The sequence below is a fragment of the Coregonus clupeaformis genome, chromosome 12 (genome assembly GCF_020615455.1).
Source record: "Coregonus clupeaformis isolate EN_2021a chromosome 12, ASM2061545v1, whole genome shotgun sequence".
NCBI classification, from domain to species: Eukaryota; Metazoa; Chordata; class Actinopteri; order Salmoniformes; family Salmonidae; genus Coregonus; species Coregonus clupeaformis.
Genome location: NC_059203.1, coordinates 25,302,599 through 25,424,494, shown reverse-complemented (window position 1 = coordinate 25,424,494; position 121,896 = coordinate 25,302,599). Strand labels below are relative to the sequence as shown.

Genomic DNA, 121,896 nt, shown 5'->3' with positions numbered 1-121,896 from the left:
AGCCCCTTTGTCCCTCCACCCATACACTCACAGACCGACTCAATTTATGCCTCTAGAGATACTATCTCTCTTCAGTGTTACCCAACGCTTAGGTTTGCCTCCACTTTACTCATGTCCTTCCATATCCTTGTCTGTTCATAATGCCCTGAATCTTTTCTATAACACCCGGAAATCTGCCCCCTTTATTCTATGTACCCAACGCACTAGAAGACCAGTTCTTAAAGCCTTTAGCCGTATCCTTATTCTAGTCCTCCTCTGTTCCTCTGGTGATGTAGAGGCTAACCCAGGCCCTGTAGCCCCCAGTATCACTCCTACTCCCCCAGGAGCTATCATTTGTTGACTTCTGTAATCGCAAAAGTCTTGGTTTCTTGCACATAAATATCAGAAGTCTACTTCCTAAGTTTGAGTTATTCACTGCGTTAGCACACTCTGCCAACCCTGATGTTCTAGCAGTGTCTGAATCCTGGCTCAGGAAGGCCACCAAAAATTCTGAAATTTCCATCCCCAACTATAACATTTTCCGTCTAGATAGAACTGCCAAAGGGGGTGGAGTTGCAATCTACTGTAGAGATAGCCTGCAGAGCTCCATCATACTATCTAGGTCTGTGCCCAAACAGTTTGAGCTTCTACTTCTAAAAATCCACCTTTCCAGAAATAAATCTCTCACTGTTGCCGCTTGCTACAGACCCCCCTCAGCCCCCAGCTGTGCCCTGGATACCATATGTGAATTGATTGCCCCCCATTTATCCTCTGAGTTTGTACTGCTTGGTGACCTAAATTGGGATATGCTTAATACCCCAGCCATCCTACAATCCAAGCTAGATGCCCTCAACCTCACGCAAATTATCAACGAACCTACCAGGTACAACCCTAAATCCTTAAACATGGGTACCCTCATAGATATCATCCTGACTAATATACCCTCTAAATACACCTCAGCTGTCTTCAACCAGGATCTCAGCGATCACTGCCTTATTGCCTGCGTCCGTAACGGGTCCGCGGTCAAACGACCACCCCTCATCACTGTCAAACGCTCCCTAAAACACTTTAGCGAGGAGGCCTTCCCTAATTGACCTGGCCCAGGTATCCTGGATGGATATAGATCTCATTCCGTCAGTAGAGGATGCCTGGTTGTTCCTTAAAAGTAATTTCCTCTCAATCTTAAATAAACATGCCCCATTCAAAAAATACAGAACTAAGAACCGATATAGCCCCTGGTTCTCCTCAGACTTGACTGCCCTTGACCAGCACAAAAACATCCTGTGGCGTACAGCATTAGCATCAAATAGCCCCCGCGATATGCAACTTTTCAGGGAAGTTAGGAACCAATATACACAAGCAGTCAGGAAAGCAAAGGCTAACTTTTTCAAACAGAAATTTGCATCCTGTAGCACTAACTCCAAAAAGTTTTGGGACACTGTAAAGTCCATGGAGAATAAGAGCACTTCCTCCCAGCTGCCCACTGCACTGAGGCTAGGAAACACTATCACCACCGATAAATCTACAATAATCGAGAATTTCAACAAGCATTTTGCTACAGCTGGCCATGCTTTCCATCTGGCTACCACTAACCCGGCCACCAACTCTGCACCCTCTGCTGCAACTTGCCCATGCCCCCCCGCTTCTCCTTCACACAAATTCAGACAGTTGATGTTTTGAAAGCGCTGCAAAATCTGGACCCCTACAAATCAGCTGGGCTAGACAATCTGGACCCTTTCTTCCTAAAACTAGCCGCTGAAATTGTCGCAACCCCTATTACTAGTCTGTTCAACCTCTCTTTCATAACGTCTGAGATCCCCAGAGATTGAAAGCTGCCGCGGTCATCCCCCCTCTTCAAAGGGGGTGACACTCTAGATCCAAACTGCTACAGACCTATATCCATCCTGCCCTGCCTTTGAAAGTATTCGAAAGCCAAGTTAACAAACAGATCATCGACCATTTCGAATACCACCGTACCTTCTCCGCTATGCAATCCGGTTTCCGAGCTGGTCACGGGTGCACTTCAGCCACGCTCAAGGTCCTAAACGATATTATAACCGCGATTGATAATAGACAGTACTGTGCAGCCGTCTTCATCGACCTGGCCAAGGCTTTCGACTCTGTCAACCACCGCATTCTTATTGGCAGACTAAATAGCCTTGGTTTCTCAAATGACTGCCTCGCCTGGTTCACCAACTACTTCTCAGATAGAGTTCAGTGTGTCAAATCGGAGGGCCTGTTGTCTGGACCTATGGCAGTCTCTATGGGGGTGCCACAGGGTTCAATTCTTGGGCCGACACTTTTCTCTGTGTATATCAATGATGTCGCTCTTGCTGCTGGTGACTCTCAGATCCACCTCTACGCAGACGACACCATTTTGTATACATCTGGCCCTTCATTGGACACTGTGTTAACAAACCTCCAAACGAGCTTCAATGCCATACAACAATCCTTCAGTAGCCTTCAACTGCTCTTAAACACTAGTAAAACTAAATGCATGCTTTTCAATCGAACGCTGCTAGCACCCGCCCACCCGACTAGAATCACCACTCTCGACGGGTCTGACCTAGAGTATGTGGACAACTACAAATATCTAGGTGTCTGGTTAGACTGTAAACTCAACTTCCAGACTCACATAAAGAATCTCCAATCCAAAGTTAAATCTAGAATCGGCTTCCTATTTCGCAACAAAGCCTCCTTCACTCATGCTGCCAAACATGCCCTCGTAAAACTGACTATCCTACCGATCCTTGACTTCGGCGATGTCATTTACAAAATAGCCTCCAACACTCTACTCAGCAAATTGGATGTAGTCTATCACAGTGCCATCCGTTTTGTCTCCAAAGCCCCATACACTACCCACCACTGTGACCTGTACGCTCTTGTTGGCTGGTCCTCACTACATGTTCGTCGTCAAACCCACTGGCTCCAGGCCATCTATAAATCACTGCTAGGCAAATCCCCGCCCTATCTTAGCTCATTGGTCACCATAGCAGCACCCACCCGTAGTCTGCGCTCCAGCAGGTATATCTCACTGGTCATTCCCAAAGCCAACACCTCCTTTGGCCGCCATTCCTTCCAGTTCTCTGCTGCCAATGACTGGAACGAATTGCAAAAATCTCTGAAGCTGGAGACTCTTATCTCCCCAATAACTTTAAGCATCAGTTGTCAGAGCACCTTACCGATCACTGCACCTGTACACAGCCCATCTGAAATTAGCCCACCCAACTACCTCATCCCTATATTGTTATTTAATTTGCTCTTTTGCACCCCAGTATCTCTATTTGCACATAATCTCTTGCACATCTAGCATTCCAGTGTTAATACTATTGTAATTATTCTGCACTATAGCCCATTTATTGCCTTACCTCCATAACTTGCTACATTTGCACACACTGTATATATATTTTCTGTTGTATTTTCTGACTTTATGTTTTTTCTTTACCCCATATGTAACTCTGTGTTGTTTTTATTGCACTACTTTGCTTTATCTTGGCCAGGTCGCAGTTGTAAATGAGAACCTGTTCTCAACTGGCTTACCTGGTTAAATAAAGGTGAAATAAAATAAAAAAATAAGTATAATTCTTCACCATATAGAGCCCCACAGTGGAGGTTTCATAATACCCATAAAACCCAGTGGTCAACCAGGGAAATGGTTCTAATCGTTTTTCCACCATTCATTTTTCTCATAGAGGACTTTAGAAACACTTAAAATAATGTCTGTGTTTCGTGTAGGCTTACCCTGGTGTAACGTTTTGATAACCGTGTAAATTTCTCTCGGACAAGGTGACTTTTATCAATATATTCGGCTCTATTTACTCTCAGATTCGAAAATGCTAATTGGCATCAAAGTAGACATCATGCAAAACCACAAATCCTTGCAAGCTCCTGCACATCATCTCTAGCTGACACCTTTGCTAGCATGTATTGTATCAATTTAAACTTGCACAAGACAGTTCACAGAATTGCCCATTTAAAGAAATGTAGCCAATTTATTCATTACTACATTAAACTAACATTAGATAGTTTATTCTTTTTTTTTTTTTTTTTTTTAGGGGGAATCCAGAGATTCTTAGCTTTGCCTCGATTCGGCAGTCTCGTCCAGATCATCATGGCATTCGTTGTTCTTTATGATAGCCACATTAGCAGCTAATCAGTATTTCATTTTTGGGGTGTAAATACAGGCGAATATATTGATAAAAGTCACCTTGTCCGAGAGAGATTTACACGGTTATCAAAACGTCACGCCAGGGTAAGCCTACACGAAACATTTCCCTATTTGACCGCTAGGTTTTATGGGTATTATGACTCATACTGTGGGACTCTATTGCGTATAATGTCCAAAGCAACTTACAGTCAAACGTGTATATATTCTTTTACATATGGGTGGTTCCAGGAATCGAACGCACTATCCTTGTGCTGCATGCGCCATGCTCTACCAACTGCACTACAGAGGACTACAACACCTATCCAATCCTGTCAGATCTACACTATTGAATAGAGGTTGGGACGACGGGGGGTGGCTTTGGCTCTAGGCACTCCTATATGTTTTCTCCTATCTCATACAGTATATCTATGTTAGTAACTATGGCAAGACAGTGAAATGTGATTGACATTTCATTCCTCCTATCAGGTGATTGAGACAGAGGAGGACACTGCTGGTGGGGCGGAACAAGTGATCTCTGTGGACCAATCCCAGCAGGTGTTTGTTGCTCTGGGAGACGCGGAGGATGGTCTCTCAAGTGTAACCGGTGTGAAATGGCTAGCTAGTTAGCGGTGCGCGCTAGTAGCATTTCAATCGGTGACATCACTCGCTCTGAGACCTTGAAGTAGTTGTTTCCCTAGCTCTGCAAGGGCCGCGGCTTTTGTGGAGCGACAGGTAACGGTGCTTCGAGGGTGACTGTTGTCGATGTGTGCAGAGGGTCCCTGGTTCAAGCCCAGGTAGGGGCGAGGAGAGGGACGGAAGCAACACTGTTACACAAGCACGGAGGTGATGGTGGTCAACATGGAGGACCTGCTGAACGGAACCGTCACCTTTATATGTGGAGATGACCAGTTACCTCTGACCCCTGGTCTCTACTTCCTGGAGAAAGAGGAACTGTCCTAGCAATAGTGGCAGCTTGGAATGAATGAAACAAACTTGTTCTACACCAAGTGACACTGGCAATGCCACTGGCTTTGTATCCTGTAAGAGCTGTAAATATTGAGATGAAGGTGTGTACACTTATACACTAAGCGACAAATCGTAACCATTGAACCCTCAGGATAGTCTTTTTATTAATAATCAGTCACTGTGTTATTATTGCCCTATGTAGAGCTGTGTATGAATCTTTCTGTATTTATTTCCTTTAGAACTGGGGTGTGAAGGTTTGCTATGAGTGTTGTACACAGTTGTTTGATCAATCTGTGAAATCCAGCACCGTATGACAGTTTTATTTAAACACTATACATTCCAGAATCCAAAATCTTTATCCCAAATAATTGTTACCTACAGTAGAATTATTCCTCAAACAAATAATGGGATTGAAGGTTTTTATTGAGACAACACATCAGCAGGTTCACAGCAACCTTGGAGTTCTGTCAATGGCCGCGAGCTTACGTGAATGGTTCCCTACACAGAATCATAGCGCAGTGTACATACGAGGCTTATTGTGAGGAGGTGTTGATGTATGTGCCTCCTTAAAACGACCCCAGATTACTGATCATGAATAAATACTCAGCTTATTCAATGAACACACTTGAGGTCGATGTTGCCCTCAAACACAGATCACTTCTTCCTACGCTAATAAGCAGAGTTTGAAGGTCATAGCCCTGAGTAGAACAGCCTACCTACATTCACCAGGTGCTCATTTCAAACATTGAAGAAATCGTACTGTGAACTTGTTACATTTGGAAAATAAATATATTCTGCAAGTATACATACAGTGTGTCAATTCTCCTGGTCCCCTCAACTCAAACATGACAGACTCATACCATATAACTATTAGAGCATATAGTCAAACTGAAAGACCACCTTAGAAACTCAATTCAGCCACACTCCTAGTCAGTATACGCAACAAGCCTTGTGTTAGTTAAAATGAGGACAGAAGCAGAATTTAAAAAGGGAGTTGCATTGGTTTTGCAGGCAAGTCAAGCGGAGAAGAGATTTTAGTAGTTCATCAAGGAACTGGGTTTCACAACACGGGTACCAAATGCCATTTTATTAGCCCTACACCAAATAACTTTAGCTACTGCTTGCGAACTTTGACCTACATCAGTGGTATTCAACTCTTACCCTATGAGATCTGGAGCCTGCTGGTCTTCTGTTCTACCTGATAATTAATTGTGCCCACCTGATTTTCTCATGTCTAAATCAGTCCCTGATTACAGGGGAACAATTTAAATAAAAAACTCAGTGGAACTGGCTTCGAGGTCCAGAGTTGAGTTTGAGGGACCTACATTATATAGCATAGCAGGGAATACACACAGAGGTCTCGGTGGGCGCTGAATATAAAATTAAGAACCATCTCCCTTACTCCTGCCACTGCAGGGAAGATGTGAAGACCTGATGAATAAAAAACAGGCAACTCCTTAACATTTTGTTTGATTATGGTCTCTTATACTATATTATTCCCTTTTCGTGTGTAGTTTTACTTATTTACACTTTATCAAGTATAGAAATGGTCCAAATGGACCAACAACATGCTGGTATTTGGTCACCATTTCTTTAAATAGATAAAGGTAAATTGATCATTGTATTTTGACGGTTTGTTACATGTTTCTACCTACTGAATAAGACTGGGAGAAGTTTAGGCATCGTGCTGGTACATCCAATAGGCCTTTGTGCGCCAGGGGTTTCAAACAAAGAGACACCTCCTCACTTGGAAAAAGCTAATAGCTTCCAGTGTCAATGAAACTGCCACAAGCCACACACACTTTTCCCATTGACTCGGACAAGACAACCAGCACGGGTTAAACATACATGGGTTAAAAAAACAGACATGCAACTTTTGAAACGTGTCACTGAGGCTAATGTTCAGTAACATAAGCTGACTGACAACACACAGAAAAATCATAAATAGAACATATAAAGCAAACCGCAAGCCAAAACCGGCCCAATTTTTTTGTGGGGGGTATTTTAGTTTTAGGTTAAAAAAATTACTAATATCACCAGGAATTCAGCTAAAAATTAGTTTAATTTAGGAAATCTGTTCCCATGTATTCCCACAAAAAAAAGAAAGATATGTGATCGTGTCTCAATGTAATCGAGGTATGAAATGATTGTTATTTTCAAATACAATCTCTTTTTGGTCAATTTGCAGTGTTCAAATTATCATAATTATGTTCCGCCCCCCCCGACAATTTGCTCCGACAAAAAACATTCAGCGGCTCAATCTAGTTGCCGACCCCTGATAAAAATAGTTGGTAAAATACACATCCACATAGCAGCTCTGCTCACAACCACACATTCAGGTTGATACACAGTAGTAAAGTAGGTACTGTATTCCCTTCAACCATCCAGATACAGTATATAGTGTCTCATAGACATTGTTCGCTGGATAAAATGTGCAGTAGCGTCTGGAGAAAAAGATGAAGCAAAGGAGACGACTTCAGTTACAGTGGGGGAAAAAAGTATTTAGTCAGCCACCAATTGTGCAAGTTCTCGCACTTAAAAAGATGAGAGAGGCCTGTAATTTTCATCATAGGTACATGTCAACTATGACAGACAAATTGAGATTTTTTTCTCCAGAAAATCACATTGTAGGATTTTTAATGAATTTATTTGCAAATTATGGTGGAAAATAAGTATTTGGTCACCTACAAACAAGCAAGATTTCTGGCTCTCACAGACCTATAACTTCTTCTTTAAGAGGCTCCTCTGTCCTCCACGCATTACCTGTATTAATGGCACCTGTTTGAACTTGTTATCAGTATAAAAGACACCTGTCCACAACCTCAAACAGTCACACTCCAAACTCCACTATGGCCAAGACCAAAGAGCTGTCAAAGGACACCAGAAACAAAATTGTAGACCTGCACCAGGCTGGGAAGACTGGATCTGCAATAGGTAAGCAGCTTGGTTTGAAGAAATCAACTGTGGGAGCAATTATTAGGAAATGGAAGACATACAAGACCACTGATAATCTCCCTCGATCTGGGGCTCCACGCAAGATCTCACCCCATGGGGTCAAAATGATCAAAAGAACGGTGAGGAAAAATCCCAGAACCACACAGGGGGACCTAGTGAATGACCTGCAGAGAGCTGGGACCAAAGTAACAAAGCCTACCATCAGTAACACACTATGCCGCCAGGGACTCAAATCCTGCAGTGCCAGACGTGTCCCCCTGCTTAAGCCAGTACATGTCCAGGCCCGTCTGAAGTTTGCTAGAGTGCATTTGGATGATCCAGAAGAGGATTGGGAGAATGTCATATGGTCAGATGAAACCAAAATAGAACTTTTTGGTAAAAACTCAACTCGTCGTGTTTGGAGGACAAAGAATGCTGAGTTGCATCCAAAGAACACCATACCTACTGTGAAGCATGGGGGTGGAAACATCATGCTTTGGGGCTGTTTTCCTGCAAAGGGACCAGGATGACTGATCCGTGTAAAGGAAAGAATGAATGGGGCCATGTATCGTGAGATTTTGAGTGAAAACCTCCTTCCATCAGCAAGGGCATTGAAGATGAAACGTGGCTGGGTCTTTCAGCATGACAATGATCCCAAAAACATCGCTCGGGCAACGAAGGAGTGGCTTCGTAAGAAGCATTTCAAGGTCCTGGAGTGGCATAGCCAGTCTCCAGATCTCAACCCCATAGAAAATCTTTGGAGGGAGTTGAAAGTCCGTGTTGCCCCCCCCATACAATCTATACTCCACCTTCCCCAAGTAACTGTTCTTCTCTATTAAGTACCAATAGAAGTAGCTGATCCCAACGGCTACATGGACACTGATAAGACAATTCAAAGGGGGAAATATAGTATGTGTGTCAATAACTGTTCCATGGATGTGTGTGCATATAAATGTGTGTGTGGGGAGGGTGAATATGATTATGTGTAGGAGGGCGGAGAGAATGGGTGTGTGGATGCATAGGGTATAGGTTGTATGTGAATGAATGAGAATGGATGAGTATGTCAATGTATGGTTATAGGTGAGAGTGGAGATGGGCTCTATCTGAGGGATCAGGAGGGGGGAGCTGGGAGGACATCAGACACTTCCCTGAAGTATGTGTGGTGCCTCTTCACTCATATCACTTCGGTCTTTCGGTGGACCCACACTCCCCAAGTAGAGCCCCACCAGCCACTATAGTTTAATTTAATTCACAAGGTATTATAAACTGACCACAGTATTTAAAGACCACAGTATTTAAAAAATCGCTCCGCCATTTCCTGGTTGCAAAAATTCTAATAGTTTGCCTAATTTCAGTTTATGTAACAAAACAAGCAAGTATAGTGTAGAGAATAACTGTACCATCTAAACCGCTGTTAAATATATTTTCCATAACCAAACATATTGTATTTTCAGTTTTGTACACCAGCTTCAAACAGCTGAAAGTAAAAGAAGCAAAAACTAAACTTAAATACGGGAAGCATAGAAATAGAGCACATAGAACATTCTACTGCTTCTTAGACTTGCTTTCAATGAAAACGATAGATCTATAACTCACATTTCTGTACATTTATTAAAGTTACATATTGCAGCTTTAAGTGGCAGGCTTTCTCCAATGTCTTTACAATGACATAATCCACAGTCTTTTGGTACATTAGGAGACGAGTTGGAGTTTATAAGCCCTAAAAAGGCACAGTGCCTCAAAGTACAAAGAAGTACTTGCTTTATGTTTCTTGTGTGTTCTCTGTTAAACGTTTGCTCAGCCTGCATGTTCACACGTACTATATCACTGGAGATAGATGCGGTGGAGATAGATGCGGTGGGAACGTGTGGGTCTGGGCAGGTGTGATGTCGTTGATGTTTGTGTGCGTCTGTTTTCTTTCGTCTGTATATAAAAAAAAAAATAATATGCCATTTAGCTGACGCTTTTATCCAAAGCGACTTACAGTCATGTGTGCATACATTTTTACGTATGGGTGGTCCCGGGGATCGAACCCACTACCCTGGCGCTACAAGCGCCATGCTCTACCAATTGAGCTACAGAGGACCATATATATCTATATTGTTTAAAAAAATAAATGTAATCATACAAAACATAAAGACACTTTATGTTGGTTTTTCCTATATTTTGGCAGTTACCTGTATGTCTGACTGTGTCTATCTTTTAAGACACCTAGTATGTATGTCTGTGTCTATTGGCTACTGTATGTACTGTTCTCTACTGTATGTGCGAGTCTACATCCTATCTCAGGTGGTGATCTTCTTGCGTGGCAGGTAGGCGTTAGTGATCTGGTTCATGACCACCAGGGCTGGGAACAGGGGCAGCAGCAGGAAGCCGTACCACACCACCCCCTTCACCGTGGCCTGGAACCAGTCCGAAAACATGGCTGACACCACGGTCACAGTCGCCAGCAGGTACACCACCAGGCCACAGGTGGCGTGGTAGAGCTTGAGCCGCGGCGGGGACAGCTTGAGCAGCTTGGGGAAGAGGAGGCAGATGCCGCAGGCGGCCTGGAGGGCAGTGGCAGCCAGGGTGCCAACACCCAACAGGCTGTGCCAGGTGGCCAGGTGGGGGCACTCTGACACGTTCTTGCTGGCCACCATGAAGCCCATGCCGGTAGCTGCAGCCAATAGGACCAGGGCCTGGATGAACCAGTGCAGACGGGCTTTACCCTTCCGGGCCTTGAAGCAGAATGGAGTCCCATCGGGAGAGAAGAGGAGGATCCCCTCGGTCAGGCACAGGAGGTACTGAGAGAAGAGAGGGGGAAGACAATCAAAGGATAATCAGAGGGTTAAGAATTGAAGGAGAGGATGAGAGATTAAATCACCCTTAAACTTTGAATTTTTTCACTCTGATGTTACCTCAAGCTGTTTATGTATGTGTGAAAGGGAGGGAGAGAGAGGGAGACATTTGTTGTGCATCTCTGTAGGGTCAGGAGTTCATGCTAAGAATAAGCCACTAAGAGACAGAGGACGACTGGATAACGCACAGACAGAGGCTTTAACACCGAGAGACAATGGACAGTGTTGTTACGTACAGCACCAGTCAAAAGTTTGGACACACCTACTCATTCCAAGGTTTTTCTTTATTTTTTACTATTTTCTACATTGTAGAATAGTAGTGAAAACATCAAAACTATGAAATAACACATATGGAATCATGTAGTAACCAAAAAAAGTGTTAAACAAATCAAAATACATTTTATATTTGAGATTCTTCAAATAGCCACCCATTGCCTTGATGAAAGCTTTGCACACGCTTGGCATTCTCTCAACCATCTTCACTTGGAATGCTGATCCAACAGTCTTTTCCTTCACTCCGAGGTCCGACTAATCCCAAACCATCACAATTGGGTTGAGGTCGGGGGATTGTGGAGGCCAGGTCATCTGATGCAGCACTCCATCACTCTCCTTCTTGGTAAAATAGCCTTTACACAGCCTGGAGGTGTGTTGGGTCATTGTCCTGTTGAAAAACAAATGATAGTCCCACTAAGTCCAAACCAGATGGGATGGCATATCGCTGCAGAATGCTGTGGTAGCCATGCTGGTTAAGTGTGCCTTGAATACTAAATAAACCACAGACAGTGTCACCAGCAAAGCATCCCAACACCATAACACCTCCTCCTCAATGCTTTACGGTGGGAAATACACATGCAGAGATCATCCGTTCACCCACACAGTGTCTCACAAAGCCACAGCGGTTGGAACCAAAAATCTCAAATTTGGACTCTAGACCAAAGGACACATTTCCACCGGTCTAATGTCCATTGCTGGTGTTTCTTGGCCCAAGCAAGTCTCTTCTTCTTATTGGTGTCCTTTAGAAGTGGTTTCTTTTTACAGCAATTCGACCTTGAAGGCCTGATTCACACAGTCTCCACTGAACAGTTGATGTTGAGATGTGTCTGTTACTTGAAACTCTGTGAAGCATTTAATTGGGCTGCAATTTCTGAGGCTGGTAACTCTAATGAACTTATCCTCTTGCAGCAGAGGTAACTCTGGGTCTTCCATTCCTGTGGCGGTCCTCATGAGAGCCAGTTTCATCATAGCGCTTGATGGTTTTTGCAACTGCACTTGAAGAAACTTTCAAAATTCTTGAAATGTTCCATATTGACTGACCTTCATGTCTTAAAGTAATGATGGACTGTTGTTTCTCTTTGCTTATTTGAGCTGTTGTTGCCATAATATGGACTTGGTCTTTTACCAAATAGGGCTATCTTCTGTATACCCCCCCTACCTTGTCACAACACAACTGATTGGCTCAAACGCATTAAGTTAAATTCCACAAATTAACTCTTTATTTATTTATTGATTTCACCTTTATTTAACCACGTAAGCCAGTTGAGAATAAGTTCTCATTTACAACTGCGACCTGGCCAAGATAAAGCAAAGCAGTGCGATAAAAACAACAACACAGAGTTACATATGGGGTAAACAAAACATAAAGTCAAAAATACAACAGAAAATATATATACAGTGTGTGCGAATGTAGTAAGTTATGGAGGTAAGGCAATAAATAGGTCATAGTGCAAAATAGTTACAATTTCGTATTAACACTGGAATGATAGATGTGCAAAAGATGATGTGCAAATAGAGATACTGGGGTGCAAATGAGTAAAATAAATAACAATATGGGGATGAGGTAGTTTCAGAATGGCTGTGTACAGGTGCAGTGATCGGTAAGCTGCTCTGACAACTGACACTTAAGGTTAGTGAGGGAGATAAGAGTCTCCAGCTTCAGAGATTTTTGCAGTTCGTTCCAGTCATTGGCAGCAGAGAACTGGAAGGAATGGCAGCCAAAGGAGGTGTTGGCTTTGGGGATGACCAGTGAGATATACCTGCTGGAGCGCAGACTATGGGTGGGTGTTGCTATGGTGACCAGTGAGCTAAGATAAGACAGGGATTTGCCTAGCAGTGATTTATAGATGACCTGGAGCCAGTGGGTTTGGCAACGAATATGCAGTGAGGGCCAGCCAACAAGAGCGTACAGGTCACAATGGTGGGTAGTATATGGGGCTTTGGTGACAAAACGGATGGCACTGTGATAGACTACATCCAATTTGACATCACCGAAGTCAAGGATCGGTAGGATAGTCAGTTTTACGAGGGCATGTTTGGCAGCATGAGTGAAGGAGGCTTTGTTGCGAAATAGGAAGCATATTCTAGATCTAACTTTGGATTGGAGATGCTTAATGTGAGTCTGGAAGGAGAGTTTACAGTCTATCCAGACACCTAGGTATTTGTAGTTGTCCACATACTCTAAGTCAGACCCGCCGAGAGTAGTGATTCTAGTCGGGCGGGCGGGTGCAAGCAGCGTTCGGTTGAAGAGCATGCATTTAGTTTTACTTGCGTTTAAGAGCAGTTGGAGGCTACGGAAGGAGTGTTGTAAATAAAATAAAATAAATAGGTCATTTAGCAGACGCTCTGACTTACAGGAGCAATTAGGGTTAAGTGCCTTGCTCAAGGGCACAGACAGATTTTTTACCTAGTCGGCTCGGGGATTAGAACCAGCGACCTTTCGGTTACTGGCACAACGCTCTTAACCACTAAGCTACCTGCCGCCCACACCTGTATGGCGTTGAAGTTCGTTTGGAGGTTTGTTAACACAGTGTCCAATGAAGGGCCAGATGTATACAAAATGGTGTCGTCTGCATAGAGGTGGATCCGAGCGTCACCAGCAGCAAGAGCGACATCATTGATATACACAGAGAATAGAGTCGGCCCGAGAATTGAACCCTGTGGCACCCCCATAGAGACTGCCAGAGGTCCAGACAACAGGCCCTCCGATTTGACACATTGTACTCTATCTGAGAAGTAGTTGGTGAACCAGGCAACAAGTATTATTTTTTTTGTACTAATGTTACTATTAGTACTCTCTAAAATGTACTTTAAGGAAAATGTTATATTTCTTTTTTATGTTTAGCTAATTTAAAAGTATGCAATAAGGTGTATAATAGCATAAACATGTCAAAAACAAATGTAAACATTAATAAACGCATTTCTATAGCTTTCAAAATATTTTTTTATTTATTTTAACAATGGAGGAGTACCAAGATGGCTGCCCCGTGGCTTCAATACAGCGCCCCGTCAGTCTTCCAGGGTTAAAAAATAAAATAATAATAATGTATGCACTCACTAAATGTAAGTCGCTGTGGATAAGAGCGTCTGCTAAATGACTAAAATGTAATGTAAGAATATAACTTATTAATGCCTCATGAGCTTAGTTCAACTGTCGTACCCCATAGTGCTCAAAATATAAGCTTGTTTCACTCCAATGTTTGTAAATAAAAGGTTCTACAGCTGCACCATCGAGAGCATCCTGACTGGTTGCATCACTGCCTGGTATGGCAACTGCTCGGCCTCTGACCGCAAGGCACTACAGAGGGTAGTGCGTACGGCCCAGTACATCACTGGGGCCAAGCTACCAGCCGGTGTCAGAGGAAGGCCCTAAAAATTGTCAACGACTCCAGCCACCCTAGTCATAGACCGTTCTCTCGGCTACCGCACAGCAAGTGGTACCGGAGCGCCAAGTCTAGGTCCAAAAGGCTTCTTAACAGCTTCTACCCCCAAGCCACGAGACTCCTGAACAGCTAATCCCCCTTTTACGCTGCTGCTACTCTCTGTTTATTATCTATGCATTGTCACTTTAACTCTACCTTCATGTACATATTACCTCAATTACCTCGACTAACCTGTGCCCCCGCACATTGACTCTGTACCGGTACCCCCTGTATGTCCCCTGTAGCTCAGTTGGTAGAGCATGGCGCTAGCAACGCCAGGGTTGTGGGTTCGTTTCCCACGGCGGGCCAGTATGAAAATGTATGCACTCACTAACTTTAAGTCGCTCTGGATATGAGCGTCTGCTAAATGACTATAAATGTAAAAAAATATATGTAGCCTTGATACTGTTATTTTACTGCTGCTCTTTAATTTTTTAAAATGTATCTATAAAACATTTTTACTTAACACTTATTTTTCTTAAAACTGCATTGTTGGTTAAGGGCTTCTAAGTAGGCATTTCACTGTAAGGTCTACACATGTTGTATTCGGCGCATGTGACAAATAAAATTGTATTTGTAAACAAATACTATCAAGTTACAATGGAACATCTCCTGGTAACATCATCAGCCCAGGGCTAAGGGTGTACTTCACCCCTCTGTTACACACTGTTCTATCCATTATTAAAGAGACAGATAGAGAGAGGGGGATAGGAAAAAGAGAAGAGGAGAGAAAAGAGAGAAAGAAGGAGAGAGAGAAGTAGAGAGAGGTGGATGTATAATTCCTCCGCAGGCTCTCCGTGTCGGAGAGGCATGGCAGCGTACACATGTCGCAGCGGAAATAAGATGGTCGTAGAGCTTAATCTCCCACAGTGACATTACCTTACGTAAGACTAGAAGTAGCTGGTATTTTGGTATAGTGGCACACTACTGCCAGTGTTTGTCATGTTTATGTCATCAGGATCACTTACTGCGATAGACATACAAACAGGATGCCAGGAAAAGAGACCTGAAACACAGATGCATTGTTTAAATGTCAAAATGTAGGTTACTACTGCAGTCATCAACCCTAGTCCTTGGGATCAATGGTTTGCTGGTTTATGCTCCAGCCCAGCACCAGAGTAACACTCTAATAATTGATACTTGAGCAATACTTGAGGTGCTGGTCTGGAACAAAACCTTGCACCCACCAGTTCCCCAGGCCTGCAGGTTTTGTGCTTTATAAAGTTTAGGATGTCATGTCAATAGGCCAACAAATTACTGTTGTATGACGCCAGTAGTTGTAGTGACAGACAACATTAAGAAGAGAACTCACTTGTTCCAGGGCGGGACAGTAGTGAAATCAGCACAGTGAGACCCAAGGCAATGACATGGGCAGCGATCACGGCGACCCTCCGCATCCACACATGGAGCCAGAACTCGCTCATCCCCAGCCCCTCGCCAACCGGGCTGTACTCCACATCTGCCCGCATCTCCCCTCGGCGGCCGGCTACCTGAGAGCATTCATGCCGAGTGTACAATGACAAACCGGTGGTCTGTGTACAGTTGCAGATACATGGCGAACAGTAGAAGATTAATCTGGTCAGTTATTCTTCTTGAACTGTTGGCGCCAAGTCTACCTGTGACCGCGCTGGGGACTCTAGCGCTGCAACAATGTATCAAATTGTATCACAAACAAACTGTTGACCAAAACAACACAAGAAAACGATGTCGCGAAACAATAGGCATGCAATCTCTCCAACGGATTAGTCGAAACACGACAGTAAATCGCCTCCCGTTTAAGAGATTATAAAACGGCAGTGTTTTCCTGTTTCGCACCTCCGTAAACAAAATCAAATTCCAAGCCGGCCGGTTTCATTCCGGGACATCCCGCAGATAAAACAGTTTAAGTCTAGCAGCTACTTTTAGTCCTGGGCACCTGCAATGATACTGTACTACTGCTGGTTCAAGTCGATCAGGTGGGTTCTTCAATCCACTTCCTGGGTAGGACCAATTGGTGGATGAGACATTTTACAGGTTTCCACTAGATAGAACAGCCACAAAGTCAAAATGGCTATATCGTAATAAATCATTAATGAAAACAAACTAAAATGAGGTTTTTGGTCTTCATTTGAGATTAAGGTTTGCATTGAGGTTAAGTTTAAAATAACATTTTAATAAGATCAAATGTAGAAATGGGCGGGGTTTATGACTGTGATAACTAGTGACGACCTTTTAGAGAGGATGGGGAAAAAACTGCGACGTCAGATCAGGGAGATATCTCCAACAGCACGAGCCGGTATCCTACCAGGAAGAGCGCGCATTGTCCTAATTGGACGCACTCGTTATAATACTTGTATAAAAAACGTAACGGTTAATATGAACGAGAATTAGTAAATATGTGTCTATACCATTTAAAAAAAACACAACCTCTAACTCATTGCTCTTAAAAGGGAGTGGCCCCAATTGCATTAACATGGCATGAAGGAATGCGGTCCATGTGAGCGATGACATGCTACCTGAGCGCTCCTTGTCGCACCTTGACGCACAGGTGTGTAGGCTACCCAACCGGTCTGTCACTACTTAATATACTGGCGTCATACAACAGTAATTAGACAATACAGTGAGATAATTTCTCAGACTGCCATGCTTGTATAAAAGAAGCCGGTATTTGGGACACATGAGTAACTGTCTGGTCAGCTAATATTTAGGAAGGGGTAGTTTTATGATCTGGTATATCAAGGGTGCAAAAAATGATATTCCCTCCTAATAAATGAAAGGCCACAACTTCAAGCATGTGTAAAGGATATTTTTTATCCATTTTTATAAACCAACATATTTATTTAGCAGCATAACCAGAAGGTCTTGAGGTATTTCTAAATTCATACACAGAAATTCACGTGTTCCCTTTGTCCTGCACACACTCACCAACAACAGCAAACTCACATACACACCCACATCCGACTCAGGAACTGAACAACACATAACTCATACTGTATTGGTCGTAAACACTCTCTCTCACTCACACACCTACCTGTACACTCATACTCTCATATAGGAGTCAATAGACACACGCACCTGAACACACACAAACATAAGCTTGAATATCCAGTCACACTCACACACATCTCTTGAGTCCTGTAGCCACAGTCTGAGGCATGATGTCTGAAAGTGCAGGCAGGGCTGACTCCCTCAGTGGCTTGTAAGGCAGGCACTCTTAATGGTGCAGTTTTGGCTGTGGAGAGAGCAGGAAAACGACAGTCAAATGGCTGCTTTATAGTCACAAAAACTAGGATAACATATTACATACAATATAATTTGTACCATATGTAGATAATATATTCCTAATATAATCGTAAATTGTAAACAATAGGAATAACAAATGCCTCAACCCACCTTCTGTGTCCCCATTTTCTTCTCCACCCCGCCAGGTAGCGCTCCCCCCTTACTGTCCTTCCAGGGGTAGAAATTGGAGCGAGGGGAAGAGGGCAGGCGGTGCGGTTTGGAGGGGGGAGAGGGTTCACTGCTGCCCCCCTTGCGTTTCTTCCCCAGCCCCCTGTGCTCGTACCCCGTTGCCCCCCTCCCGTGCAGTCCTGAGTCCCCCCCGCGAAAGTGAGGGTCGGGTGGGGAGGAAGAGTGTCCAGAGGGTAGGTGTATCCGTTTAAACGCCCAGGCAGCTGCTGGCGAATGGGGCTCCGAGGGGGATGGCTGGGGGCGGGGTTTGCTGCTGGGGGAGAGCGTGCCATTGGTCTGGCTGTGAGGGGTGGGCGGGGCGGTCTTAGAGGAAGTGGATGTGGGCCGTCCCCTGTCCTGGAGGATGATAGAGTTCCTGTCTGGGCCGGAGTGCTCACCCTCCTGTGACGGGGCTTTACGTTTACGGAGTGCTGCGGCGGCGGCAGCAGCAGCCTCCTCTCTGAGTCTCAGTTGCTGCTTGCTGGGTCGCCCCACCGGGTTCTTGGGCCTCCCGGGACCTGGCGGCCGCCCTGGACCTGCCTGACGGACAGGAGGGGGCGCAGGGGCTACAATATGGCTGCCACTGCCACTGGAATTCTCTGATTGGTTAATGGCTGTGGAGTGGGAGGAGATTTGTAGGCGTGTCTCCTTCTCTGGTCTGTGGGAGGAGGAGGAAGGCCTGAGGGATGGGGGGATTCTGTGGCTTCCTGTCCGGACTTTAGAATGCAGAGAGGAAGAAAAGGATGAGGAGGAGGGAGAGGAGATGCTCTTCGCAGAGGGACTTTGGGACTGGAGGTCTGACGCTTGAGGTATTTTCCTGCAGATAGAAAATATATCTGTATTAGATCCAGACAGAAAACTACAATTCAATAGTTTGTTCAGAGAGGAAACAAATCAGAAAAACGGCACTCGAACAGCACCATGTAGCGGTTATGCCAAACAGCTACACCAGTAGACCTTGTATACTGTTACCACAGGACACACATTGAAAGAAATCTTACTTCCAGAGGTGTGCGCTGATGTGCTGCTCCACCATGGCATTGAGAGCCGACCGAAGGTGGTGGAGCCGCCGGTCAAAGGTGTACATACCATGACCCATCACATGACTGCCAAACGAACACCCCTAGGTAGAGGAGAGGAGACAGAGCACGGGGTGTTAGGGGAGTGATAACACAGTCAGTGTTGGCAACATCCCTGCGTTCTACAGCTGTCAAAAGGTCACCATACTGCAGTGATAATACTAGGAGTGGTTGTTGACATCCTGTAATCTTACCGCGGCTGGTTTGGGGTGCCAAGAGGACGAGGGGTATTCGATTGGTTCCTCAGGCCCCTCTCCCTCGCTCTCATCGCTGGAAATGCGCCCATGGGTGAGGGGTGATGGGGCTTGGGTGCTACCCTCCTCTTGACGAGGTTTGTCCTCCTCTGGAGCGCTCTCTGAAGAAGCCCTGGACCGACTGAACACACACATTTATATTTTGTCCACATCTACCACAAGTAGGTACCACAAGTATCTTTACTATGATTTGACCACAGCTGATAACATTAGTCCCCCACCTGAAGGCAGGGTTGTTGGTGAGAGGCCTCCTGCAGTGGGGGGTAGCTGGGGGGTCCCTGTGGGCCTCTGGGCTGGGGGACCGGCCTGAGCCGCTCCCCTCCTGGGTCTGAGCCCCCCGATCACGGATCCGGACCCCCGTCTTCAGCTCAGTCACCAGCTGGTCAAAGTTTTTACTCCGACCAGAAACCTTTCGCCGCTGGTGAATAGAGTGAATCTAAGGAGAAGAGAAAGAAACAGACGAGGGAGACAAAAACTATACATTAATAGTTGATTTGTTTATAAAATGTCTGTTTCTTACACAAAAAGGTGCTTGGACAAAGACTTGGTCAACTTAAAAATAAAATTAGCCTGTGCTTTTCATCCAAATAGAAATGATAAATTGTTCTAGTGCAGTGAATATATGGGTGATGCTGTCCAACCTTCCTTCTGTTTTTGGAGTGAAAACTATAGCGCCGAGCCCCTATGACAGGCAAGACCTAAGAACCACCGATGGTCTGAAATTAATGATCGGTTTCAATCTAGTTCACTAATTTTAGGATATTGGTAAATCTGTTCTCTCATCACCTCATTCTGAGGCACAGATGGGTCTGAGACATGGTGAGATTCATTACCATTTAACTGTGCTGCTAGAGATCTGAATCACACATAACATACGCCTGAGACAATCTGTTCAGAGCAGCACAAGGGTTGGGGATGAGGGGAGTGACAAACTATCAGGAAAGAGATTATTTGAAGGAAACAAGCATCAGAAGACCTGGCTTTGGTACCTCCAAGGGGACAGGAAACTAGAGCCTAAACCATCATGAGAGATCTGTAGAAAACATTTAAAAAGAGGCAACATTTCATGAACAATATGTAGGTATAACAGCTGATGGCAATAGATTGTTGTATCAACTAGTCTTGGTAAAGAGGGAGGATAAGCCCTGGTACAGCAGACAATTAGACATTAAGAAAGATACAGTGTGGGCGTCTGAACAAGAAGTGAGGGAGGGAAGCCGTTTTCCTCAGATTCATTCCTTTCTCTTTCCATTTCCTGTAAATGGGGTTCTCTGCTCCTGCCTACACGTGACCCCTCTTTGCACTGAGAGACACGGCCGGGTTCCTCTTTTAGACAAACCAGCAGCCTGCGCCACAGACACACAGCCCCTTCCTGTGCTCTCAGCTCTAGACAGTGGCCATGTCAGTACTTTGACAAAAGCCTCATCTTAACTTTAAGTAATCACTAATCTAACATGGCGGGATGGGTGAAAGTAAGGTTTCTACTACTTTGCCGTCACCTTCCTAGTCATGTCAGATCAGTGATTTTAATAAGGAAAGGAGGAGGTAGTTTCTCTTTAACACTAACTACACCAGGGCTCCAGGACTAGGGGTCATATTCAATAACACAATGTCCTCAATGCCCTACACAAAATACCCCTTCCCTTATATGGCAAACTTTTCAAATACTAAGGCAACACCACAATCACGAAGCAACATGATATTTAGACGCCGAGTGTATTATGCTGCCATAGCAACAAATAGCTGTGTAGAAAACAGGAGAGACAGGTGAGAGGAAGACAAAGAGAAAGTAAAATGGGGAGAAATTAGTCATCCTCATAATTCAAAAGGGGCACTCCACAATTAGGCCTACTAGTAATGTCATCCATTTTTTGTTTAAAAGTGTCTGTTTGAAATCCATGCCCGATGTGACGTCATAAATGGAAGTAATTACTATGTTATCTATGGGGTACTGGTTTTGAAGGGAACCATTATCATTGGAGCTCCTCCTATTATCATAGGATAGTAATAATAACCTAGATATGTCTCTTATCTGTGTCTGATAGTTCCCCCTTCTCTTACTGTGCTGAATCACAGATAAAAAGAAAGATCCAAGTTATTACTCTTGGCATATATCGTTGACTGTCTTTTGGAAAGGGATTCCCATCTCTTGCCGGTGGGACCTCCAATGGAGGAGCCAGATAAGTTATTTAAACAAATAGATCAGTTGTAACCAGGGGTTAAAGTATATTTAATTTCTTACCAGTATGGTACCTCCTATGCAACCTTCTAATGTGGCATAAACATAACCAGCAATGTTTTAATCTGATTGCTAAACAATCACTTCAAAAGGCTCCCTGCGCACATTCGTCCACCCTAAAATAATTTCCGCAGTCATACAGTGCACCTGCCATTTGATGAATGTAAAGAGACATCTGTAACAAAACACCAAGAAGTGTAATGAATGACATTGACATACGGTCTACACTTGTAACCTGAATTGATGCATCCACTGTCCGCGCGCGTTTCTGTCACTCGTCTCTGCCTTTGCAAAATGTAACTGTTATCGTCGAACCACCTCGCATTTTGGAGCGTATTACACACGTTTTCCAGTATATTCGCACATTTTTCATGCGATAATGATAAATAATAGTGTAACAGCCAACAGTTGTAATTTTTGTGATAGGCTCATGTTCAACCGGTACGGCGTACCCTCACTATTTATTTTACCAGTACTCCGTCTCAGACTGACTTACTTTCACCCCCAGTGTTGCCAATTTAGCAACTTTGTCACTATATTTAGCGAGTTTTCAGACCCCTCCAGCAACTTTTATTGGTAAAAGTGGCTAGCAACAAATTCTGTTACTTTTCAGGCTGCCTTTGGGGAGTTTTGACACTGAAGATTTCTATGATTTTGATAGCATTTAGAGACTTTTCCCGCAAAATTCTGCCGCAAATGAGTGTGAGAAGCTGTCTGTGCAACAGAAGTCACAGCAACGGTGCACACAGGCAGAGAAGGGGGGTGAAAACGCTACGTCGTTGAAAATTGGTGCTGTGACGTCATCGCTAGGACAAGAAGAGAGGAGACGGGGATAGAGAAGGAAGATGACAGTTTATATGAGCGGGTGAGTGTGAACTTACATTGCAGGTCAGGAGACGAGTGCAGACTTTCTTCCTCTCGGAGTCCAGTACTCCACAGTGCTTGTCTAGATCACACTCTCTCCCTGGAGATGACAGGAACAGAAGAGTGTCTTAATAGCAATCAAACATCAGATAGCTGTGACTCAATAGTCTACACTAGCTTCCTTTCCTTGTGTTCAGAGGGGGAGGCCCGTCTCTCTTAAAAAAATACATTTAATCTCTGTGACCCAAACCTGCATGAATTACAGTTAAAGGAAAGAAAGACTCACTGGAGGCCACTTTGTTGTAAGGTCTTGGTCCACGGAGATGGCCAGGGAGGGTAGCGACCGATATGGCCTCCTTTCTCTGGGTGTGTGTCCTCTCACTAGTGGAGGGCCGGCCGGGCGGGGTGGTGGATGGCCGGCCGGCCGGCGTGGGGGATGGCCGGCCAGGCGGGGTGCCTCCATGCGGCCAGGGTGGGTCTCTGAGGGAGGGGGGTGGGGAGCTCAGGGGAGGCTCCAGGGGTGGAGGCTGCTTGAACACGGCTGATTCAGAGTGACCGCTGTGGGGGCTCTTATCCAGGGGGGAGTGGCTGAAGGGACAAGAGAGACGGTCAGATTTTTAAAACATCGAAATGAATCATCAGAATACATTTTAAAAATACATCTCACAGATGGTTATGGATACAATAACAAGATGGTTTTCACCATGGAAAATTGAGAAAGGCCACCCCTATCCTCTAATCCCTCCTCTTCCTCAACCCCCACCCTTGATCCATCTAGCCCATCCCTCTTACCGTACTCCTTCCTTGGGGGGCTTGGTGTGTCTGAACTGTGGGGGTGTAGATGGGGGGGCTGCTCTTGGTGCCCCGGTCCCTTGCCCCCTCCCTTCCCAGAATGAGGTTGTGTGGGCGGAGGATGGGGAGTGGCTATGGCGGGGGCGCTGCTGAGGTGCTGGAGGGGGGGAGCGGAGGCGGGTGTACAGTTTGCTCAGGGGGCCGTGTCTCCTCTCACAATGCTTCTCAAAGGCCTGGGGCTTGACCACCTGGCCACAGTGGCTACACACCACCAAGTAGAAGTCATCTTTGCCCGGGTAGTGGCCGAAAATGGACATGTCTGTGTGTGGGGGGGGCGAGAGGACCAACAGGAGGTGAGAAATCACATGGAGAAAGTATGTATAGATACAAACACACATCACAGTGTCTACCTCTCTCTGTAAAACACACAGGAACAAAAGCAGGCAGACAAATACACACACGAGGCAGCGTCGGTCAGACAGCTGCTGCTGCAGACTGCCAGGCTGGTTGCCAGAGGGCACCTGGGTACAGAGAGACCCTGGCAGGCAGCAGCCCCCCCCATGCCACCCAACCACATTCATCTCTTAAGACAAGACACCCACAAGCACGAGAGGAAGAGGAGACAAATCTGGAGAGACACACACTGTTTGGGACACACAAACACATTGTGCTGCAGTGGCATGTTCGGATGTGGCTAGCTAGGTGACCCAGATCAGTAATGTTAGAGGCAAATCTAAACCTAAGTATGAAGGATGTAATCTTACAAGTGTTCCAAAAAATACTTACCTTCCTTCCTAAGAGACATTGCCTCAGCTGCTTTCTTCCCATTCTTGCTGCAGTCATCACCATCGGAGCCTGAAAACAGAGACTGTGACTGAGGTGTACATACAGGATACACATGCAAGGCTAGTCTAGTAAGCTTTGGGTGCATCTCAATAGTCAAGAGGTGGTTCCTTCATTACATCTTCCTTTGATCCGCAATGATCTGAAAGGCAGATCAAGTGAAAACAACATGGAAGACAAACACCTTTGCCAGTCCAGTTCTTCCATATCAGTGGATAAGGGCAGAGGAGATGAGGGAAAGACACTATTGAGATTCATCCCCTTGTCTGTGTTGACTACACAGGAAGTCAGGAGCAGAACCTGTACCTCTGGTCTAACAACTGGCACACAGAGATAAGCAGCAGGTACAGGTTCCATACAGGATGTATATATGGGAATTCCCTTTCAGTGTGGATGTTAATTTTGGAATAAACTGGATAGGTGACTTCATTTTGTATGGCGAATTTGTCCCCTCTGTCTGGTGCTTGATTTAGGTTACGAACATGATTTTAGATCTCATACACGTGTGCACTGATGGAATTATGTTAATTTTGTGTTAGAGAATTGTTGGTTTATAAGAAAGTTAGGGGAGAGTAGAACTTGGAGCGGTGCCTGACAATGAATGCGCGCGCACACACACATACACACACACACACACTTGGAGCTATGAAGACACAGATCTCGTATGGAAACTCAAAAAATAAATTGTGCCTCGAATACACAGTATTTCCAAAAACTGTTGTCACATCACCATTCCATCAATCGAGAATAGCTCAAAATTCGCCCTGAAATAAAAATCTAGATTACCTAAATGTTACATGGTGGCAACAGCATCAGACTCCTTCTTAGTCGCCGGTGTCTGTATCATCCTGCTAGCATTATTAGCTTAACTTCATTGCTAATACGGCTAGCTAGCTTTCCATGGCAAGAAGTTGTTCGCTACAACTAATACAAGACGCCTTCCGCTGTAGGGCCATAGTTCTATTTGGGTGTGTGCCGTTGTAATAAGATAATATTGTCAAATTCTTTTCATGGTCTGTGTATACATAAAACATCATAACGAGGATCAAATAGAAACGATTATCACTTATTTTATGGGAAGACGCCGTATGCGCTAGGACCTGGGACAGAGCAACACGTTATCCTCCCAGCGCTAGGACCCAGCAGGGTCTTTGTTTGGGTAGCATGGTTAAGGCTGCCGCCCGTTTCCTCGAAAATAAACCTCAACAGAATGATCATCGGTTTGATATCTAACAATACCGATGCCAAAGTGCTCCCTTACCTTCCGACGCAGTCACACCGGCTCTCTCGGCCCAGGCGCTCCAGCTTTCGCCCACGAAATCATCGAGACTAGGCACCCGCCGTTCCAGAGCAGCCATTACATTTACTGCGCGTTCACGCACCGCCATCATCACTGCGCGGCAAGAGACTTACGTCATATTCCGCGTTCACGAAAGGGATGGGAAGTACCTGCGTGCGCGTTCATGAAACGCCCGCATGTAGCCTGTATAGTCGAAAAAACTCTAGGGGAGGACCAGACTAGAGGGAACTGGCAAAGAGCAGGTCACTTGACTGTCTGTTGAGTGTTTATGGATGCTATGGACGAGATGGGAAGGCCTTGCTATTTCAAGCTCTGTTGTGCTTCAGTAGTACATTTGAAACCGAAACAAACATACAAGGTCGTGTGGCCAGCCCAGACTGGGTCCCCTGGGGTTGCGTGCACAACTCCTTGATGGCCACAGTCTGCTGGTTTTGGTCTATCTGTCGTGCACAGTTCAATGCCATAACATGAATTGGCCTGAGATTTGGGCCACATTCCTCTGCCCAGGCATTGCTGACGAATGCCAGATTTTACAATCTAGCTTCTCAGCTAAACACGTTTTAGCAATCTGATGCCCTACGGCACAGTCGATGACGTGGCGTGCAACCATTGGTTGATGCATGCAACGTCTACACTGTTCCAGAACAGAACCGTTATTTTTAAAAGCATGGGAACTGGTTAATAACGTTATTTTACGTTCCATGCATTTTTTCCCCCCACTAGAGATCCTGGTTCGAATCCAGGCTCTGTCGTAGCGACCGGGAGACCCATGGGGCGGCGCACAATTGGCCCAGCGTCGTCCAGGGTAGGGGAGGGAATGGCCGGCATGGATGTAGCTCAGTTGGTAGAGCATGGCGTTTGCAACGCCAGGGTTGTGGGTTCGATTCCCACGGGGGGCCAGTATGAAAAATTAAAAAATGATGTATGCACTAACTGTAAGTCGCTCTGGATAAGAGCGTCTGCTAAATGACTAAAATGTTAGCTAGCTCTGGTCCAGTTAGTTAAAAAAAAAAAGTTTTATAAAGGAAGATCAGTGTTTCCAATGACATCGGTGTGCATCGTGATCTTAACCAAATATGAATAGGCATTGACTACTAATTGGTTGTCATATTTTTGACCAAACATAGTGCGTTTCTATCTTCACATATGTTGTTGGGGGTGGTGCTGGAGATGAATAGGAAGCTGAAATTTTACATTTCCCTTTAAGCCAACTCTGAAGTTGAACGACATTCAAAGTTGAATAGAAGCCGCTCCTCTGTAGGTATAATTCTGTGGGCCTAATTCAGATAATGCGTCATAACAAGATGCCCAGCATTTCAAGCCAAGCCTCCTCCACCTGCAAAATTTCAGTCGCATCTCGCACCCTACACTTGTCTGTCTAGTGAATGTCAATAGCTTGCCCGCGCCATAGCAAGCTGCTCTATCCGCACTGATTGGTTAAGTAATTAAATGTTGAGCTAAATATATATATATATAAAAAAAAAAGACTTGAGGTTTAAAAAGGAACGATAGTTACTTTGTGTGTGGTTCGAACCGGTTCAGTACTTTATTTTGCTGGTCAACCTACCTCTCATGCACTTGTATAACACCTTGCCCTCTGACAGGAATTTAGTTATTGCTTACATCTATCCAACTTTTTCTTAAATGTAGATGTACATACAAAGGGGTTTATGGTAGGGATTGGGCATATGTAGAAAACAGTACTACCTTGTGTCCAAAAAAAAGCACTGTTACAATTACTTTGCAACCTTAGTTATATGAAATGCAATAGTACCATCTTGTGGCTAAAATATTAACTGTAATCTTAATTAACTGGTAACAGTCACAGAGCAGAGTGAACAAACATCAGTACAGCAGTTGTTGCAGCTCTCTCATCCTTTAATGCAGTGTCAATACTGAGGATGTACAGACATTATCATGTTTCATTTGTACAAACAAGGCACAAAATAGAAGTCACATTTCAGAAATCCCATCAGACAATAAAGGCCAACCCTGATTTATCCTAAAAAGCTAGATTCTTTCTATTCAAATTAAAAAATGGCACAAATGTTCTAAAAGATCAGTGTCCTTTGATGACTGATTGACTTAAGCCTTCCCTATGTAAATCACTAGAGGCCTCAAATCACAACACTCATAAGGAACAGGATGTCAAAATGACATTAATTACAAAACAATTAGTGCAAAGCAAAAACAAAATAACAAGTTCCATTTACTTCCCATAGGAGCAGGACATAGGTCATCCCCACATAACCATCAAATGCAATCATTGGCTAAATTAAAATGTAGGACCAATGAGTGAGAAAAACAAAAACAAAACAACAATATTCAAGAAATACTGAAGGATTCATTAATTTTGGCACCTACATGTTGCCATTTGTGTTACATGGCAGCGCCATTTACCATTCTTCAATGAGAGTCTGTAGCTAGCCCAGTGGTGTGACAAAACAGCAAAAACAAATAAAATACAACCATGCAGGCATAAAACTTATTCAGGGAGAGAAGTTGCACAAGTTATAGATATTTTCTAAAACGCACTGAAGCCATGAAAGTTTGTATTATTATTAATGTAAGTTAAAAAAATACCAAATAATAACATCATTCGAAAGTCGCTTTTTCCTGTTCAAACTAGAGCTGGGCGACAGACAAAACCATATCGCGATAAAATGCCTGAATTGATGCAATAACGATAAATAGAACAACATTTTATAACAAGTTAAAAAATTACCCTTTAAACTACTACGATTGTTAATGGGACAATTGATGGCTATAACAATCACCCATATTAGCAAAGTTATTTCAAACTTCACATTTATCTACTATAGGCTACTTATCGTAATGAACGTTATCAGCAAAATGCCTGCGATAAGTGGTCGGTGTCGATAATTTTTCGGTTTATCGTCCAACAAACATTTTGAGAAGAGTCAAATACTGGAGGTAACTTTGTGTTTTAGTTGTTTCAATGTCACAACTTTACAAAACAATAATTTAAAAAGAGTTTGGCTTCATTTGAGTAATTTCCACAAAAATGCAACAGTTATCTGCAGGTATTGAGTAAACAATACACCAACCAGCATTGCGCTGAAATATAGGCACTGACAGTTTGAATAACTAAAACATTGACAGCAGTTATTAGAAATGTGTTCTCAACTTGAATGTAGTCCATATTAGTTGGTGTTACTGCTATATTTGGTGTAAATAACCAAGGCACTGTTCATATGTTCATCTGCAAGTAAGCATTTCACTGTTAGTCCACACCGGTTGTTCATGAAGCATGTGACGAATAAAATGATTTTGATTTGATTATGAATAACAAAGACAAAAAGCCATACACTTCAAAGAGAGAAACGCATTGAACATCAGGAGCGATTGTGGGATCAAGTAGCTAACACAGCGCTGACGAGTTTAGTGCACCAAAGCAGTACGTGTTCAGAACATGACAGAAATGCAACGTCCATGTATCCATGAGGTCTGTTTGAAAACATGTAGTAGTAGTGGAATATTGGAGAGTTACTGAAGTTACAGTAGTTAAATTGTTTTTTAATTTATAGGACCAAACTTTGACCTGAAAGGCAACCTAGAGCAGGTGATTTCAACATTACCTTTGACCTCATCTCCTTTATCAGATTCATGGAAAAGGAGGGGACTGACGGCCAGACAATTAGTGTATGTCAACCACAGGAGGACGGCTCATAATAATAGCAGGAATGGAGTGAATGGAATCAAAGACATGGAAACCATGCGTTTTATGTGTTCGATACCATTCCATTGATTCTGTTCCAGCCATTACTTAAGAGCCCGTCCTCCCTAATTAAGGTACAACCGGCCGCCTGTGCTGTCAACAGCAGCATTACTGGACTTCCCCATTCGAGTCACAGTTCAGCTACAGTAGTGAGTCCGAGCCCTGTTGGGACATTTTGTACTAGGCCTATGTGTTTGAAAGTACCTGCTCTAGAGGAAGCTACCAAATCAGACATTTTGAAAATCACAGATACCCAGATTCCTTTCATAGTGTTCAACTCAAGCCACGTTCACAGTAACTGAATATATTTTACGTACAGTTAACGCAAGGCACTTATTTTGGAATGGAAATACCATTTTTTTAAATGGTTCAGGGTTTACACCTGTAAATTGGGGTAGTGTTGACTGCAGCTAGCAAATCATTCACATTAACTGACCAACTCTATGCAGAGTATAAAAACAACAACCAGGGGTCGCTGTGGTGGAGGGTTAGAGTTGGGCAACTTAGGCTGTGTTTACACAGGCACCCCAATTATTTTATTTTTAATTGGCCTTTTGGCCAATAATATAATAATCACAGATCTTTTCACATCAGAACTTAAAAAAATATATATCAGGATCGGGCTGCCTGTGTAAATAAACACAGCCTAACTACTTTCCCTGAAGCTTGAGCTTAAGGCCTGTCATTGAAAAGGGGCCTGTGTGGAATTGGTGATTAAAAAGCATAATTTTGCGTGACGTTTTAGTTTCCTTCTTAATAGGGTTACATGAGAAACAGTGTGGGTCCCAAGCACCTTGGCGATTGGCTTGGGCTCTGTGCAAATTAAGAGCTGGGGACTCCACCCTCCTCCATGGTGGCTGGTGGGTTGGGGTCCTTGTGGAAGGGAGTCTCCTTAAAGATGAACCAACAGTTACCTGTCCACAGGATGAGGTTCAGAAATCCGAAAATCTGGACGAGGAGGAAAGTGCGAAACAAAGACAAAATAATAATAATAATAATAATAATAATAAGCCATTTAGCAGACGCTTTTATCCAAAGCGACTTACAGTCATGCGTGCATACATTTTTGTGTATAGGTGGTCCCGGGGATCGAACCCACTACCTTGGCGTTACAAGCGCCGTGCTCTACCAGCTGAGCTACAGGATACAAACAGAAAGGAATGACAAATGCTACATTATATGTGACACTATACCTGTAGCCCTGTCATTCATGCTTGACTTGTACATACCTGTAAGGCATAAGTTCCTCTGGGAATAAAATGTATTACTAAATCGAATTGCTCACCACAGAGGCATAGAGTATTCCCATGGAGGGGAAGTTTCCAGGTGAGCACTGGGGCTGGCAGGCCTCAACCAGGTGGTTTGGGTTGGTGGCCCACTTCACGTCAGTCAGGCCCTTCCCCCAGGCAGAGGAGGACACCAGCCACAGGAAGGCAAAGGCAGCAGTCACCAACAGGTCCTGAGAAAATCACAGGGGAGGGTTGTCACTATAGGACCATGTTGGAGAGGATGGAAGAACGCAGCTTTTAAATCATGAATCTCATTTGAACTATTAGGCTCACAACTTAATCTGTCTCAGGTGTTAGAGCTGTCCCAGGCTTAAAACATTAATCATAAACCTAACCCATCAGCCAGAGACAAATGGTTACATGGTTAAATAAAACTTTATTTAAAGTGCATTTAAAAATGGCAAAACACTACACATTAAAACAATAAAAGAACAAAAAACTGAGGATGTATAAAACAAATCACTTATTAAAAGCCTGATCAAAAAGGTGGGTTTTTAAAAGTGATTTAAAAACCTCCATGTTGTCTGCCCCTCTTACCTGACAGGGCAAGCCGTTCCACAACTGAGGTGCTTTAACAGAGAACTAGCCTAGATTAAACAAATGCATTAACCAATTTTTCGGCATCTGGCTGAGATATGAAGTGTCTAATTCTGGAAATGTTTGCTGTTTCAGATATGCTGAATTTTTTTGTGCAAACTGCGCACTATTGTGTGGCTAACAGATTACAATCACTAGATCAGCTGCACATGCTTACTCTGTACAGTATATCCACACACACACACACAATGCCATTATTGGTCTGCCAGTTGATGTGTTGCTTCTCAGAAAACCCTACAAACAGCCGCACTACGACTGGTTGACACTGATCTAGCAGTACACAGGCTGGTAGACCAGGTTTACAAATAGTTATCCAGTTACGCTACACTATACTGTAGCAGCAATAGGCTACTACACGGTAACTAACATCGACACACCCTATGTTTGAATAAAATCAACTATATGTAGGCTACTTTGCCTGATGCTTTAAGCACTGCAATAACATTTTTAGACACAAATTACTAGAGGGACTCAGAGATCAATATAGCCTAACCAGAAGAAAAATACCTGTTTCCGACCCCCCTTCTCCCGCTGCTGCTGGCCTTCGCAGATTCTGCCATTATGCACCTGAAGTTGCCGGTAATAGGCTACAACAGCGGTCAGCAACCTTTTCCATTTGGAGTGCCAAGTTATCGTACCATTTCTACTGATCTGTGTGCCAGTTATGATTTTCATATGCACATTTTGTGGGACAGTTTCATTTATAAAGTCTCCATATCTCAAATCAAATGTTATTGGTCACGTACACATGTTTAGCAGATGTTATTGAGGGTGTAGCGCAATGCTTGTGTTTCTAGCTCCAACAGTGCAGTAATATCTAACAATTTCACAACAATACACATAATACACACAAACGTAACGTAAAGGAATGGAATTAATAATATATAAATATCTGGACGAGCAATGTCGGAGCAGTATAGACTAAAATACAGTAGAATAGAATACAGTATATACATATGAGATGAGTAATGCAAAATATGTAAACATTATTAACCCGGGACCACCCATATACAAAAATGTATGCACGCATGACTGTAAGTCACTTTGGATAAAAGCGTCTGCTAAATGGCATATTATTATTATTAAAAAGTGACTAGTGTTCCATTATTAAAGTGGCCAGTGATTTCAAGTCTATGTATATAGGGCAGTAGCCTCTAAGGTGCTAGTGATGGCTATTTAACAGTCTGATGGCCTTGAGATGGAAGCTCTCGGTTCCAGCTTTGATGCACCTGTACTGACCTCGCCTTCTGGATGATAGCGGGGTGAACAGGCAGTGGCTCAGGTGGTTGTTGTCCTTAATGATCTTTTTAGCCTTCCTATGACATCGGGTGCTGTAGGTGTCCTGGAGGGCAGGTAGTCTGCCTCCGGTGATGCATTGGGCAGACCGCACCACCCTCTGGAGAGCCCTGCGGTTGCGGGCGGTGCAGTTGCCGTACCAGGCGGTGATACAGCCCGACAGGATGCTCTCAATTGTGCATCTGTATATGTTTGTGAGGGTTTTAGGTGCCAAGCCATATTTATTCAGCCTCCTGAGGTTGAAGAGGCGCTGTTGTGTGGGTGGACCATTTGTTTGTCAATGATGTGTACGCTGAGGATCATGAAGCTTTCCACCTTCTCCACTGCGGTCTCGTCGATGTGGATAGGTGGGTGCTCCCTCTGCTGTTTCCTGAAGTCCACGATCAGCGCTTTGGGTAGTTCAGCTTAATATTGCAGATAGATTGTAACTTCCATCAATGTAATTGTCTGCATCACTTCCAATCCCCCATGTTTGTTTGTTTGTTTGTTTGTTTGTTTATACACACATATATATACATACATATCCTTTAAAAAACAATATATATATATTCCCCTTTATTACTTTCCAACCCTGCCACCCTTTGCCTACTTGGAGTAAACTAGTGAACAGCAACGCCTAGGCCTCTACTTCCAGCCCATACCCACTATACATTTTATGGACACAGTCAATTTTACAATAATAAAAATGTGTTTGTTCTTTCTCCTGAACTTCTTCTAGTCTCAACCTTTCCGATCATTTTCATGATGTCCATCCGGTTTGCTTCCATATGCCATATCCTTCTAACTGTGCTCCTTCACAAAAGCTCCCAACCTACAACCCATACACTTATTATGGACACAGCGTGCCTACATTATTAGTTATCTTGTTATTGTTTGTTGTTATTAGTCCCATCCTTCAATTCCATTCAACACCTCCCATCTATCTTTTAACACCATCCATATAGGATTTCTATTTGCCATACAGTGGGGGAAAAAAAGTATTTAGTCAGCCAGCAATTGTGCAAGTTCTCCCACTTAAAAAGATGAAAGAGGCTTGTAATTTTCATCATAGGTACACGTCAACTATGACAGACAAATTGAGAAAAAAAAATCCAGAAAATCACATTGTAGGATTTTTAATGAATTTATTTGCAAATTATGGTGGAAAATAAGTATTTGGTCACCTACAAACAAGCAAGATTTCTGGCTCTCACAAACCTGTAACTTCTTCTTTAAGAGGCTCCTCTGTCCTCCACTCGTTACCTGTATTTATGGCACCTGTTTGAACTTGTTATCAGTATAAAAGACACCTGTCCACAACCTCAAACAGTCACACTCCAAACTCCACTATGGCCAAGACCAAAGAGCTGTCAAAGGACACCAGAAACAAAATTGTAGACCTGCACCAGGCTGGGAAGACTGAATCTGCAATAGGTAAGCAGCTTGGTTTGAAGAAATCAACTGTGGGAGCAATTATTAGGAAATGGAAGACATACAAGACCACTGATAATCTCCCTCGATCTGGGGCTCCACGCAAGATCTCCCCCCGTGGGGTGAAAATGATCACAAGAACGGTGAGCAAAAATCCCAGAACCACACGGGGGGACCTAGTGAATGACCTGCAGAGAGCTGGGACCAAAGTAACAAAGCCTACCATCAGTAACACACTATGCCGCCAGGGACTCAAATCCTGCAGTGAAGACGTGTCCCCCTGCTTAAGCCAGTACATGTCCAAGCCCGTCTGAAGTTTGCTAGAGTGCATTTGGATGATCCAGAAGAGGATTGGGAGAATGTCATATGGTCAGATGAAACCAACATAGAACTTTTTGGTAAAAACTCAACTCGTCGTGTTTGGAGGACAAAGAATGCTGAGTTGCATCCAAAGAACACCATACCTACTGTGAAGCATGGGAGTGGAAACATCATGCTTTGGGGCTGTTTTTCTGCAAAGGGACCAGGACGACTGATCCGTGTAAAGGAAAGAATGAATGGGGCCATGTATCGTGATATTTTGAGTGAAAACCTCATTCCATCAGCAAGGGCATTGAAGATGAAACGTGGCTGGGTCTTTCAGCATGACAATGATCCCAAACACACCGCCCGGTCAACGAAGGAGTGGCTTCGTAAGAAGCATTTCAAGGTCCTGGAGTGGCCTAGCCAGTCGCCAGATCTCAACCCCATAGAAAATCTTTGGAGGGAGTTGAAATTTCGTGTTGCCCAGCGACAGCCCCAAAACATCACTGCTCTAGAGGAGATCTGCATGGAGGAATGGGCCAAAATACCAGCAACAGTGTGTGAAAACCTTGTGAAGACTTACAGAAAACGTTTGACCTGTGTCATTGCCAACAAAGGGTATATAACAAAGTATTGAGAAACTTTTGTTATTGACCAAATACTTATTTTCCACCATATAATTCGCAAATAAATTCATTAACTAACTCCTGAGTGGCGCAGTGGTCTAAGGCACTGCATCGCAGTGCTAACTGTGCCACTAGATCCTGGTTCGAATCCAGGCTCTGTCGCAGCCTGCCGCGACCGGGAGACTCATGGGCGGCGCACAACTGGCCCAGCGTCGTCCAGGGTAGGGGAGGGAATGGCCGGCAGGGATGTAGCTCAGTTGATAGAGCATGGCGTTTCAGATCACCCAGTAGTGCTATCTGCAGGGTTAGCTCCAGGTAAATATTGCAATCCTTTAGCCATTCCTGGACCTGTGTCCAAAAACAAGCTACAAATGGACAGTACCAAAACAAATGATCTAATGATTCTGTCTCTTCGCAGCAAAATCTGCAGAGCTGGGTAGACTGTATCGCCCATATAAATATAATTTAAAATTGAAAGATTCAAAATTTTAAATCCGGTGTCGTTTTGCGTATATCAGTTCATAAACACTATGCCATGGGATCGGTACGTCAAAAATCTCTTCCCAACTATTTTGCAATCTATATGGGACGGCTGTCAATCCTTTGGTCCTTAAATGAAACTGATACAGCGCCTTTGTTTTGCTGATGGTGAGTGAGAGGTTATTTTCCTGGCACCACACTCCAAGGGCCCTCACCTCCTCCCTGTAGGCTGACTCGTCATTGTTGGTAATCAGGCCTACTACTGTTGTGTCGTCTGCAAACTTGATGATTGAGTTGGAGGCGTGCATGGCCAGTCATGGGTGAACAGGGTGTACAGGAGGGGGCTGAGCACGCACCCTTGTGGGGCCCCTGTGTTGAGGATCAGCGAAGTGGAGGTGTTGTTTCCTACCCTCACCACCTTGGGGTGGCCCGTCAGGAAGTCAATGACCCAGTTGCACAGGGCGGGGTTCAGACCCAGGGCCCTGACCTTAAAGATGAGCTTGGAGGGCACTATGGTGTTGAATGCTGAGCTATAGTCAATGAACAGCATTCTTACATAGGTATTCCTCTTGTCCAGATGGGATAGGGCAGTGTGCAGTGTGATGGCGATTGCATCGTCTGTGGATCTATTGGGGCGGTAAGCTAATTGAAGTGTGTCTAGGGTGTCAGGTAAGGTAGAGGTGATATGATCCTTGACTAGTCTCTCAAAGCACTTCATGATGACAGAAGTGAGTGCTACGGGGTGATAGTCATTTAGTTCAGTTACCTTTGCTTTCTTGGGTACAGGAACAATGGTGGACATCTTGAAGCATGTGGAGACAGCAGACTGGGATAGGGAGCGATTGAATATGTCCGTAAACATTCCAGCCATCTGGTCTGCGCATGCTCTGAGGACACGGCTAGGGATGCTGTCTGGGCCAGCAGCTTTGCGAGGGTTAACACGCTTAAATCTCTTACTCACGTCGGCCACGGAGAAGGAGAGCCCACAGTCCTTGGTAGCTGGCCGCATCGCGGTCGAAAAAGGTGTTTAGCTTATCCGGAAGCAAGACGTCGGTGTCCGTTGAATTGCGACGCCACTTTGTCTCTGTACTGACGTTTTGCCTGTTTGATTGCCTTCACAGAGGGAATAACTACACTGTTTGTATTCGGCCATATTCCCAGTCACCTTGCCATGGTTAAATGCGGTGGTTCGCGCTTTCCGTTTTGAGCAAATGCTGCCATCTATCCATGGTTTCTGGTTTGGGTAGGTTTTAAGTCACAGTGGGTACAACATCTCCTATACATTTCCTGATAAACTCAGTCACAGTATCCGTGTATTCGTCAATATTATTCTCAGAGGCTACCCGGAACATATCCCAGTCCGCGTGATCAAAACAATCTTGAAGCATGGATTCCGATTGGTCAGACCAGCATTGAATGGTCCATAGCACGGGTACTTCCTGTTTGAGTTTCTGCCTATAGGAAGGGAGGAGCAAAATGGAGTCGTGATCAGATTTGCCGAAGGGAGGGCGGGGGAGGGCCTTCTAGGCATTTCGAAGTTGAGTAGCAGTGGTCCACAGTGTTTTCTCAGAGTGAGTGCTACAGTCTCAATCTCAAAATCAATGTCATGTGGTTAATCAGAATTATATCTAAATGAAAATTATACAAATCTAAAAGTAACTTCTATTGCCAATATGTAAAAATAGCCTACATAAAGCCAACAAATAAAAACATTGCAGGCCGCAGGTAGAAAATATCCTGATAAAAATATCCTATAAATCACATTGGCTATACATGGCCTGTCTGCAAGGAACTTGAAACATTGTATCAACTATTAACTTGGGTCCAGCCTGAAGCTCGTGCTAGCAAACTTGCAACATTGTTTAAAATATTCTGGGCCCTCAGTTTCCCTGCCAGTGAGCACCGGACAGACAGACACAGCCGTAGGCTATTTGCGCAAGGGATAAGAAGTAATCAGGTAGGTGTTTTTTTTAATGACATTTCCACCGGATCAGAGCATTACATTTTTCCCCTTTCATGCTGAGTGGTTATCGAAATAGTATTAGATTCCCAAAGGTGCACATTTATAGGCCTACATTTGCATGCAGGCCAGGTAGCCTAGGCCTAGTTCTATGCGTAATCAGGTGCATGTCCTTACTCAAGATTGACAGGAGCGCTCCAAACAAAAGACAATGAATAAATTGACAACTCGTAAATGGAATTAAATAAACCAAAACTTTTTCCTCACAAGTGTAACCTAGGTTGTGCGCTCTGCAAACGTGTCCACTACTACAATAACATATTGAATGCATTAACAGAACCTACCGTAACCAAACAAACACTGTAGATGAGAAATTATGGTAATTAATGGTAAATGTACTACTGGTGATACTTGTGTGCCATCCCCGCAGCCTCCGCAATTGATTAGTCCACTCAGACAGGCGTGAATAAGACCGGTGTCTCATGTGCCATAACATTTTATGCTGCTTGACAAAAACAAATCTCGGTCGACCAACAGCCTATGTAACAAACAATCGACCAGTTGACTAAATGGGGTCAACCCTAGTATCTTTATAGACTCACAAAGGTGGGTCCGCGGCCCTCGCGGTACACATGCTGGTATCCCAGGTATAGGACCAGGGTGGCGGTGCAGTACAGGAAGCAGAATACACCGACACAGACGTAAAACTCAGCAGAGGAGGAGTAGTCGCCCTGGAGGTAAGTCTCATTCATGGCGTTCCTGTTACACGTCGGCCCCTTGAAAGGGCCATAGCTAGGCAACCTAGAGAGTAGTGGGGTGAAGGGAGAAATAAACCAGATTAAATCAATTATATTGTAATCATATGGCACAAATCCATTTCAACTATAAACACAAAAACATTTAAGGGGCAACTGTCAGACAAATAAAAATGGCTTTTCCATGTGTGACTGCATACATATTACAACCAGCTTTAGAGAGTAAAAATAATTCCTGCTTACACATCTAGCCCTACGGAAAGTTTTGCATAGCTTTTCAGGGCGTGTCAGGGATAGGCTTACTTACTGTAAAGACCATAGGTAGGCATTATTGGCAATTAAAAATCACAAAAACAGAAGAAACAATACGACAGCATAAATGTTGTTAATATGCAGCTCTATGCGAGAGGTTTTTACCTGAAGGGGTACCCGAACCCAGCATCTATGACCTGTGGCGCCAGCTCCCCACATTTCACAATGAGGTGGGTCGTCCCATAGTAACCCCCTGTGGTGGCGAAGGCAAAGATGGTGAACACCTGCACAGAGACAGGAGAGTTAGCGTGCAACTCAATGGCCTGAAGTCACTTCCTCATCTCTTTGCCTTCACCTGCACTGATCTAGGGCACATCACTCTCATACCTGGGCAGCTTAGAAAAGCTAATTCCTGGTGGCCTGACTGTTGTTTTCACAGAGGTCTAGGCTATGTTTTCAGATCAATAAAGAAGGAGACAAGGAAGGAAAGGTACTTTAGAATTCATAAATGAGTCTCTCCCAAGGAACCAGAGAGTTGTTGTGCACTCCTCTGATTTTCAAAGACAGTTCATTTGTCCTTTTAAAGATTTCAAAATCAACACATCATAATACATGTAGCCTACATAAGACTGTATACAGCTATATTTAGCTCCCACTGCATGCTCATCTCCATTATTTTTTAGTCATTTTAGCAGACGCTCTTATCCAGAGCGACAGTTGGTGAGTGCATACATTTTTTCATACTGGCCCCCCGTGGGAAACGAACACACAACCCTGGCGTTGCGAGCGCCATGCTCTACCAACTGAGCTACACGGGGGCTGTGCTGAGTTGTAGTTCTGTAAATCACAACAGAAAGTGGTCCTCTGTAGCTAAGTTGGTAGAGCATGGCACTTGCAACGCCAGGATAGTGGGTTTTGATGCCCGGGACCACCTGTACGTACAATGTATGCAGGCATGACTAAGCCGCTTTGGATAAAAGCATCTGCTAAATGGCATATATTATTATAATATTATAAGAGGAAGAGGTGTTCCACCGGCAGGATGCAGAGCTGTTTTTAAGTGGTCAGGTGTTCCTGCTGCAGCACAGTTAACAGGCCTGTGTAAATGTCATAAGGGTGGGGAGTGGTCACTCGGCAAGAAAAGCCCCCATCTCCAGCAGAACACCCCACTGGGGTCAGGTCTGATAGGAAGAGGTCCCCAGATGTGGTCCCCGGAGGCCTCAGACATGGCCCATGCCAAAAATCTGGAAACCCTGACTAGGCAGAACAGTGGGGACATCACCTCAGCCACCCTGACAGTCACTTCCTCTACTCAGAGCAGAACAGTGGGGAAAGGGAAGATCCAGAGAGGGGGAGAACAGCAAACACATACACACAAAAGCATAGGCCTACACACTCCTCTCTCCCCCAGAGTAAGACTTTCCCTGTGCTAGAACCCTGACCTTTCTCTCTCGCTCTCGTGATTACGCTTCACCACATTAACTTCCCCTCCAGCCTCTATCCACACAGGAAACTCCTTCCCTCAGTGTGTGCTGAGCGAGCCAACTCATTAACACCGACTGGCTCCTAACAGCTGAGTCTGACTGACATAAAAGACTAGCAGCGCGTTTAATTGGTTCAGTTTGAGCAAGGAGAGGCACAGAATATCTAATATTGATCTGTAATGAGGAGTTATTTGGGATGTAAGATGATTTGTAGAGCAGTGATTCTGTACAGTCCGATAGCAATGTAGTCCATCTCAAACACACACACTAGGTCTTCAAGGTGACGGAGTACAGTGAGGACATCTCTGTGGAAATGAGTGGGAACAGGAGCCAAATCAGTCATTATAAAAACTGTTTATGCAGTGATAGTACACTATGAATAGATGAGAATATAAACTATATAGCTATCCCTCTCCATCTCTCAGAGTTTCTCTTGATTAATGTTTATTCTCCTAGGTGTAAAAAAATTAAATGAAAACTTGGGAGTAACACACCATACAGAACATAAATAAACCTGTCTGGTGGGCTTATTCAATTTAAATAGACTGCATAGAAAGGCACTCCATTTTAAATGTAGGGGTAGGATGTTGTTGCTGCCCCAAAAATATTAAAAACGCAACATGCAACAATTTCAACGATTTTACTGAGTTCCAGTTCATATAAGGAAATCAGTCAATTTAAATAAATTCATTAGGCCCTAATCTATGGATTTCACATAGACTGGGAATAACATATATGCATCTGTTGGACACAGACCCCTTAAAACAAATGGGCTTCACAATGGACCTCAGGATCTCATCATGGTATCTCTATGCATTAAAATTGCCATCGATAAAATGCAATTGTGTTCGTTGTCCATAGCTTATGCCTGCCCATACCATAACCCCACCACGGGGCACTTTGTTCACAACGTTAACATCAGCAAACCACTCACCCACACGACGCCATACACTGTCTGCGGTTGAGAGGCCGGTTGGACCTACTGCCAGATTTTCTAAAGCGATGTTGGAGGCGGCTTATGGTAGAGAAATTAACATTAAAAATTATCTGGCAACAGCTCTGGTGGACATTCCTGCAGTCAGCATGCCAATTGAATGCTCCCTCAAAACCTGAGACATCTGTGGCGTGAGACAAAACTGCATATTTTAGAGTGGCCTTTTGTCCCCAGCACAAGGTGCACCAGTGTAATGATCATGCTGTTCAACCAGCTTCTTGATATGCCACATCTGTCAGGTGGATGGATTATCTTGACAAAGAAAAATGCTCACTAACAGGGAGGTAAACAAATGTGCACAACATTTCAGAGAAATAAGCTTTATATGCGTATGGAATATTTCAGGGAAATATTTTAATTTCAGCTCATGAAACATGGGACCTACACTTTACATGTTCCGTTTATATTTTTGTTGAGTATATTTTGAATACAAACTTGTTCCTGTGTTAGTTGCTGGTAGCAGTGTTCCAATGAATAGGAGTTATTGTGAACAGATCCCTCCTCCAATGAAAACATCTGATGTAGCACATCCCATCTTAATCTCTAGAATAATGCCCTTTGTTCTGAATGTAACCAAGTCCAGTGCCCACGTCAACTGAAGCACGTTCCCACATTATCACAATCAAACAGAATTTACTTAGCAGTTGAGAAGTGCAACACAAACCATGAGGCCTTTAGAGTTCAGGCCTTCTGAACAATAACAAATATCCAATGCAATAAAACAGCAGAGGGTAACAAAAACAATGCCACAACAGTTGCTGAGTGTAAGTGGGTCAAATACTGGTATTTCAGTAGCAGACTAAACTCCACTCCATGCGGAATAACGTTTTTTTTTTTTTTTTTTTAGGGGGTAGATCAGCTTTAATATTGCAGACAGATTGTGGCTTCCATCACCATAATTGTCTGCATCATTTCCAATCCACCGTATTTTATTTGTTACATACATAGTACCAGTCAAAAGTTTGGACACACCTACTCATTCAAGGGTTTTCTTTATTTTTACTATTTTCTACATTGTAGAATAATAGTGAAGTCATTAAAACTATGAAATAACACATATGGAATCATGTAGTAACCAAAAAAGGGTTAAACAAATCAAAATATATTTTACATTGAGATTCGTCAAAGTAGCCACCCTTTGCCTTGATGACAGTTTTGCACACTCTTGGCATTCTCTCAGCCAGCTTCACCTGGAATGCTTTTTCAACAGTCTTGAAGGAGTTCCCACATATGCTGAGCACTTGTTGGCTGCTTTTCCGACTCATCCCAAACCAACTCAATAGGGTTGAGGTCGGGGGATTGTGGAGGCCAGGTCATCTGATGCAGCATTCCATCACTCTCCTTCTTGGTAAAACAGCCCTTGCACAGCGTGGTGGTGTGTTGGGCCATTGACTGTTGAAAATCAAATGATAGTGGGACTAAGCCCAAACCAGATGGGATGGCGTATCGCTGCAGAATGCTGTGGTAGACATGCTGGTTAAGTGTGCCTTGAATTCTAAATAAAATCACAGACAGTGTCACCAGCAAAGCACCCCCACACCATAACACCTCCTCCTCCATGGTTTACAGTGGGGAAAAAAAGTATTTAGTCAGCCACAAATTGTTTAAGTTCTCCCACTTAAAAAGATGAGAGGCCTGTAATTTATCATAGGTACACGTCAACTATGACAGACAAAATGAGAAAAAAAATCCAGAAAATCACATTGTAGGATTTTTAATGAATTTATTTGCAAATTATATGGTGGAAAATAAGTATTTGGTCAATAACAAAAGTTTCTCAATACTTTGTTATATACCCTTTGTTGGCAATGACACAGGTCAAACGTTTTCTGTAAGTCTTCACAAGGTTTTCACACACTGTTGCTGGTATTTTGGCCCATTCCTCCATGCAGATCTCCTCTAGAGCATTGATGTTTTGGGGCTGTCGCTGGGCAACACAGACTTTCAACTCCCTCCAAAGATTTTCTATGGGGTTGAGATCTGGAGACTGGCTAGGCCACTCCAGGACCTTGAAATGCTTCTTACGAAGCCACTCCTTCGTTGCTCGGGCGGTGTGTTTGGGATCATTGTCATGCTGAAAGACCCAGCCACGTTTAATCTTCAATGCCCTTGCTAATGGAAGGAGGTTTTCACTCATAAATCTCACGATACATGGCCCCATTCATTCTTTCCTTTACACGGATCAGTCGTCCTGGTCCCTTTGCAGAAAAACAGCCCCAAAGCATGATGTTTCCACCCCCATGCTTCACAGTAGGTATAGTGTTCTTTGGATGCAACTCAGCATTCTTTGTCCTCCAAACACGACGAGTTGAGTTTTTACCAAAAAGTTCTATTTTGGTTTCATCTGACCATATGACATTCTCCCAATCCTCTTCTGGATCATCCAAATGCACTCTAGCAAACTTCAGACGGGCCTGGACATGTACTGGCTTAAGCAGGGGAACACGTCTGTCACTGCAGGATTTGAGTCCCTGGCGGCGTAGTGTGTTACTGATGGTAGGCTTTGTTACTTTGGTCCTAGCTCTCTGCAGGTCATTCACTAGGTCCCCCCGTGTGGTTCTGGGATTTTTGCTCACCGTTCTTGTGATCATTTTGACCCCACGGGGTGAGATCTTGCGTGGAGCCCCAGATCGAGGGAGATTATCAGTGGTCTTGTATGTCTTCCATTTCCTAATAATTGCTCCCACAGTTGATTTCTTCAAACCAAGCTGCTTACCTATTGCAGATTCAGTCTTCCCAGCCTGGTGCAGGTCTACAATTTTGTTTCTGGTGTCCTTTGACAGCTCTTTGGTCTTGGCCATAGTGGAGTTTGGAGTGTGACTGTTTGAGGTTGTGGACAGGTGTCTTTTATACTGATAACAAGTTCAAACAGGTGCCATTAATACAGGTAACGAGTGGAGGACAGAGGAGCCTCTTAAAGAAGAAGTTACAGGTCTGTGAGAGCCAGAAATCTTGCTTGTTTGTAGGTGACCAAATACTTATTTTCCACCATAATTTGCAAATAAATTCATAAAAAAATCCTACAATGTGATTTTCTGGATTTTTTTCTCAATTTGTCTGTCATAGTTGACGTGTACCTATGATGAAAATTACAGGCCTCTCATCTTTTTAAGTGGGAGAACTTGCACAATTGGTGGCTGACTAAATACTTTTTTTCCCCACTGTATGGTGGGAAATACACATGCGGAGATCATCCGTTCACCCGCACCGCGTCTCACAAAGACACAGAGGTTGGAACCACAAATCTCAAATTTGGACTCAGACCAATGGACACATTTCCACCGGTCTAATGTCCATTGCTCGTGAATCTTGGCCCAAGCATGTCTCTTCTTCTTATTGGTGTCCTATAGTAGTGGTTTCTTTGCAGCAATTCGACCATGAAGGCCTGATTCACAGTCAGTCCCCTCTGAACAGTTGATGTTGAGATGTGTCTGTGACTTGAAATCTGTGAAGCATTTATTTGGGCTGCAATTTCTGAGGCTGGTAACTAATGAACTTATCCTCTACAGCAGAGGTAACTCTGGGTCTTCCATTCCTGTGGTGGTCCTCATGAGAGCCAGTTTCATCATAGCGCTTGATGGTTTTTGCGACTGCACTTGAAGAAACTTTCAAAGTTCTTGACATGTTCCGTATTGACTGACCTTCATGTCTTAAAGTAATGATGGACTGTTGTTCCTCTTTGCTTATTTGAGCTGTTCTTGCCATAATATGGACTTTGTCTTTTACCAAATAGGGCCATCTTCTGTATACCACCCCTACCCTTGTCACAACAACTGATTGGCTCAAACGCATTAAGGAAAGAAAAGCACAAATTAACTTAAGAACGCACACCTGTTAATTGAAATGCATTCCAGGTGACTACCTCATGAAGCTGGTTGAGAGAATGCCAAGAGTGTGCAAAGCTGTCATCAAGGCAAAGGGTGGCTATTTGAAGAAACTCAAATATAAAATATTCTGATTTGTTTAACACTTTTTTGGTTACTACATGATTCCATGTGTTATTTCATAGTATAATAATAGTGAAGACATCAAAACTATGTAAAAAATAGTACAAATAAAGAAAAAACCTTGAATGAGTAGGTGTGTCCAAACTTTTGACTGGTAGTGTACATGCCTTATATGGGCAGAAAGCTTAAATTATTGTTATCTAACTGCAGTGTCCAATTTACAGTAGCTATTACAGCTAAAAAATACCATGCTATTGTTTGAATGTAGTGCACAACAAAACACTTATCAAGGCAACTGGTTTGATACATTCACCTCTGAAGGTAAATAATGTACTTACATTCAGTAATCTTGCTCTGATTTGTCATCCTGAGGGTCCCAGAGATAAAATGTGGAGTTATTTTGTTTGATAAAATCAATTTTTATATCCTAACACGATCCATGTTGTATACAGCGTGTCGCCTGAATGCCGACTCGTTCAACAAGACATTGATATAATATAAAAGCTACTTTGTTTCTGCGATCCTCAGATACTCAAGAAGGTAACCTAACTTTTTTTCATCATTCTGCATGACGTACAGTGGGGAGAACAAGTATTTGATACACTGCCGATTTTGCAGGTTTTCCTACTTACAAAGCATGTAGAGGTCTGTAATTTTTATCATAGGTACACTTCAACTGTGAGAGACGGAATCTAAAACAAAAGTCCAGAAAATCACATTGTATGATTTTTAAGTAATTCATTTGCATTTTATTGCATGACATAAGTATTTGATCAACTACCAACCAGTAAGAATTCCAGCTCTCACAGACCTGTTAGTTTTTCTTTAAGAAGCCCTCCTGTTCTCCACTCATTACCTGTATTAACTGCACCTGTTTGAACTCGTTACCTGTATAAAAGACACCTGTCCACACACTCAATCAAACAGACTCCAACCTCTCCACAATGGCAAAGACCAGAGAGCTGTGTAAGGACATCAGGGATAAAATTGTAGACCTGCACAAGGCTGGGATGGGCTACAGGACAATAGGCAAGCAGCTTGGTGAGAAGGCAACAACTGTTGGCGCAATTATTAGAAAATGGAAGAAGTTCAAGATGACGGTCAATCACCCTCGGTCTGGGGCTCCATGCAAGATCTCACCTCGTGGGGCATCAATGATCATGAGGAAGGTGAGGGATCAGCCCAGAACTACACGGCAGGACCTGGTCAATGAACTGAAGAGAGCTGGGACCACAGTCTCAAAGAAAACCATTAGTAACACACTACGCAGTCATGGATTAAAATCCTGCAGCGCACGCAAGGTCCCCCTGCTCAAGCCAGCGCATGTCCAGGTCCGTCGGAAGTTTGCCAATGACCATCTGGATGATCCAGAGGAGGAATGGGAGAAGGTCAAGTGGTCTGATGAGACAAAAATAGAGCTTTTTGGTCTAAACTCCACTCGCCGTGTTTGGAGGAAGAAGAAGGATGAGTACAACCCCAAGAACACCATCCCAACCGTGAAGCATGGAGGTGGAAATGTTTTTCTTTGTGGATGCTTTTCTGCAAAGGGGACAGGACGACTGCACCGTATTGAGGGGAGGATGGATGGGGCCATGTATCGCGAGATCTTGGCCAACAACCTCCTTCCCTCAGTAAGAGCATTGAAGATGGGTCGTGGCTGGGTCTTCCAGCATGACAACGACCCGAAACACACAGCCAGGGCAACTAAGGAGTGGCTCTGTAAGAAGCATCTCAAGGTCCTGGAGTGGCCTAGCCAGTCTCCAGACCTGAACCCAATAGAAAATCTTTGGAGGGAGCTGAAAGTCCGTATTGCCCAGCGACAGCCCCCGAAACCTGAAGGATCTGGAGAAGGTCTGTATGGAGTAGTGGGCCAAAATCCCTGCTGCAGTGTGTGCAAACCTGGTCAAGACCTACAGGAAACGTATGATCTCTGTAATTGCAAACAAAGGTTTCTGTACCAAATATTAAGTTCTGCTTTTCTGATGTATCAAATACTTATGTCATGCAATAAAATGCAAATGAATTACTTAAAAATCATACAATGTGATTTTCTGGATTTTTGTAAGCTTTGTAAGTAGGAAAACCTGCAAAATCGGCAGTGTATCAAATACTTGTTCTCCCCACTGTACATACAACCAGTGAAAAGTTTGGACACATCTACTCATTCAAGGGTTGTTTGTTATTTTTACAGTGTAGAATAATAGTGAAGACATCAAAACTATGAAATAACACATATGGAATCATGCAGTAACCAAAAAAAAAGTAAAATAAATCAACATATTTTATATTTGCGATTCTTCAGATAGCCACCCTTTGCCTTGATGACAGCTTTGCACACTTGGCATTCTCTCACCCAGCTTCATGAGGTGGTCACCTGGAATGCATTTCAATTAACAGGTGTGCTTTCTTATAAAGTAAATTTGTGGAATTTATTTCCTTCTTAATGCGTTTGAGCCAATCAGTTGTGTTGTGACAAAAGGGGGGGGTATACAGAAGATAACCCTATTTGGTAAAAGACCAAGTCCATATTATGGCAAGAACAGCTCAAATAAGCAAAGAGAAACGACAGTCCATCATTACTTTAAAGACATGAAGGTCAGTCAATACAGAACATTTCAAGAACTTTGAAAGTTTCTTCATGTGCAGTAGCAAAAACCATCAAGCGCTATGATGAAACTGGCTCTCATGAGGACCGCCACAGGAATGGAAGACCCAGAGTTACCTCTGCTGCAGAGGATAAGTTCATTAGAGTTAACAGCCTCAAAAATTGCAGCCCAAATAAATGCTTCAGAGTTTAAGTAACAGACACATCAACACCAACTGTTCAGAGGAGACTGTGTGAATCAGGCCTTCATGGTCGAATTGCTGCGAAGAAACCACTACTAAAAGGACACCAATAAGAAGAAGAGACATGCTTGGGCCAAGAAACACGAGCAATGGACATTAGACCAGTGGAAATCTGTCCTTATGTCTGGAGTCCAAATTTGAGATTTTTGGGTCCAACCGCCGTGTCTTTGTGAGACGCGGTGTGGGTGAACGGATGGTCTCCGCATGTGTATTTCCCACTGTAAAGCATGGAGGTGGTGGTGTTATGGTGTGGGGGTGCTTTGCTGGTGACACTGTCTGTGATTTATTTAGAATTCAAGGCAACCTTAACCAGCATGGCTACCACAGCATTCTGCAGCGATACGCCATCCCATCTGGTTTGGGCTTAGTGGGACTATCATTTGTTTTTCAATAGGACAATGACCCAACACACCTCCAGGCTGTGTAAGGGCTATTTGACCAAGAAGGAGAGTGATGGAGTGCTGCATCAGATGACCTGGCCTCCACAATCCCCCGACCTCAATCCAATTGAGATGGTTTGGGATGAGTCGGACCGCAGAGTGAAGGAAAAGCAGCCAACAAGTGCTCAGCATATGCGCATTCCAGGTGACTACCTCATGAAGCTGGTTGAGAGAATGCCAAGAGTGTGCAAAGCTGTCTACAAGGCAAAGGGTGGCTATTTGAAGAATCTCAGATATATTTTCATTTGTTTAACACTTTTATGTGTACTACATGATTCCATATATTTTATTTCATAGTTGATGATGTCTTCACTTTATTCTACAATGTAAAAAAAATAGTAAAAATAAAGAAAAACCCTGGAATGAGTAGGTGTGTCCAAACTTTTGACTGGTAGTGTATATGCCAATTATTTGATGGTCCGACCGCATTCTGTCCCTTAGCGACACTTTTTAAAAGCTTTTGGTGCCGGCTAGAATGACAGTGAAGACGACAAGCATGATTGAGCCTCTGCCATGTATATCTCACTAGGTTTGGATATTTAAGCCTCCATATATCCACTAGTTCCAATATATCCATGATATTAGTGCGTTCCTTAAGTGCATGAGGGTGATAGTTTGTAGTGTGATTTCCTTTACGGTCCATTGAGGTATTTAAAACCGTATTATAATCTCCCACAATAATAGAGTACTGTATTGCTTGTAAGCTTGATAAATTATTATATATATTTTCAAAGAAGCGTCGATCATCATTATTTGGACCGTATAGATCAATGAGCCACATCTGTTTATGGTCCAATAACATATTTGAAAGAATGAATCTACCTTGTGGATCTGTTTGGACAATTTGCCCATGGGAGAAATATTTCCAACACCCTCACCTCAAATTGTATTGTATACAGTTATTAAAAAAAATAAAAAATCTTGCATATCTAAATTTAATTCCACAATTAACAAATAATATGCATAATAATGTAGGCAGTTCATACGAAGGATTGTTAACTATAACCTGGATTGCCATTACAAAAATCACATTTTTGGCAAACAATTGTGATTCATCCTATATTTACCCTAACATCATTAACACATAGCAACAGATGTGGGACACACACTCCCCACCCTTCCCACACAAGCTCTGATGTTCAATTGTTCCATCCAGAGCCCAACTCAAGAGAAGGCATGATGTGCGAATGCATATACAGTTGTGGCTGTTTGAGAAGGGACGCAAAATTTAGCAAGAACGGTGAGATTTCATTAACCAATGTCAAGTCCTAGCTGATGGAGCTCAGATACACCCCTTTCCCCTGAAACACACACACGCTGGTCCCCCGTTGTGACCATTTTCCCAAGCATCTCTGTGCAGTCAGACCTTTTTGACCCCTTTGATTGTCCGAGTATGACCCCCCTCCCCATGGGTTACTGCAGCTAGTGTTACCAGCACTGCCACTACCAGGGTGGGGGCACCCCACTGGAATTCCCACCGGCTAGGTCATCAAGGTTCTCATTAGCAGCTTTGAGAAATTCCTTGCATATTATGCTCACCCATCCGGGGGCTTTGGCTTTGATGGACCAACCCTGCCAGGCAGGCTCAGACTCTTGAGGGGGCGGTGCTGCTTTAGTTGGTCTCTGACCGCGTTCATCTTTCTGTCTTGGCCCGCGTATTGGCTACTGTGCAGTAAGCCTATAAAAACTGATAAGGACTACTCCTTAGCGTATGGGTCGCTCAGGTGAGTATCTAGGGTAAAAGGTTGGGAATCGTTCCATCATGACAATAAATAAAATAACTATATTTATAATTTACTATAAAATGTATATCCCATTTCTGCACAAAATGTAAAGCTCTGTCACAACTCCTGCTCACAGACACACATTGGCTCTGGCATTTGCAACCATTTTCCTTTTTTCACTTAACTACACACTTTTCCAAACACAAAAAACACACACCCCACCTTCCATCACAATACACCCGCACATACCAACATACTGTGCCTTCTACCGTGCATTCGGAAAGTATTCAGACCCCTTGACTTTTTCCACATTTTCTTACATTACAGCTTTACTCTAAAACTGATCAAATTGTGTTTTTTTTTCTCATCAATCTACACACAATACCCCATAATGACAAAGCAAAAACAGGTTTCTATAAATTTTTGCAAATTTAAAAATACTAAAAAACTGAAATAACAATTACATAAGTATTCAGTAATTTGTTGAAGCACCTTTGGCAACAATTACAGAGTCTTCTTGGGTATGAAGCTACAAGCTTGGCACACCTGTATTTGGGGAGTTTCTCACATTCTTCTCTGCAGATCCTCTCAAGCTCTGTCAGGTTGGATGGGGAGCGTCCCTGCACAGCTATTTTCAGGTCTCTCCAGAGATGGTCGATCGGGTTCAAGTCCGGGCTCTGGCTGGGCCACTCAAGGATATTCAGAGACTTGTCCCGAAGCCACTCCTGCGCTGTCTTGGCTGTGTGCTTAGGGTTGTTGTCCTGTTGGAAGGTGAACCTTCGCCCCAGTCTGAGGTCCTGAGCACTCTGAAGCAGGTTTTCATCAAGGATCTCTCTGTACTTTGCTCCGTTCATCTTTCCTTCGATCCTGACTAATCTCCAAGTCCTTGTCGCTGAAAAACATCCCCACAGCATGCTGCCATCACCATGCTTCACCGTAGGGATGGTGCCACGTTTCCTCCAGACGTGACGCTTGGCATTCAGGCCAAAGAGTTCAATCTTGGTTTCATCAGCCCAGAGAATGTTGTTTCTCATGGTCTGAGAGTCCTTTAGGTGCCTTTTGGCAAACTCCAAGTGGACTGTCAGTTTGGCTGGGCGGGCTGTTCTAGGAAGAGCCTTGGTGGTTCCAAACTTATTCCACTTAAGAATGATGGAGGCCACTGTGTTCTTGGGGACCTTCAATGCTGCAGATTCTTTTTTGGTACCCTTCCCCAGATCTGTGCCTCGACACAATCCTGTCTCAGAGCTCTACGGACAATTCCTTCGACCTCATGGCTTGGTTTCTGCTCTGACATGCACTGTCAACTGTGGGACCTTATATAGACAGGTGTGTGCCTTTCCAAATCATGTCTAATCAATTGAATTTATCACAGGTGGACTCCAATCAAGTTATCGAAACATCAAGGATGATCAATGGAAACAGGATGCACCTGAGCTCAATTTCGAGTCTCATAGCAAAGGGTCTGAATACTTATGTAAATATATGTTTTTAATACATTTGCAAAAATGTCTAAAAACCTGTTTTCACTTTGTCATTATGGGGTAGTGTGTGTAGATTGATGAGGAATTTTTATTTATTTAATCCATTTTAGAAAAAGGCTGTAACGTAACAAAATGTGGAAAAAGTCAAGGGGTCTGAATATTTTCCGAATGCACTGCATGTCCTCGGTTTGCTGTGTTTTTATCCCTACCATGTTGATTCCTACCTAATTTCGGGCTTTTGTGTTCCAGTTCCTTATATTTGAAGTTGTGTTTGTTCAATAATTATCCTTTTTAACGCTGTCTTTTAGCTATTCATAAATATTATAAAATAGAAAGTTGAATACTAATCATTTTACAACAATCCCCATCTTGAATGGAATAGTGTATTTGTAGTTTATTTCTTCATCAATTGTTGTATTTGATTGTTTTCCTGTTTCTTTTTTATTACAATCCCTACCATGGATAGTATTGGGTGTTCCATTATTCCACTTCTCTATGGTTACTTGGTATTATTTAGAATAGCCATGGAGTAGTTTTGGTGTCTCGGAACAGTTGGTTATCAATATGCAGTTTATCGACTATGAGAGCTACACGTTTCCCTTTTAGTCTATTCACCTTGAAGAATGGGTACAGACCTTTGCGCCGTTCTGCAATTTCCAGAAGGAAATTATCAGTCACGCCTATTTTCATGCCAGCGAGTCTCTTGACCAGGCTTTTAACCATTATTTTACCGTTAAGAATAATGCAAATTTGGCAACGATTGGGCGCTCGGATCTCTGTCAAAAACGGTGTACACGTTCGAGTTTGATTTTGTCTACAACATTACCTGGGATCTGTAGCACTTTAAGAAATAATTACTTCACCACACTCAGGATCTTCACCCTCATTTTCTTTAATACCAGTAAGTACCAGATTATTGCATAGATCTAGTCTGTATTTCAAGTAAGGCTTCTCTCAGAAATATGTTCTCCTTTTTAAGATCTTTAACGTCCGTTTCAATAGTATTGACTGTACCCAATTTATCAACTTTAGCAAGTCGGTTTCTACACTTACCATTCCCGGTGGTGAAAAGCATAAATCGTCTGTGTCCGTCGAGGAGTCTAATTTTCTTTTGGGGATTGGTTCTCCATGCTTACTCTCTGACATGTTTGGGTGTTGACTGTATTGGTCGATACATTTCTATTGCCTTCTAATTTGTTTTGTGTTATCCAGATTAAAAGTGTATTGCCCACGAGTATGTGGAGTGAAGTGCTAATATTTAGTCAAACTTACAGATATTGAATATTACGTTTTTATCTTGAGGCATTCTGCACCGCTGTCTTCAGTTTGCCATTTCCTCTTCAAAACTCCTTGAACCTAATCCTCTGGTGAAGGAAGTTTCTGATGAACCACCAACGGAGTGGACCAGAGACCAGGCTTTGTGGAATCTATGTCCGACTACGCCGAGTCGCCAAAGATCAATACTTCAAAAATGTTAATTATGGAACGCTGTCTGTCCTCTGTAGTTGCGTGCCTTTGTTTGCTGAAATCCATACCCTTTCAATAAACGTTAATCAAATACAACCTACTGTTTGCTCATTGCTGTTGCACGAAGATGGCAATTCAGCGCAAATGTAGCAATTAAATTAGCACATGCACAAGGAAACAGTCGGTGGTTGTATTTGATTAACTTTTAATGAAAAGGTATGGATTTCAGCAAACAAAGAAAGGCACACAACTACAGAGGACAGACATAGGTACAAGGTTAGTGTTTCATAATTTACATTTTTTAAGTATTGATCTTGGACGAATCGATGTAGTCGGACCTAGATTCCACAAAGCCTGGTCTCTGCTCCACTCCGTTGGTGGAGTTAATCAGAAACTTCCTTAACCATGGACTGGAGTTTAGTTTGCTAGTATTTCAGGGGCATCAGAGCCATACAGGGGAGAAAAGCTTACTGTGATAGTAGTAGTAGTAGCCTGAGGTCAAGTGAACTTTGTGGGAACTGGTTTCATCTCTCAGGTGTTTGGCGCTGTAAAACATTTCTCAGCTTTCAAATTCCTCCCCACTTAAACCCCTGACCATTCCAGCGACCCCCCCCAGCCACTGACCCTCTAAATAAACCCTCCACTATGCAGTTCCCTGAGTAAGTAAAACACCCAACCTCCCACTGACTGAGAATGGGGGCACACCTATAGGCTAGTACAGTCACAGTGTAGTTAGGAGTTGATGATATGGGAACGTTAGCAGGCCTTCCTTTGTTTTAAAACCTGGTCCTAGATTTGTAGCCGTTTTAACCAACTCCTCTGACTATTGTTGTCATGGTAGACATGACATGAATGACAGTCAGATAGCCCAAGTGCCAGTCTGTTTGTGCCATCATGTCAACTCATCACTCATTCTCATACCAAACATGACAATAACAGCAATGGAGTTGGCAAGAGCACAAACAGATCTGAAACCAAGCTTAGTCAGAAGTTGTTGAAACATCAGTAAATCAAGGAACAAAAGGCATCCCACCCATTTTAAATACACCTAGTTAAATAAAAGGTTAAATAAATATAATTTATTTGAAAATTAAGCTAGGCTGTTTTCAGAGGTAAATTCATGCTTCTGTTCCAACATTTCAACTATATTTAGTCTACACAAGTTCTTCAGGGGCCTGTGGTGAAGGCAAACAATTAAATGCTGCAATAAAGCTAATCCTAAAGAACACATCTTAAAGAAGCAGCCACAGACATAGTATGGATACAGGTTGGCTCATTTGAACTTGTTTGTTCTACACCCCTCATACCATGCAGCAGCATGCAGGCCAGGGTTTAGCACCGGGATCAGTGGTGTGTATAAAGTAACCCCTGCCTCCACTCCCTCTCTGCACTGACGCTCTGAGAATGTAGTGTTGCAGCGCTGGCCAGGATTTACAGTGCATTTCCTAGTAACTGGCCACTCTCCTCTCTGGCCAGAGAAAGGCATGTAGCTGGTTGGCACAGCACATAGGGGAGGGGGAGGAGGGTAGTCACTAGACAGCCATGCTAGAATAGACAAAAGTGGAATTATGGTCAAAGCACATGAGCCATTTCCTCTTAATTTAGGTTAAGGTAGGGGTTCATGTAAAGCTTAGTGGTTTTAAAAATGACATTTGTGTCTAGACTGCCTGGATTGGATTCAAGCTCCAACCTAAAAGATAAATGCCAATGTTATTGCCTACAGGTCCTGGCCACTGCCTGCCCTACTACTTCACACACCTTAAACACACACAGACAGTACCTCAACTGCCTTCAACAGTTAGCCAAGCACACACAGACAGTACCGTACCTCAACTGCCTTCAACAGTTAGCCAAGCACACAAGCAAAACTTGCACTTACACAAACACGACAGACTGAAGGTTGGGACTAATAACAACAAGATAACTAATGTAAAACATACTGTGTCCATAATACGTATATAGGTTATAGGTTGAGAGCTTTTGTTAAAGAGCACAGTTTGAAAGATATGGCATATAGAAGCAAACCGGATGGACATCATGAAAATGATCTGAGAGGTTGAGGGTAGAGGAAGTTCAGGAGTAAAAACAAACAAAATAGAACTATTGTAAAATTGACTGTGTCCATAAAATGTATATAGTATGTATAAGCTGGAAGTAGAGGCCTAAGTGTTGATGTTCACTAGTTTACTCCAATTAGGGGAGTGGTGGTAGGGTTAGAAAGTAATAAAGGAAAATATATATTTTTAAAGGATATATAGATGTGTGTATGTATGTATATTTGCACCAAAAATTAATAATACTTAATTATAAAAATATATATAAAACACGACAGACTATGTACACATACCGGTACTGTATACACTCACACAGATCGTCACACAGACAGAATGCTTGTTGATCAGAACCAGTGGTCCTCCTCCTTGTATCCTGAGACAGCTACTCAGACAGGCTATAAGTTCATGAATCCAAGCTATTTCTGTTGCAGCTGCTGACAGTCTTCACTTTGGCCAGCTGGCTACGACTCTAAAAATGTCACTTCATCACATAGCAAGGCCTGCTTGAAATGATACACTATCAGCTCATTAGCAAAATGCCTCTCCTCAGTGTAAGGCATGTAGGCCTAAGTCCTTCCAATGTGTTGGGCTGGGCAATTCCACTTTCTGTCTGGGCCAAATTTAAACAACATTCTTCGAGTGGGCGTTGCTTGTGAGCTGTTTGATTTGGTTGAATTATTCTGACTAGAGGTGTTTCTTTGATGTAGCCTATAAGCAGCGAAAGCAAACAGTGAAATCAGCTAGTGACAAACTAAGGACATTGAAGTGTCACTGGGCTTCACGTCACATAAATAGTCACTAACATTCTCTCCGTAAATGTAGCTCTAAGGAGGCAGCACTGCTAAGCAGCCCTCATTCAGCCATAAAGAAAGCCCACGTTAGGAAATCAGTAGCTAGCCTACCTACCCTGTAGATCAGGGTTCTTCAATCCTGGTCCTGGAGGGCCGAAACACCTCTGTTTTTCATCCTCTCCTTCTAATCAGGGGCTAATTCAGACCTGGGAAAACCAGGTGAGTGCAATTAACTACCAGGTAGAAATAAAAAACAGAAGTGTTTCGGCCCTCCAGGACCAGGATTGAAGAACCCTGCTGTAGATCATAAGTGGAATTTCCATGTCCTTGTACTCATGAAAGTAACTAAATGAAGTCAGACGCCTAGTTGCCCTGGTTACCAATGAGCATGAGGACCTTGCAAATAGGGTTCTAGCTCTCAGTTTGTGGTCATACTGCATCTGCAACAACTTTGTTCCTCTCATAAAAATACCAACAATCCATTCTCAGTCAAGATCTAGCTAGGTCATAGCAGGTAAAGCAGTCTATACTCATGACATATAGCAGATTATAGATCAGTGACAACTAGCTAGCTAAAGTTAACTATTAACTGATGTGACAGTCAGGGCATGAATGCAGCTTGAACTACTATGCATTAGCTAGCGTGCCACTTTTAGTCAAGCACCTGCATGGTAACCAATATCTGGAATGAGGAACACTGGACCAACATTTTTTTTTTTTAAGTGACATGGCTCAGATACACACACACACACACAACAGTATGTGGACACCACTTCAAATTAGTGGATTTGGCTATTTCTGCCACAACCGTTGCAGACAATGTATAAAATGGAGCACGCAGCCATGCAATCTCCATAGACAAACATTGGCAGTAGAATGGCCTTACTGAAGAGCTCAGTGACTTTCAACGTGGCACCGTCATAGGATGCCACCTTTCCAACAAGTCAGTTTGTCCAATATCTGCCCTACTAGAGCTGCCCCAGTCAACTGTAAGTGCTGTTATTGTAAAGCGGAAACATCTAGGAGCAACAACGGCTCAGCTACGAAATGGTAGGCCACACAAGCTCAGAAGGGGTCCACTCAGTGCTGAAGCGCGGGAAAATCATCTGTCCTCGGTTGCAACACTCACTACCGAGTTCCAAACTGCCTCTGGAAGCAACGTCAGCACAACAACTGTTTGTTGGGAGCTTCATTCAATGGTTTCCATGGCAGAACAGCCGCACACAAACCTAAGATCACCATGAGCAATGCCAAGCGTTGGCTGGAGTGGTGTAAAGCTTGCCGCCATTGGCGTCTGGAGCAGTGGAAATGCGTTCTCTGGAGTGATGAATCACGCTTCACCATCTCGCAGCCCGACGGACGAATCTGGGTTTGGCGGATGCCAGGAGAATGCTACCTGACCCAATGCATAGTGCCAACTGTAAAGTTTGGTGGAGGAGGAATGATGGTCTGGGGCTGTTTTTCATGGTTCGGGCTTGGCCCGTTAGTTCCAGTGAAGGGAAATCTTAACCCTACAGCATACAATGACATTCTAGACGATTCTGTGTTTCCAACTTTGTGGCAACAGTTTGGGAAAGGCCCTTTCCTGTTTCAGCATGACAATGCCCCTGTGCACAAAGCGAGGTCCATACAGAAATGGTTTGTCGAGATCGGTGTGGAAGAACTTGACTGGCCTGCAGAGCCCAGACCTCAACCCCATCGAACACCTTTGGGATGAATTGGAATGCCAACTGCGAGCCAGGCCTAGTCGCCCAACATCAGTGCCCGACCTCACTAATGCTCGTGGCTGAAGTGAAGCAAGTTCCCGCAGCAATGTTCCAACATCTAGTGGAAAGCCTTCCCAGAAGAGTGGAGGCTGTTATAGCAGCAAAGTCTATATTAATGCCCATGATTTTGAAATGAGATGTTCGACGAGTATGTGTCCACATACTTTTGGTCATGTAGTGTATAATAACTACTATAACAACCCAAGAAATGCACTTATACTTGTATGATCATCTTGAAGGAGTGACTTGTCAGTCACCTGATCCAACTGTTGTAGGTGGGAAGCTATGTGTCCTAGCTACATAGACAATCGCTGAAAAGGGCGTTGTCGAGGAGATCTAACGTTAGCTATCATATGCTTTGGCGGTTGAGTTGTAACTAACGTTAGCTACCAAGTTAACTAGCTATCTGGTATGACAATCTAGTACACTATCTGAATCAATACACGTTGTAACATTACTCCGAAATTAAACAACAAAAAACAAGTAAGTGCTAGCGCGGAACATTAACCAAGAACATGACAAACTAGCTAGTTAATTGACGTAACTAGCAAGTTTAGTGTATGTGACAACTTCCAAGACAAAGAGAGACATAGCAATGAGTTGCAACACATTACATTTTGGCGAAGTCCTCTAAAAGGATTAAGAGGGTCTCTTACCCATTCTAGAACCCGAATAAATCCCAGAGGTTCTTTCAACAGTCCCAGGTCAAGATTGAATCCCGATAGCAGTTTCTAAAGTTGGGAGAAAAAAAACACCTGAATCATGACGGTGGTCAAGTGACATGTCAGGTAAGTAACTATTATTTTTTAAATGGTCTACTAAAATGTCACGAATGTTGGCCACCTTCACTAGCTAACGTTAACTATTAGCTAATGTAACGATAGCTCGTGTCAACCGACTTACCTGAACAACTTCCATGCTCGAGTTTCAGGAGTTTGTTCGCTATACCTGAAGAAACTTACAAATATTGTAGCGGGTTGAACTTTCCGTTTACATTCGCTTGAACAGTTATGTAAACGTCAGCTGATGTTGTAAAACTCCTGTCAAACTTTCTAAACTGCATAGGGACACGTGACAAACAAATTGATGTTGTTGTTCTTCTTCTTCTTCTTCTTTAAAGTTTTATGGCAGAATGCACCTACTGGTGTATTGCGGCCACCTACTGTACGGGCAACTTGTTCTTAAAGAGACACAGCATATTTATTAGAAATCCGAACCAGGTGCAGTCCGTTGGCCCCTGATCTTCCCATTCTTGTGCCATTTGAAAATGTGTTGTGATGTTTATAATGTAGCCACAACCCAATACCTAGCACCTTTTCAAGAGGTTCGGACCTCTTGGCTTAAAGGGATACTTTGGGATTTTGGCAATGAGTCCCTTTTATCTACTTCCCCAGAGTTGGATGAACTCGTGGATACCATTTGTGTCTCTACGTTCAGTTTGAAGGAACTTGCTAAATAGCGCTAGCTCAAATGCTAACTAGCATTTGACTGAAAGTCTATCAGTATTTGCTAGGCGCTAACACTAGTTAGCATTGGCTCGTGAAATTACCTCCAACTTCCTTCATACTGGACACAGACCAGGTTTCCATCCAACCTTTTTATGCGAGTAAAGTATATGTCGGATAAAAAATGTAATGACAGGTCTGATGGAAACACATTTTTTTGGTAAACTTTCCAAATGGCGAGAAAACAAAATACGCCAATAAATATCGAGGGGATTATTCTCGTGACATAATCATTGATGCTTGGCTGCTATAATAATCTCATCATGTAGGCCAGGGGTACTCAACTCTTACCCTTCAAAGTCCAGAGCCTGCTGGTTTTCTGTTCTACCTGATAATTAATTGCACACACCTGGTGTCACAGGTATAAATCAGTCCCTGACTAGAGGGGAACAATGAAAAAATGCAGTGGAACTGGCTTCGAGGTCCAGAATTTAGTTTACGGGATGTAGGCTCTAGAGCGCACGTTCCAATACCAGAGTGGGCACACTCCCTATATTAAAATATTTTGTGAGAAAACCATCAGTGAAAATGTGATGGAAAGTCATTTGAACTCGTATTTTTTATTCGGTACATGAGAATTTAACCGCAAAAGTTATTTTTATGGGCACTATGTCATCACGTACAGCCTTTTATCTGCAACAAGTCAATTTGATGGAAACACATCTCTGGTGGGAAAATACGCATATTGTTTTTATGCACATTTTTTAAATATTCGCATGAAAATCCATTGCCAGTTGGATGGAAACCTAGCTACTGAGACATAAAAATGGTATCCACAAGTTCATCTGGGGAAGTAGATAAAGGGCCTCATTACCAAAATCCTGAAGTATCCCTTTAACGGTTAAGGCGTTGGCTTTACAGTCGCTGGACCCGGGTTCAAGTCCCGGTCGGGGATACCCCCAAATTTGCTACACTGGTGTCATAAGTGGGATAGAAGCCGTGGGGCCATCGGAGAAGCGTATCCACGTGAGGGACTCGGTACAGAGAAGTGTGGGGACACGCTCTACCGAAGGAAGGGGGTAGTGTAGCGACCTTAACCCAACACCTATCAACCCTATTCAAGAGGTTTGGCACTCTTGGCGTAATGGTTAATGTGTTGGCTTGACAGTCGCTGGAATCGGGTTTGAGTCCCGGTCGGGGCTACCACCCGAATTCGCTACAGTAATATAAATACAGTTCATGTTCATGTGTAAACCAATGCAGGAACAACATAACACATGGTCTGTGTGACTGAGCGATAAACAGTTTGCTAAGATTAGCATTCCTGTATAATCCATAGAATTTATAGGATTTCTGTGATAATCTCCCTGATTCCAAATCCAAAATGTTTTAAAATACAGTAAGCTAGTAGTGCAATGAATGTATTGGCCGTTTTTCGACCATGCCCTGTGATCTCCAGGGTCCAAGATCTGAAGGGCCTTCAGATTGACGTAGCAAGTCCAAATCAGGCAATACTAATGGCTATAAAACACCCCAATGGAAAACAGACATGTTCAAACACCACAAAATATGCAATAAAGATATTAATGTACAATAGTCACATTTTCTGTTTTAAGTAACAGCGTTCATACCACAACATGAACAGAGATTAAGCCTACACTTAGGGTCCAATGAGTGCCAAGAGGGAGTCAGTCCAAATATGTTTCTGAATGGATTTAATGTGTACATTGGTAAACAAGACTGTATAACAATTGGAGTCATTTTGGGCTAATGCTATTACAACTGCCACAGGACAAACACACAATTACTGTCCTACTGACTGAGTGGAATGGTAGGCATAATATCTCCTACCTCCTATAAATAAATAGCAAGAACACTTGTTTTCTAACAAAAAACAGCGATCTTTATTATTTTTTTATTAATAGTTTGACACAAGAGAGGGTGCATCTCCCTCATAGGCCGGATAAATAGGCCCTGTGCCGATTGTGTGTTTTAAGGTGTCTGTTGACTTCGCCAGACTGGCTGAAACATTTCCCACACTCTGGACAGCTGAATGGCCTCTCCCCTGTGTGTACCCTTAGATGTGTTCTAAGTTTGGACATGTGATGAAAACTTTTCCCACAGACGTTGCACTGGTACGGCTTCTCATCAGGGTTCCTTTTCACGTTCTTCGCTGTGCATATTATTTGCCCTCTCCTGGCACTCCTTGGTCGATTTGGCTGTGGTACCTCAAACTCAGAGGGAAGTCCATCACTGTCTATCTCATTGAAATATATACCATTTTCACACTGAGCTTCAGCATTGTCTAGATTCATGGCATAGAAGGATTGTGGATTGCTTGGTTCGGATATTTCAAAGCCCTCTCCTTCAGGTTCTGGTTTGATTGCTTCAGTTTTGTTGGCGGGGAGAGACAGAGAGTTTCCCTCTCCGATCTCCACAGTTTGAATTTGGTAAACATTTAAGGGCTGAGACGAATCCTGATTATGGTCGTTTTTCACACAGGAAGGAGTGAATATGGATTCTGTATCTGATTCCAGCCCTTGAAGCTGCTCTTCCAACTGACTGGTCCTGAGCTCCTGTTCCTCTTTAAACTGTGTGGGCTCTGGGTCCTCCTGGGCCAGACTGGGGCTCCACTCTTGTTCACAGTGCTGCTGATGCTTAGGGGAAACCTCCTCATCAGAGGCTATAAGCTGAATGGGCTGTTGTGCTAGGGAAGAGAAGATAAGGAAGATATGTAGTCAGACATGATATGGTGCCTAACAGTGCACTGTTCTGACATTCGACTCTAAGCACGTACGGTACCACCATGGAGGGGATGTTAAAATTGATTTAAATTACATTGACATTTAAACGATTACATTTAAAGTAAAATAAAGATTAAACATTGTCACATTTCTAGGCTATCGGTGTGCAGCCTAACCTGGCGTAAACTGGAAAGCGACGTCCAGTAGCCCGCGAAGACGGTCATTCTCTGCCTTTGAACGAGTGATTTCTTCCTGGTACTCGAAAACAATATTTTCCACCTCTACAAATATTTCTTTAGCAGCTGCAGCTAATCTCTCACTTAAAAAGACATTTAGCAGCTTCAGCTTTGTCATTTTGTGAATAAAATACTACCGTATTGGCGTTTTAGGCAATGTTTCCAAATCGTAATCCGATGGCTAGTAAACAGTCGACAAACGTAGAATGCGTAGATTCTGGGTGCGTTCCAGATACATATTTTCGGCGAAAGTTTGCGCGTATCACAATGTGTAGTGTCATCTCAGGAAGCACATTGATATAACGATCCTACCTGGAATGCAACAGATTCTTATGACTATGGGTAAAATAGAAGGGAAATGAAAATAGGAGGAAAACTCGCTCTATATGTTACATATTTGTGTTTCACTCTCTGAACGCTAATAGGCTACCCCCATATAGACGATAATCCCTTTGGTGAGTAGAGGGATGGAATCAACACTGTTACAATGGCCATGTTGGAGCGCATCAAAACGACTGCTGACTGACTGATCTACAAATCATAAATAACACTCATTATTATTTGTAGATCAGTCAGTAACAATTTACCCATGATACATTGTGGTTTTGATCCTCTCGAACAAGGCCATTATCAGCACCTGATGGGAGCTGTATATAATGAGATGCTCATGTCTCCACCCTAATGATGGGAGTTGTTGTCCCAAAGGCGGGAAGGCTGGCGACAAGCTTAGGTTCAAAATAAGCCCATAGAAATGCATTGGCTTATTTTGGATAGATTTTGGGAAGAGTGAACCTCTGGCTTTGCCTCTTCCTCTCTGACCTGATCCATGACTATGGGCTCATTTGAGTGGTAAGGCGAAAACAACCTACTGTAGATGAAAGTCGGGGGAGGTGCATCTGTGACAGCCGAAAGTTGACACTAATGTAGTTTTCCAACAGCAAGGTACAGATCAACATGGCAGTGTTGCCATTGTTTATAAAGGTTTTTCTTTATAATGTCTCTAACCCCCATATCACACACTCACAAACTAAACTCATATGTGTGTACATTGTACAGTCATTGAGAGAGCCTCAAATATCACATTCATTTGTTTATATCCACTGTATGAATAGCAGCAAAGTTGGTTCCTGTTTCAGTCTTTGGTCATGTTCAGGTGGGTCAAACAAAAACACTCGAATGATTGGTTGACAATAGAGCCTCCCACAATGCAGGTGATGGCTGCAGGATGAAGCTGGTGAAGACCAACTGGAGAAACTGGCAGTCAAAACATCATGACCTTTGATCACATGATTTTTGTAAAGTTCATGCACTCGACATGTAGACGGAAGTTGGACAATTTTTAGCCCAATAATGCAAAACACTTTGAAAGGCGTGACCACCGATGGTCAACGACTTGACAAAAGTGATCTGCTCGAACGCGCCCATTGGGCAGTCTGACATTGCAGCCGACTTTAAAGGGGTCATGTCTAGATGGGATACAGCTTTTGTCAAATTTGATGTAAAAAGTATATATATTTTTGTATTATAGCTAATCCTTTCCCTAACCGTAACCTAATTCTCCTAAACCTGCTACGAAAAGTAAATGTTGACAAAAACGGTATCCCTTTAACTTTAAAGGCGAGACTGACTAATCTACAAATCACCTTGCATCATAAATAACTACTCAATATTATTTGTAGATTAGTCCGTCGATCACAATTTACCCATGATACATCACGGTTTTGATGCGCTCGAACACGGCCATTCTCAGACGCCAGATACGGCAATTTCTTTTCCATCTTTACGCTAATCCCGTAGTAGCGCCCATGTCAGCAGGATAGACGGGTGCCATTCAGAAACAACCGGTCTCTAGGTCTTGAAATCTATGCATCCTACTCAATCACTTTTTATAACTACTGTTTACAGGCCTCCTGGGCTGTATACAGCGTTCCTCACGGAGTTCCCTGAACTCCTATCGGAACTTGTAGTCATGGCAGATAATATTCAAATTGAGCCTTGCGTAATACCCTAGATGCAGTCGCACCCCTAAAGTCAAATTTGTCACAAGAAATTTGCTCCCTGGTATACAGAAAATACCCGAGCCCTGACGCAAGCTTCCAGAAAATTGGAACAGAAATGGCGCTCCACCAAACTGGAAGTCTTCCGTCTAGTTTGGAAGTACCGTGCAATATCGAAGAGCCCTCACTGCTGCTCGATCATCCTATTTTTCCAACCTAATTGAGGAGAATAAGAACAATCCAAAATGTGTTTTTGATACTGTCACAAAGCTAACTAAAAAGCAGGATTCAACAAGAGAGGATAGTGTTCACTTCAGCAGTGATAAATTCATGAAATTCTTCGATGAAAAAGATAATGATGAATCTGCTATTTCTCCAAAGCTCAGTTGTCCTGAGTCTGCACAGAACTGCCAAAACCTAAGATCAATGGAGACACTCAAGTTTTTTAATCCTGTATCTCTTGACACGTTCATGAAAATAGTAATGGCCTCTAAACCGTCAAGCTGCATACTGGACCCTATTCCAACTAAACTACTGAAAGAGCTACTTCCTGTGCTTGGCCCTCCTATGTTGAACATAATAAATGGCTCCCTATCCACCGAATGTGTACCAAACTCACTAAAAGTGGCAATAATAAAGCCTCTCTTGAAAAAGCCAAACCTTGATCTCCCATTCCTCTCAAACATTTTAGAAAAAGCTGTTGCGCAGCAACTCACTACCTTTCTGATGACAAATAATGTATACGAAATGCTTCAGTCTGGTTTTAGACCCCATCATAGCACTGAGACTGCACTCGTGAAGGTGGTAAATGACCTTATAATGGCGTCAGACCAAGGCTCTGCATCTGTCCTCGTGCTCCTAGACCTTAGTGCTGCTTTTGACACCATCGATCACCACATTATTTTGGCGAGATTGAAACCCTAATTGGTCTACACTGACAAGTTCTTGCCTGGTTTAGATCTTATCTTTCGGAAAGATATCAGTTCGTCTCTGTGGATGGTTTGTCCTCTGACAAATCAATTGTACGTTTCAGCATTCCTCAAGGTTACGTTTTAGGACCACTATTGTTTTCACTATATATTCTTCCTCTTGGTGATGTCATTCGGAAACACAATGTCAACATTCACTGCTATGTGGACGACACACAGCTGTACATTTTGATGAAACATGGTGAAGCCCCAAAATTGCCTACCCTGGAAACTGTGTTTCAGACATAAGGAAGTGGATGGCGGCACTTTTTTACTTTTAAATTAGAACAAAACAGAGATGCTAGTTCTAGGTCCCAAGAAATTTGATCATATTACTCCATATTACTCCAATGCTAGCTTCCTGTTAAGGCTAGAGCTGATTTCAAGATTTTACTGCAAACCTACAAAGCATTACATGGGCTTGCTTCTACCTATCTCTCCGATTTGGTCCTGCCGTACATACCTGCACAAATGCTACGGTCACAAGACGCAGGCCTCCTTATTGTCCCTAGAATTTCTAAGCAAACAGCTGGAGGCAGGGCTTTCTCCTATAGAGCTCCATTTTTATGGAATGGTCTGCCTATCCATGTGAGAGACACAGACTCGGTCTCGACCTTTAAGTCATTACTGAAGACTCATCTCTTCAGTAGGTCCTATGATTGAATGTAGTCTGGCCCAGGGGTGCGAAGGTGAACGGCAAGGCACTGGAACGACGAACCGCCCTTGCTGTCTCTGCCTGGCCGGTTCCCCTCTCTCCACTGGGATTCTCTGCCTCTGACCCTATTAAGGGGGCTGAGTCACTGGCTTACTAGTGCTCTTCCATGCCGTCCCTAGGAGTGGTGCGTCACTTGAGTGGGTTGAGTCACAGACGTGATCTTCCCCTCCGGTTTTGCGCCCCCTCAGGCTTATGCAGTGGAGGAGATCTTTGTGGGCTATACTCAGCCTTGTCTCAGGGTAGTAAGTTGCTGGTCTGTTGATATCCCTCTAGTGGTGTGGGGGCTGTGCTTTGGCAAAGTGGGTGGGGTTATATCTTGCCTGGTTGGCCCTGTCTGGGGGTATTGTCGGACGGGGCCACAGTGTCCCCCAACCCACCCCTGTCTGTCTCCAGTATCTGTGCTGCAATAGTCCATGTGCCGGGGGGCTAGGGTCAGTCCGTTATATCTGGTGTATTTCTCCCGTATTATCTGGTGTCCTTTGTGAATTTAAGTATGCTCCCTGTAATTCTCTCTCTCTCCCTCTCTCCCTCCCCTCCCGGAGGACCTGAGCCCTAGGATCATGCCTCAGGACTACCTGGCCTGATGACTCCTGGCTGTCCCCAGTCCACCTGGTCGTGCTGCTGCTCCAGTATCAACTGTTCTGCCTGCGGCTAGGGAACCCTGACCTGTTCACCAGACGTGCTACCTTGTCCCGGACCTGCTGTATTCGACTCTCTCTACCGCACCTGCTGTCTCGACTCTGAATGCTCGGCTATGAAAAGCCAACTGACATTTACTCCTGAGATACTGACCTGTTGCACCCTCTACAACCACTGATTATTATTTGAGGCTGCTGGTTATCTATGAACGTTTGAACATCTTGAAGAACAATCTGGCCTTAAATGGCCATAATCTCCACCCAGCACAGCCAGAAGAGGACTGGCCACCCCTCAGAGCCTGGTTCCTCTCAGCGGCAGGGACTGGGAGACTAGTCAGGATCAAGGGAAAGGTGAACAGAGCAAAGTACAGAGAGATCCTTGATGAAAACCTGCTCCAGAGTGCTCAGGACCTCAGACTGGGTGGAAGGTTTACCTTCCAACAGGACAATGACCCTAAGCACAAAGCCAAGACAATGCAGGAGTGACTTCGGGACAAGTCTCTGAATGTCCTTCAGTGGCCCAGCCAGAGTCCAGAGTTGAACCCGATCGAACATCTCTGGAGAGACCTGAAAATAGCTTTGCAGCGACGCTCCCCATCCAACCTGACAGAGCTTGAGAGGATCTGCAGAGAAGACTGGGAGAAACTCCCCAAATAAAGGTGTGCCAAGCTTGTAGCACAGTAGCGATTTTAGAGCATACATCTTGGTGGGGCAAACAAAAACAAACATTTGGGGATGCATGCCAGCAAAGCCACTGCACAACACAACACTAAACAATACATGAATTGCACTATAACGGTGACAAACGGTGCCCACAAACTGTTAGGGCCTACATAAAGCTGTCCCAACAGCAGAGTCCCAACAGCAGTCCCAACACCTTACTACTGCTACACCTGGCTATCAGCGGAGCCTTGTCTGTCAGCGAAACAGTTCATTCAGCCTCATTTACTGCCTTTAGAAAAAACATTGCTGATATGGCTGACTTTTAAACAAATGTGTTTTCTACTGACAATTGAGATGTACAAACTATGGCATAAGGGGACGACAAGCGGATAAGAGGCAATCCGTAATTTCGATTAAGACATTAATGAGCGAGCTAGGGCGGACGTAGTCAATATAGCTATTTGTTCAGCACTTTTGATATGTATAGCGACAGAATTCAGAACATGGGCCGTTCTTACAGTGTTCTCCCTGTACACCAAGTCAGAACCATAGGATAAATAAAGGGGGCATATAACCAGACAATGAAAGTTCTTACAATATTCAATGATTACATTTCTCTAAAACAGGTTATAGGCTACATGTGCACCACCAAGTCAGAACAGTAGGCGAAATTAAGAGGGGAAAATAGACCAAATTATTAGGGTGAGGCACATGGGCTACTAACAGCTTACTACACAACATACACTTAGTATTACTTTCTTAGCTACAGTACACATATCTCCCTGGCGTATTACATCATTTATGCAGCTGCATACAATAACTTTTTTGGACTCACCTTGTTGTGCTGTGCTCACTTGAACAGGAAGGTGGTCCTTCTTGGGCAAATTTTGTCATCAAACTTTGCCATCAAAGTCTGGCATTCTCTGGTTTATGGTGCTTTCAAGACAACTGGGAACTCTGAAAAAAAAAACAAGGTCGAATCACAATGGCGTCAGTGATCTTCAGGTTGTAGCTCTAGAAAGAGGCCTGAGTTCCCGATTTACAATTCCGAGTTGGATGACCGTTCAAAACGTATTTTCCCAGTCTGAGCTAGTTTTTTCCCGAGTTCCCAGTTGTCTTGAACTCACTGAAGTCAGATTTCCCAGTTCCGAGTTAACAGTTGTTTTGAGCGCGGCAGAAATCATGCTGGCTTGACAGCAATGCCAATGTTGAATGTTTATCATTTTAAGCTTGGAAAAGAGACCCTTAAACCCGGACTTGAGACCACACACCCACTCCACTGAATAGCAGGCTAGTGATTGCTTTGCAATGCTTGCAGTTAGCCACTGATTCCTTCCAAACCACTCATTGTTGAATTTGCGATTTCCAACTTGTTGTGTGATGTTTATGTCCAATGGCCGATGAGCACCGACACGTTATATCTATAATTTCTCTTCATTATTTCTCTTGATACGACAGGGATTAAAATGGATTTGTCAGTAGATTGTCGACTTGATTCATGATGATGACTGCAAGCTAAGATTTTGAAAGTATGATGTTGACATGATCAGTCCAATCAAAGCTACTGCAGATATAACGTGATTTGACGTCATTTTATCTGTGGCCAATGACCTTGAGCCTTCTTGGTTGGGCACTTCTAATGTAACTCCATGGCAGCACCCAAGGGGCTTGAATTTTTGAGCTCTACCCTTAGATTTGGCGGCAAAGTAGTGTCCCCATGAGTGACAGAACACTGAGCCAATTACGGCGCAACTAGAGAACATTACCAGCCCCTACGCTCCGTATTTTCCGCTGGCTGCCCCACCACCACAGAAAGCACTGAGCTAGGCTAAAACACCTGCATTTTGGAGCTGCCTTACTCAAGAAAGCAAAAAAGAGACCATGTTTGTATGTGGCTTTATTAACTCAATGATCATTATTTATTTTTTTACATTGTTTGCAAACTGATATGTTACACGTATTAATGCGCCGCCCTATGGGACTCCCAATCACGGCTGGTTGTGATACAGCCTGGCCCAGCGTCGTCCAAATGTGGGTCTCAAAACAGGTGGGCTCCGCCCCACCTGCCCTGAATGACGGGTCGCCACTGTTGTAGCATCATACCCAAGAAGACTTGAGGCTGTAATCGCTGCCAAAGGTGCTTCAACAAAGTACTGAGTAAAAGGTCTGAATACTTATGTAAATGTCATATACAATACCAGTCAAAATGTTGGACACACCTACTCATTCCAGGGATTTTCTTTTATTTTTTAAAACTATTTTCTACATTGTAGAATAATAGTGAAGACATCAAAACTATGAAATAACACATATGGAATCATGTAGTAACCAAAAAAGTGTTAAACAAATCAAAATATTTGATATTCTTCAAATAGCCACCCTTTGCACACCCTTGCCATTCTCTCAACCAGCTTCATGAGGTAGTCACCTGGAATGCATTTCAATTAACAGGTGTGCCTTGTTAAAAGTTAATTTGTGGAATTTATTTCCTTCTTAATGCGTCCATATTATGGCAAGAACAGCTCAAATAAGCAAAGAGAAACGACAGTCCATCATTACTTTAAGACATGAAGGTCAGTCAATACGGAACATTTCAAGAACTTTGAAAGTTTCTGCAAGTGCAGTCGCAAAAACCATCAAGCGCTATGATGAAACTGGCTCTCATGAGGACCGCCACAGGAATGGAAGACCCAGAGTTACCTCTGCTGCAGAGGATAAGTTCACTAGTTACCAACATGAACTGTTCAGAGGAGACTGTATGAATCAGGCCTTCGTGGTCAAATTGCTGCAAAGAAACTGCTACTAAAGGACACCAATAAGAAGATGAGACTTGCTTAGGCCAAGAAACACGAGCAATGGACATTAGACCGGTGGAAATTTGTCCTTTCTGGAGTCCAAATTGGAGATTTTTGGTTCCAATCTTTGTGAGACGCTGTGTGGGTGAACGGATGATCTCTGCATGTGTATTTCCCACCGTAGAGCATGGAGGAAGAGGTGTTATGATGTGGGGGTGCTTTGCTGGTGACACTGTCTGTGATTTACTTAGAATTCAATGTTTTTGCCCTTTGCAACTCTGTTTTAACCCTTATTTAACGATGATTCTCCTTTCTCACGCCAAGCATTTTCTCTGGTTTTAGTCTCATCATCAGCAGAGCAATTTGAATTTACTACAGAGAAGGGCTGAGAGTCACTGTAGTTCTCGTCATTCGCTTCCATTTCCATCTGTTCAGTTGTGTTAGTAGATAGCGAATCACTCTCTCTGTTCTTTACCATTTGTCTTTGGTAAAGGTGTGAGGGCTGAGGTGGGTCCTCCTGATCAGTCACTTTTAATATAGAGAGGGTTGAATATGAACTCTTTGCTATCAGACTCCAGCCCTTGAAATTGGTCCCCCGCCCTGACTGACCCATAACTCCTCCTCCTCTTTAATCTGCGTGTGCTCAGAGTCCTGCTCATCTTTAATCTGTGTGCTCAGGGTCTTGGCCCAAATTTGGGCTCCCCTCTTCCTGTGATGAGGTGTGAATGACGGAGTCAGGCGCAGGAGGTAAAACACAGAAAACCAGAGTTTATTCAGTGTACATGAACCGAGCTACTCACTCTCACAATGAACAATCACTCACAAAGGACAAGGGGGCAGAGGGAACGCTTATACACAGACTAATGAGGGAATGAGTACCAGGTGTGTGTGATTGACAAGACAAATGGAGCGGTAGTGGCTAGTAAGCCAGTGACGACGAACGCCGAAATTGTGACAGTACCCCCCCCCCCTTTACGCGCAGCTCCAGCAGCGCGCCGACACCGGCCTCGGGGACGGCCAGGAGGACGCGGAGCAGGGCGAGTCGGATGGCGACGATGGAAGTCCCTCAACAGAGAGGGATCGAGGATATCCCTCACCGGGACCCAGCACCGTTCCTCCGGGCCGTACCCTTCCCACTCCACGAGGTACTGAAGGCCCCCCACCCGGCGCCTCGAATCCAGTATGGAACGGACAGAGTACGCCGGCGCCCCCTCGATGTCCAAAGGAGGTGGAGGGACCTCCCGCACCTCAGACTCCTGGAGCGGACCAGCCACCACCAGCCTGAGGAGAGACACGTGAAACGAGGGGTTAATACGGTAATCAGGGGGGAGTAATAACCTATATGTGACCTCGTTGATTCTCCTCAGGACTTTGAACGTCCCTACAAACCGTGGGTTCAGCTTCCGGCAGGGCAGGCGGAGGGGCAGATTCCGGGTCGAGAGCCAGACCCGATCCCCCGGTACAAAGACGAGGGCCTCACTGCGGTGACGGTCAGCGTTTTCCTTCTGACGACGCACGGCGCGTTGGAGGTGAACATGGGCAGCGTTCCACATCTCCTCCGCGCACGGAAACCAGTCACGCACCACAGGAGCTTCGGTCTGGCTCTGGTGCCACAGTGCCAGAACCGGTTGGTAACCTAAAACACACTGAAATGGTGTTAGGTTCGTAGAGGAGTGGCGGAGAGAGTTCTGGGCATATTCTGCCCATGGCAGGAACACCGACCACTCCCCCGGCCGGTCCTGGCAATAGGACCTCAGGAACCTACCCACATCCTGATTAACCCATTCCACCTGCCCATTACTCTCAGGGTGGAACCCAGAGGCCAGGCTGACCGAGACTCCCAGACGTTCCATGAACGCCTTCCAGACTTTTGATGTGAACTGGGGACCTCGGTCAGACACTATATCCTCTGGTACCCCGTAGTGCCGGAAGACGTGTGTAAACAGGGCCTCCGCAGTTTGCAGAGCCGTGGGGAGACCGGGCAGAGGAAGGAGGCGGCAGGCCTTCGAAAAGCGGTCCACAACGACCAGGATGGTGGTGTTCCCTTGAGAGAGAGGCAGATCAGTTAAAAATCAACACTCAAATGAGACCATGGTCGTGGTGGAACTGGTAATGATTTTAACTTACCCGCTGGGAGGTGCCTAGGTGCCTTACTCTGGGCGCACACTGAGCAGGAGGAAACATACACCCTCACGTCCTTAGCCAAGGTAGACCACCAGTACTTTTCGGTCAGGCAGCGCACTGTACGACCGATACATGGGTGACCAGAGGAGGGTGACGTGTGTGCCCAGTAGATCAGACAATCACGGATAAGCGCAGGCACGTACTGCAGCCCAGCTGGACACTGCGGTGGAGATGGATCTGTGCGTAATGCCTGCGCTATATCCGTGTCCATCGCCCATACTACCAGCGCCACAATGCAGGAGTCTGGCAGTATGGGGGTATTGTCTCTGGGCCTCTCCTCTGTATCATACAGCCGGAACAGTGCGTCTGCCTTCACGTTTTTCGTACCTGGAATGTATGACAGTGTGAAATCAAACCGGGTGAAGAAGAGGGCCCACCTGGCCTGGTGAGGGTTCAGCCTCCTCGCTGCCCGGATGTAGCTCAGCTGGTAGAGCACGGCGCTTGTAACGCCAAGGTAGTGGGTTCGATCCCCGGGACCACCCATACACAAAAATGTATGCACGCTTTGGATAAAAGCGTCTGCTAAATGGCATATTATTATTATTATTATTATTACTCCAGGTTACGGTGGTCCGTCCAGACGAGGAATGGGTGTTTCGCCCCCTCGAGCCAATGTCTCCACACGGTCAGAGCTCGGACAACAGCCAACAGCTACCGATCACCAACGCCGTAGTTCTGCTCCGCCGGGCTGAGCTTCTTTGAGAAGAACGCACAGGGGTGGAGCTTTGGTTGCGTGCCCGAGTGTTGAGACAGGACTGCTCCCATCCCCTCCTCGGACGCATCCACCTCCACTACGAACGGTAGTAATGGATCGGTGTGGGCCAGTACCAGGGCCGAGGTGAACAGTTCCCTCAGGTTACTGAATGCCCTGTCAGCCTCAGCAGACCAGTGGAGCTGGGACGGCCCACCCTTCAACAGAGATGTAATGGGAGCTGCGACCTTGCCAAAGCCCCAGATAAACCTCTGATAATAGTTGGCGAAGCCAAGGAAGCGCTGCACCTCCTTTACCGTGGATGGAGTTGGCCAATTACGCACGGCTGTAATGCGGTCGCCCTCCATCTCCACACCTGTGGTAGAAATGCGGTATCCGAGGAAGGAGACGAACTGCTGGAAAAACATACACTTTTCTGCCTTAGCATAAAGGTCATTTTCCAACAGTCGGGCCAGTACCTTGCGAACCAGGGACACATGCTCGGCGCACGTAGCATAATACACCAAGATGTCATCGATGTAGAACACTACACCGCGACCAAGCATGTCCCGAAAACACCTCGTTCACAAAGGACTGGAAGACTGGGGAGCATTCATCAAACCATAGGGTATCACCAGGTATTCATAATGCCCCGTGGTTGTGCTGAATGCTGTCTTCTACTCATCTCTCTCTTGGATACGCACCAGGTTGTACGCACTCCTGAGATCTAATTTAGTGAAGAAGCGCGCTCCATGCAATGATTCAACCACTGACGGAATGAGGGGGAGAGGATAACTAAATCTAATCGTCTCTCTTCTTCTCCGCCGTCTTACTTCTTCACAAAAAAGAAACTTGAGGAGGCGGGTGAAGTGGAGGGACGTATGTACCTCTGGCGCAGGGACTCGGTGACGTATGTCTCCATAGCCTCCGTCTCCGCCTGCGACAGGGGATACACATGACTCCTGGGAGGTACAGCGTCTACCCGAAGGTTTATTGCGCAATCCCCCGCCCGATGAGGTGGCAATTTAGTTGCTTTATTCTTGGAGAAAACTTGTGCCATATCATGGTATTCGGTGGGAATGCGCACGGTGGAGGCACCGTCTGGACTTTCCACCGTGGTTGCATCAACGGAAACACCCAGACACCTACCCTGACACTCTCGCGACCACCCCGTGAGAACCCTATGCGGCCATGAGAAAGTGGAGTTGTGGAGTGCTAGCCACGGAATACCTAACACCACAGGGAAAGCAGGAGACTCAATGATGGAAAAAGTGACCTGCTCACAATGCGTCTCCTCTGTGATCATGGTGACTGGTACCGTGACTTCCTTTATCAACCCGGACCCTAATGGTCGACTATCAAGTGCTCTGATGGGGCGTGGAATGCATAGGGGAACTAATGAAATGCCCTGGCGGCGTGTGAAAGTTTTGTCCATAAAGTTCCCAGCTGCGCCTGAATCTACTAGTGCCTTACACTTGGGAACTCTCATGTAATCAGAGAAGGGTATGATACAGTGCGCAGCAGAGGGCTCTGAACAAGTGTGGGTGCTCAATACCTGGGGTGATGCGAGAGTGCCCTGCCGGCCGCCTCCTGACCCAAAAGAGCGCTGACGACAACGTGTGGTGGAATGTCCCTTCGTGCCATCCGATTGGCACTGGCGCGGTCGTCTTCCGCTCTCTCGGTGCGCGGTACCACCCAGCTCCATGAGCCCTGGATCCGCGCTGGTCGTGGCGGGAACGGGCAGACCTCCTCCAGGACGTCCTCTGGTTGCCAGCAGGTTATCCAGACGAATGGCCATGTCCACCAGTTCGGTAAAAGACAAACTGATGTCACGGCAGGCTAGCTCCCGTCGGACGTCCTCCCGTAGATGGCACCGGAACTGGTTGATCAGGGCCCGCTCGTTCCACCCGGATCCTGCTGCCAGAATCCGCAATTCCAGCGCGAACTCCTGTACTGTCCTCGTCTCCTGCCTCAAGTGGACCAGCTGCTCACCCGCCTCTCGACCCTCGGGCGGGTGATCGAAAACCGCCCGAAATAGGCGGGCGAACTCCCTGTAGTCCTCCAACGCGGCTCCTCCTTCTCTCCAAACCGTGTTGGCCCACTCCAGGGCTTTCCCCGAGAGGCAGGTAATGAGGACGGACACCTGCTCTCGATCTGATGGCACCGGTCTGACACTGGAGCAGTACAGTTCCAGTTGGAGAAGGAATCCCTGACATAGAGCCGGCATCCCATCGAACGCCCGTGGTCGAGATATCTGGATCCCTCCCGGTGCTGTGATGTAGGTGGCTGGATCCGGTTGGCCAGCTGGTCTCGACGGATCGGTTCCTCTTCTCTCCAGGCGTTGGACGACCTGAAGAACCTGATCCATCGCTTCCCCCAAGCTGGCCAACATAGTGGAATGTTCCTGGACCCTTGCCACTATTCCAGGCATGCGCTCCTCTCCTGCTGACTCCATAGAGGTGAGTGATTCTGTGATGAGGTGTGAATGACGGAGTTAGGCACAGGAGGTAAAACACCGAAAACCTACGTTTATTCAGTGTACATGAATAAAGCGCAGCAAGCGTCAAAACGAAACTAGCACAAGGGAAAAATCCACCTTGGCTACATACAAGGAAAGAGTAGCTCAACCGAGCTACACACTCTCACAATGAACAATCACTCACAAAGGACAAGGGGGCAGAGGGAACGATTATACACAGACTAATGAGGGAATGAGTACCAGGTGTGTGTGATTGACAAGACAAGACAAATGGAGTGATGATAAATGGAGCGGTAGTGGCTAGTAAGCCGGTGATGACGAACACCGAAACCTGCCCGAGCAAGGAGGAGGGGCAGCCTCGGCTGAATTCGTGACACTTGCTAACAGTGCACAGGAGGAATTACTTACCTGTTAAATGAGCTGCTGGTGGTCTTGAGGAAAGGATAGGAGAAGAAAACATTCAATACATTTTTTTATTCAATCATAGCTATGTTCAGATCTCTTTGCCTCAAAACAGCTAATAATGGCTATCAAACAACATAACTGTTTGTTTAGCAGTGGCTTTGGCTGACTAAATTTGACATCTTTACAACAAACGTGTGGCAAGCATTCTAGCCTATCTAGATACACTATATATACAAAAGTATGTGGACACCCCTTCAAATTAGTGGATTCTGCTATTTCAGCCACACCCGTTGCTAACAGGTGTAAAAACAAATTAGCATACAGCCATGCAATCTCCATAGCCAAACATTGGCAGTAGAATGGCCTTACAGAAGAGCTCAATGACTTTCAACGTGGCACCGTCATAGGATGCAACAAGATAGTTCTAAAAATGTCTGCCCTGCTAGAGCTGCCTCGGTCAACTGTAAGTGCTGTTATTGTGAAGTCGAAACGTCTAGGAGCAACAAAGGCTCAGCCGCGAAATGGTAGGCCACACAAGCTCACAGAACGGGACCGCCTCTGGAAGCAACTTCAGCACAAGAACTGTTCGTAGGGAGCTCCATGAAATGGGTTTCCATGGCCGAGCAGCCACACGCAAGCCTAAGATCACCATGCGCAATGCCAAGCGTCGGCTGGAGTGGTGTAAAGCTCGCGTCATTGGACTCTGGAGCAGTGGAAACGTGTTCTCTGTAGTGATGAATCATGCTTCACAATCTGGCAGTCCGAAGGACGAATCTGGAGGAATCTGGGTTTAGCGGATGCCAGGAGTACGCTACCTGCCCCAATGCATAGTGCCAACTGTAAAGTTTTGTGGAGGAGGAATAGTGTAAATAGGTAGGTAGGTAAATTGTATCCCCTGCCTACAAACCTGTTCTATGTTACCAGTGCTTAATTTGAGACGGATCCTGCCGGAACAGGATCCAGCACCTCGAAGTTTTGGACTGTTTTGTTCCGGAACCTATTTGGCCAGATCCGGTACCTCTTGTTGCATGAAAAATAATTGTCACATTTCTAACAAAAGCGATCAAAATTCATTCGAGTTGCCTCTTCATTAATTATCCTGCCCCCACAAAAAAACGGCATGTGAAAAAGTTGATTTTCAGCCCGGGTTTGCGCAACATTGTAACCTATGTGGCTGTGTGAAAAGCGTGCCAGTATCTCTCACATAACTAAAATGAGATTCACTTTCTATGATCTCTCTGCTCTGATAGACATGAGCCTGCAACTCTCATCTCTCCAGCGTTGCACTTCATCATTTATTTCCTTGTAGAATCACCCGAAGGGTTCCGGAGGAGCTGCAGCACCCCTGATAAATTGAAATAAATTAGCCAAAGTTATAGAATTACTGCTGTCTGTTCAGAAATAAATGAAATAATTCAGAATAGCCTACTACACCATGAGAAGGCCTATAATTCAGCCACAGAGGATCAATAGCTTATTTTTTTAAATAGCCTTAGCTGTGGATTGTAGCCCAATAACAAGGAATAGCCTAGAGTCGGGAACACGCTGCAAATCTGTCAGTGAAAAAACAGCATGCAGACAAAACAGGCCTTTCGCAATGTTTCAAATACAATCAAGGGAAAACACAGGTTGGAAAGCAAATGGCTCTTGCTGAAAAGTGAAGACTATGCTGTAGGCTACCAAAATATTTGATCAACTTCCAAATATTGTTTTACAATGTAAAACAAGAGGGAGATCGGCTTTTGGCACTAGCACATTGGCCATCACCAGCGAGTGAGCTGCGCATCATTCGATGCAACATTTCGGTGAGTCAGTGAAACTGGAAAGCATTTTTAGGACTATAATTTCCTCCTCATATTGTAGCCTACAATATGTCTCCACACACCTAGGCCTAAGCTATTGATGCATTCAAGACAAGGTCGTTTTTATTGATCTCAGATTCTCAGTTTGTCAGTGTCAAAGTAGCCTGCCATTTCGATCATTTGTGCGTTATTAAAAAATATTCTGCCCAAGTCTCCAGTCTTGTAAAATGATGTAGAATTGCATGAAATGTGTTTATAAAAGGCCAAATTTTTCCCGGACCCTAGGCTACTAAAAACGTTCCCCATGTGTGCAACTTCTGTAAGTGCCTCTACTCTACTGCTCTATGGCCCTACGCAAATGCAACGACATGCAGGCAATGCGTTATTATAAAGGTGATAAATAAAAAAATAAAAAAACATGGAGTATTTCTTCCTGATACTCTGCTATCAATTTATGAAACATTCCGGATATCTCCACAGCAGCCGCTGGTAATTGGTCAATAAGAAACGTGTTAAATAGCTGTAATTTGGACATTTTGAGGGGAATGCTAGTCGAGTCAATATTCCACCATCTTTGTGAAATTGGAGAAGTCATATAGGCCGCGTACAGATGTTGCATTACCGCCACCTGCTGTTCTGTTGGAGCATACACTATTTCAAAAATGTGTTGGCGCAGCAGAATCTGTAGGTGGCAAATACGCCTGGAGTCTGGTCTAGTGCTTTGCTTGGGCTTTGCCTCTTCCTCTGTGGTGGAAATAAGGAAATCAGGGGTGGATTGGCCATCTGGCAACTCTGGCAAATACCAGTTGGGCTGGACCATTTTTGTTGTTGGGTGGGCTGGTCAACATGAACACACAAAAACGTATTTTTTATATAAAAATAAAACAATGAAAAAGGTGACATAGGCCTGTTAAGATTTTATTTTATTTGTGCGCAATTTCTCTGTTATACTAATCTACAATGAGCCGTTGGCTGATCAGTGAGGAATGGCCGGCCCCTCTACTAACATGGGCTGGCCCGGTTTTTCTGAGGTGAGGTAATGCAAACTCACATTCAAAGTCAAATATGGCACTGCAAAAAAAACTGCTCTGACTGTCTTCAGTTAGACAACCAAGATCATGGATCGTAAAAAACAGAAAGAGTACCTATAAACGTAGAAAGTACACATTCTATATTGTCACCTCACTCAAAACGTCCTTTTCTTTGGGCGGCTAAAACCATGATTTGTTCAAACAGTAAAGTGCATTATCCTAATGATTCCTCTAATGAAAGTGTCTTCCCTGCCCATGTGCCCTCTCTGGGGGCTGCTGAAGTGATGAGCAAGCCACTCTCCTCTCCCCCCATGCGCTCGAGTGAAAAATGTGTTCTGATTGTATAACATTTCAAAATGCAATTGCAGGAAATTCTGGAGTCCTATTTTGACAGTAAAATATAGTAAACTATAGTCTAATTGTCAAGACAGAATTCATGACAATCATTGGATTAGGTTGCACATCAAAATATCTTGAATCATGCATTCCTGCTTGGATGTGTTAGCTTATTTATTGAATAGCTCAGTATATTATATTTCTTAATAAAGCACTATGAATGATTTTATAAGATGATTCCAAATCATGATTTGGGTCAGACCAAATCAGGGGCTGGTGCCACCAACTAAAAGTTAGTGGAACCAGTGAAACCAGGGGAAAATGTTAGTCTGGAGACCTGTAATAGTAATTAACACTTAGGGTCAATGTGGTCTCAGGGCAATTCGTATTATTCTGTATGTAAATCTGTGACAGTACATAAGATTCACTTGCGCCAAGTGTCAGCCTCCTGGCAGAGGCAACCAGGTTTTTGGCAAAAATCTCCTGGTGCTTGGTAAAGTTCATGATGCCGTTGACCTTAACAAGGGCCCCAGGACCAGTGGAAGCAAAATAATACCATAGTACCAGGACATTTTATCCCAAAATCTGCTTGCCTCTGCCAGGAGGCTGACACTTGCCCGCAAGTGGATCTTCCAGCAAGACAATAACCCCAAGCACACATCAAAATCCACAAAGAAATGGTTAATTGACCACAAAATCAATATTTTGCAATGGCCATCTCAGTCTCCAGACTTCAACCCAATTTAAAACCTGTGGTTTGAATTAAAGATGGCAGTCCATAATCGCAAATGAAGGATATCAAGGATCTGGAAAGATGATGTATGGAAGAATGGTCTAAGATTCTTCCCAATGTGTTCTCCAATCTCATAAAACATTTTAGAGTTGGTGGCATGCACAGTGAAGTGGGCTGGTGTACATAGAATGCCAGGGCCGAATTTTTGTCCCAGTCCGCCCCTGAAGGAAATATCTCTGTTACCAATGAGCTGGAGTTAGCTAGCTCCAATTTCCAACAGAGTTCTATAATGACCAGTTAACCAAATATTTGTATTCCCCTTTCATCTGTGAGGGTTAGCTAGCATACCAATGGAACTGCTCGACAATCACTCAATTGAAAATGTAAAAACTACAGTCTTTGAATGTGTTTGTTACTGAGAAATGAACTGTTGAGATATATGGAGCAGTGGAAAAAACAATAACGGAGTACGAGGAAGAAATGTCCTGGAGGAGAGTGAATGTCTACAAAGGCTACTAGACTTGGTTTTCAAACCCAAGATAAAATTACACAAAACAGGTTTGTCTCTCTCTCTCTCTCTATCTCTCTCGCTCTCTCTCTGTGTGTGTGTGTGTACAGTGTATGTACGGTGTGTATTTTTGCGAGAGAGTGTGTGTGTGTGAGAGAGAGAGACTGCATTGGGTATAGCTTTCGCTAATGGATATGCCTATTTCTCTGATATTAATCTCTACATCACTCCAGACCCCCATCAGCTCACTTTCCATGTCCCTGAAGAGGAGGTTCCCACTGAGCAGCAGCACTGTGAGCAGGAGTGGAGCCCCAGTCTGGGCCAGGAGGACCCAGAGTCCACACAGATTAAGGAGGAACAGGAGGAGTTTGGGACCAGTCATGAGGAAGAGCAGCTTCGGGGGCTGGAGTCTGATATCAGAGAGTTCATATTAACTCTCCCCTGTGTGAAAAGTGACTATGATCAAGACCCACCTCAGCCCTCACATCTTCCCCAAACCCAGACTGTGGAGAACAGAGAGAGGGACTCTCTTCCCACCAAAACAACTGAAGAGATCAAAACAGAACTTGATGGAGAGGGCTATGGAGTATCAGAACCAAACAGTGAATTGAAGCCCCTTTCTCCAGTAAATTCTGATTGTTCTGCAGCTCATATTGGGAACAGTGAAAATGACAATGGGCTGGACAGTGGATAACTAATGTCAGGGTCAAAGAGAACATGGACAAAGAAAGTAGAAAGCTCTATTAAGACCAGGGAAGCTGTGAGTTGAAAGTTCCATTGAGGGCAGCTCACTCAGGGGAGAGACCACACAGGTGTCCTGTCTGCAGGAAATGCTTTCTGAAAAGTAGCATTTTAAAAGAACATCAGAGAATTCACACAAGGGAGAAATTATGTTGCTGCAATGTATGTGGAAAAAGTTTCAGTAAGAAGGGAAACCTGACAGAACATACAGTATGAGAAGTCACACTGGGGAGAAAACACATTGCTGTAATGTATGTGGCAAAAGTTTCAGTCAGAAAATAATCCTTACCAGGCACATGATGACGCACACAGAGCAGAAATCGTATTGTTGCAAAGAATGTGGCAAATTCTTCAGCCAGAAACATAACCTGATAGTCCATATGAGGACACACACTGGAGAGAAACGATATCAGTGCAGTGAATGTGGCAAATGCTTCAGTCATAATACACTGCTCAAAAAAATAAAGGGAACACTTAAACAACACAATGTAAATCCAAGTAAATCACACTTCTGTGAAATCAAACTGTCCACTTAGGAAGCAACACTGATTGACAATAAATTTCACATGCTGTTGTGCAAATGGAATAGATAACAGGTGGAAATTATAGGCAATTAGCAAGACACCCCCAATAAAGGACTGGTTTTGCAGGTGGTGACCACAGACCACTTCTCAGTTCCTATGCTTCCTGGCTGATGTTTTGGTCACTTTTGAATGCTGGCGGTGCTTTCACTCTAGTGGTATCATGAGACGGAGTCTACAACCCACACAAGTGGCTCAGGTAGTGCAGCTCATCCAGGATGGCACATCAATGCGAGCTGTGGCAAGAAGGTTTGCTGTGTCTGTCAGCGTAGTGTCCAGAGCATGGAGGCGCTACCAGGAGACAGGCCAGTACATCAGGAGACGTGGAGGAGGCCGTAGGAGGGCAACAACCCAGCAGCAGGACTGCTACCTCCGCCTTTGTGCAAGGAGGAGCAGGAGGAGCACTGCCAGAGCCCTGCAAAATGACCTCCAGCAGGCCACAAATGTGCATGTGTCTGCTCAAACGGTCAGAAACAGACTCCATGAGGGTGGTATTAGGGCCCGACGTCCACAGGTGGGGGTTGTGCTTACAGCCCAACACCGTGCAGGACGTTTGGCATTTGCCAGAGAACACCAAGATTGGCAAATTTGCCACTGGCGCCCTGTGCTCTTCACAGATGAAAGCAGGTTCACACTGAGCACATGTGACAGACGTGACAGTCTGGAGACGCCGTGGAGAACGTTCTGCTGCCTGCAACATCCTCCAGCATGACCGGTTTGGGTGTGGGTCAGTCATGGTGTGGGGTGGCATTTCTTTGGGGGGCCGCACAGCCCTCCATGTGCTCGCCAGAGGTAGCCTGACTGCCATTAGGTACCGAGATGAGATCCTCAGAACCCTTGTGAGACCATATGCTGGTGCGGTTGGCCCTGGGTTCCTCCTAATGCAAGACAATGCTAGACCTCATGTGGCTGGAGTGTGTCAGTAGTTCCTGCAAGAGGAAGGCATTGATGCTATGGACTGGCCCGCCCGTTCCCCAGACCTGAATCCAATTGAGCACATCTGGGACATCATGTCTCGCTCCATCCACCAACGCCACGTTGCACTACAGACCGTCCAGGAGTTGGCGGATGCTTTAGTCCAGGTCTTGGAGGAGATCCCTCAGGAGACCATCCGCCACCTCATTAGGAGCATGCCCAGGCGTTGTAGGGAGGTCATACAGGCACGTGGAGGCCACACACACTACTGAGCCTCATTTTGACTTGTTTTAAGGACATTACATCAAAGTTGGATCAGCCTGTAGTGTGGTTTTCCACTTTAATTTTGAGGTTGACTCCAAATCCAGACCTCCATGGGTTGATACATTTGATTTCCATTGATAATTTTTGTGTGATTTTGTTGTCAGCACATTCAACTATGTAAAGAAAAAAGTATTTAATAAGATTATTTCATTCATTCAGATCTAGGATGTGTTATTTTAGTGTTCCCTTTATTTTTTTGAGCAGTGTATATGCCTGAAAGAACACATGGTGACTCACACATGGGAGAAATACAAAACACATCAGTGTAAAGAATGCTGTAAATTATTCAGCAAGAAAGGAAGCCTGACCACACATATGATAACACACACTGGAGAAAAACCATATCAGTGCAAAGAATGTAGTGAATGCTTCACTTACACCAAAACCCTTGCAGATCATAAGAGGAGTCATACAGGAGAGAGACCATATCAGTGTTGTTATTGTGGCAAACGATTCACTCAGTAGAAAAGCCTAAAAGATCATCTTAGTATTCACACAGGTGAGAGACCATATAAGTGCCCCATGTGTGTAAAACAGCACCAGCGAAGTCATAGAGGAGAACAACCACATTGCTGACATTTTTTTGTGGTAAATGCTTCTCTTGTAAGAACTGAGGATGAGGATGAACCCAGAGGGAGAAACATGACAGTGCTGCTTAGGGCGAAATCTAACTCTTACTTATTGGTGGACCTTTTAATACTAAAAAACTGATGTTTCATTAAAAAAAATTCTGAGCATGGCACAAAAGTGGATATAATTATGTTTTGTAGAACTTAGTAGATATTTTATTAAATTTTTTCCACATTTTAAGTGTGTCCCAACATTTAAGTCCTCTCCCCCACTTGGACTATCCCCTGAAGTACTAGTACATTGGTGTTATCTAAATATATAAAATATGTTTACATTTTGAGGGGAAGAGCTTCAGTGCTTCAGATTTGAAGACATGCTACTGTAGCACATGGGGATGTGTGAAACTTACTCCTCAGCCTGAAGTATCCCCACTTGCGCCAGCGAATAACTAGCTTTTGCGTGGCGCCGACTGGTCACGTGGCAGAGGTCCCGAATTCGCACCAGGTATGGGCCGAATCGGGAGAAAGTGGTACTTGCTGATACCTCATGTCCAGCAGATGCATCAAACTCTGCATTCCGCCGCAGTCATTCATTGTCAATGGAGCAGTCCGCAGTGCTACGTTGGAGGTGCCGCACTGGGCTGCGATGCATTCTGTGTACCGCATGCGTTCAATATTTTCAACTCGTGCTTTACTTTACCATGGTACAAACGGAAGTACACACACAGAATCCAACTTGCTAGCTTTTAGCTAAGTTGAAAAGTGAAGCACATGTGCGTCATGTACGGAAAATGCGGGCTAGACATCTGGCAAAACAAAAAGCATTTGCATCTAGTGGACATAGGGCATTATGGACCATAATGCATGGTCAATCCGACGTCTGCAGTGGCTGTACGGCATTTACTGCAATGCGGCCTCCACGTAAGTCAGAGCATTCATAGTTGTCAAGGAAGTGAGTTTGTGTTTAAACAGGAGTTCCTGCCCCCACCTACCGTCAACCAATCATGTCAATGCAGAGAATTTGGGAGGTGCACGGCAATGCGGTACGGAGCTCGACTTGGCCTCCGCAACCCACCGGAGGCGCCACAATTGCGTCACATCCTCTGTACTGAGCCACCGGACCACATTTACAGATCAAGTATAAATTGGCATGAAATGTTATGCAACGGAAACAGCCAAATATATCCAAATCGGATTTTAGTAACCACATCGTGGGCCTGTTAAAATACATAAATCATTATGGATTTGACAAATATCCACTTTGTTAGATCAGATTTGTTGAATGTGCATCAATCCATTTGACATTTTAGTCATTTAGCAGACGCTCTTATCCAGAGCGACTTACAGTTAGTGAATGCATACATTTTCATACTGGCCCCCCATGGGAATCGAACCCACAACCCTGGTGTTGCAAGCGCCATGCTCTACCAACTGAGCTACAAGGGGCCCGTAGCGTCCTTCTATCCCCCACGGTCTGCATTCCATTGACCTCTTTACCGCATCTATCCCCATTACCTCCCTGATCTCTCTCCAGGAGTTCCAACTCATTTTTGTGTCTTTGAAATCCCTTCACATGGTATCATAAATATGTTGTTTATTTGTGAACTTGTTCTGATAGCCTTTCGTCAAAGTTCTCCATGTTTGTTATCAAGGAAGTTGTCAAGGAAGTGAGTTTGTGTTTATACAGGATGTACCGCCCCCACCTACTGTCAACCAATCATGTCAATGCGGAGCTATACGGAGCCCTCCGCATTGCTACAACATTTGGGAGGCGCACAGCGATGTGGTACGGAGCTTGATTTGGCCTCCGCAATATATTGGCTTTAAGCATAAATTGGCTTTTAGGAAGCAGTGTGACATCCTTTACACTACCTTACACCTGTAGTAGGAGGACAAACAAACCCCCAGAAGGTGACTGATATTGGTTGAATACATTGTAAATATATTGAGGAATAAACATGCACAAGAAGCCTACAATGTTGTGCCTAACAGAGACAATGCATTTTTAAGCATATATACACTACCGGTCAAAAGTTTTGGAACACCTACTCATTCAAGGGTTTTTCTTTATTTTTACTATTTTCTACATTGTAGAATAGTAGTGAAGACATCAAAACTATGAAATAACACATATAGTAGTGTAGTAACCAGAAAAGTGTTAAACAAATCAAAATATATTTTATATTTGAGATTCTTCAAATAGCCATCCTTTGCCTTGATGACAGCTTTGCACGCTCTTGGCATTCTCTCAACCAGCTTCATGAGGTAGTCACATGGAATGCATTTCAATTAACAGGTTTGCCTTCTTAAAAGTAAATTTGTGGAATTTATTTCCTTATTAATGCGTTTGAGCCAATCAGTTGTGTTGTGACAAGGTAGGGGGGGTATACAGAAGATGACCCTATTTGGTAAAAGACCAAGTCCATATTATGGCAAGAACAGCTCAAATAAGCAAAGAGAAATGACAGTCCATCATTACTTTATGACATGAAGGTCAGTCAATCCGGAAAATTTCAAGAACTTTTAAAGTTTCTTCAAGTGCAGTCGCAAAAACCATCAAGCACTATGATGAAACTGCCTCTCATGAGGACCGCCACAGGAATGGAAGACCCAGAGTTACCTCTGCTGCAGAGGATAAGTTCATTAGAGTTACCAGCCTCAGAAATTGCAGCCCAAATAAATGCTTCACAGAGTTCAAGTAACAGACACATCTTAACATCAACTGTTCAGAGGAGACTGTGTGAATCAGGCCTTCATGGTCAAATTGCTGCAAAGAAACCACTACTAAAGGACACCAATAATAAGAAGAGACATGCTTGGGCCAAGAAACATGAGCAATGGACATTAGACCGGTGGAAATTTGTCCTTTGGTCTGGAGTCCAAATTTGAGATTTTTGGGTCCAACCGCCGTGTCTTTGTGAGACGTGGTGTGGGTGAACGGATAATCTCTGCATGTGTATTTCCCACCGTAATGCATGGAGGAGGAGGTGTTATGGTGTGGGGTGCTTTGCTGGTGACACTGTCTGTGATTTATTTAGAATTCAAGGCAACCTTAACCAGCATGGCTACCACAGCATTCTGCAGCGATACGCCATCCCATCTGGTTTGGGCTTAGTGGGACTATCATTTGTTTTTCAACAGGACAATGACCCAACACACCTCCAGGCTGTGTAAGGGCTATTTTACCAAGAAAGAGAGTGATGGAGTGCTGCATCAGATGACCTGGCCTCCACAATCCCCGACCTCAACCCAATTGAGATGGTTTGGGATGAGTTGGACCGCAGAGTGAAGGAAAAGCAGCCAACAAGTGCTCAGCATATGTGGGAACTCCTTCAAGACTGTTGGAAAAGCATTCCAGGTGAAGATGGTTGAGAGAATGCCAAGAGTGTGCAAAGCTGTCATCAAGGCAAAGGGTGGCTACATATACAGTGGGGAGAACAAGTATTTGATACACTGACGATTTTGCAGGTTTTCCTACTTACAAAGCATGTAGAGGTCTGTAATTTTTATCATAGGTACACTTCAACTGTGAGAGACAGAATCTAAAACAAAAATCCAGAAAATCACATTAAATGATTTTTAAGTAATTAATTTGCATTTTATTGCATGACATAAGTATTTGATCACCTACCAACCAGTAAGAATTCCGGCTCTCACAGACCTGTTAGTTTTTCTTTAAGAAGCCCTCCTGTTCTCCACTCATTACCTGTATTAACTGCACCTGTTTGAACTCGTTACCTGTATAAAAGACACCTGTCCACACACTCAATCAAACAGACTCCAACCTCTCCACAATGGCCAAGACCAGAGAGCTGTGTAAGGACATCAGGGATAAAATTGTAGACCTGCACAAGGCTGTGATGGCCTACAGGACAATAGGCAAGCAGCTTGGTGAGAAGGCAACAACTGTTGGTGCAATTATTAGAAAATGGAAGAAGTTCAAGATGACGGTCAATCACCCTCGGTCTGGGGCTCCATGCAAGATCTCACCTCGTGGGGCATCAATGATCATGAGGAAGGTGAGGGATCAGCCCAGAACTACACGGCAGGACCTGGTCAATGACCTGAAGAGAGCTGGGACCACAGTCTCAAAGAAAACCATTAGTAACACACTACGCCGTCATGGAATGAAATCCTGCAGCGCACGCAAGGTCCCCCTGCTCAAGCCAGAGCATGTCCAGGCCCGTCTGAAGTTTGCCAATGACCATCTGGATGATCCAGAGGAGGAATGGGAGAAGGTCATGTGGTCTGATGAGACAAAAATAGAGCTTTTTGGTCTAAACTCCACTCGCCGCGTTTGGAGGAAGAAGAAGGATGAGTACAACCCCAAGAACACCATCCCAACCGTGAAGAATGGAGGTGGAAACATCATTCTTTGGGGATGCTTTTCTGCAAAGGGGACAGGACGACTGCACCGTATTGAGGGGAGGATGGATGGGGCCATTTATCGTGAGATCTTGGCCAACAACCTCCTTCCCTCAGTAAAACCATTGAAGATGGGTCGTGGCTGGGTCTTCCAGCATGACAACGATCCGAAACACACAGCCAGGGCAGCTAAGGAGTGGCTCCGTAAGAAGCATCTCAAGGTCCTGGAGTGGCCTAGCCAGTCTCCAGACCTGAACCCAATAGAAAATCTTTGGAGGGAGCTGAAAGTCCGTATTGCCCAGCGACAGCCCCAAAACCTGAAGGATCTGGAGAAGGTCTGTATGGAGGAGTGGGCCAAAATCCCTGCAGCAGTGTGTGCAAACCTGGTCAAGACCTACAGGAAACGTATGATCTCTGTAATTGCTGTGATGTCACGAGAGGCTGTGTCCTGGAGGGACGTTACATCCCCCTGAGGTGGCTGCAAACCCAGACAGCTATGGCTCCATCTGCTGGTATGGTCGGGAACTCCACCCCTCTATGGCCAATCTTCCCACGCAGCTGAAACAAATGAGGAGCTGATGAGCTGAAGGTTTGGGAAGTGAAGAGACACACTGAGGGGAGTGTGTGGGGGTGAAGAGACACAGTCTCCAACCTGGGCTCTCTGGAGGACAAGAGTGCTGCACGTCCACTTCCATGAGGAATATAAGGATTTGGAGATACTTACCTTTGGGAAATACTCACCTTTGGATATATGCACCTGTGGAAATACGTGAGAGACATTTGGAAGGACTTTTTGCTGGGTTGGCCACTAGCTGCAACGTGGACTACAGTAAGGCTGGGGAAAAGTTATCTGAGCGAGTGAGAATTATGATTTTGGATGTGGAAGAGACATCCCTGAACTGTTAACCCTTAAAGAGCCACAAGAGAACAGAATTTTGTTATATTTTCGTTAATTTCCCAAGACCTATAATAAAATCCTTGTTTTGTTTGAACCTTGTCTCCTTGCACTACTTGAGCAATCCCGCTGAAAGCTGTGTAGCCTCTCGTGACGTCACATTGCAAACAAAGGTTTCTGTACCAAATATTAAGTTCTGCTTTTCTGATGTATCAAATACTTATGTCATGCAATAAAATGCAAATTAATTACTTAAAAATCATCCAATGTGATTTTCTGGATTTTTGTTTTAGATTCCGTCTCTCACAGTTGAAGTGTACCTATGATAAACATTACAGACCTCTACATGCTTTGTAAGTAGGAAAACCTGCAAAATCGGCAGTGTATCAAATACTTGTTCTCCCCACTGTATATTTTGATTTGTTTAACACTTTTTTGGCTACAACATGATTCCCTATGTGTTATTTCATAGTTTTGATGTCTTCACTATTATTCTACAATGTAGAAAATAGTAAAAATAAAGAAAAAACTTTGAATGACTAGGTGTTCTAAAACTTTTGACCGGTAGTGTAGTTACCTTCTCATTTTGTTTAGAACTATACACAGTACATTTCAATTACTGTCTTCTAGCTGTACTAAAAGACATCCAAACCTGCTTATCAATGAGGATTTGCCAATGCATTTGATAATTGATAATGACCACAATAAGGAAAACACAGTAAATTGTGTTGAATTTGATACTTTGACACTGCTTGACAAATGTGATAATGTCACAATGCCCCTTCGGATGGGGTAGGCCCTACTAGTTAAAAAGTCTTAACGGAATCCATGGAACGTCCCAACTCTGACCTTACCCCCATTGAAGTTGAAATTGAAATGGTTAAGGTAAGGGTTAAGGTTAGAGTTAGGGTAAGGGTAGAGGTAAGGTTAGGGTTTAGGGTAGGGCAGCACATATTTTGGTTCAACAAGGTTCCTTGTTCAAATGTGTCACCTCACCAGCTCTAGTTTGTCTTTACCTCTTATGTTTGTGTAGTGGGTTTGACACCACTGCATGATCTTCTTTCTCATAAACCTGACATAGCCCCAGTCCATGTAATGCCATGCTATGTTGTTGTGAGCATATTAGAGTGGATTGGTATATTATGCTTCTTGTGAATAAATATTTTCATTTTTACTAAGTGTAAATCATTATATTTAATGGTAACATTTGTTATAGAAGGCTATTTTATAGATAATTTAGTACAGGGCTCAAATGAGCTCAAAGAAATTGAGTAGTTTCTGAATCTTTATTTATTATCAGACATAATACAGTATATCAGAGTGGTACTACAAAGCAGGATCAGCTAACTTTGATAAACAATCAGAAATAACTATTGATTTTCTGGTTAATTTATAAACCTTAACTTAGATATGCCTTTTTTGGTTGTTGAGTCAGTTAAACCATGCCCATTACAGAATATTTTGTCAAGTTAGCTGGCTAAGTCACTGATTTTGCTTTGTAGTATACCCCTCTGGTAGAGATGTAGAATATTTCACATTAGCCTACTACTACATAACTTTTCACCGACAACGATGAGACAGCCTATAGGGAGGAGGTCAGAGATCTGGCCGTGTGGTGCCAGGACAACAACCTCTCCCTCAACGTGACCAAGACAAAGGAGATGATTGTGGACTACAGGAAAAAAAAGAGGACTGAGCACGCCCCCATTCTCATCGACGGGGCTGTAGTGGAACAGGTTGAGAGCTTCAAGTTCCTTGGTGTCCACATCACCAACGAACTATCATGGTCCAAACACACCAAGACAGTCGTGAAGAGGGCACGACAAAGCCTATTCCCCCTCAGGAGACTAAAAAGATTTGGCATGGGTCCTCAGATCCTCAAAAATTCTACAGCTGCACCATCGAGAGCATCCTGACTGGTTGCATCACCGCCTGGTATGGCAACTGCTTGGCCTCCGACCGCAAGGCACTACAGAGGGTAGTGCGTACGGCCCAGTACATCACTGGGACAAAGCTTCCTGCCATCCAGGACCTCTATACCAGGCGGTGTCCAGAGGAAGGCCCTCAAAATTGTCAAAGACTCCAGCCACCCTAGTCATAGACTGTTCTCTCTGCTACCGCACGGCAAGCGGTACCGGAGTGCCAAGTCTAGGTCCAAAAGACTTCTCAACAGCTTCTACCCCCAAGCCATAAGACTCCTGAACAGCTAATCATGGCTACCCGGACTATTTGCACTGCCCCCCCACCCCATCCTTTTTACGCTGCTGCTACTCTGTTAAGTATTTATGCATAGTCACTTTAACTCTACCCACATGTACATATTACCTCAACTACCTCAACTAGCCGGTGCCCCCGCACATTGACTCTGCAACGGTACCCCACTGTATATATAGCCTCCCTACTGTCACTTTATTTTACTTCTGCTCTTTTTTCTCTCAACACTTTTTTGTGTTGTTTTATTTTTAAAACACTTTTTTTGTTAAAAATAAATGCACTGTTGGTTAAGGGCTGTAAGTAAGCATTTCACTGTAATGTCTGCACCTGTTGTATTCGGCGCATGTGACCAATAAAATTTGATTTGATTTGATTTTGTTGTGTGTTTGATTGGCATATCTTTGGGACCATAGAGAATGATAGAGGCCTCTAGTGGCCAAAAGGCTGTATTAGCCTGGCCAGCGCCATTGAGAGCTTCCGCCATTTTAAAGTAGTCAACTGGGTAGGACTTCCAACTTCATTGGCTGATCTTACCTCATGACCCTGTTGAAGTCATGTCACACCGGGTCATCAGGACGGATCAGCAAATCGTGAAGAAGAAAATGTACTACTGACACAGATACAAAGATGAGTCCTCTATCTATCTCTATGTTTGGGACACTTGGCGACAGTGCTCAGTTCAGATGCGCTACAACTCCAGTACAGCAGGCGGCGATATAACAATTTTTACCTCATGCAGATACGAAATCAAAGACTAGGATATATATTTGACAAGGAAGCGTTCGCATTGTTTACCTCGGAAGGGGATGCTTGCTTGCTACCATCAGAGAAACAATGTTAGCAGCAAAACAATAAACATATGCACTTTTCTTTCCCTCAAAATTTCGAAAATAAGTTGTTGCAGGTTTTTCTTAAATGATTGATTAACTGCTACATTAAGCTTTTTTTTTATGTTTATGTATAGAGCTCGCCAGCTTGAACTTCCTAAAACCAGGGAAATTGGTTACCTCTGGTTCGTTCATCCATTTATATGGAAAAATGAATGGGGAAAGAATAGGGTTTTGGGATAAACGCATTAAGTAAGGTCTGATGTTAACACAGGCGTAAGAGATCTTGTACGATTTGTTCTATGAGATAATATCAGTCAGTTAACATGACCTTTATGAATTATGAAGCCTTAATGTGCTTTTTTTTTAAATTACATACATGCTTCAAAATTAGCTATTGAAGATGATCGCATTGAACAAAACGTATAGCCTATGATCTCCTAAGCATGTGTTTACCACATACCTTATTTTCGGCGTTTATCCAAAATCCCTACAAAAACTCCATACATTTTCCCATAAGCTTTGTCCAACGAACCATTGCGGAGTTCGTGCCTACGAAAATATGCTATTGCTCTGTATTGGATAAGCAGTTTCTGTCTATCTTCATAGATGGATGGGTTAGCTGACAACATCACGAAAACGATGCGCACACGTCAATGGGGCAAGTCCGTGAGTTGTGATTCTGGATGGCCAGATACCGACAATGACAAGAAACTGCCATGTGGGGTATCGTTAAGTGACTCGTTTCAGCTAGTTTCTTCTTGTTCTTGATACCATGTCTTGTTTTGAGGTCTTTTGATTGATTTCATGGCAATGCTAATATGGCTAAGATTCGCTAGCTAGCTAACCAACATCTGTGATGATGCATTTGAGAGACAACAAGTGCTCATTGTGCAAATTTATTTGTTTTAAATAAACATTGGAGACAAAATATAGTTTACATGTTGCCAACGATCTAAGCCAACCCCCTCTGTTTTGCCCCATAGTTGCGCACGCGTCGGTTTTGTTGCTAATCAACCAACCCGTCTATACCGTACTGTCTTTGGGGTTGCAACGGGAGTATCTATCTCTGGCTGCATCCCTGAAAATGTGATGCATCCGGTTGTTGGCAACTCCGTGCTGTTGTTCACACGCGTATCTGCCCTCTCATTGGTTAGAATGTTCCTGCCTCCTGCCAATCATGTCTTCCGGCTTTGCGGACATTTTATTCCCTTTGTCAGCGCGGTCGAGTCAGTCCAGTATCTTGTCAGTGTGTGTATATATAGATAATCTTCGATCCTTCCCGATCGAGGTATGTAACAAAATTGTGCACAATAGCTTGTCCATGTTGCTTTAATTCGCCTAGTGTCGGCATGCATTTTCATAACTACTAAGCGATTGTTGGATAACTTTGCAGCCATTGTTTTTACTTTACACCAACATCAATTTTGACAGGAAGTTTAATAGATACAGTAATGTTATGACTTTCAGTAGCACTAACCTGACAGGATTGCTATGATGGCTATTTCTTGCAACTGCATCTTCCAGGCTTCGTGGTTGTTGCAGCATTTGGTCTAGTTTTATTAGGATAGGGCATTCACCAAGGTCTCAACACACTTAAGAAAATCACAGTTTATGAACTGATACACAAAACGACGCTGGATTCAAAACTTAGTTTTTTCTATTTAAATAATTATACAAAATTATTGCAACCAATATGATGTCCCAGCTCTGCAGATTTAGCTGCAAAGAGACAATCATTAGATCATTTGTTTTGGTACAGTCCATATGTAGCTTGTTTTTGGTCGCAGGTTCAGGAATGGCTGATGAATTGCAACATTTACCTGGAGCTAACTCTGCAAATAGAACTGCTGGGTGATTTTAAAAAGTCACAGTCAATCGATCAATAATATAATAATAATCTTAGCAAAAATGTTTATCTTTAATTTACAATCTGTAGAAACTATGAGAATAGAAAGGTTCAGAACTTTTGTGAAACATAACAGCACAGTTGAAAAATATATGGCAAATAGAAATCAAAACTGGATGATGTTCAGAGATAGATGGGAGGGGTTGAGTGGAGCTGAAGAGTGGGACAAAAAATAACAAGATCACTAATGTAAAATATACTGTGTCTGTAAAATGTATATATAAGATGAAAGTAGAAGCCTGTGTCCATTAGTTTACTCCAATTAGGGTAGGGGTGGTAGGGTTATGGGAAAATAAAGGGAAATATATATATTTTTAAACCATAGTGCATTCGGAAAGTATTCAGACCCCTTGACTTTTTCCACATTTTGTTATGTTACAGCCTTATTCTAAAATGGATTAAATTGTTTTTTCCCCCCACCCACATCAATCTACACACAATACCCCATAATGAAAAAACAAAAACAGGTTTTTAGAAATGTTTGCAAATTCATAAAAAACTAAAAACAGAAATATATTACATTTACATAAGTATTCAGACCTTTTACTCAGTACTTTGTTGAAGCACCTTTGGCAGCGATTACAGCCTCGAGTTTTCTTGGGTATGACGCTACAAGCTTGGCACACCTGTATTTGGGGAGTTTCTCCCATTCTTCTCTGCAGATCCTCTCAAGCTCTGTTGGATGGGGAGCGTCGCTGCACAGCTATTTTCAGGTCTCTCTAGAGATGTTCGATCAGGTTCAAGTCCGGGCTCTGGCTGTGCCACTCAAGGACATTCAGAGACTTGTCCCGAAGCCACTCCTGCGTTGTCTTGGCTGTGTGCTTAGGATCGTTGTCCCGTTGGAAGGTGAACCTTCGCCCCAGTCATAGGTCCTGAGCGCTCTGGAGTAGGTTTTCATCAAGGATCTCTCCGTACTTTGCTCCGTTCACCTTTCCCTCGATCCTGACTAGTCTCCCAGTCCCTGCTGCTGAAAAAGATCTCCACAGCATGATGCTGCCACCACCATGCTTCACCGTAGGGATGGTGCCAGGTTTCCTCCAGACGTAATGCTTGGCATTCAAGCCAAAGAGTTCAATCTTGGTTTCATCAGACCAGATAATCTTGTTTCTCATGGTCTGGGAGTCCTTTAGGTGCCTTTTAGCAAACTCCAAGCGGGCTGTCATGTGCCTTTTACTGAGGAGTGGCTTCCCTTTGGCCACTACTATAAAGGCCTGATTGGTGGAGTGCTGCAGAGATGGTTGTCCTTCTGAAAGGTTCTCTCATCGCCACAGAGGAACTCTGGAGCTCTGTCAGAGTGACCATCGGGTTCTTGGTCACCTCCCTGACCAAGGCCCTTCTCCCCCAATTGCTCAGTTTGGCTAGTCGGCCAGCTCTAGGAAGAGTCTTGGTGGTTCCAAACTTCATCCATTGAAGAGTGATGGAGGCCACTGTGTTCTTCGGGACCTTCAATCCTGCAGAAATGTTTTGGTACCCTTCCCCATATCTGTGCCTCGACACAATCATGTCTCTAAGCTCTACGGACAATTCCTTCGACCGCATGTTTTTTTTTTTTTTTGTACACTAGTGGGCACTATATGTTGGGGTCATGGGTCACGTCTAGGTATATACAGTTGAAGTCGGAAGTTTACATACACATAGGTTGGAGTCATTAAAACTCATTTTTCAACCACTCCACAAATTTCTTGTTAACAAACTATAGTTTTGGCAAGTCGGTTAGGACATCTACTTTGTGTATGACACAAGTAATTTTTCCAACAATTGTTTACAGACAGATTAATTCACAGTATCACAATTCCAGTGGGTCAGAAGTTTACATACACTAAGTTGACTGTGCCTTTAAACAGCTTGGAAAATTCCAGAAATTGATGTCATGGCTTTAGAAGCTTCTGATAGGCTAATTGACATAATTTGAGTCAATTTGAGGTGTACTTGTGGATGTATTTCAAGCCCTACCTTCAAGCTCAGTGCCTCTTTGCTTGACATCATGGGAAAATCAAAAGAAATCAGCCAAGACCTCAGAAAATAAATTGTAGACCTCCACAAGTCTGGTTCATTCTTGGGAGCAATTTCCAAACGCCTGAAGGTACCACGTTCATCTGTACAAACAATAGTACGCAAGTATAAACACCATGGGACCACGCAGCCGTCATACCGCTCAGGAAGGAGACTCGTTCTGTCTCCTAGAGATGAACGTACTCTGGTGCGAAAAGTGCAAATAAATCCCAGAACAACAGCAAAGGACCTTGTGGAGATGCTGGAGGAAACAAAAGTATCTATATCCACAGTAAACAAGTCCTATATCGACATAAACCTGAAAGGCCGCTCAGCAAGGAAGAAGCCACTGCTCCAAAACCGCCATAAAAAGCCAGACTACGGTTTGCAACTGCACATGGGGACAAAGATCGTACTTTTTGGAGAAATGTCCTCTGGTCTGATGAAACAAAAATAGAACTGTTTGGCCATAATGACCATCATTATGTTTGGAGGAAAAAGGGGGTTGCTTGCAAGCCGAAGAACACCATCCCAACCGTGAAGCACGGGGGTGGCAGCATCATGCTGTGGGGGTGCTTTGCTGCAGGAGGGACTGGTGCACTTCACAAAATAGATGGCATCATGAGGATGGAAAATTATGTGGATATATTGAAGCAACATCTCAAGACATCAGTCAGGAAGTTAAGGCTTGGTCACAATTGGGTCTTCCAAATGGACAATGACCCCAAGCATACTTCCAAAGTTGTGGCAAAATGGCTTAAGGACAACAAAGTCAAGGTATTGGAGTGGCCATCACAAAGCCCTGACCTCAATCCTATAGAAATCCTATAGAAAATTTGTGGGCAGAACTGAAAAAGCATGTGCGAGCAAGGAGGCCTACAAACCTGACTCAGTTACACCAGCTCTGTCAGGAGGAATGGGCCAAAATTCACCCAACTTATTGTGGGAAGCTTGTGGAAGTCTACCTGAAACGTTTGACCCAAATTAAACAATTTAAAGGCAATGCTACGAAATACTAATACTAAAATTAAGTGGTGATCCTAACTGACCTAAAACAAGGATTAAATGTCAGGAATTGTGAAAAACTGAGTTGAAATGTATTTGGCTAAGGTGTATGTAAACTTCCGACTTCAACTGTAGGTAGCACAGGTGACCAGGAAGGGTTAGCACAGGTGAGGAGATGGCATACAGTTCTTACCTTATCACAGATACAGCTTATAGAATGCATCTCTCTGCACCTTTTGTATAGGAATATGTGTATTGGAGCTATTTATATTTTATATGCGCAATAAATGGGAACTTCACCCAAAAATAATAACGTTTGGGAAAGCTGATTCTTGTGGACGTCTTATGGACTGCTCTCTCCTGTGCCAGTGACTTTTCATAGGTAATCACCACTACAGTTACATTAAGGACAGGTTAGAAAAGTGTGTTTAAAAGGATACTTTGAGATTTTCACAATGTCCTTCATCTACTTCCCCAGAGTCAGATTTATGTGTACATTCATTTTAAAAATTGTAATTCTTATTGACTGCAAGTTACAGTAGCCAAAAAAATTATTTGCAGACTATTCTGTTTGTGGATTGCTTCTTTCCTTCCTTGCTTAGGCTTGCTTGTTTACAAACCAACCCAAAGGCTCTTCTCTCTCTCTTTACAAACCAACCCAAGGGCTCTTCTCTCTCTCTTTACAAACCAACCCAAGGGCTCTTCTCTCTCTCTTTACAAACCAACCCAAGGGCTCTTCTCTCTCTCTTTACAAACCAACCCAAAGGCTCTTCTCTCTCTCTTTACAAACCAACCCAAAGGCTCTTCTCTCTCTCTTTACAAACCAACCCAAAGGCTCTTCTCTCTCTCTTTACAAACCAACCCAAGGGCTCTTCTAAGAGCATTCTCTCTCTCTTACTTTTTTTCTCTCTCTGTTGATCTATCTCTCTCAATCTAATACTCAATAATGTCTGTCAGCGTGTTTTCTCTCTGTCTTTAGTGTCTGTCTGTCGTTCCGTCCGTCAGTCTGCCTGCCTGTCTGCCTCTATCTGTCTCTGCCATTCCACCTCTGTCTGTTGTCACTTGTCTGTGTGTCTGTTATTCTTCCTGTCCGTCTGTTGGTCTGTCTCTCTGTGACCTGCCTACTCATTCCAATGTAAGAGTAAATATTGTAGCCTATTGTAGATTAAATGTAGCTATAGAAAATGCTTATATAATATATAATAAAGAACGAAGCCCCTCTCAAGTCGGCTTCAAGTGGTGTGACGTTATTGAATTATGACATATTGTAACCATACTTTTGTGTTCATCACCTGTCCAAGTAAAATGATAGTAATCCGGTATTTTACCATATCATAATTTGCAGTGTGTTTGCTAATTTTCCCAATTCTTCCACAATTGTAATGCCAATCTTGTTTCTTATTCATTTCAGATGCCAGGTTCAACATTCAAAAAGTGCTGTGCATGTGGTGGAGACATCAGGGTGGCACGTCGCAAATGTGACTTGTGTGGGGCAGCACAGCAATTGAAAAGAAAACTGGAGTCGCAGAAAGATCACTATAATGACAACTGGGCTCGAAACACCCTTAAGGGCAACAATGTTGCCAAGGTTCTTAATACTGCCCATTTACTGGTAAGCTAGATATAATGAAATACTTACTATCCTCCTTATGAATTATTCAAGTGTGTAGGCAAATGTATGTGTACTAACTAGTTGGATGACTAAATTACTGTCTTAAATCGTTTCAGATCCACAAGCTGGAAAAGCTGGGGATGGTCACTTTGATCCTTGTGGGACGCCCTAACAATCCCTCCATCGGCTGGTCTGACGTTATGTGTCCTCAGGGCTTCAAAGACCAACAGGCCAAAACTGTGGAAGAGATTAAATTGATATTTGACACAGCCATGAAAGGTATACAATGTAAACTCAGCAAAAAAAGAAATGTCCTCTCACTGTCAACTGCGTCTCACTGTCAGCAAACATGTGTAAATATTTGTATGAACATAACAAGATTCAACAACTGAGACATAAACTGAACAAGTTCCACAGACATGTGACTAACATAAATGGAATAATGTGTCCCTGAACAAAGGGGGGGTCAAAATCAAAGTCAGTATCTGGTGTGGCCACCAGCTGCATTAGGTACTGCAGTGCATCTCCTCCTCATGGACTGCACCAGATTTGCCAGTTGTTGCTGTGAGATGTTACCCCACTCTTCCACCAAGGCACCTGCAAGTTCCCAGACATTTCTGGGGGGGAATGGCCCTAGCCCTCACCCTCTGATCCAACAGGTCCCAGACGTGCTCAATGGGATTGAGATCCGGGCTCTTCACTGGCCATGGCAGATCACTGACATTCCTGTCTTGCAGGAAATCACGCACAGAACGAGCAGTATGGCTGGTGGCATTGTCATGCTGGAGGGTCATGTCAGGATGAGCCTGCAGGAAGGGTACCACATGAGGGAGGAGGATGTCTTCACTGTAACGCACAGCATTGAGATTGCCTGCAATGACAACAAGCTCAGTCCGATGATGTTTGTGACACACCGCCCCAGACCATGACGGACCCTCCACCTCCAAATCGACCCTGCTCCAGAATACAGGCCTCAGTTTAACGCTCATTCCTTCGACGATAAACGCGAATCCGACCATCACCCCTGGTGAGACAAAACCGCGACATGTCAATGAAGAGCACTTTTTTGCCAGTCCTGTCTGGTCCAGCGACGTTGGGTTTGTGCCCATAGGCGACGTTGTTGCCGGTGATGTCTGGTGAGGACCTGCCTTACAACAGGCCTACAAGCCCTCAGTCCAGCCTCTCTCAGCCTATTGCGGACAGTCTGAGCACTGATGGAGGGATTGTGCGTTCCTGGTGTAACTCGGGCAGTTGTTGTTGCCATCCTGTACCTGTCCCGCAGGTGTGATGTTCGGATGTAACGAGCCTGTGCAGGTGTTGTTACACGTGGTCTGCCACTGCGAGGATGATCAGCTGTCCGTCCTGTCTCCCTGTAGCGCTGTCTTAGGCGTCTCACAGTACGGACATTGCAATTTATTGGCCTGGTCACATCTGCAGTCCTCATGCCTCCTTGCAGCATGCCTAAGGCACATTCACGCAGATGAGCAGGGACCCTGGGCATCTTTCTTTTGGTGTTTTTCAGATTCAGTAGAAAGGCCTCTTTAGTGTCCTAAGTTTTCATAACTGTGACCTTAATTGCCTACCGTCTGTAAGTTGTTAGTGTCTTAACGACCGTTCCACAGGTGCATGTTCATTCATTGTTTATGGTTCATTGAACAAGAATGGGAAACAGTGTTTAAACCCTTTACAATGAAGATCTTTGAAGTTATTTGGATTTTTACGAATTATCTTTGAAAGACAGGGTCCTGAAAAGGGGACGTTTCTTTTTTTGCTGAGTTTATAACTTGGACAGATAGGTATATTTTATTAGTCCACGCAAGATGGAAATTTGTCTTCAGGTTTCATCCAACGCCCCTGACATACATACATACGTACATGCATACATACATACACACACACACACACACACAAACACACATTAGGTTGGAGGAGAGCGCAGCCGCAGTGCAGGGCCCAATGAGCAGTTTAGGAGGTTAAAGTTCCTTGCTCAAGGGAACATCGGCAGTAGGTGGATCCTGAGATATTGATGCCAGCAACCCTCCGGTTGCCGGCTCACTCCCCGCCAGATTTTCTCCACCCATCAGCACTGGGATTCGAAAAGACAACCGTCCTGTCGCTGGCCCGCTTTTCTAACCTTGAGGCTACTGCCGCCCCCTGGTAGCCTCGAAGTCAGAGAAGTGGGCCAGCAACCAGAGGGTTGAGAAAGAGAAGGAGAGAGAGTCTGTATGCACGACCTTATCAATATTCGGAATTTGTCTGAGTTCTGTTTTAAACATCTGTTGGTGTAGTTATGTCCAGCCAGTTCAGAAGAAGTGGTAGTCGGTCCTTAAATCAGAATGGCACAGTAAAGGCATAGCTGTCATTTCCTTTAAGAGATTACAGGGCACCACAGGACAAGGTACCTTTGTATACCCTCTGTCTATTTTGTTGTTGTAGGTGCGTATGTGTGTAGGGTATAGTTGTTAGGGATTGGTCTTTATTGATTTAATTCTACCTTACTAGTGTAGCAGTTGTTCATTTTTTAAATAACCACATAACTGAAGGGGCCGGTACCTATGGCTGGATGGGAGGAGTGGGAAGTGAGGTTTCATCAGTGGGTGAGTGTAGTGGTGTTGATGCCTGATAGGTTGGGTGTGGGATTTCAGAGGCAGTGTGTTATTTAAAAAAAGTGTATTTCAGTTTGAGACTGTCAGACCCTGACAGTATAATGTAGCTGAAGAGGGGTGTAGGCAGGAGGGCTAGGGTGGCAAGGAGAAAGGCTGAGCTGCCCGCTCATTCTGGAGCCTTATAGATGCCGGCACAATGCTGGAGAGGCCTATCTTCGTTGACATGGGTAGAGACCTTATCATAGGCTGTTATGGTAGAATGGCAAACTGGTCAGACTGGATGAGAGGGCAGAGATGATGTTCTTGCCCTTTTTTGGTTGCCCACTTTTCATAGTTGACCTCGAGACTGTGTAGCTGGGTTACCACTATTTGTCCTCTCACTGACACTATCCTGTTCAGCCTGTTGTGGTTAGTGAGGGTTAGAGAGCCAAAACAGGAAGTTCTACTGAAGGTCAGGATGGACTCTATGAAGCACTTGTGGAAGGCTTGCAGAATGGATGTGGCGAGCCGGTGGAGATGGTTGTTGTCTTTTAAGTTGAAGTTTACAACTGAATAACATTGTCATTTTTTTTTGTTATTCCCAGCTTTACATGAAAAAATGATTCAAGAGGTGTCCCCAACCCCAGTGGAGGACTGCCCCCCACCCCTTGACAACCACACATGTCTCCCACCTCCACCCCTCTGTAGCAGGATAGCTAATGCTGATGTCGGGACCTTGACAAATTTAACAGTGAGTGAGTGATGACCATGAAAACACACAAGACTGATGGCTATAGCTATGTTCAACAAGTATATTATTCTTCTGGCTTTATCTACAGTGCATTCAGAAAGTATTCAGACCCCTTCACTTTTCCACATTTTGTTACTTTACAGCTTTATTCTAAAATGGATATTTTTTTTAATAACTCATTATTCTACACACAATACCCCATAATGACAAAGTGAAAACAGATTTATTCAAAATAAAAACAGTTGACAGTGCATGTCAGAGCAAAAACCAAGCCATGAGGTCGAAGGAATTGTTCGTAGAGCTCAGAGACAGGATTGTGTCGAGGCACAGATCTGTGGAAGGGTACCAAAACATGTCTGTAGCATTGAAGGTCCCCATGAACATCATTCTTAAATGGAAGAAGTTTGGAACCACCAAGACTCTTCCTAGAGCTGGCTGCCTGCCCAAACTGAGCAATCGGGGGAGAAGGGCCTTGGTCAGTGAGGTGACCAAGAACCCGATGGTCACTCTGACAGAGCTCCAGAGTTCCTCTGTGGAGATGGGAGAACCTTCCAGAAGGACAACCATCTCTGCAGCACTCCACCAATCAGGAATTTATGGTAGAGTGGCCAGACGGAAGCCACTCCTCAGTAAAAGGCACATGGCAGCCCGCTTGGAGTTTGCCAAATGGAACCTAAAGACTCTCAGACCATGAGAAACAAGATTCTCTGGTCTGATGAAACCATGATTTAACTCTTTGGCCTGAATGCCAAGCATCATGTCTGGAGGAAACCTGGCACCATCCCTACGGTGAAGCATGGTGGTGGCAGCATCATGCTGTGGAGATGTTTTTCAGCAGCAGGGACTGGGAGACTAGTCAGGATCGAGGGAAAGGTGAACGGAGCAAAGTACAGAGAGATCCTTGATGAAAACCTACTCCAGAGTGCTCAGGACCTCAGACTGGGGCGACGGTTCACCTTACAACAGGACAACGACCCTAAGCACACAGCCAAGACAACGCAGGAGTGGCTTCGGGGCAAGTCTCTGAATGTCCTTGAGTGGCCCAGCTAGAGCCCAGACTTGAACCAGATTGAACATCTCTGGAGAGACCTCAAAATAGCTGTGCAGCGACGCTCCCCATCCAACCTGACAGAGCTTGAGAGGATCTACAGAGAAGAATGGGAGAAACTCCCCAAATACAGGTGTGCCAAGCTTGTAGCGTCATACCCAAGAAGACTTGAGGCTGTAATCGCTGCCAAAGGTGCTTCAACAAAGTACTGAGTAAAGGGTCTGAATACTTATGTAAATGTGACATTTCAGGGGTTTTTAAATAATAAATGTGCAAACATTTCTAAAAACCTGTTTTCACTTTGTTATCATGGGGTATTGTGTGTAGATTGATGAGGAATTGTTTTTATTTTATCCATTTTAGAATAAGGCTGTAACGTAACAAAATGTGGAAAAAGTCAAGGGGTCCGAATACTTTCCGAATGCACTGTAGCTCTATTTGTGATGTTTTACCTTGCCTCGCTGGCTTTGTAGGTATTCAATCCTCTGATGACATCTGCAATGTTGTAGATGATAACTATCTGATTGCGTGTTTGATAACTTGCACGAGCTGCATTTAAAGTCGGAGGATTCTGTATCCACAAACCCCTTTCTGATTTTAAACCTGCGCGCAAAACATTTTATGACGCGGCCGTGAAATGGGACCATACCTTTTGCTATGTTTGACTGGCATATATTTGGGACAAATTTGGATCCAGGTGGAGATTGTTCAGTTCAGATGCGGTAGGTCTCCAGTACAGCAGGTGGCGATATTACAATTTTACCTCGTGCAGGTACGAATTCGAAGACTAGGAAGCGTTCGCATTGTTTACCTCGGAAGGGGATGCTTGCTACCATCAGAGACGTAACGTTAGCAGCAAAACAATACATCTAGCCCCTTTCCCTTTAAAATGTCTAAAATGCAGCTGTTGCAGGTTTTTCTAAACGAGCGATTACCAACAGTGGCTGCTGTGGAAAAAACGGTATCAGAGTACCAGGAAGAAATCTCCCGTTCAAAGGAGGAAATCGATCGTCTACGAAGGCTCCTGGATTTGGCATTCAAACCCGAAATAAAGTTACATATTGCAGGTTAGTAGTGAGTAGCGATAACCCTGCTAGAACAATCTGATTGAACCACCTAGCCAGGCCACTGACACTAAACAGTCGATTCATTCAATTATTTATCTGTAACGTTACAACTATTTAAAATGTATGAAATGTAACATTCCAATTGTAGTTTACTGTCGTAAATCTAATAGTTGGACTCAAGGCCACATAGAACTGGAAACAAAATCTAACTGATACCCTGTTCTCCTCTTCAGACTCCCAGCAGCTCACTCTCCCTGTCCCTGAAGACGTTCCTCCTGAGCAGCAGGACTGGAGCCCCAGTCTGGGCCAGGGCAACCCAGAGCCCACACAGATTAAAGAGGAACAGGAGGAGTTTAGGACAAGTCATGAGGAAGAGCAGCTTGAAGGGCTGGAGTCTGATATCAAAGAGTTCATATTCACTCTTCCCTGTGTAAAAAGTGACTGTGATCAGGACCCACCTCAGCCCTTATATATTTACCAAACCCAGACTATGGAGAACAGAGAGAGGGACTTTCTTCCCACCAAAACAATTGAACAAGACATCAAAACAGAACCTAATGGTGAGGGCTACAGTGTATCAGAACCAACAAGTGAATCTCAACCCCTCTCTGCAGTACATCCAGACTGTTCTGCAGCTCATATTGGGAACAGTGAAAGTGACAATGGGGTGGACAGTGGAGGACTACTGTCAGGTTTAAAGCCACACAAATCAAAGAGAACAAAGACAAAGAAAGGACAAAGCTCCCAGATCTCTACCCAGGTCCGTAAAGCCAGTGAGCTGAATGTGCAATTGAAGGATCACACAGGGGAGAGACAACACAGGTGTCCTGTATGCAGTAAATATTTTCTGAAAACGAGCAATTTAAAAATACATCAGAGAATTCATACTGGGGAGAAATCAATTCACACTGGGGAGAAATCAGTTCACATTGGGGAGAAACCATTTCAGTGCAAAGATTGCGGCAAATGCTTCATCCGGATGGGAAACCTGACTGAGCATATGAGAATTCACACAGGGCAGAAATTAGTCTGGCTGATACCCAACTCGAAGTCCTCCTGACATCAGAGTCTATAGAGGCTGTTTGATGTTGTCAGCAGGGTGGCGTATGGAGTTCTGTTCACATTTTGTGAAGAATTATATACTGTACTTTTCTGTCACTGTCCGTGTCCGAATACCCGTACTTGCGATCTCAATAGTAGGCATTTTCGGTATGCAAATTTTTTTTTCGGTATGCAATCTAACCTTGTGTTTTAGGTTATTCTCCTGCTGCAAGATGAATTAATCACCCAGAGTCTGGTGGAAAGCAGACTGAACCAGGTTTTCCTCTAGGATTTTGCCTGTGCTTAGCTCCATTCCGATTCTTTTTTTTATCCTGAAAAACTCCCCAGTCCTTAACGATTACAACCGTTTTCAAGTCTTGCCATAGATTTACGAGCCGATTTATTAATGTAATTTTTTTACCCCACTTTTTTCTCCCCAATTTTGTGATATCCTATTGCGAAACATGACCCGTCTAACCGCTCTTCTTAACTCCTGCCCGCTTAACCCGGAAGCCAGCCGCACCAAAGTGTCGGAGAAAACACTGTTCAACTGACGACGAGGTCAGCCTGCAGGCACCCTGGCCCGCCACAAGGAGTCGCTAGAGCACGATGAGCCAAGTAAAGCCACCCCGGCCAAACCCTCCCCTAACCCGGACGACACTGGGCCAATTGTGCGCCGCCTTATGGGACTCCTGGTCACGGCTGGTGTGACAGCCTGGGAACAAACCGGGTCTGTAGTGACGCCTCAAGCACTGCGATGCAGTGCCTTAGACCACTGCGCCACTCGGGAGGCTTACAAGCCGATTTAAATCAAAACTGTAACTAGGCCACTCCGGAGCAATCTATGTTGTCTTGGTAAGCCTTGCTTTTTAGGTTATTGTCCTGCTGCAAGATGAATTAATCCCCCAGTGTCTGGTGGAAAGCAGACTGAACCAGGTTTTCCTCTAGGATTTTGCCTGTGCTTAGCTCCATTCCGATTCTTTTTTTTATCCTGAAAAACTCCCCAGTCCTTAACGATTACAACCGTTTTCAAGTCTTGCCATAGATTTACGAGCCAATTTATTAATGTTATTTTTTTACCCCGCTTTTTTCTCCCCAATTTTGTGATATCCAATTGTGATCCAATTACGATCTTGTCTCATTGCTGCAACTTAACAAAGGGCTAAGGAGAGGCGAAGGTTGAGTCATGCGTCCTCCGAAACATGACCCGCCTAACCGCTCTTCTTAACTCCTGCCCGCTTAACCCGGAAGTCAGCCGCACCAAAGTGTCGGAGAAAACACTGTTCAACTGACGACGAGGTCAGCCTGCAGGCACCCTGGCCCGCCACAAGGAGTCGCTAGAGCACGATGAGCCAAGTAAAGCCACCCCGGCCAAACCCTCCCCTAACCCGGACGACACTGGGCCAATTGTGCGCCGCCTTATGGGACTCCCGGTCACGGCTGGTGTGACAGCCTGGGAACAAACCGGGTCTGTAGTGACGCCTCAAGCACTGCGATACAGTGCCTTAGACCACTGCGCCACTCGGGAGGCTTACAAGCCGATTTAAATCAAAACTGTAACTAGGCCACTCCGGAGCAATCTATGTTGTCTTGGTAAGCCTTGCTTTTTAGGTTATTGTCCTGCTGCAAGATGAATTAATCCCCCAGTGTCTGGTGGAAAGCAGACTGAACCAGGTTTTTCTCTAGGATTTTGCCTGTGCTTAGCTCCATTCCGATTATTTCTTTATCCTGAAAAACTCCCCAGTCCTTAACAAGTACAAGCATACCCATAACATGATGCAGCCACCATTATTCTTGAAATGATGGAGAGTGGTACTAAGTAATGTATTGGATTAATCCCAAACATAACACTTTGTATTCAGAACAAAAAGTTTACTTTTGTACCTTGTTGCAAACAAGTACAGGCTTCCTTCTTTTCACTCTGTCAATTAGGTTAGCATTGTGGAGTAACTACAATGTTGCTGATCCATCCTCAGTTTTCTCATATCAGCCATTAAACTCTTAACTGTTTTAAAGTCACCATTGGCATCATGGTGAAATCCCTGAGCGGTTTCCTTCCTTTCCGGCAACTGAGTTAGGAAGGACGCCTGTATATTTGTAGTGACTGGGTGTATTGATACACCATCCGAAGTGTAATTTATAACTTCACCATGCTCAAAGGGATATTCAATGTCTGCTTTTTTAACAATAGGTGCCCTTGTTTGCGAGGCATTGGAAAACCTCCCTGGTCTTTGTGGTTGAATCTGAAATTCACTGCTCGACTGTGGGACCTTACAGATAATTGTATGTGTGGGGTACAGAGACGAGGTAGTCCATGCAACTTATTATGTGACTTGTTAAGCACATTTCTACTCTTGACCTTATTTAGGGTTGCCATAACACAGGGGTTGAATACTTATTGATTCAAGACATTTCAGCTTTTCATTTTATTTCATTTGTAAAAATTCCATTATGGGGTAGAGTAGGCCAGTTACCAAGAAATCTCAATGTAATCCATTTTAAATTCAGGCTGTAACACAACAAAATGTGGAAAAGGTCAAGGGGTGTGAATACTTTCTGAAGGCACTGTAAAAGACTGAACCTGAAAGAAGTTAGCATGAGTCATTTTACACTCTTTAGAATCAGGACATAGAACAAGATGGTTTTTAGATGATTTTATATACTAATAAAAAGGAATGGTCAAGTTCGTTGCTGTGGTCGGTAGCCTTCTGGGGGTTCTGTAAGTGGTGGCATTCAAAATAATGGTTGAGTTCATTGCTGTGGTCAGTTTAGGGGTTTAGTATGTGTTGGCTTTCAAAAGTATAGTCATGTTCGGTCTGTGCTTGGTTATGGGAGTTCGGGTGGCTGTAGAATGGCACTATAGACAGACCGGGCCATGTGAAGATGTGATCTTAACCCCAAAGACACTTATGTTTTATTATCCGTTCCATCAATGTTGTGACTGTTGGTACATGTATTTCAGGATCCTGTGTTTATTCCATTTTTCATATTATTAACCACTTGTCCATCCACAGTTTTTATGCGAATAAAGTCATTGTGAGGTTGGCCATGCGGTAGGATTTTAACAGTGAGGAGGCATACGAGGAAGATGTGATTTGTCTTGCTAGTAGCTAGGGTTCCATCTAATTTGCTACAGATTTTTATGCGAATATTCTCAAATCTGCATGAAACAATATGCACATTTTCCCACCAGATATTGTATGTTAACATCAAACTTACTTATCTACTTGTTGTGGATAAAAGGCTGTGCGTGATGACGTCGTGCACATAAAGATAACTTTTGCCATTAAATTCCCATGTACCGAATGAAAAATACAAGTTAAATGAGTTTCCATCACAATTTTAACTCTACTGATGGTTTTGGCACAATAACTGTTGCTTTACATAGCAAATGTGCCCACTCTGGTCTTGGCACATGTGCTCTAGCCAACAGTTCGCAGATACAGTGTGGGTAGGCTACCTGCCGAGATAATTATGGATATGCGCGATATTATTTGTATTTGTCAAACGGCAGCCAAGCATCGATCATCATGTCACCAAAATAAGACCCTCAATATTTATTGGAAAGGAGCATCAAGCTCGTCACCTTGCACGTTCATCTGTAACCGAATAGGCCTAAATTGTATGCTTTCCTGAGTCGGACTGGGAGGACCACACAACAAATCGCGTGACTCCAAGTTTACTTCGACATTATGGTTATATCAATATTTGCGCATGAATGCATTTCCACCGCCATTTCTTGCATAATTAATTTTACCATTTCGAACGAACAAATTGTCTGTCGGCATTTATACAATTGTACCCGCAATTCATGTTTCCATCAGCCCGGTCCTGACTTTTTACATGTGTCAGGTAATTCATTTGCATGAAATGGTTGGATGGAAACGTGGTAAGTGTGAGGCTTTTTATTTGCAAAGTGAGGATTAAGAACCGGCGAACTGTACAATTATTTACAAAATCAAATAGGACGATTAACAAAAGTTAAGCCTAATAAACTGAACTGAATAACATAGAGCACTAACAAAATAAAACGCTGGCTTCAATCATGCCTTTAAACCCGGCAGCATCTGTCTTGTCTGTCTCTCAAACAAAGCAAGGTCATGCTTTTTGTAGCGACACAATTACCCAGAATGAATCACAAACCCTACTAATTACCTAATTGACAAACTTCAATAAATTAATGAAAAGGTATACAAACGCATTCAGGTAATATATTACACATGATAAATATCCCCACATTATTATCAATAAATAAATGTGCTTCTCATCAACCATAAATCATCAGTGTCTGGTTATTCATATAGGCATGTTTTTAGATTAGGTGACAGAGATCATTAATAATAATAATAATATGCCATTTAGCAGACGCTTTTATCCAAAGCGACTTACAGTCATGCGTGCATACATTTTTGTGTATGGGTGGTCCCGGGGATCGAACCCACTACCCTGGCGTTACTAGCGCCGTGCTCTACCAGTTGAGCTACAGAGGACCATCATTATGGGATTATAATGACAGATCTATGTGAGTTTGTATTTTGAATTTCTTGTTCACACATTGAGATTCGTGGTTGCAAGTACGATTCGCAAATGTGTAATTTATACTGAACAAAAATATAAACGCAACATGTAAAGTGTTTCATGAGCTGAAATAAAAGATCCCAGAAATGTACCATACACACAAAAAGCTTATTTCTCTCAGATTCTGTGCACAAATGTGTTTACCTCCCTGTTAGTGAGCATTTCTCCTTTGCCAAGATAATCTATCCACCTGACAGGTGTGGCATATCAAGAAGCTGATTAAACAGCATGATCATTACACAGGTGCACCTTGTGCATGCTGACTGCAGGAATGTCCACCAGAGCTGTTGTCAAACGGCCTCTCAACCGCAGACCACGTGTAACCAGCCCAGGATCTCCACATCCGGCTTCTTCACCTGCGGGATCGTCTGAGGGGGGTGGGTGCTGAGGAGTATTTCTGTCTGTAATAAAGCACTTTTGTGGGGTAATACTCATTCTGATGGCTAGGCCAGGCTCCCCAGTGGGTGGGCTTGGCTCCCAAGTGGCTATGCCCTCCCAGGCCCACCCATGGCTGCAGCCCTGCCCAGTCATGTGAAATCCATAGATTAGGGCCTAATAAATGTATTTCAATTGACTGATTTCCTTATATGAATTGTAACTCAGAAAATACATTTACATTGTTGGATGTTGCGTTTATATTTTTGTTCAGTATATTAAAACATTTTGTTGAGAATAACCTAACATATTTCTATCATGTAACAATCCTGACTAATAAGCTTATTAGGTCTATAAACAGTTTGAAAGCTTTTTATACACTGATCAAACTGTGTGGTTGACATCCCCAACGTAATGCTCCTTGACGGCACCACGCTCAGTCTCAGTCTCCCTCAGTTTCACCTGTTGGCAGAGAAAATATGAACCTCAAGATAGCTCTTTATCATCAGACCAAAAGAGTATTTGCCATAGTCGATGTCAGTGTTTTAGACATGGCATATTGGTCATATACTGTAGAAGGAAGGGTAACTAGCTAAAGGGGTTTAGGGAGAAGAGTTCTCTGACTGCTTACCTTCAGCTCCTAACACTCCTGCAGAGAGGACCTCAGGTTCGCCAACTGCCTTTCCTCCCGTGTTTCATATTCTTTTAACTAAAATCAACCAGATTTAGAACATACAATATGATCATGACAAAGTATGCTATTAAAGTCCAGAAAGTCCCAGGTCTGAGTTGGATAGCTTCTGAAACCTACCAGTAGTTCAATATCAGACAACCTATTCAGGGTGTCACACTTTTCCTCTAACAGCTGGGTCATTCTGACAGTCAGTTCTATCTCAGTCACTGTAGGAATAGAGGGAAATATTAAATTAGTCTGGATTCATACATGACTAAGGATCACATGTTACTGTATATAGTGTATGTACAAAAGCATGCTTCTCCATATCTGAGCTACTTAACGAAAGATAGGAAAACTTACATAGGTATTGTTAGATTAATTTGGATTTTAAGAATAATGACTAAAGGATTTCACCCCAAATACAGTATAAATGTTAGAATTATCATGTAGTGTCAAACCACTAACAGAGGGGGCGGTACTAAACATTCAAGGGGGAAGGTGGAAACTGTTTAGAAAACCCACCTAAAGGTGGGAGGAGTCAAGTTCAGGAGGTATAAAATCGTATGTTTGGGTCTTTGGCCCCAGAGCTCTCCATGAATAAACATACAAAAAATCCTTCTTCGTGGTTGTGGACCTTGAATCATTGATGATTAAAACCAGAGCCTTACAACCTCTGGTAATGATTCAAGCTTAGGTTGAATTAGAGATAGAAATTCACATGACAGGTATCTCCTGCTTTTTATCTGTAAGACAGTGAGACCAGGCAATGAGAACACAGTTTAAACATGGACTGCATTGATACATAATTAGAAGATGAACCAAACTGCAAAATTAACCTTTTCCTCAATTAAAAAGAACATTAAGAGGTTGAAGCAAGTGTTTGAAAACTGATAACATGGTAATAATATAAAAGGTTTACTGCCAGGAAAGTCCTCCATAATGTCAGCATCAAAGCCACTGCCACAATGAGCTCCCATTGAACTCTGTAGGTTGCACCAGGCTGCCATACCAGGCTACCTGGTAGTGGAGAGAAACTGGACACACATACATTTTTTTTTTTACATTAACATCCATTGAGGACTTTTACATCAGATTGTATGACTTCTTGTTCTTTTTAAGTAAGATTGCGTCACACCCCACTAGTGATGGGTCGTTCACGAACAAACTGCTCTTTTTGAACGGATCTTTTTGATGAACGTCGGGAACCGAATCGCATCGGTGAACGAGTCGTTCATTTGTCTCCCTGATTTGCATACTGCTACTATATTTTACATTTTAGTCATTTAGCAGACGCTCTTATCCAGAGCGACTTACAATTATTGAGTGCATACATAGTACTACTGCTGTTTGAGCGTAAAACAATGTTTTTCTGCAGATAAGTTAAACAATTATTATCTAAAGAAGCTGAATCCTCACTGCAGAAACAATAAATAGTGGGTAGAGCATGTCAATCTGGTCCACACTGATTTTTTCAATGTTTAAAGAAAAAAACTTCATTTTTTTGCAGGCAATCTAATAATTGGGCCAGATAAAACATGTAACGATCGACATAATGGTAGCCTACCTTTTGGGGTTTACATTGAACATGTGCTATTTTTTCATGGCTCTAGGTCGATTTTCAAGCATTTTGAACAAAGAGCGGTTTGGGAGTGAAATGAGCCGGCTCTTTTACGTGAACGGAGCAAAATGAGCCGACTCACCAAAAAATACTCAGAATTCCCATCACAGACGTCAGTTCAATATCTAGTTTTGATTTACATCTGGTAGAGTTATCAACTAACGTGAATTCAACAACAGAAAATGTCTCCCTGTCATTGGATTTAGGTAAAAAGTTGAGTGAAAAAAAGACTAAATTCCCTTATATAGATGACTTTGCAAATCCAATCAGTTGTCCACTTGATTCATCGTCATCACATTGATTTTTGTGTCATCCTCGATGACTGTAAGTGCATTATCCACGTGTGGTTGTATTGTGTTTTAAGTTGTCAAACATCTCATTCCAAAATCATGGGCATTAATATGGAGTTGGTCCCCCCTTTGCTGCCATAATAGCCTCCACTCTTCTGGGAAGGCTTTCCACTAGATGTTGAAACATTACTGCGGGGATTTGCTTCCATTCAGCCATAAGAGCATCAGTGAGGTCGGGCAATGATGTTCGGCAATTAGGCCTGGCACGCAGTTGGCGTTCCAATTCATCCCAAAGGTGGGGTTGAGGTCAGGGCTCTGTGCAGGCCAATCAAGTTCTTCCACACCGATCTTGACAAACCATTTTTGTATGGACCTCGCTTTGTGCACGGGGGCATTGTCATGCTGAAACAGGAAAGGGCCTTCGCCAAACTGTTGCCACAAAGTTGGAAGGACAGAATCATCTAGAATTTCATTGTATGCTGTAGCGTTAAGATTTTCCTTCACTGGAACTAAGGGGTCTAGCCAGAACCATGAAAAACAGCCCCAGACCATTATTCCTCCGCCACCAAACTTTACACTTGGCACTATGCATTGGGGCAGGCAGCGTTCTCCTGGCATCCGCCAAACCTAGATTAGTCCGTCGGACTGCCAGATGGTGAAGCGTGATTCATCACTCCAGAGAACGCACGTCCACTGCTCCAGAGTCCAATGGCGGCGAGCTTTACACTTCTCCAGCCGACGCTTGGCATTGCGCATGGTGATCTTAGGCTTGTGTGCGGCTGCTCGGCCATGGAAACCCATTTCATGAAGCTCCCGACCAACAGTTATTGTGCTGACTTTGCTTCCAGAGGCAGTTTGGAACTTGGTAGTGAGTGTTGCAACCGAGGACAGACGATTTTTACGCACTACGCGCTTCAGCACTCGGCAGGCCCGTTCTGTGAGCTTGTGTGGCCTACCGCTTCGTGGCTGAGCTGTTGTTGCTGTTCACTAAGGCCATTCTACTGCCAATGTCTGTCTATGGAGATTGCATGGCTGTGTGCTCGATTTTATACACCTGTCAGCAACGGGTGTGGCTGAAATAGCCGAATCCACTAATTTGAAGGGGTGTCCACATACTTTTATCTATCTATCTATCTATCTATCTATCTATCTATCTATCTATCTATCTATCTATCTATCTATCTATCTATCATCTATCTATAACTGCCATAACGGATTATACAGACAATTGTCTATGCATTCTAAAATAAACGTATTTGATAGGTGTAGTGTCTGAGGAATTATGACTTTGCTAATGTTTTCAAAGTGGAACCTGAGAGGATGTTTATTCAGTTTTAGAGGGAGCAGTTTTAGAGGGACACCCCATAGAACAGAAGAAGTATGTTGTGTGGAGACAGGTGATTGGTCTGTAGGGGAACACCCATATCAGATTACATAGAATATATACCACAGTTGGGACAAAGGAAGACAGAATAATCAGATTTGAGATGGGGCGATTATTCTCCGGGTATCTGCAGGTATCTGTAAATCGACGCTGTAACCCTTTGTTATGAATAAACCTTATGATGAAAATACAGCGTCAGCGGTTCTCCTTGGCCATCACATCATAATTAGCAACGTTTACTCGACACAACATAGGCTACTTACATAGTTCAGTCTATTGAGACAAACCGGTACAAAAACATAAGTAAACAAATGTGGTGTCAGGCATTGATATAGCTGGGGCGAATGACCGCCAAGCTCCGGCAGTTCTCCGTTGAAATTCGTATCTGTAACTGAGCCTAAGGACTCAAGATCATGAATTTTTCAGCTAAATTCGATGAAACGTCATAATTTTTGATAACACACTGAATTGCGGCATAGGCTAACTATCAAAATTAGGCTAATTGTGGCCACAACAGCGGTTTTTAATCTTCTGCATGTTTTTAGATAAATTATACATTTTCACAAACATATAATTGATTTCACAACTCTAAACTGTCTGGATAAGGCTTTAAACCATTTGAGCTAACAGCAGTTTTGCACTGTTTCGCTGTGGTTTTAGCCATCAATCTAGCAAGAGGGCAATATTTTATTAATGTAGTAGTGTTTCCCCCCCTAGAAACCTATGACTTTTGACTTTCACGTGGAATTGTTTATTTATGTCTGAGAAAAAAACTATTTTCAACCCATATGATCTAGTACACAATAAAAGTATAATAAAACACATACATGATATGATAAAAAAATTGTGAATGAATAAGCCTTTTCATTCTTTATAATATGTCCATATATAGTTATCTGTTTTAGGAACATCTACCCAAGATATTTCACCTTCTTTATTACTTTACCAAACATATGATGACATTAGTGATAGTCAAAATCTGTTAAATTTGTGAACTTCTAAATCAACATTTGGGCCATTTAAACAGCGAAGTTATGTAAATGAATGTGATGATGTAATGATCCACCAGAGGGAGGCAAATACACGTTTATTCGACAGAGGACGTTGACGTCGTCCTAGGAAGGTCTGGATGGCTGTCTTCTGACTTCTAAAACGGTGGGAAATCAATAAAACAAGTCATGTAAACATATACATATTTTTTAAAAGTAATTCTAGTGCCCGATTTCGGGGACTGTCAGCTTAAGAGGTATAGACATAAGTTAATTTTACTGCAGTGGGCTAAATCAGGGGCACACAGAGTGTTTCTTGGTAGTCTTAAACAAATCTACTTTGAAACAAAAGTATACACCTCACACACATGGTTATGGGATTTTTTAAAAAGAAGACACTTGTACGATGTCAGAAATAGAGTTGAAATCTATTCAATTTGGAGTTTGCGTCCCAATATTACACTTTATATACATCACAGAAGCCTGAAATATAACAAAACTGTTTGACATAGAAACACCGGATTTTCGGCTGGTAAAAAAATATATATATATATGAATTATGATTTTATGAAAATATTAATAACTTTCCACCCATGAGGCCACTAGAGGGAGATTTGGTCATTTGACTGTAGGAAAGGATTTTAAAAGTCTGTGAGAGCTGTATGGTTAATCTACAACCTAATCTGAGTTTTTTTATTCTACATTTTCCAAACAATATCATTGCATTCACAACTCTAAGTTGTCTTCAAAATACTTCCCCAAGCTGTGACCATTGGGTAGATATTGTTCGGAGCGTGTATGATATATCTACAGCCTAGTCTGAGTGCCTAAACAATTTTATAGAATCCTGCAGTTATGCTCATAGAAATAATATATTTCTATGGTTATGTTACTTGTGAATGTGAATACATATTTTATTAAATAGGACAGAGCTAAAATTATATAAAATAAATTCTCAACCTTTACGTATTGTAATTGAGTTTCTCAAACTTTAAATATCCTATTATTTACAGGTAAAAGTCAGTAAATTAGAATATTTTGAAAAACTTGATTTATTTCAGTAATTGCATTCAAAAGGTGTAACTTGTACATTATATTTATTCATTGCACACAGACTGATGCATTCAAATGTTTATTTCATTTAATTTTGATGATTTGAAGTGGCAACAAATGAAAATCCAAAATTCCGTGTGTCACAAAATTAGAATATTACTTAAGGCTAATACAAAAAAGGGATTTTTTAGAAATGTTGGCCAACTGAAAAGTATGAAAATGAAAAATATGAGCATGTACAATACTCAATACTTGGTTGGAGCTCCTTTTGCCTCAATTACTGCATTAATGCGGCGTGGCATGGAGTCGATGAGTTTCTGGCACTGCTCAGGTGTTATGAGAGCCCAGGTTGCTCTGATAGTGGCCTTCAACTCTTCTGCGTTGTTGGGTCTGGCATTCTGCATCTTCCTTTTCACAATACCCCACAGATTTTCTATGGGGCTAAGGTCAGGGGAGTTGGCTGGCCAATTTAGAACAGAAATACCATGGTCCGTAAACCAGGCACGGGTAGATTTTGCGCTGTGTGCAGGCGCCAAGTCCTGTTGGAACCTGAAATCTCCATCTCCATAGAGCAGGTCAGCAGCAGGAAGCATGAAGTGCTCTAAAACTTGCTGGTAGACGGCTGCGTTGACCCTGGATCTCAGGAAACAGAGTGGACCGACACCAGCAGATGACATGGCACCCCAAACCATCACTGATGGTGGAAACTTTACACTAGACTTCAGGCAACGTGGATCCTGTGCCTCTCCTGTCTTCCTCCAGACTCTGGGACCTCGATTTCCAAAGGAAATGCAAAATGTGCTTTCGTCAGAAAACATGACTTTAGACCACTCAGCAGCAGTCCAGCTCTTTTTTTCCTTAGCCCAGGTGAGACGCTTTTCGCGCTGTTTCTTGGTCAACAGTGGCTTGACACGAGGTATGCGGCAGTTGAAACCCATGTCTTTCAAGCGTCTCTTGGTGGTGGATCTTGAAGCCCTGACTCCAGCAGCTGTCCACTCCTTGTGAATCTCCCCCACATTTTTGAATGGGTTTTTTTTCACAATCTTGACTAGGGCGCGGTGATCCCTATCGCTTGTACACTTTTTTCTGACCACAGTTTTTCCTTCCCTTTGCCTCTCTATTAATGTGTTTGGACACAGAGCTCTGAGAACAGCCAGCCTCTTCTGCAATAACCTTTTGTGTCTTTCCCTCCTTGTGCAATGTGTCGATGGTCGCCTTTTGGACAGCTGTCAAATCTGAAGTCTTCCCCATGTTTGTGTAGGCTTCAGAACTGGACTGAGAGACCATTTAAAGCCCTTTGCAGGTGTTTTGAGTTAATCAGCTGATTAGTTTGTGGCACCAGGTGTCTTCAAAATGTAACCCTTACACAATATTCTAATTTTGTGACACACGGAATTTTGGATTTTCATTTGTTGCCACTTCAAATCATCAAAATTAAATGAAATAAACATTTGAATGCATCAGTCTGTGTGCAATGAATAAATATAATGTACAAGTTACACCTTTTGAATGCAATTACTGAAATAAATCAAGTTTTTCAAAATATTCTAATTTACTGACTTTTACCTGTATTATTAGACACATAATATTGAGGTGTAGGATATTTCACATTACAGCAAACCTTTTGGTGTAATTTGCTAGCATATTTTTGGGGACACACTTGTTGGTGCCAGGTGAAGATTGTTCAATTCAAATGCGCTTCATCTCCAGTACAGCAGGCGGCGACAGCTCTCTCGTTTACAGATACGTAAAGAGGAAACGTTCGCGTATGCTATCTTTGCAGTCCCTCGAGTAGTCTCGAAAGGATGGTTGTTGCTTGTTAGGTACTATAGGCACCACGTTAGCAGCAAATAGCCGAAACGTTTTCAGTTTTTCTGTTCGTCACATTCCCGCAAAATGCCTCAAATGCAGTTGTTGCAGGTTTATCTTAATGAGCGGTTAACAGCAGTGGCTGTTGAAATATTTGGGGCCGTGGAAAATACCATTGGAGAGTACCAGGAAGAAATCTCCCGTTCAAATGAGGAGATCGAACGTCTACGGAGGCTGCTGGATTTGGTTTGCATCCCTGACATAAAGTTACAGAGACCAGGTGAGCAGAGCCATATATAATTAATAGATGGCTCTGGTAGTGAGAAATGACCGCCGCTAGATCATTCAATGTGATTGAACCAGCCAGGCCTGCCAATCAACCCATTTGTTGATTTTTTCTGAAAATTAATATCAATTTGAACTTGGCCTAGAGAACTACAGCGCTCACCAGCTTGTAGTCCTAAAAACCGGTCTGGTTCGTTCAGCCATTGCTATGGGGAAAAGGAATGGGGAAAGAATAGGCTTTTGGGATAAATGCCGAAAATGAGGTCAGAAGTTAACACAGGCTTAGGATATCTTATGTTTTGTTCTATGAGGTCATATCAGTCAGTTAATATGACCTTTATGAATTATGATCCCATTGTTATTTTTTAAATTACATAAATACTTCAAAATTCACAAAGTGACATTAGCTGATGAAGATTATCTCTTAAGAACAAAACATATAAGATCTTCTAAGCCTGTGTTTACCACATACCTTATCAAAGCCCCTACAAAAACTCTATTACTTTCCCCATAGGCTTTATCCAACGAACCATGGCGGAGTTAGTGCCTACAAAAAGATGCAATTACTATTGCTCTCTATTGATTAGTAATTATTTATTCAATCCTCTCAGACCCCCAGCAGCTCATTCTCCCTGTCCCTGATGAGGAGGTTCCCCCTGAGCAGCAGCACTGTGAGCAGGAGTGGAGCCCCAGTCTGGGCCAGGAGGACCCAGAGCCTACACGGATTAAAGAGGAACAGGAGGAGTTTGGGACCAGTCAGGAGGAAGAGCAGCTTGAGGGGCTGGAGTCTGATATCAAAGAGTTCATATTCTCTCTCCCCTGTGTGAAAAGTGACTGTGACCAGGACCCACCTCAGCCCTTATATCTTTACCAAACCCATACTGTGGAGAACAGAGAGAGGGACTCTCTTCCCACCAAAACAACTGAAGACATCAAAACAGAACTTGATGGAGAGGGCTATGGAGTATCTGAACCAAACAGTGAATTACAGCCCCTTTCTCCAGAAAATTCTGATTGTTCTGCAGCTCATATTGGGAACAGTGAAAGTGACAATGGGGTGGACAGTGGAGGACTAATGTCAGGGTTACAGCCACTCAAATCAAAGAGAACATGGACAAAGAAAGTACAAAGCTCTAAAACCAGGGAAGCCAGTGAGTTGAAAGTTCCATTGAGGGCAGCTCACTCAGGGGAGAGACCACACAGGTGTCCTGTCTGCAGGAAATGCTTTCTGAAAAGTAGCATTTTAAAAACACATCAGAGAATTCACACTGGGGAGAAACCATATTGTTGCAATGTATGTGGCAAGAGTTTCAGAGAGAAGAGAACCCTTACCAGTCACAGGCTGACTCACTCAGGGGAGAAACCATATCAGTGCAAAGAATGTGGCAAATGCTTCAGTCAAAAGAAAATCCTGACCATACATATGAGGACGCACACTGGAGAGAAACCGTATCAGTGCAAAGAATGTGGTAAATGCTTCACTCACAGTGGATCCCAGGCAGCGCATTTGAGGATTCATACAGGGGAGAGACCATATAAGTGCCCCATGTGTGTGAAATGCTTCAGAACAGCAAGTCATCTAAAAAGGCACCAGCGAAGTCACAGAGGAGAACAACCACATTGCTGACTTTTTTTGTGGTAAATGCTTCACTTGTAAGAATGACATAGGTCTAGATTCTAGCAGAGCCGCGCTTGCCGACATCCTCATAGCGGTTGTTTTGGCGGTGTTGGAATTGCGTTAAGAGCTGTCAGATCCACAAGCGGCTCCTTGTGTTGCCTTTTCGCGGACACTGCCATTGGATGCAACGAAACCACACCATACTTTATATCCGACAATTCCCATACAGCCACGTTACAAGTTTAAACACTCAAATGTGTGGTGTTCTAGTGTTTACACCTCAATTAGACTGATAGACTATAAATCCCCTACTCCCAAATGAACATGAAAATACGCCTGTCATTATTTCTGTCATCAACAGAGCCTACACTTTATCGCCGTTTTTAACTTCTAACGCGTTGTTGATAATAAGGAAGGGAGATGTTGGTCACACACAACAGTAGCCGTTCACCGATTTGTCAAGCTCATATTGCAGTTACACCTCCCAACACCGCCAAAACGCAGGTTAACGCTCAAAGGCTCAATCTAATTGAATCGAGGCCATAGTACTTTACACGCGTACCCATATACGGGTTGAAAGTGACAGATTTGGACACTGATAAGCGCCTAAATTGGAACGAATTGGCTGTACAGTAACATGCTATACATGACGTCAGAGCTCAAGCAGGGTTCATACACATTTTGACAGATGACATTTCAGGACTTTTCCATGACTTTTAACCAAATTTCCATGACAAATAATTGGTGGCATCTCTGTATACATAAAACATTTGGTATTGACACTAACCAATGAGTGTCAAATAATGCAAAGCTTATTTATAAATTATGACACAGATAATATAGTTTGATTAAAATAAACATTTATACATTAATTTTGGATAGGAATACCAGATACAACAGGAAAAAATAAATAAACATAAGTGCATTATTTTTGTGTCTGTCTCTCTCTCTCTCACTCACTCACTGATGATGCTGGGGACACAACAGGGGTAGGATTAGGACAACCCTCATGATCCTGGAACACACACAACCCTGAACAAGTTGTTTGTTTCACATTTTAACTTTAAACTTAACACTAGTGTGTTCTGCTTCTGATTCTCTACCACAGTAAGAATCCCCTCTCCACACTAGCCTGTCCATGAGACAGGACAAGCATAATCTGAACAACCTATAAAATGTATAGGTTTCATTCCATTAATGTTAATGTACACATAAAACAGCCCAAATAATCACAATATGACGATTGTTTGATTACTAAAATAACGTATTTAAACAGCACTAGGAATTATCCTTCCTGTCCCATGTATTTTGAAGACTGAAAGCACTGTAAATACTGTATCAATCGTATCAAACACATAGAAAATGTGGTCAAATGATCAATATCAATAACTATCAATATTTCTTTACCTTTGATCATTTTGAATAAGTCCTCACACAGGAAGGGCAGCATGGGTTTTGTCAGTTTGGTATATGGTGAGGAAGGGGGTGACTGGTCTGGCTACACCATTGAAGATGCCCACTTTCACGGGGAAGAGGGGGTCCGCACAGCTGTCATTCACTACGTCAAAGGACTTGCACTTTGGATTGGGTAGTTCTCCTTTTCTCACCAGCTCCACGTACTGTTTTACAAGCAGCCAGAGCAGCGGTCCGACACAGTTACATTTTCTATCCATCGGTGCGTGCAGAACCGCATGCTAGTGCTACAATCTGTGGCTCTTACAAAGTCTTCGTTATGTGCAGGGCAATCGTGAAAAAGCCAGTAAAGACTTGAGAGTGTGTGTTCTACATCCCAGTCAGCATCCATCCCGGAATGCATTATGCAGGATGTGCAATCCACAGGACCTAATGTTGATCAACGATTTGTTGACATTTCAACATGTCCTTCTGGAGTATGTTGAACATAGTGGCGGTCTGAGGACGATTCTTATTTTTTATGAGCATGGCCTTATTTCTATTACAGCATATTGGATTACTGTCATTCATATTCCATTCACCCAGCTCAATGTAACATCGATAGGTTTAGGCTACTACATGATACTCAAATTTTCCCTTTACCCATCATGAGGTTGCTACAACCTAACCAATGAGTGGTCGAGAGAAATTTGAGTAATCAAGGTGACAGACATTGACACATTCAATACTGCCTTGCACACTCTTGCCTGCATCTAGCTGATCTAGGGTGTAATCATTAGTCCAACAGTTGCAAACAAGAGTTTCTATTGGACAAATTCAGGTATGTTTATCCCCGTTCCGTTTAAGAAACGTTTTTTAACAGAATCGGTGGAATGAATACACCCCTGATCACACCCTTTGTTTTATATATAATGTAAGTGCCTTAATGTGTTCGGACCCCAGAAAGAGTAGCTGCTGCCTTGGCAACAGCTAATGGGGATCCCTAATAAACACAAATACACACAAGCACAGTTCACTTTCATAGCAGCCACATACAAACAGCATGATCCCTTGTATAATTCCTTCTCGCATCTACGCGCTCTTCTCCTCTCACCTTTTCCCTTCGCTTGTGGACTTCAGTGCACAACACATCAGCTGTCTGTAACCAGGCTAAAAAAAAATTCCAAGCCAAACCTTCATATCATAACTGCTAACCGCTACACACAGCCTACATCGTTGTCACCATATTAGCTAATGTCATAATCAACATAGCTACTAAAACCAACACGTTAGTAACCCCGCTACAATCATGCACAGTGTACAGTCAGCAAGCAGTTTAGCAGTTACACCGGCGGTCCCCGGAGGCAATAAATTAATAAAACCAAAAGCTTACCTTGATTTGGAAGAGTTTCAGTGTTGGCTAGACATAGCCAGCTAGCTAACATAGCACCCCTCTCTGTTTGAGCTGGGTGTTTGAGTAGGCTAAACTAGCTATCTGCATTCACTAGCTAAGTAAGTGAAAGTGAAAAAAATACTATGTAATATAACAAGCGCTCTCTCTCTCGCTTGCTTCTTCATTTTTGAAGAAATTAATTTGTTCAAAACTGTTCAAGTATGTCTTTCTTTGAGTCAACTACTCACCACATTTTATGCACTGCAGTGCTAGCTAGCTGTATCTTATGCTTTCAGTACTAGATTCATTCTCTGATCCTTTGATTGGGTGAAAAACATGTCAGTTCATGCTGCAAGAGCTCTGATAGTTTGGATGACGTCCTCCGGAAGTTGTCATAATTACTGTGTAAGTCTATGGAAGGGGGTGAGAACCACAAGCCTCCTAGGTGGTCCTCTGTAGCTCAGCTGGTAGAGCACGGTGCTTGTAACGCCAAGGTAGTGGGTTCGATCCCCGGGACCACCCATACACAAAAAAAATTATGCACGCATGATTGTAAGTCACT

The 121,896-nt window shown here is 43.6% G+C and overlaps 6 protein-coding genes across 8 annotated transcripts; 2 read left to right on the top strand and 4 right to left on the bottom strand.

The window, feature by feature from the left end:
* Positions 1-10,160: 10,160 nt before the first annotated feature.
* LOC121578108 (probable transmembrane reductase CYB561D1) lies at positions 10,161-16,524 on the bottom strand. The gene is made up of 3 exons (XM_041892221.2): positions 15,874-16,524; positions 15,530-15,567; positions 10,161-10,812 (listed from the first exon to the last, which is right to left on the bottom strand). Exons 1-3 carry the CDS (start codon positions 16,028-16,030, stop codon positions 10,312-10,314), a joined length of 696 nt encoding a protein of 231 aa, XP_041748155.1. The 5' UTR covers positions 16,031-16,524; the 3' UTR covers positions 10,161-10,311.
* Positions 16,525-17,330: 806 nt separating this feature from the next.
* On the bottom strand, positions 17,331-25,452 carry LOC121578115 (ataxin-7-like protein 2). Its single transcript, XM_045224043.1, has 10 exons — positions 25,323-25,452; positions 24,005-24,073; positions 23,219-23,537; positions 22,713-23,014; positions 22,444-22,526; positions 19,545-19,759; positions 19,264-19,444; positions 18,992-19,113; positions 17,934-18,807; positions 17,331-17,772 (listed from the first exon to the last, which is right to left on the bottom strand). Exons 1-10 carry the CDS (start codon positions 25,450-25,452, stop codon positions 17,755-17,757), a joined length of 2,313 nt encoding a protein of 770 aa, XP_045079978.1. The 3' UTR covers positions 17,331-17,754.
* A 1,769-nt stretch (positions 25,453-27,221) lies between these two features.
* On the bottom strand, positions 27,222-58,595 carry LOC121578105 (synaptophysin-like protein 1). Its single transcript, XM_041892218.2, has 6 exons — positions 57,967-58,595; positions 57,720-57,794; positions 38,234-38,352; positions 37,664-37,862; positions 30,386-30,559; positions 27,222-30,048 (listed from the first exon to the last, which is right to left on the bottom strand). The coding sequence occupies exons 1-6, from the start codon at positions 57,979-57,981 to the stop codon at positions 29,923-29,925; spliced, it is 708 nt and encodes a 235-aa protein (XP_041748152.1). The 5' UTR covers positions 57,982-58,595; the 3' UTR covers positions 27,222-29,922.
* Positions 58,596-60,206: 1,611 nt separating this feature from the next.
* LOC121578104 (zinc finger and BTB domain-containing protein 49) lies at positions 60,207-62,425 on the bottom strand. The gene is made up of 2 exons (XM_041892217.2): positions 61,429-62,425; positions 60,207-61,215 (listed from the first exon to the last, which is right to left on the bottom strand). The coding sequence occupies exons 1-2, from the start codon at positions 61,604-61,606 to the stop codon at positions 60,461-60,463; spliced, it is 933 nt and encodes a 310-aa protein (XP_041748151.2). The 5' UTR covers positions 61,607-62,425; the 3' UTR covers positions 60,207-60,460.
* Positions 62,426-90,852: 28,427 nt separating this feature from the next.
* On the top strand, positions 90,853-104,441 carry LOC121578092 (zinc finger and SCAN domain-containing protein 31). 3 transcript variants are annotated; one of them, XM_041892198.2, is made up of 6 exons: positions 90,853-92,155; positions 97,182-97,382; positions 97,499-97,661; positions 100,573-100,718; positions 102,680-102,833; positions 103,067-104,441. In XM_041892198.2, exons 1-6 carry the CDS (start codon positions 92,045-92,047, stop codon positions 103,891-103,893), a joined length of 1,602 nt encoding a protein of 533 aa, XP_041748132.1. In that variant the 5' UTR covers positions 90,853-92,044; the 3' UTR covers positions 103,894-104,441. The 3 variants fall into 3 exon arrangements, with proteins under 3 accessions (XP_041748132.1, XP_041748134.1, XP_041748133.1); XM_041892200.2 differs by having other exon boundaries at positions 100,573-100,722; XM_041892199.1 differs by lacking the exon at positions 90,853-92,155 and adding an exon at positions 95,851-96,152.
* A 12,187-nt stretch (positions 104,442-116,628) lies between these two features.
* On the top strand, positions 116,629-119,461 carry LOC121578098 (zinc finger protein 287). The gene is made up of 2 exons (XM_041892206.1): positions 116,629-116,926; positions 117,543-119,461. Exons 1-2 carry the CDS (start codon positions 116,734-116,736, stop codon positions 118,556-118,558), a joined length of 1,209 nt encoding a protein of 402 aa, XP_041748140.1. The 5' UTR covers positions 116,629-116,733; the 3' UTR covers positions 118,559-119,461.
* Positions 119,462-121,896: the final 2,435 nt, after the last annotated feature.

Bases quoted from the DNA above. Each gene is read 5' to 3' on its own strand.
- LOC121578108 (XM_041892221.2), bottom strand. From the start codon at position 16,030: ATGCGGGCAGATGTGGAGTACAGCCCGGTTGGCGAGGGGCTGGGGATG. The intron at 15,568-15,873 runs GTGAGTTCTCTT...TCTGTGTTTCAG, and splicing joins ACTGTCCCGCCCTGGAACAA to GTCTCTTTTCCTGGCATCCT. The intron at 10,813-15,529 runs GTAAGTGATCCT...CTCTTCTCTCAG, and splicing joins CTGTTTGTATGTCTATCGCA to TACCTCCTGTGCCTGACCGA.
- LOC121578115 (XM_045224043.1), bottom strand. From the start codon at position 25,452: ATGATGGCGGTGCGTGAACGCGCAGTAAATGTAATGGCTGCTCTGGAA. The intron at 19,445-19,544 runs GTGGGGGACTAA...GTGTGTGTTCAG, and splicing joins ACCAACAACCCTGCCTTCAG to TCGGTCCAGGGCTTCTTCAG. The intron at 19,114-19,263 runs GTAAGATTACAG...TCCTCTACCTAG, and splicing joins GGCACCCCAAACCAGCCGCG to GGGTGTTCGTTTGGCAGTCA.
- LOC121578105 (XM_041892218.2), bottom strand. The intron at 37,863-38,233 runs GTAAAAACCTCT...ACTACTCTCTAG, and splicing joins GGGTTCGGGTACCCCTTCAG to GTTGCCTAGCTATGGCCCTT. The intron at 30,560-37,663 runs GTGAGTCTATAA...TGATTTTCTCAG, and splicing joins AGGGCCGCGGACCCACCTTT to GACCTGTTGGTGACTGCTGC.
- LOC121578104 (XM_041892217.2), bottom strand. From the start codon at position 61,606: ATGACAAAGCTGAAGCTGCTAAATGTCTTTTTAAGTGAGAGATTAGCT. The intron at 61,216-61,428 runs GTTAGGCTGCAC...TCTCTTCCCTAG, and splicing joins CGCTTTCCAGTTTACGCCAG to CACAACAGCCCATTCAGCTT.
- LOC121578092 (XM_041892198.2), top strand. From the start codon at position 92,045: ATGTCTTCCGGCTTTGCGGACATTTTATTCCCTTTGTCAGCGCGGTCG. The intron at 92,156-97,181 runs GTATGTAACAAA...TATTCATTTCAG, and splicing joins TTCGATCCTTCCCGATCGAG to ATGCCAGGTTCAACATTCAA. The intron at 100,719-102,679 runs GTGAGTGAGTGA...CAGCTGTTGCAG, and splicing joins GGACCTTGACAAATTTAACA to GTTTTTCTAAACGAGCGATT.
- LOC121578098 (XM_041892206.1), top strand. From the start codon at position 116,734: ATGCCTCAAATGCAGTTGTTGCAGGTTTATCTTAATGAGCGGTTAACA. The intron at 116,927-117,542 runs GTGAGCAGAGCC...CAATCCTCTCAG, and splicing joins CATAAAGTTACAGAGACCAG to ACCCCCAGCAGCTCATTCTC.